At 41.0% G+C, this 124,837-nt stretch overlaps 2 protein-coding genes across 3 annotated transcripts; one reads left to right on the top strand and one right to left on the bottom strand.

The window, feature by feature from the left end:
- Nucleotides 1-6,004: 6,004 nt before the first annotated feature.
- CTPS1 (CTP synthase 1) lies at nucleotides 6,005-78,028 on the bottom strand. Its single transcript, XM_089686285.1, has 19 exons — nucleotides 77,676-78,028; nucleotides 67,838-68,008; nucleotides 51,767-51,937; nucleotides 50,912-51,012; nucleotides 47,838-47,954; nucleotides 44,442-44,525; nucleotides 44,262-44,342; nucleotides 41,280-41,431; nucleotides 40,841-40,973; nucleotides 39,438-39,526; nucleotides 32,868-32,962; nucleotides 32,705-32,767; nucleotides 29,889-29,932; nucleotides 28,879-28,975; nucleotides 26,381-26,436; nucleotides 22,768-22,864; nucleotides 19,886-20,030; nucleotides 12,368-12,458; nucleotides 6,005-6,259 (listed from the first exon to the last, which is right to left on the bottom strand). The coding sequence occupies exons 1-18, from the start codon at nucleotides 77,914-77,916 to the stop codon at nucleotides 12,374-12,376; spliced, it is 2,022 nt and encodes a 673-aa protein (XP_089542411.1). The 5' UTR covers nucleotides 77,917-78,028; the 3' UTR covers nucleotides 6,005-6,259; nucleotides 12,368-12,373.
- RCC1 (regulator of chromosome condensation 1) lies at nucleotides 77,888-112,464 on the top strand. Of its 2 annotated transcripts, none has more exons than XM_089686288.1 (10): nucleotides 77,888-78,159; nucleotides 90,489-90,593; nucleotides 91,368-91,558; nucleotides 91,676-91,855; nucleotides 95,233-95,329; nucleotides 97,650-97,772; nucleotides 98,951-99,103; nucleotides 110,836-110,955; nucleotides 111,040-111,192; nucleotides 111,364-112,464. In XM_089686288.1, exons 2-10 carry the CDS (start codon nucleotides 90,515-90,517, stop codon nucleotides 111,531-111,533), a joined length of 1,266 nt encoding a protein of 421 aa, XP_089542414.1. In that variant the 5' UTR covers nucleotides 77,888-78,159; nucleotides 90,489-90,514; the 3' UTR covers nucleotides 111,534-112,464. The 2 variants fall into 2 exon arrangements, with proteins under 2 accessions (XP_089542414.1, XP_089542412.1); XM_089686286.1 differs by having other exon boundaries at nucleotides 77,889-78,193.
- Nucleotides 112,465-124,837: the final 12,373 nt, after the last annotated feature.

The following is a 124,837-nucleotide window of genomic DNA, read 5'->3' as shown; positions in this document are numbered from 1 at the left end:
TCCAATTGAATCCAAATATGATGATCCTCCAGCAGATTGGTCCAATCCTGCAAGGACAGCCAAAATCACCTGAAGCTCAGAGTCATTAAGAACATGAGATTCTAATGACAAAGCCCCTGCACTTACAGAGTACCAAAGTCTTCCCCCTCAGCCTAACAGGCTGGCAGCCATTGTGCAGATCTTCCAGAAGATGGGAAGAACAGACTTCAACTGTCATTCCAGAACTGAATTCTACAAGCTGATCTTAAGTGTCAAATGAATTGGTCTGTCCAAGAACTAGCCTGACTTGTCCCAACAGTATGTTGTGATGCAGAGGTCTGGAAAGAAACTTCACAAATGGGTCTGTCTCAAAATGAAGAAGCCAGCAGATCCAACACACTCATTCAAAAGTGGAGTCAGAGGACTCTGGGACTGGATTATTTGAACCTGAAATTGGAGGGTGTGAAATTTTGCCAGTGGGGAAAAAAATCCTTGCTTATCCTGGGTCCAGGACTAGACCAAGATATTCCTAATAATCTGTAATAATCGGAACCACTGCAATATCTTTACAGTCAAGGTCACATTATCCAACAGCCTACATCGTGATTGTTTCCTCAACAGGAGGTCATCTAAGTATCCTACAGTTGGGATGTCGCAAGAGCACAGCAGGTCTAAGACTGGTGCCAGTGCCTTAATAAACACCTAAGGTGTAGATAGGAGGCCGAAGAGTGGTGCTACAAAATAGTAGTTTTGGGGTCCCACAGTGAAATGTAGGAAATACTGATATACTGAAAACGTGTGTAACAAGTCGGTATATGTATGTCTCTGATGTCCACTAAGCTAGAAAGTTTTCCTTGTATATAGAGTTGAGTACAGACCTAAAGGATTTTAGTGACATTTGTAAACTCAAATGAAGACATTCAGGTTTTTTAGATACAAGATGGGGCGGATGCCCTCTTTGGGTTTGAGAACTGTTTGGAATAAAACCCCTGAAACTATTCGGCCACAGGAACTAGACCTTGATCCAGAAAACACGAGATGGCTTCATGGAAATCTGCTAATCTGGTGACACAGGAACGTTGGAGGTGAGAAACTGAGGAGGTGGCATTGAGCAAAACTTGAGCTTGTATCCTATGGACCCCGCCTTGTCACCAAAGGTTAAAAAAATTTCCTTCCGCTCTGGACAGTGGAAGTGCACCTTCATGCTGAGGAACATTTTGCTGACTTTGAGCCCTAGACCTTGTGGGTGGACTGGGAGCCAAATTTGCGGGGGTGTGGACATTGATGGTGCTGGGGGTAGAAATGAAAAAGACATTTAACAGACAAGAAAGAAGGCTTTGGAGTCTGTTCTTTAGGCTTATTCTGCAGGGGAAGATCAGTACTCTTTCCTCTAGTAGTATCCTTGATGATGGTGTCTAGGTTAGAACCATAGAGACATTCCTCTAAGGCCATGTGGATCAAACCTTTCTTAGATGCGGGCTCTGCAGTCCAGTATTTTAACCAAAGTGTCCTCCGCATTTGTATAGACATGAGCCCTATTAAGGAGTTGACAGGAAACCCACAGCCCTTCACAACTGTAGCTTAAGGCTTTAACCATTTGCTCCAAACATTTTTTGAGAAAGGGATCAACAGCAGCAATGGCAAGAAGTCTTTTAAGGTATTGAGCAGTCACCCATAGTTTGGCAAATCAGAGTCACAGGCAAGATGGGGTAAACTGCAGAACCTGTCAGCAACAACAGAGCTTTATCAAGGGATTCCATCTGTTTATTGGTTAGGTGCTTAAAGACAGGTGCATCCTCTACAGGTATAGTGGTCAATTTGTTAAGGCAGGACACTTCCAGATCCACTTTCTACAAAGTCCTTTTTAAATGGGTACAAGTCTAACAAGAGCATGGGGAGAGCAAACATCTTGCCAGCATATTTCCAATCTCTGCAGAGGAAGAATTGGAATAGTGGGTGCAATAAAAAAGTCTTTAATGGCTTAGCGGCTCTAAAGGACCCAAGACTGGGGCTAGCACTGCTAGAAGATCCTTTAGCTTCAGGGTGGAGCACACCACATTATTAAGAGCCAATACAAACAATTCATGAGTAATAGCAGAAGGCTGCAACTCTTATGAGGTAAGCTTGTAAAATAAAGACTGGAGGAACTTAGGATCGAAAAGTTGCAGCAGCTGATGAGTTAGAGGAAACCATAAGAATCTTAATAAAAGAGTATAATGTCAATAAAAATAGGATAGTCTTTTAACAGTAAAACTTATGAAAAGATGTCCATCCCTCTAGGACTCTAACAAAAAACTGAAGCATAATGGTAGTTCGAGGGATAGTCCTTGTCTGGCCTCCAGTTTTTTGTTTGCCTTCAATCAAACTGTAGGCAGAAGTATAATCCAATTTACTTTACGTCCATCCCCCTAGGACACTTGCAAAAAACTGAGGCATAGTGGTAGTTCGAGGGATAGTCCTTGTCGGGCCTTTGGTTTTTTGTTTGTCTTCAATCTTGTAGGCAGAAGTATAATCCAAATTACTTTGAGTTCCTCAAGGGATAAGAAAGCATAGTTTGTCAGCTAGTTTGTGTCAGCTCTGCCCTTTTGACCCCACAGGACTATCCTAACTAGTCTGTAAATGAGAGAATACACATAGCCCCATGGTTCCAAACAGGACACTGAGGGAATTATTCTGTCAAGAGTCGCTCAGAAAGGAAAATTACAGTAAATACTGTCAATTTTCTTTACTCCTATACTCTTCATGACAGCAGTGACATAACTAGCAATAAACACAAAAAGGGAAAGAACATAGAAAGAAAGAACTGCTCAAAGGACTAACTTACCAAATTGACCAAGAGATAACATCAAGTTTATAATCTGGTATGAAAACGTTGGCTGAGGACCAACTGGTTCAGCTCACTGCTGTAAAACTGTAGGCATGACAGGCCCAGAAAGTTACAACTTGTTCAGTTGAATGACTTCTGACAGTGGGGGGATGCCCTTTCTTAAGACTGAAACCATTGCCGCCACAAACTTGAAAAGTCTTGTCCATAAATAATGTCTTATTTGTTGATTATTTTCAAGCTATTAATAATGTGTTGATACCCCAAAAAGACAGCCCAAAAGCTCAGTGTTTCCCTCTCAAAAACCATGTATTCAGACTCCGTCTGCAAGGATTATGATGTTGCCAATGTCTCTGGATAAGGAGGTCTTTCTAGTAAAATTTTGGGTTGGTAGAAGAAACACAGAAGGTGGATATTCACTGATGAAGCCATCAAATGGACTGTGGGAACTCCTCATGTGTAATAAATTGGCTGCAAGTATCATCTATTCAAGCGCCATTTATTGTGGTCTGGGATTCCCTGATTCAGCCTGCCTACGAATAAATTCTCCATGCCAGGACACTAAAGCCAAAAGATGCCCCTCTTCCCACTAATAAATCTTGGCTGTAATTGGTAGTAGAAGTAACCTCTTCCTGCTCCCATGGAAACAAACCCAGTAATATATTGATGTGCTAAAATAATAAAACTGTGTAATAAACTTACAGTTGGAGAAAACAAAGACATTTACTAAAGAATTTGGGAATGTTTACACAAGTGTGAAATTTCAGATACCCAGCACCTTGTGTTTATTTCATCTGCATATGATTGGACAACTGAAGTGAATCTTCACACAATCCTTTTTCTGTGATTATCAAATAAGCATACATGCATATGCTATCTATTATTTCCTAGCAAATACTGTAAACATAAGTTGCATGAGCTCCTAAATGTCTCCCTTTCCCCTTTACTTCAATTTGTTTGGAACAATCAGTGCATGTCATTTGTGGTCATGTACACTTCTCTATACACACTACAAATCCCATAGTCCCTAGAGCAAACAGAAGAGGGTGGGCACATTTCTATATCTGATGGGACTATTGAGAAACATAATCACCCTTTAACAGGATGATGGAGACTAGAGGGCTGAGAGTAATAAAAGGTACTTTTTTCGTAGTAAGAATAGATTTTTTTATTTAAGCCAGAGTTTAGTGTCACATTAACATGCAAGCCTTTTATTTGGAAAGTTTATAGCTCTTTCCACTTCCTTCTGCCTGCAATTTCTAGATGGCAGCATAGTACTATTAATGCCGTAGCGCAGCTATGTTAAAATGTCAGACTTTTTATTCGGTCTGACAGAGCTGCTATATATTGGCATTAAAGTATTAATAAACCTACAATAATAAAATCAGTCTGTATATGCAGTAAAGTATGCTGGTTATACTCACTCCTAACCTAAGGGGTTAATCCTCCACATTGTGTAAAAAGGCGATTTGATCCTGTCTTCTCTGCCCTAACTCTTGTTCAAATGGCAACGTCTTACCTCCTGATAAGACAGACTGAACCCATAGCTCTTCTGCACATGCTTAGTTTAGTGTGTATTGCTAGAGGTTGTTTTTTTTTTTCTTTGAAGAGTTCATGTGATCAGCACAGAGCCAATCAGCACTGTCCAGACAGAGGGTCAGGGGTTTTGCATCCTCCTAGAGCAGAAAGAAAACTCCTGCAAGCTTTAACCAGTCCTCCGCTGAAGTCACAAGACTGCTATATACTGCCGATGAGAAAAGGTATTTAGCAGTTTATATTTACTAAAATAATTGCATTTCCATGTTGTGTGTACTATGGGAGACCAGATATAGTGAATGCAGGGTCCTGGGTTTAGTAACACTTTACCATTGAAAATATGACTGATCATGCAAAAAAATATCTTTTATTTAAGGATAGTGATCATTTGAAGCCATTTGTAATAACAAATAACAGAAATCACCCAAATGGCCCTGATCAAAAGTTTACATACCCTGGAATGTTTGGCCTTGGTACAGGACACACAAGGTGACACACACAGGTTAAAATGCCAATTAGAGGTTAATGTCCCACATCTGTGACTCTTTAAATTGCAATTAGTGTCAGTGTATAAATAGTCATTGAGTTTGTTAGCTCGCACGAGGGTGCGCTAAGTAGGCTAGATACTGAGCCATGAGAAGCAGAATAGGATACATGTCGCCGGGGCATGCTGGGTAGATGATTCCACAAGGGAGTGGGGTAACCCCAGTGACTTCACCAGGTGGCCCCTTTAAATTATAGGAAATAGGAAAGATTAGAGGAACTGAATTTATTCTCTTGATTAGCTCAGTGGATTGCTTTAACAAAAAAAAAAGGCCTGGATTCTTTCTTAGATACACAGAATATAACTGGATACTAACATTTATAGGTAAAGTTGATCCAGGGAATATCTGATTGCCTCTTGGGGGTTTAGGAAGGAATTTTTTCCCCAGCAGGAGTAAATTGGATCGTGCTTTGCTGGGTTTTTTCTTGCCTTCCTCTGGATCAACTGTGCGTATAGGATTATAGCTTTTTTTTTTTTATGGTTGAACTGGATGGACTTTTTTCAGCCTATGTACCCCCCCTCCTGCTTTCTCGCCTCCTTTTCATGTCACTTCTCTCTACAAACGTACCCCCCCTTCCACTATGCGAATACATTGATACTTAATATGCAAATGTGTTCCCTCCAGAGCATACCAAACCCAAGAGTGTGCAAATATTAGTTTAAGTCGCTTAAAGTCTTAAATCATAACCAAGCTCTTTACATCTGGTGCACAGCATCTTCCCCATTTTACTTGATACTTAATACAATCATATGTGAATGTACTTCGCATTGAAATGTTTTGTTGCTTGGCAAATTCCATCTGTGCTGTTTGTACGATTCAAACTTAATAAAATCCGATAGAACAGTAAAAACTGACAGCCTGGGTGGTGCCCACAGTGATGTAAGAAAAAAAGCTTTGGAGATTTGCAGTGAATTCAAAATCCTTAGATTAAAAAGGTATTCATCTGTCAAGCTATTAGTAACCATACTAGAAACATCCAATACCAACACTCTGAAGACATCCAATGCATGTTTATTAGTAACATGAATGAGCAAAACCCATCTGCTGTGTTTTCCTGGAACCTACTATTACATGTTTATACCGGATTGTTGCTTTTCAATATAGACACAGAACTCTGGTGTATGGTGATGGAATATTTTATTTATTCCATATGTAAAGGCTACAACTCTAATAGTTGTATGGTAGGAAAGGCAGATTAATCCAATAATACTGGCAAAGAATATTGACATTCATTTTACAAAACATGAATCATGTCTAGCTTTGAAGAAATTGACAAAATAAGCTGTCCCAGCATCGTCCATGTAAAAAATTTAAAAAAAAGAAAAACAAAAAACCAACTGTACAACTTTTACTTCAACTGGTGGACACGCGTCACCTGAAAAATGGAAGAAGATTTTAAATCATTAGCTGCAATTATGAAGCAAAGTCTGCATATTTTAAATGCATTGTACTAAAGGCACCTTAACCACCTTCCGCCCGCCCTATAGTACGACGGGCGCAAGGTGGTTCTCTCGTTCTGATAGGACGTCATACCATTCTCACTGCGCATGTGCGGCTCAGGGAGCGCGCAGCGATCACCGATGCCCTGTGTCCCTCGGACACAGCGGATCATGGAAAGAGCCGAAGATGTCGGCTCGGTCATGTGATCAGCTGTGTCCAATCACAGCTGATCACATGTAAACATGGAAAAGCCGGTTATCAGCATTTCTCTCCTCTCGAGCTGTCACGCTGACACAGTTCAAGAGGTGAGGAGAGCCGGTAATCAGCTTTCCGCGGAGGGGACATGTACACTGATCAACAGGGCATTGATGATCAATGTGGCCCCAGAAGTGCCACCTGTCAGTGCCCATCTGAGCTGCCTTTCAATGTCACCCATCAGTGCTGCCAATCAGTGCCACCTATCAGTGCCAGTCAGTGTCGCCTATCAGTGTGCATCAGTGCTAGTCAGTGCCGCCTATCAGTGCCAATCAGCGCCGCCTATCAGGGCCCATCACTGCAGCCTCATTAGCGCACATCAGTGAAGGAGAAAATTATTTACAAAATTGTATAACAAAAACTAAGAAAAAAAAAAGTTTTTTTTCTTCAAACTTTTCAGTGGTTTTTGGTTTAAGAAAAAATTAAAATCCCAGAGGTGATTAAATACCACCAAAAGAAAGCTCTGTCTAAAAAAATGATACAAATTTCATATGGGTACAATGTTGCATGACCGCGCAACTGTCAAAGTTTGACAGCGCTGAAAGCTGGAGATTGGCCTGGGCAGGAAGGGGGTATAAGTGCCCTGTAGGCTAGTGGTTAAAGAAATATGAATTTTATGCACAACTGTGCTATGTTTAACCACTTCCCTACCAGGCACGGTTACCCCCTTCCTGCCCAGGCCAATTTTCAGCTTTCAGCTCTGTTGCACTTTGAATGACAATTGCATGGTCATGCAACATTGTACCCATATGACATTTTTATCAATTTTTTTGAGACAGATAGAGCTTTCTTTTAGTGGTGTTTAATCACCATTAGGGTTTTTATTTTTTGCTAAACAAACCAAATACAACTGAAAATTGTGAAAAATTTTTTTTACTTAGTTTCTGTTATAAGATTTTGTAAATAAGTAATTTTTCTCCTTCACTGATGTGCGTTAATGAGGCTGCAGTGATGAGGAGGCACTGATAGTTGGCACTCATATATGGCACTGATAAGCAGCACTGATAGTTGGCACTGAAAGGCAGCTCAGATGGGCATGGATATGTGGCACTGATATGTGGCAATGATCGGGCTACACGGATGATTATCAGTAAAAAAAAAAAGAAGTCCTTCCTGATCCCCCAAGAGGCAATCTGATATTGCCTGGATCAACTATGTAGTGGAACAGTCTGTCTGATTTCAGTTGAACTAAATGGAACGTTTAGGTTCGACCTCATATTACATACAATGCCTTGGAAACAGTATTCATTATACCCCTTGAAATTTTCCACAATTTGTCATGTTACAACCAAAAACATAAATGTATTTTATTGAGATTTTATGTGATAGACAAACACAAAGTGGCACATAATTGTGAAGTGGAAGGAAAATGATAAATGGTTTTCAAAATGTTTTACAAAAAATATCAGAAAAGTGTGGTGTGCATTTATATTTAGCCCCCTTTACTCTGATACCCCTAACTAAAATCTATGGAGTCCCCAGTGTGTAATTTAATCTCAGTATAAATACAGCTGTTCTGTGAGGTTTGTTGGATAATATTAGTGAACAAACAGCATCATGAAGGCCAAGGAACACACCAGGCAGGTCAGGGATAAAGTTAGGGATAAGTTTAAAGCAGGCTTAGGTTATGAAAAAATATCCAAAGCTTTGAACATTTCATGAAGTACTGTTCAATCCATCATCAGAAAATGGAAAGAATATGGCACAACTGCAAGGAGAGCTTTAATCAGAGAAGCAGCCAAGAGGCCCATGGTAACTCTGGAGAAGCTGCAGAGATCCACAGCTCAGGTGGGAGAATCTGTCCATAGGACAACTATTAGTCATGCACTTCACAAATCTGACCTTTATGGAAGAGTGGCAAGAAGAAAGCCATTAGAAGTCCCGTTTGCAGTTTGTGAGAAGCCATGTGGGGGGACACAGCAAACATGTGGAAGAAGGTGCTCTGGTCAGATGAGACCAAAATTGAACTTTTTGGCCTAAAAGCAAAAAGCTATGTGTAGCAGAAAACTAATACTGCACATCACCCTGAACATACCATCCCCACTGTGAAACATGGTGGTGGCAGCATCATGTTGTGGGGATGCTTTTCTTCAGCAGGGACAGGGAAGCTGGTCAGAGTTGATGAGAAGATGGATAGAGCCAAATACAGGGCAATCTTAGAAGAGAACCTGCTAGAGTCTGCAAAAGACTTGAGACTGGGGCAGAGGTTCACCTTCCAGCAGGACAACATCCCTAAACATACATCCAGAGCTACAATGGAATGGTTTAGATCAAAGCCAATGTGTTAAAATGGCTCATTCAAAATCCAGACCTAAATCCAAATGAGAAACTCTGGCAAGACTTGAAAATTGCTGTTCACAGACGCTCTGCATACAATCTGACAGAGCTTGAGCTATTTTACAAAGAAGAATGGGCAAAGATGTCACTCTCTAGATGTGCAAAGCTGGTAGAGACATACCCAAAAAAACTTGCAGTTGTAATTGCAGTGAAAGGTGGTTCTACAAAGCACTGACCCAGGGGGGCTGAATACAAATGCACACCACACTTTTCAAATATTTGTAAAAAATTTGAAAACCATTTATCATTTTCTTTCCACTTCACAATTATGTGCCACTTTGTGTTGGTCTATCACATAAAATCCCAATAAAATACATTTATGTTTTTGGTTGTAACATGACAAAATGTGGAAAATTTCAAGGGGTATGAATACTTTTTCAAGGCACTGTAGTTTTGGTAGATCTAAAGGAGATTGTGCACTCTCTGATCAATCAGATTGTAAAAAGTGTATGGCCAGCTTTAGGGCTCTTTCACACATACATACAGAGTAAAATCCACCTGTTGTGACACCCAACATATTCACATTTTACAAGCGTCAGGCATTTTTTTCGCTGAAACGCTGCTTCTAGGAGAGTTAAATAAAACATCCAGTGTGCATAAAGCCTTTTGCAAAATATGCCCATATGCATGAAACTGTGAGCATCAGCAGCTATGTGCATATAACCACGCACAGTGTATGTGTCAATGGGCTAAATTATGCTACAGCTATGACTCCCAGACACTACAACAGGTACATTTTATTCTGTATGGCTGGATGCTGGAGCCCTTAGCCAGTAGAGAATGTATTTGTAAAGATACTGGCTTCCAGCATTGCACACATCTGGCAATTTAATCACTTAAGGGGACCATGGAAATATGCACCAGCAGGCCATCTGTAAATAAGGAAAAAAAGCCCCACTCACTGCACCTGAAGTCCTCAAAAGTACCTGTGGTTTCAAATAGCCACATATGGGATAAAAAGAGGCATGATCTAGAGAACATACCACTCCATGGGCCTTCCCCACCAAAAGGTCTTCAGAGATAGGTTTCCAACAGATGGGTTAACCACAGCCCTTGACAAGACAACTGTGTGGCTGTCTCACACACTGCAAATAAATACCAAGGCAAGAGTCTGCAGCAGAGTCTAGTGCCAAGGTACACATTACAAGCTGATCCTACTACTTTTTCTTAGTGGGGAACAGGTATGGCTTCTGTGGGAATGCGGAGGAACAAATGATCCAGAAAGCTGTAAATGAACCCTTTCTGGCTCTGCAGCAACTAAAGAAACTGTCCTTATAGCGTTAATCATGATGTCTGTCCAAGAGGGCTGTTCTACCCTCACGAACTGTCTATTGCATCTTTTTGTATATGGAGGCAGATTGATTCAATGAAAGTTAGTTTTAGAAACATACACGTTTCTATTGGGTGAATGCATGTGTGTGCCTATGGAGTACGAGGGCAGTACTTAGGTGCTGTTTTTCAATGCAGTTGGTTATTTTTCCTACAGGTAAGTCCATCCATGAAATGCCAGCTGGGGTTAGGGAAAACCTGCTGATCAAAGGCCATTGTCTGATCTGACAAAAATCAGCTGGATTAAACAAACCTTTTCGCCTGTACATTTCAACCAAAAATATCTCACATTTATTTAAAGTGACTCTAAAGGTTTGGGGTTTTTTCTCTTAAAAATAGGATACATATTATACTTACCTGCTCTGTGCAATGGTTCTGCAAAGAGCAGCCCAAATCCTCCTCTTCTCAGGTCCCTCGCCAGCGCTCCTGGCCCCTCCCCTTGTCCAGTGTCTCCAGTAGCAAGCCAATAGCTTCCGCTGCTGAGACTCAGCCAATGAGGAGCGAGCCAAGGCTATCGTGCACATTGGTGGATTGAGAGGGAGCTCAGGCGAGCGTATAGGAGGGCATAATAGGGAGCACACTGAAGGTATTTTATCATCATGCATAAAATGCATGAAGGTAAAAACCCACTAGCTTTTAAAACTACTTTAAGTCAAATATGTCCATCAATCAAGAACACAATCATTGGTGAAAGATAGCTGTAATTTACTAAGAAGCAGGACTTATTTCAGCTGGAATGTGGCAGAATGGAGTTCTGCTACCTCCGATGCTGGCCCTTTGCTTTCAGCTCACTACTGTTACTTATTTGGAGGGAGGGGGAATTGGCTGGGAAAGGAAGAGGATTTATAACCCGTACTCTATACATAGCCAACTCCTGAACTCTGCATTCTACACATCGCACACTCCTAAACTCTGCATGCAGCACACTCCTGGAATTTAATGCCCATTTAGGGTTCATGCACACTGGGCTTAAAAAATTGCCAGTTCTGACAGAAAAAAAAAAAAAAAGGTTCATATAAAACATTTTTGTACAGGCATTTAGGAGTGTTTAGCTTTTTTTTCTGCCAAAAACACAAGCCAGAAGGGTTTTTCTTTTCAGCCTGTGAACACGGAGCTTAAAATATGCCTCTAAACATCCTAATGTGCATGGACACATAGGATAACACTGAACTGCTTCTACAGGCAAAACACAAAACTCTTGTAGCGTTCTTTAAGCAATTGTGGCAAAGCCGAATCGTGTTTTAGGTAAAAATGGATGGCACAAAAACATTGTAGGCATATAAAATGTGTGTATCATAGATATAAACTACACATTGTAACACATCAGATCAAACATGCACATAAACAAACCAGGTTGCTCGACACTTTGTCAAAACCTTCCCTAATATACACCTTTTCCGACTGACCAGTTTTGAGTTGAGACAGGAGAAAGTGGGTCCTTTGAAGGTGTCTGATAATTGCAGGAATATTCTTAGTACCCTGTCATCTGCCTTTTCTATACCACTGTTTTATGGACTGTTTCTGAGCCCATTAAATCTCTCCCTGGAAAAGAACTGTTGGACTTGTTGCTGTGGGAAAATACATTTAAAAATACACTCGTCATCTGTGTGTGTCATATTAGACAACAAATGTGTGGTGTGTTTTTCCAGTAATACAGAGAGATTTGGAATCGTAGGCAGAATTGTGGAGATTCCGCCTGTGATCCCAAATCACTAGATGTGAACAGGCCTAAAAATAATTCGATCAGAATTATGGATCTGTATATTGTATTTGCAGCTGCTTGTACACACACATGGTAAACACTTTACACAGAGCCAAACTCTGATTTTTTTTTTTAACCATTATGACTAACAAACAGCATTGATTGTTTATTCATAATAATGACAAATCACTACGTTTAGATAAGGGGTGAGGGCTCTGTGCTGGCCGCTCCTTGAGCTTCAAAAGGGGACAGAATTACAGACAACATATAGGAGCATTTTAGGGGACAATGAGCCACTAAGCCAAAAGATCTCTTTCTTGCAAAAAAAGAAAATAACTATGGAAAACCTTCCATGAGATATGGATCTTTAATGTGTGCGTTTTCCATATGTAAAGTACAAGGTAGACAAGTGCCTATTACCTAGCATCAGTCATGATTTATTACTGGTAGTTTGAGTTCTGCAATCTCTGTGTCAGGAGAACTGTTGTCGCTTCTGTCACTGTACGTATCCCTGTAAATAAAATGAGAACATCTTATTAAATCAAACATGGGTTTCCTCAAGGGCTGAGAATGTTAAGCTGGCCACACGCTAAACAATCTAATTGCACAATCTCTCCTTTAGATCTACCATCAACTATGTAGTGGAAGAGCCTGCCTGATTTGATACAAACTGAATGAAATGTTTAGGTTTGTCCTCATATTACATAGTTTTGGTAGATCTGAAGATAGTTTGGAGATTGTAAAATCTGATTGTATAGTGTATGGACAGCTTTAGGGCTTTTGTACACGGTCAGACATTACAGCATATTACCGTACAGAGTAAAATCCACTTCTGGTGGTGCCTAGGAGCTACAGCTGTAGCCTAATTTAGCCCATTTACATTTATTGCAAAATATGCCCATATACATGAAACTGTAAGTTCCAGGAGCTATGCGTGTGTATAGCTACATGCAGCGTATTTTACAATACATGTCAGTGGGCCAAATTATGCTGCAGCCAAGGCTCCTAGGTACCATAGCAAGCAGATTTTACTCTGTATGGCTGTACACTGGAGCCCTTAGCTAACAGAAAAGACTTCCTGATCAATAACAATGAACTTCCCTTATTTGTTCTTTTGCCCAATATATAAACCAACCAAGTGCAAATACTTACTAGACTGGGATTGTATTCATCATAAAATGCATTTTGTGATGTTCACTGGGGGGGAAAACGAACACAGAAACTGTTGGCTTATACTGCCACTAACAGGAGGTTTTGGATACTGCAAACAAAAAAATCTTTGGTCAGCCTGGTACAACCCATCCGACTTCCAGGTCTAAAGCTGGCTATAAGCCAGTAGTATTTTGTTAGAATTTTTTTTTTTTTTTTTTTTTTTTTTTACTACAGAGTATTTGTTCGATTTTCTAATCATTAATGGGGATAAGTTAACGTTCATTTTTGACCTCAGTGATGAGAAAATTCAAAGGAGCAGGATGAATTTGTTCCAAAATCAAATGTTAACCATTTCAATACCGTGCAATTTTACACCTTCCTGCCCAGGCCATTTTTCAGGTTTCAGCGCTCTCACACTTTGAATGACAATTGCGCGGTCATACAACACTGTACCCAAACTAAAATTTTATCATTTTCTTCACACAACTAGAGCTTTCTTTTGGTGGTATTTAATCACCGCTGGGGTTTTTATTTTTTGCTAAATTAACAAAAAAAAGACCAAAAATTTTGAAAAAAAACACACATTTTTCTTTGTTTCTGTTATAAAAGTTTACAAATAAATAATTGTTCTTCATAAATTTAGGCCGAGATGTATTCTGCTACATGTCTTTGGTGAAAATAACCCAAATTAGGATGTATTTTTTAGTTTGTAGGAAAGTTATAGAGTTCACAAACTATGGTATAGATCTGAATATTGATCAATCCTGAAGTACTGACAGCCAATCTAATATCTTGAGGTCCAGGAATGTCAGAATAGTACAAATATCCCCAAATGACCCCTTTTTGCAAAGTAGACAGTCCGACGTACTTCATAAGAGGCATGGCGAGTTTTTTGAAGTTGTATTTTTATGTCAATTTTTCGGAAAATGAAAAAATTAAAAAAATTATTTTCACTATTTTTTTTTTACATACTGTCACCAGTGCAGTACAGCGTCATCATATAACTGGCATGGCGGTTAACAGGGACACTGACTGGTGACAGTATGAAAAAAATATATATATATATTTTTTTTTTATTATATTTAATTTTTTATTACATTTTTTTTAATTTTTTTTAAGATTTTTTTTTCAAATTTTACTATGACCAAAGTAGTACAATGTTACCATAGTAACACTGTACTACTTTGGGGAAGTGATCAGTATTTTTTTTTTTTTTTTTTTTTTTTACACAATTTGCTTATAGCAAAGAATTACTTTGCTATAAGCAAGCATTTACCTGAATGAAATCGATTCATTCAGCTTTTTTTTTTTTTTTTGTGCTTAGCTGTGATTTGGTCACAGCTAATCACATGACATGTGCATGTGATTAGCTGTGACCATTCACAGCTAGGCACTAGTATACAATGGATGGCATCATGAATGAAGCCATCCATTGTATACAACTGTCATGTGACCCGCTGTGATTGGTCACAGCAGGTCACATGGTACCAGCAACGGGAGCCGGTACTCGGATCTGTCATCGGCCATGTCCGAGGTGCACGGCCCGTGACAGATCCCGCTGCTGCGCCGCTCTGCATTACCGCAAACGGCGCATGTGCGGGAGCACGCCAAATGGCGTGCACCCGGAATGAAGAAGCACATCTGAAGCCGCCAAACGGCCATTGGCCGGGCGGCTAATGGTTAAAAGCCAACAAAATTTTGAAATACTTTCACAGGACATTTGTCAAGCTGTCAAACATGCTGGGAATTTTTGTAAGATCTTTTCCTTGAAAATGACCTTAAAATGAGCTTCAGTTTTGTGGAAAAGCAGTACCAAGTGCATGATCATAGAGTGGGACCAGTCTCCCTCAATGAACTCCATGGAATGGATTTTACTGTGAGAACGAAAACCCCAAGAATTGGAGCCTGTTGGGAAGTCTAATAGCAGTCCAACTGAAGGGTGGACGGCAGCGGAAAAAGCACTAACAGGCCCACAAAAAAACTGCCTGCAGAAGGTCCTTACATCAGAAACTTGGCATCAGATGAGGCCTGAAAAACCGCTGGTAAAACTTGGGAGAACATGTGAACAGAAGACTAGGGGGTAACTTAAGATTGTAAGCTTGATTGATGATCTGTCTGTACCACTGAGAAAAAATGGAAGGACAAGCAGGTTGAGTCAGTCTTTCTAATGGAAATAGTAATGGTGAGGTAGCACAGAAAAGAACTAAATCCAGGCAATGGAGGGAGATTTCCTTCTGATGAACTAGGGCCAAACAGGAATGGAAAAAAGAACAATGTCCAGGTTAAGGTGAAAGTTGAACCTACCTGAAAGGATGTAATTCCTGGGCCTCGTTACATAAGACTGCCAAAACAGACTCACAGAGGTGATGGCAACAAGGAAAACATCCTGGTGAGTGAGTGGAAAGACGAATATACCCAGATACAAAAAGCAGTTTTTAAAGTGCCAAAAGAACCAAATTAAAATCCCACAGAGTCACAGTAAGAATACATAGGGGGCGCCACATGGGGGGGGGGGGGGGGGGGGGCTGGAATTCCCATGAATGAAAGCCTCCCACTCTACACCAAGCAAAGCATGTTTTCCACATAAAAACGACAGACCTTGTAAGAAGTAGACTTCCACTTTTAGTATTGTGGCCATCAGACATTCAGAGATGCCACTGTCTGCAAGAAACTAGGCTTCAACAGCCATGCTGTTTAAGCTGACAACTGAGAGACATGGTGGTAAATCAATCCTTGGGACAGTCCACTTACAGATCCTTATACCTGGAGCCACAAACTAGAAGTTCAAATGAACCACAGAAAAGCGAAAGAATGGCTGGTACATTGGAAAAATTAGGACAAGCAAGTACGCACCATTGATCTCCATAGTTTCCCTGGTGAAGTCATGAAGAAACACCTGGTAGATTCCATGCTGACATTTTGGGCCTAAAGTAAGACCTTTAGGACTTGAGATCGGAGGTGAGGAACATGCCTCTTCATTTGGTTTGATGACACTGAACAGGCTGGAGTAGAACCCCCTGAAGCAGTTCTGACACCAGGAGTAAAGCAATGATGCCCAGCTCCAGAAGGTTGGATAGAGCTGCACTGAGCTAAGCTGTTCGACGACACAGGCAGGTTGAAAGTAACGACCTGGAGAGGAAGCAAAACTGCAGCTTGTCACCTCTGGAAACCATCGCCTGCTGCACCCCTTCAGATAGAGATTCTGCTGGGGAAGGTGTGGGAGTGCACTTATGGTCTCTGCAGTCAGTAATGCCATTTGGCCATAAAATCTTGCATGACTTATTCTCTCTGGATACAGCTGAGGAGGTGGCCATGCCTGATTACGCTAGGAGATTCAGAAGACAATGACACCAACAGACTAGAATTTTAGCCTCTGATAGTCTGACACCTCAGAAGGCATGCTAAAGACAGCATGGGAAACGTTAGTGGATTGTGAGCTAGAGGCACCTGGTATAGTGGGATTGTCCCCTCTAAACGGGGCATGTTACCAGAAGGCAACATAACTCAGGGTATGAGGCAAAGCCTCAAACACTCTCAAACTGAGTTGCTTGGGTAGCAGGTGTAAGTGTCTGCCAACAGAAGGTAACCAAGGCCACTGAAGGCAGGCAGGAAAAATGAATTGAGAATTGAAGTTTCATATGTCTCTTACAAACAAGAGTAGCAGTGGAAAGTTGTTTCCTCAAAGCTGAAAGGCAGGAAAAAGCACAGTTGGCAGCTCCACCAAGCAGATGACACCAGTGCTCATATTCCCTCAGTGTTACCCCTTCCACAGCAAGACCAACAAAAAGCAAGAGAATTAAAGTGGCTCAGTGCTCCTTAATAACTAGGTAGACTCACTCTTTAACAATTTCAAGTCTGGACACTTTCACCCCCTTCCTACCCAGGCCAATTTTCAGCTTTCAGTGCTATCACACTTTGAATGACAATTGCACGGTCATGCAACACTGTACCCATATGAATTTTTTAGCATTTTTTTTCAAACAGATAAAACTTTATTTTGATGGTATTTATTCACCACTGGGATTTATATTTTTTTGCTGTATGAATGAAAAAGTCCAAAAATTTAGAAAAAAAAAGTTTTTCTTATAAAATTTTGCAAATAAATTTTTCTTTATAAATCTTGGCCAAAATGTATTCAGCTACTGTATCTTTTTAATAACAAAAAAAAAACCCAAATTAGTTTATAACCAAAAATTATAATTTTTTTAAAAAATTTTTTTACATTTTTTCATATTACTAGTTTGTTTTTTTTAACCCCTTCACGCCTAAGGGTAAAACAAATCTAAATGCCTAAGCACAATTTTTCAACGGTGAAATGTGTTAGTAAAACCATACATATCATCACAACTACTTTGTACATCCAGGTGAATTATACTTTTTTTTTTTCCCCAGGACAAATTGTGCTTTTATTTGGTGGTAAATGGTAATGATATCTCCTGATTTTTTTTTTATTATTATTATTATTATTAAAGGAAAACTGGCCCAAAATAGTAAAAAAAAAAAAAAAAATCTTTTTTTTATTTAACTGTGTGTTTCTTGTTACTGCCATAACCTACCAAAGAACAACCCAAAATAAATTCTCCAGCTCTTGACAATCGCAGGGATACCATATATTTGTTACATGTTGTTTGTACCCGTAGTACAGCCCAGAAACAATAGTGCTCATTTTGATTTTGTCTTTTTTTACCTAAAACACACTGACATTGACATGAATACCAAATTTTTATTTTTTTTTCTAATTCTGTCCTTCGACTCTGACCTTTGACCCAAACACTAACCCTGGCGCTGAACTGGATCAAACTTTGATCTAGGTATTTTGTCTTTATTTTTTAATATTTATCTTTTTTATTCAACAGTTTTTTTTCCCCTCTATGCCAGGAGTTAGAGAGATACAATATCTCTCTCCTCCATTCATAGAGAGAGAAAAAAAAACAAAGGGGGCCAGGCTGTACAGTGACTGATCACTGTGATAGCCAATCAGAGGCTATTACAGCGATCATGTGACCCGGAATCGGGAGTCCCGGGTCCCGATCGTTAGAACGGGACCCGGTGCTCTCAGTGACACTGCGGTCTGTGTGTTGGGAGCGCGCCGTGAGGTGCGCTCCCAGCACAAAGACATATACGCAAATATGTGGCCCCACGGAAAAAAGCCCAGTTCTGTGATGCCGCATATTTGTGTTACGTCGGTGTCAAGGGGTTAACATACTGTCACCGTAGCAGTACAGTGTCACCATAGTGACACTGTACTACTTGTGGGGGATGAAGAATTTTTTTTTTCCTTTTTGTACACGGACTGCTTTTACACCCATAAAAAGGCTGTAAAAGCAATTATTTCTATTTCTCTCTGGCTGCATTCTTGCAACCATTGAGAAATACTGTGAGAGCTGTGATTGATCACAGCTTGTCACATGGTACAAGGCTGTTGTGAATAATTTTGTACCATGTGACCTCTGATTATTCACAGATTTCACAAGTAGTAAGCAATGATGTCAGGAAGTGACATCTTGTTTACTACTGCTCATGTGATCACTGATTGGCCAATAAGTGATCACATGAATCAAGACCTCACACATAGGTCCCGTACAGCAATCAGTGTTCCAGACACAGCGGGCACCGAATCGCAGTGCCGCGTGCTCCCGTGGAGCACGCACAGGCAGTGAATGCAGGTGACATTTAGAAACGTCTGCAGTGCTCCCGTCCGGCCGTTTATAGACATGGGCCGAACAGGAAGTGTTTAAGTAGGCTATGCAGGACAAGCACCAATAGCTTTCACAGACACGGTCAAGTGCTGAGGCAGTGCCATAGCTCTGGATCTGAAAAGTGCTCTGCAGCTAACTTAAGAGGTGCTCAGGAAAAATGATGTGTGCTTGACACTCCAACCAGCAGGTGAAATTGGTGGTGATACTCCAGGTGTTAACCCTAACAGCAGTGAACAAAGCAGTGACAAGAAATTAGAAAGGTGCCCTAAAGGAGCAATCATAATGTATTTCCGATGCTTCAGCCAAAATGCCCTACACACAGAATGTTCATTCAGAGACAGGGTCATGTTCTGGGAGTCTGCTTAGGTTCTGAACCTGGAAAGTGCTCTGGTAACTGATGAGCACAAGCAAGTCTGGAAATTGCCACAATGCAGAGTCCAGTTCCTGAAGGTCACATTCCAGTTTTCTTGTTTGCCAATGTTCAATGAATGAGAAAGACATACCTGTTGATCAAGTCAGAAATTCAAAGCTGTCCTGTGTTCAGTGCTTACTTCCTGTGTTGTCTCAGAGGAGTAATTAGCCTTCCTAGTGCATCTCAAGACTACAGAATGATTAGCCTTGTGGAGATGGGAGAGTAAGTGGGTTGAAGTGGTTTGGCAAGAGAAAACTAGGCAAGGTCAACAACACTCAAAAAGGCTGTGTGTTGTCAGCTCAAAGCAGAACTTCGAAGCAGAGTGAATTTCTGATAGACAAAAAGGTATTTCTGTACCTGTAAGGTCTGTAAATGGATAAAAGATAGGGAAATGTGCATGTATTGCACAGATATACCGCATAAAACATAGGGAAAGACATTTATGTGTGCTACTTTAAAACTAGCCTAATTTAAATAAAGGAAGCCTGACAGTCCCTGCCAATTACAATTCCTTTGTTTATGGAAATCAGTATGGCCACTTGCTGGGGGAAAAAAACAAAAATAAAAAAAACACACACAAAAAACACACTACAGACCTAATGACACTAATAGGACCGACTTTCCATCAATTCTAGCAGTAAATCAACACAGAACTAAATACTCCAGTAAATTTACCTGGGGGAGAGGCGGCATCCCCTCTCAATATACTGGGCTAGTCTCCCTGCAGAGGCAAGCAGCAAGCCAAAATATGGAGGGGAGGGTTTGATAGGACGGGATGTGAACTCTGGATGATACTGAATGCCAACAAAGTATGGGTGATCTAGAAAAACCACAAGAAATTATGTTATAAACAATAAAATACCTTAAGTACTAGCAAAAATCAATTAAAGAGGATTTATTTCTGTTTAATGTACGAAAATACAATATGTTAGGGGTGCCCAACCTTTTGAAGAGAGAGGGTCATCTCCATGTGATTTGGTAACTGTTAGCAGGAGACAATGAAATGGTTCAGGATTTCTTTTTTATTTTGTATAGCATAATGAACATTTTCCTCCTGCAGCTGCTGAATGCCAGCTGGAGGGAGCAGTTGCAGGAGGAAAATGAAGAAGATCAGTTCCTGTATATGCCGCTATGACTACCCCTCCTGTCCAAGTGTAAAACAAAATGTGACAAGGAGGCCAAACAGGCTGGGATGGAGTCACCATTGCGACTTCTGATGTGGTTGGAGGGGATGTAGTAAAGGCACGTCTCAACTATGGGGTTTTACTGCCCCCCAAACTGCAAATGCAAATATAATGAGCCCTTACTGTCCTGAACCCCCTATAAGATTGCTTTCACACTGATGTGCTGCGATTTACTAACAGCACTTCTGAAAGTGCAAAAATCCCATGCCAAATCCATCTAGAAATGGTAGCAGAAGATGACACCACACCTTTTCTCGGCCCATCCGTGATCACAAAAAGGGAATCCAACTGCTGAAAGGACTCTGTAACAGACAGATCAAAGTCCTGCACTACGAGACCGCAAAGCTGATGGTCTTTCCAGATTACTCTATAGATACACAGAACCTCCGCTGGTTCTTTGACCACGCCAAGCTTAACCTCAATCCGACTTGTCTGCAGGTGCAAGATGGTGAGTCCATTAATTTCTTCACTTGCACCGAGGAGGTCTCACAATGGCTGGATACTCTGCCTAAAGCGTGATCACCTACAACTACTTGTCGGAAATCAGAGAGGTCTACAGGCAGCAAAGATGACCCCTCCATCCTGTGGTAGAGAATGGGAGATGCTGTGTCCGTCAATGAACTTTTATGGTGAGTAACAAAATATCCTGTATTTCTCTTCTAGCTTATGCTGGAGTCGTTCTACAGGCTGCTAGAAATGTCCCAGGTGGAGTGTACTTGGTATCACTCCACCTGGGATAGGAGCTGGCACTACAGGGATAGCATCACCTTATGTATCTCCTGAATGGCAGGTCAACAAGCCCAGATCACAAACAGATTTGTCTACCCCAGACATGCGCTTCCCTGGTTTGAGGTCGATGGCCACATATTGCACCTCTGCAATATGTAATGCCAGTATAGAATCTGTTCTTGAAATCCCTGACACCTCTCATGAAAGAAACCTAGAGGCTTCCATTGTTGACTTCTTGTCCTAAAAAACACTAACTGACTGGCATCAATACTTTGTGTCACTGACCCAGAACAGGCCTGCAAAGCTGCTATTGACTATTCTTTCATTTTCCCAATCTACATACAGTTAGGTCCATATAGATATTTGGACACAGGCACAATTTTCTTACTTTTGGCTCTGTATGCCACCAGAATAAATTAAAACGAAACAAACAAACAATCTAAATGAATTGGAAGTGCAGACTTTCAGCTTAATTCCAGGGGTTGAACATAAATATCAAGCACAAATTTTAGGAACTGCAACCATTTTTATACACAGTCCCTCCATTTTCAGGGGCTCAAATGTAATTGGACAAGTAAATGTAATCATAAATAAAACGTTCATTTTTAATATTTTGTTGAGAATCCTTTACAGACAATGACTGCCTGAAGTCTGGAACCCATGGACATTACCAAAGACTGGGTTTCCTCCTTTCTAATGCTTTGCAAGGCTCTAACTGCAGCTGTTCAGTTGTTTGTGGGTCTTTCTGCCTTTAGTTTTGCCTTCAGTAAGTGAAATGCATGCTCAATTGGGTTGAGATCAGGTGACTGACTCGGCCATTGCAGAATATTCCACTTCTTTTCCTTCAAAAGCTCCTGGGCTGCTTTGCAGTGTGTTTTGGATCATTGTCCATCTGTACTGTGAAGCGCCGACCAATCAACTGTGCTGTATTTGGATGAATCTGGGCTGACAGTAAAACACTGCAGAATTCATCTGACTGCTTCTGTCATATCATCAATAAACCCCAATGACCCAGTGCCACTGGAAGCCATGCATGCCCATGCCATCACACTGTCTCCACCATGTATTTGCAGATGACGTTGTGTGCTTTGGATCATGAGCTGTTGCAAGCCCTCTTCGCACTTTTTTCTTCCTGTCATTCTGGTACAGATTAATCTTAGTTTCATCCGTACTAAGAATGATTTTCCAAAACTGGTCTGGCTTTTTTTTAGATGTTGTTTGGCAAAGTCTAATCTGGCTTTTCTATTCTTCAGGCGTATAAATGGTTTGCACCTTGTGGTGAACCCTCTGTATTTGCTCTCGTGAAGTATTCTCTTGATCGTAGACTGACAATGATACAACTACCTCCTGGAGAGTGTCCACTTTCAGCTCACATCCATTATATAACTATAGCTTGAATAGATTTTGTTAAATACCTGAAAAAATCTAAAAATGTGCCTGTGTCCAAATATATATGGACCTAACTGTATCTGTTCTAGGTTTGTGCCTCAAAGTATTAGAGACTGCGGCAGCATAACTGCCAATAGACTTGAACTTTCAAAATTCTAGCAAGGGCAGCACTTTTATTTTCCTTTTATGACAAGTTTATTTTAAAACATTAAAAGTAAGAACTCATAAGGTAGTCAAGTTTAGTAAAACACTAACCTTCTAACTCTACCATCTCCATTCTTTCTCCTTCTGTATCCTGTCCAACAAATGTCAGACCTCGGGCCTCCATATCATGTCTAAGCTCTGGGTTTACCTTAATATTAAGGGAAAAAAAAAATTAACAAAATAGTAATAACAATAATAAAAAATATAATCAGGACCACTTTCCTTAATTAAAGCAAAAATCATCTGATTTCCTCGATTTGTAGTTTTATGCAGTCGAGAAGGACATCAGAATTACAAGACACTGACAGTCTCTCTCCCCTCATCCCTTGGCAAGGTACACTTGTGTAGTCATCTTTTGCTGCCTCCCCACTGAGCTCTCACGCTCAATTCCCTAATGAAGTGGGCCTTCTGGGTATAGGGGAGCATAGGACCATGCTCAGACCTTAGTAGTCATCCACTTGGGTAACCCTGGCAAACCCTCAGACGCTAGAGCTTACCTAGGCTGGAACCCTGGGGTCATGCATTTTGTAAATGGCAAAGCAGAAACACGCCTGTTATGGTGTCTACCATACATGCAGCACTCATGTGAGTGGCAGAAGTACAGTAAACTGTATTATTTGAGGAAAAGAAAATGTTCTGCTAAAGAATTTATAAACCCCATATAATATTAGAAATCACTGTGTCTGTATTTGCGATTTAAAATTGTCAACACGCAAAGCTTCTCAAAACTGTTAGGCACTGAACAAAGGCATGTGGCGTATTTCACTGAACAAGCTGCCAGGACAGCTGTGTTTAGTGGAGCTTAGGGCACCTGATGCTCTCTGCTCTGTAAGAGCATGATCCTGAAATAAACTCTACTAGTCCAGTTAGCTGCAGTTTGACTGAAAATACAGAAAGAACTGGTGGAAGAACTGTGCCTGCAAGCATAACCACTCCAATACTGGACACTTTCACTCCCTTCCTGCCCAGGCCAAACTTCAGCTTTCAGTGCTGTCACACTTTGAATGGTGTCTAACATTTCGCAATACTATATTATGACTTCCCAAAGCGATATTGGTGTTTTCCGGTTTTAGCCCAGGTACCTTTACATATAATGACAATTGTTTGTCTATTAGTCCATTGTTATGCATTTCTCCCGGAGAGTTGCAATGTTCCCCAACGTCGCTTGTTATGTCCTGTAATGGCAGGATTCATGTACATCGCACCATGTTATGGCTATGACATTGGTGTGCTGATACGCATGACATCAGTACACTGGCACACTATTTCACACATGTTGGCATGTTATGTGACCCAGGCGCCATCTTGCCCCTACAATTAGGGGCATGGATAGTATTCCGTGGGTCTATTCACATCTGCAGTCCAAATGGTGCTGGGAGGGGCTTAGCCCCCTTTCATGGGATAAATAGGGGGGTAGATGGGGGGAGGTTTCCCTTCCTCTTCCTTTGGGACCTAGAGCAGTGTTGGGGATGATTCCTTACCTACATATGTCAGCATTTGGTAACCTTGACTATTTTGCATCTGCCTAATAGGTCCTATCACTTGTTTCTGGGTGTTAATAGGTTTTCTGATCCCATGCATGTATTTTTAGCTGCTGCTCCTAGGTTCTTCCATTGGGGTGCCACTTTTTCTTCCCACAGCTCCCAGGCTAGACACCGAGCAGTGGTTTCTATGTGGAGGTGTTATCTTAGACTGTCTATATAGCTGATTTGTAAGAGTGAAACTGGGTAATGGGACTGCCTAGAAGGAAGTTAGCCCTAGGGCTCTCATGCAGAGGATTGGGTAACTCCTGGACTAGAACGTACAAGTCTGGCAACAGAGAGTTAATTAGCAGTTTCTATCGCGGAAGAAAAACTCTGGCTTGAGAGGTGTCTAGGACATGACCTAGATATTCCAAGTGATAAGTTGGTTCCAGGGCTAATATATGAAGGTTGGTGCACTGGATAAATAGTAGGGACATATATGCATGTGTCGTTCCTTAAATGGCAGGAAGTCTCCTTGGTTAAGGAACCCAATGGCAGGGCAGGCAGATTCATATGTAACTTCTAAGCTCAAATGAAGGCATTTAGAACACAGATCCATGAGTGTGCCAATGCCACAATTTGGCCTGGGGGATATGAAAAAGTTAGATGCTCCTAAAAACATTCTGCCACTGCAACTGGAGCAATGACACCCTTTTGTAAGTGATAAAGCAGGGATGTGGGTTTGGAGAGAATCGCTTGCTTGTAGCCCCTGGGACCACACCCATTTTCTGCACCCAATCAGCTGACAGATATTCCCCAATTTGGAAGTGAAGGCACGCCCCTCATGTAGAAAATGTCTGAATGCTTGAAATGCTTAGAGCTACATGTTTTTGGTTAAAAAAAAAAAATCCTAATAGGCATATATTGGTCATACATACACATACACTGGAATTTGTATACTAGTAATGGCAGCAATCAAAGACTTATAGTGGGACTGTGATAGTGAGGGAAAGCAATCTGAAACAGACGCTAGGTGGGAGCTGACATCTCTAGTGCCACTAATGCAGTGATCAGTGCTAATACTATACACTGTCACTGCACTGACACTGACTGGAAAGGGGCTAACATCCAGGGGCAATCAAAGAGTTAACTGTGTGCCTAGCAATGTTACGAGTCACGTGGCTTCTGATCCCTGAAGAAGAGATGTGCCCCGTGGTGTAACGCGTAGGATGGAAGCTTGTGATGTCTTTTCTGCTGCGTGCAGGAGCCGCCATCTGTGTTCACCCTGTTTTTCCCTTAAATGCTTGCAATAGGTTCTGGGAACCTTGTATCTATGTGAGTGGCATTTTTTATATATTTTTATGGTAATAAAGCACTATGAGGAGTTCCTTATCTTTTGAGAAACTATCCATCAGAGTGGGGACGTAAAGGATTCACATAAAAATCTAATATGTGTTTTCCTCACACCATAAACCCTAGTACTAAATCTAAAATAATTACAAGGTGTCAAATTCCAAAACAAAGTCCAATCTCCAAAAAATGTATGGGTATAAAATTGCTCAAAAGTTTATATAAATAAAGTCACTGCAACAAAAAATAACTGTCCAAAGTCCAACTTATCAGATCCTTTGGTGCTGAGCCCCTCCACTGTCTCTTAAAAGACAGAAAGTACCTCAAAAAAAAGAAAACTCAAATAGTGCATTACCTGTGGGAACCAGTGACACCAATACAGTGATCAGTGCTAAAAAGAAACACTGTCACTGTACTAATGACACTGACTGGGCAGAGCCGTGTTATATCATTCTCCTCGGCGATCAACAGATGCCGATGCTCATCTATTGGCTGCCACCTGTTGATCGACTTCTGTGTCAAATTACAGCAGAAGCGGTGCTCCGGCGGCAGGTGCACGCCCCCCAGTAGCAGTAAATCTGCTATAGGGAGGATGGCACGTGGTTAACTTTTACTTTTGCCTTCAGTTCAGTTTAGGAAATGTCTTTGAAAAGCTCCCATTTATCCAGGTCATGGTATACCTAGGCATAGTTATTTATTTGCCACCAGACCTATTCTGTAATGCTGTAATGCTGAAAACAAGACAAAAACAAAACTGATCAGTATAATCTGACCAGGAAGGATGCCAGATTACAGGAAAAACAGATATGAAAGAAATAAAAACATTACAGCATACTTTATAGGTGAATTACCTCATATCTGTGTCGATGTCTCTCTTCTACATACTCTTGGCCACCGTATAATTTCCCTACATGGATGAAAAACAAAGCTTAACCACATCAAAAGCAGACTGTCTCAGCCCCTTCCTGCTTGGGTCATTTTTCAGATTTCAGAGCTGTCACACTCGCTCTCGAGCAGCTGCTCTGCATGCCCATTCACACACAGAGCCACAGCCTGGCCCCATCCCCTCTCTCTACTCATTGGCTCACTGGCTGTGGCTGATGGCAGCGGGAGCCAATGGCTCACACTACTGTCTCAGCCAATGAGAGAGCCAAGTCTCTCCTGCACATTGCTGGATCAGAATTGGGCTCAGGTAAGTATTGGGGGGGGGCTGCTGCACACGAAAGGCGCATTCTATGAAGGTAAAAAAACTTGAGCCTTCACAAGCACGTTAACATTCTTAATGACAATATGCTTGCCTATGCAAGTTTTTTGATGTTTAGTAGTAAACACAAATGTAATTCTGTAAATCTGTATTTGTTAGGACCTGGGGATTAACGGGAAGAGGGGATTTTTTTCTAATTTATTCAATTTAACAACAGTCACAACACTTCCAACCGTCAATCAGTGACAGTGTCCCCCTATCTGTTACAGCACCCTCATGCAGCCCTCAGTCATCCCTGGTCATAGTCCTTCTTGCCCATTTGTCAGAGACCCCTCCTGTAACAGCTGTTCCCTCTAAACATCAATCACAGCCACCTCTGCCAATCAGTTACAGCTACCCCTGGTCTGAAACTGCTCCCTAAAGTCAGCCAGTGATTCCTGCAGTGCCCCTCATCAGTTACATATCCCTCCAATGTGCCCCCTCATCAGCTACAAATCATCCCATTATGTCAGCTACATCAGCTACAAATCCTCAGCCCCCTTCCCTAGTAAGTCCCCAAATCAGCTACCATTTCCTTTCCCCCACTGTGCCCTCCCCTTCCATCATCCAACCCCTAAAAACCTCCAACCACTGCACAGTGCACAACACTTTTCATATTTGCGAATTCATCTGAAATGAGCTGCGACTCTACCCTCCAGCTTGTAGCTTAGCTTGTTTTTCTCCTCCAGATCAGCTACAAACCCCGTCCATTGTGCACTCACATCAGCTATCGTCCCACCCTTCCCCGCTGTGTGCCCCATCAGTTGCCATTCCTCCCCAATTGACCCCCACATCAGCTACCATTTTCTCCCTCCAACCAGTGTGCTTCCCCCACACCATTGTTTACAAATCTCTTCTAGACACTCTCTAGTGCATTTTTCATATTTGCACAATTCACTTTAACTGAATGACGACTATAGCACGGTTACCCAGTTCTGGGAGGGCGTCATATGATGTCCTCCCAGAGAGGGCGTCATATGATGTCCTCCCAGAACACACCCTCCCGCGCACTTCCCAGGGGCGTGCATCCGGCGATCTCCATGATTGCTGTGTCCTACAGACACAGCTGATCACATGTTGAGGTAAAAGGCCAATCACAGCAGCATGTCCAATGACACAGCAGATCACAGAGTAAATACAGTTGCCAGTTATCTGCAGCACTTTCCTCACGCTGTCACAGCGTGAGGAAAGTACTGCCAATAACCGGCAGCTGTCACAGAGGATCAGCACTGATCATCAGGGCACTGCCGCCCAACAGTGCCACCCACCAATGCCCAGCAGTGCCACCCATCAGTGCTGCCCAGCAGTTGTGATCATCAGTGCCTCCAAGCATTGCTGCCAGTCAGTGCCATCAGTCAGTGCTGCCAGTTAGCACCGCCCATCAGTGCCACCTATCAGTGCTCATCAATGCTGCCTCATGAGCGCCCATCAATGCTGCCTATCCATGCCACCTCATCAGTGCCCATCAGTGCAGCCTCATCAACACACATCAGTGAAGGAGAAAAATTACCTGTTTGCAAAATTGTATAATAGTAACAAAGAAAAACTTTTTTTTTAAATCAAATTTTTTGCTTTTTTTTGTTAAAAAAAACCCCCAGTGGTGATTAAATACCAACAAAAAAAAGCTCTATTTGTGTGAAAAAATGATAAAAATGTCATATGGGTACAGTATTGCATGACCGCACAATTATCATTCAAAGTGTGACAGCGCTGAAAGCTGAAAATTGGCCTGGACAGGAAGGGGGTATAAGTTCATAGTAGGCTAGTGGTTAAACAAGCTGCAGCACTTCCCTACAAATACAGCGTCTTTTGTTGATAAATAAAAAGTTCATTATAACAGCTGCAGCCCAGTTGAAGCACTCCTCCAATTCTGATTGGTTGGAACAGAGTGAGGGTCACTAGCATGTGCACAGCTGTCAGATATATATTGTAAGACAGAGAGGTAGGCAGAGTGACAGAGAGGCAATGGATTACACTCCTACACAGTGGCTGGTAACAACTGAAATAGCATTAGGATAACTTAATAGTGCTTTAAAAAAAAAATAAAAAAATAAAAAGCACTAGCAAATGATTTTTGGCACACAGATAGCAAATATCATTACTTACGCAAGACTGAATTCTGAGAATGAAATATAGTTCTTCTTTTTCCCAATCTCATGGTGCCCCCCATCTGACCTGGATTATGTTCAGGCATGTCAATCACCTGAAATACATCAAAATTAACAAGTAATACCACTACTAAATATAGCAAATATGCTTCAGCATTGGTTCACAGGAAAACAGTGTCAATCTTCCTGCAACGATTAGGGCTCGTTCACACTAGGCTGTTTTGCCAACGCTTGCCAAACGCCCCTATAGCGTTTGGCAAGCGTTGGTCCGGCGTTTGCGGAGCGTTTTTTAACGCTCGGCAAACGCTCCGCAAACGCCGCATGCGCGGTTTAGCGGCAGTTGCTAGGCGTTTGCCGAGCGTTAATAACGCCCCACAAACGCCTATAATGCAGTTTGAGTGGTGTTACCGCTCCGCAAACGCCCCGCAACCGCGTCGCAACCGCACACGCCAGCCGGGCGTTTGCGGAGCGGCACCATAGACGAGAATAGGAGGCTTCAAAGCCTCCTGACTCGTCTAGAGGCGTCCGTTTTGCCGCGACGCAACGCGACGCAAACGCTCCCGTTAGAACAGCACCATGTGCTGTAATGTGCAGAATTGGCAGAGGCGTTTGGGAAGCGGTAAAAACGCTTCCCAAACGCCTCTCTGCCGCCTGCACACAAGGCTAGTGTGAACGTAGCCTTAGGTGTGCTGAAGTATTAAAAGGAAAAGAAAGAGAAAATAAAAAAAACAGAACATGCAGCCCAATTGTGTATAACTGTCTAAAATGTTGAGAAATGTACAATCTTTATCACATGACCTCCACTCACATCTCTTCATATATCAGTCTTTCTGCCCAGTCATCGGTTTGCCAAAATATGATAATGTCAATTACTGCCCATTCAGACAACATCTAATTAATCGCTTTAAAAGGTCAATGTGTGCTAAAAATTTCATAGCAAGACATATTGCTAAACATTTTACAAGTAGACTGTAACAATCATAATGGCTGCTCAAAGTGAACACTTACCACTGGATGACTTGTTTTTGGGTTAAACTCTGTAGAGTTAGCATCTGTGGAGAGAACAAAAGGAGATACAAATCTTTATTCAGTAGAGTAGTTGAGCTGTAAAAACGCTCTAACTCTGAAAAACGCAGCAAAATGAGCTAAAACGCCACAAACCGGTGTTTTTGGATGTTTTGTGGCAAAAAAAAAAAAAGCTAAAAAATATAAACACAGAAGATCGATGCTAAACGCTAATGCAAAAACGCTAAAAAAAAAAAAAAAAAGCTGAAAAACTCCCATGTTTAACGTGACTTTACACAGCTAGCGTTACTTGAGTTATCAAAACACCCAGTGTGCATGGAGTATAAAGAAAAAATGGGAGAACGGTCTACCTGTACTGGGCTGGTAGGTGGATTTCCCATTAAATTCCATAGCCTAGAGGCAAACCTACAGCACAGCTCTACATAAAATGTAAACACTACCTGATAACAGATGAGGCAATAGGAAGCTGGTCTGAACTGCATCGTAGGTTTGTGGTAAAATTTAAAGGATAAGCTCATCTTATGAAAAAGAAATGTACTTTTTTTGCAGGTTAACCACTTCACGCCTAAGGGTAAAACAAATCTAAATCCCCAAGCACAATTCTGCAACGTTGACACGTGTTAGAAAAACCGTACACATCACCACAACTACTTTCTACATCCAGTTTGATTATACCTTGCTTTTTTCAGGACAAATTGGGCTTTCATTTGGTGGTAAATGGTAATGGATAGCTTCTAATTTTTTTTAACCTACCACCAAAGAACAACCCAAAATAAATTCTGCAGCTCTTGACGATTGCAACGATACCATATATGTGCATGTTATTTGTTGTTTGCACCGTAGTACAGCCCAGAAACAATAGTGCGCATTTTGTTTTTGTCTTTTCTTTTTACCTAAAACACGCTGACACTAATGCTAACTGACACCAATTTTTTTTTTTTAAAATCCTGACCTTTGACCCTGACCCAAACACTAACCCTGGTACTGAACTAGATCAAACCTTGATCTAGGTATTCTTTATTTTTTAATATTTATCTTTTTTTTTAAGCAAACTTTTTTTTATCCTTCTGTCAGGAGTTAGAGATACAATGTATCTCTCCTCTCCATGCAAAGAGAGAGAAAAAACAAGGGGGCCGGGGCTGCACAGTGACTGATCACTGTGATAGCCAATCAAAGGCTATCACAGCGATCATGTGACCTGGAATCGGAAGTCCCGGGTCCCGATCGTTAGAACGGGACCCGGGGCTCTCAGTGACATCGCGGTCTTTGTGCTGGGAGCGTGCCGAGCGGCACGCTCCCAGCACAAAGACAGGTACGCAAATATGCAGCCCCACGGGAAAAAATTCCAGTTCCGTGAGGCCGCATATTTGTGTGCCGTCAGTGTCAAGGGGTTAAAAAAAATAATAAATAAATAAAAAAGTACATTTAATTTTTTTCTTCTAAGCAGCCTGAGCATTACACCATTGATCAGCAGATCGTGAGTGCAGTCTCAGGCTACAGCAAACTCTCAGGATAGCGGTCTGTCCCAGTTACCTGAGAGCAAGAAGATCAACAGACTAGGAGAGCGCTTAACAGTGCCCTAGTAGTTCATTGAGAACCACAAGGTATCAGCAGAAATGGCTGACGGTATTTGTAGACATTCATTCACAGAAACTGTGAATAAATGACACAGCCGAATGATGATCCCCCCACCTGCTGTCACAGGGAGGGGTGAATCGGGGGTAGAGAAGGCAGGTGCTGGAACATGTAACAGAGGTGAACTTGGCCGTTAATTTTTTTTTTTAATTAGGGGGTATTGGCACAATGTGTTGGTGAATGAGCACCCAATTACTACACTAAAGTGCCATCGCATGACACAAAGGGGGAGATTTACTAAAACTGGTGCACTCAGCAACTGGTGCAACTGCTCATTTTTTGGGAATGTACCAAACTGTGAGATTTCCGGACTATGGTGGAACAGACAATACACACATTAACGGGCATATCCCTAGGAGGGAATCTTGTAGCTTTTCTCCTTCACGACACACCTGTCTCTTAAAACATCTTCTCAACGCGGCGAAAGCATGCATTCCTGCATTGTGGAAGAATCCTTTACCTCCTACAAAAACACACTGGCTTGCTCGAATTAATGAAATTCAGGAAATGGAGAACATGACCATGATTGCTCATGTTGGACACCCTATTTTTTTTTCATTTTATTCTACAAGGATCAAACCGTGTTAGCCTCCCAAACATGAGCTAATTGTGGTGGCAATGCAACTTTCACATTGGCCGTTGGTCCTATAGGATCACCAGGGAGGGTGATCCTATATCCCCCCCCCTCCCCTCTCTCTCTTCTAGAACCTTTGTTGGTTATCTCTCCCTTTTTTCTTTCTATTCCACTGGGGCTGAATGTTTTCTTTTCTTGATTACTTTTTGTTAAATTTATACAATGTAAGGAAAAAATAGTATGGTCTAGGAATGGTTCAGCTTTCTATGTCTGAAGTGTCACTAAGTGCCTAGTGATAGGCCATGTTTATTTGCATTTTGTAAATTTTCTTGTAAAGTTGTTAAACTATTTCTTCAAAATAAAAAATTAAAAAAAAAAAAAAAAAAAAGGGGGGAATCTGCAGTTGTGCATGGTAGCCAATCAGCTGCTAAGTTCAGCTTGTTCAGTTAACCTTTGGCCATAAAACCTAGAAGCTGATTGGTTTCAGAGTTGCACCAGATTTTACAGTTTTAGTAAATAACCCCTAAAGAGTAGTGTGTCACATAGTTTCTTAATGAACAAACATTATCAAATTATATGATGGATTTACCTTTCCAGCCTAGTACTTCTCTTGAAAATTCAATAACTGCTAGCTGCATCCCCAGACAGACCCCTGCAAACCAGAAAAGATTTTATCAACAATCTAGCTTAGTATATTTCTACTACAAAAGTATAAACTCAACTAGAAATGGAATAAATGTGTACAAACTCACCCAAGAATGGTTTTTTCTGTTTGCGTGCCCAGGATATGGCTTGGATCTTGCCCTCTGTACCACGAACACCAAACCCTCCAGGGACTAGCACACCACTAAATACAAACACAGGAATGTTACTTTAAGGATGCCACAAAAATATGATTATCTATACGACAAAGTATGCTATAAAAAGGTGCACAGGCAGACAGCATCCTTGCATAAAGAAAGCCAATAAAAGCAACTTTTTTTTTTTTGTTAAGAATATTGTCTTATTCATTTTTTGTCCTTTTCATTGTAAAAACATCAAATAAAGCTGAACTCCGGGATAAGCAGATATCATCTAAATATAAGAGACCTGCGTATATTACTTGAATCTTCATGTACTTTGTGGAATTCTTCCAGATCTGTGCAGTAAATCTGATGTGGAGGGAGCTCCAGCACACAGCCTGTGATTCAAATCCTTAGCTCCGCGTGTTCTCTACTCTGAGGAGGGGGATGTGTCCATTCCCTCAAAATCCAGGCTCAGTGCTTCCCTCATTAAGATCTGCACTGTGACACTTCGGATCCCTGTCCCCTGATGATGGAGCTGAGAAAAAAGTCTTTTGATGTGTGTGTTTTTAGAATGATCTACAGAGATGGCTTCAAATAGACAGGTACAACTTCTGTAGGATGATTTATTTCATCTCTGTGTATCCTCTGAGGCTACAGGGGTGTGGACATTTTTAAAAAACTACTTGTCCACAGGGACTAAATTGGGGCTCCAATCTACTTGTCCCTCATGACAATCTAATTTAATTTTTTTTAACTAAAACCGTATTTAAAAATCGGAGATTTTAGGGGCTTTTAAAAACAAGAGGCTTTGTGGCGATTTAAACAGCGCAATTGTAAAAATATTACACGTTTATATCTCCTCCTCCCCCTCCCTGACTGTTTCCAGCACCACACCAGGGGACTAGCAGGGAGGGGAGAGACCTTGCAGTGTAATGAGCACCGATTGGCTGCTCATCAGGAAAGGGTGCGTCAGGGCTTATACTTTATCCCTTTCGCTGCCAGAGCCGTTGTTGTGTGTTTTGCACACGTTTAAAAAATAATTTTAGGCCTGAAGATTACAAAAAACTCCCAAATATGATTTTCTGAAAGCAGAGACTCTACAGAATAAAACAGCGGTAGTTCTAATTTTTTATGACGCATGATATTACCGCAACATTTTAATAAGAAATACAAGTAAGTTAATTTTAGGGCACAAAAAAGAGCAATAAATTACCCTATTTTTTTGTAAAATATAAAAGATGAGACTGCACCAAGTAAATAGATATCCAACTTGTAAAACCTTAAATTTGTGCGCGCTCGTGAAATGGCGATTAACTTCAGTACCCACATTTTCTATAGGTCGACACTTTTAAAGCTCCTTACAGCTCACCAGGTTAGTGTTACAGAGGAGGTCTGGCGCTAGAATTATTGCTCTCATTCTGGTGTGCGCAGCGATATGTGTATCGCAATTGATGGTTTCATGCGTAGGCACCCCAGCGTGTGCTTCAATATTTTTTTTGGGGGGGGGGGGGTGGTGGTGGTATGTGCTTGGGTGTAACTTTCATTGTTTACAATTTTTTTTCACTTCATCACATAGGGGACAAAGTCCTCTATGCGATGATTTCTGGTGACAGGTTCTCTTTGAGACATCCAAGATCTAAAAGACCCTGCATGTCTCCCCTCTGCTCCACTGAATGTAATGTGGTGCACACTGCAATATATTACATTCATTCCCCGGGATTGCATTACAATCTCTCAACGGGGACCCGGAAGTGACATTGTAACGTCACTTCCGGGTCAGGACAAGAAGGGGAGGGGAGCGGACTTCTCCATCCACTCTAGCTGACGGTGAGCCGGGCCCGCAGATGGGCAAGCGGAGCATGGGAAACCTCACGCCGTGGGATCAGAGAGGTTGGCACTGTGTGAAGCAATCGACAGCAGCGCTGCCGCTGATTGCTTCAGCTGACAGGTGAGCCCGCTGCTTGTCCGCAGCAGGGCTAAAAGGAAGAGAAAAACTACTTACCCATCGCTCGGAACTACATGTCGCAAGCATCAGGTGATAGGAATCAAACATCTCTGGGTAGTCACTTATATGTGAGAGTTTTCATCCACTTTACGCATCATCCACATAGGATGTTTTGCTAGCTCTCCTAGACACCCTTCCTCCTACCAGCAATGTTTTGGCAGAAAAAAATTTGTGATGCTTTTAAATGCATATAATGCATTTAGGATGTTTCAATCGCTTAGACGTCAATTAATTTAATTGGCTAGAATAATCATTTTTTCTGGCCATTGAGACAAATTAAAGCTCAAATGCTAAAAGCATTTACAGCAGCTGCTCCTGCACACACTGGCAGTGTGGTTTTTTTCTGCCATTAAAAGCCTATGTGTTAATGGACACATAGTCTAACATGCAGGGGCATATAGAGGCAGGAAAAAAATGCCAGATGCCCCTAGGAGCAACAGAACAAACATCCAGTGTGCATGAGGCCCTAAAATAAAAGTGTTTGTGGGGGTGTATCCAAGATGGCGACTGGAGTGGCCACATAGAGCTCTGCCACCATAAGCTCTTACCCAGCTCCATGTGCTCAATTCCAATTCCCCACCTCTCAGCCTTTCTGAGGGGCTTCTGCTTGGGGAAAAGCCACAGATGAGCATATTTTCCATCCAATGAACTCTGGTCTCCTGCGGCCGCCACGCCGACTAGGCCTGCGGGCTCTTTGGCTCCTCCTCCCGTTCTGTCATCTCCTGCCCCTATCATCCCTCTGTGTTGCGGATAATGACGGGGAGCATACTCCAGAACTCCCACCAGCACCCAGATACCCTGCGAACCTCCAGGGCCACTGGCAGTATCTGACCCCTGTCCAGGATTCCCACAGCCTATACAACCGGCCCACTGAAGAGGCCTGTGCACTTTCCATATCCTCCTGCTGGTCTGTGCTCCTCTCCTTCAACATTCTACCTATCCCTGCTGCGGATGTTGCTAAGAGGTTGCTACGGGGGTGGACTCCTAATTTTCCACTAGGGCTCTGGAACCTTACAATTCTCTCAGGTCGCAGGTGGGGCCTGCTAGCCTTCCTCCTCTACCTGCAACACAGTGCTTCTTTTCCATGGATCTCACCTTAACTGCAATGTATGGCAACCAAACTGATAAGAAGCATGAATGAGCTCAGCTATGAGGAAAGATTAGAGGAACTGAATTTATTCTCTCTTGAGAAAAGGAGATTAACCACTTTCCTACTGGGCACTTATACCCCCTTTTTGCACAGGCCAACTTTTCAGCTTTCTCCGCTGGTGCACTTTGAATGACAATTGCACGGTAATGAAACATTGTACCCATATGAAATTTTTATCATTTTTTTCACACAAATAGAGCTTTCTTTTGGTAGTATTTAATCGCTACTGGGTTTTTATTTTTTGCACTATAAAAAAAAAAGAGCAAAAAAATTAAGAAAAAAAAGTTTGTTTCTATTATAAAATTCTGCAAACAGGTAATTTTTCTCCTTCACTGATGTGCGTTGATGAGGTGGCACGGATAGGCAGCACTGAAAGGCGGCACTGATGGGCATTGATGAGGAGGCACTGATGATGCTACAATGATATGCAGCAATGACGATCACTGACTGGCGGCACTGACTGACAGCACTGATGGGCGGCACTGCTGGGCAGCACTGATGGGCAATGGTGGGAGGCACTTCAGGGCACTGATCATCAGTGCTGATCTGCTCTGTGACTGCTGCCGGTTATTGGCAGTACTTGCCTCACGCTGTGACAGCGTGAGGAAAGTGCTGCTGCCGATAACCGGCAACTGTATTTACTGCGTGATCTGCTGTGTGATTGGACACAGCTGATCACATGGTAAAAGGCCACTGTGATTGGCCTTTTACCTCATCACATGATTAGTTGTGTCCGTAGCATACAGCGATCACGGTGATCGCCGAAGGCACGCAGGAGGGCTGACGCCCTCCCAGAACTGGGTAACTGCACTGTAGCCGTCATTCAGCTATAGCGTGGTTATCAAGTGGTTCAGGGGGGATATGATCAACATGTATAAATACATCAGTGGTTCATATAGTGAACTCGGTGTAGAGTTGTTTACCCTGAGGTCATCACAGAGGACAAGGGAGCACTCTACTTCTAGAGGAAAAGAGATTTATTCTCCAAATACGGAAACATTTCTTCACAATAAGAGCTGTGAAACTGTGGAAGAGACTCCCTCAAGAGTTGGTTCTGGTCAGCTCAGTGGATTGCTTAAAAAAAAAGGCCTGGATTCTTTCGTAGATACACAGAATATAACTGGATCCTAACATTTATAGGTAAAGTTGATCCAGGGAATATCCGATTGCCTCTCGGGGGATCAGGAAGGTATTGTTTTTCCCAGCAGGAGAAAATTGGATCATGCTTTGCTGGGTTTTTTTGCCTTCCTCTGGATCAACTGTGGGTATAGGATCATAACTTTTTTTTTTAATGGTTAAACTGGATGGACTTTTGTCTTTTTCAGCCAGACTAACTATGTAACTATGATGTCTTAATTAGGGTGAAAGGGAGAGACCAGCTTAGGGAGAAAGGAGGCCCCAAGGCCTCAAAAACCACTTTGTCTTTATGAAGAACAGGAAGGGTTATTTAAAAGATAAGGCTGCCAGTTCTGAAACCAATCTCACTGACATGATAGCCAGAAGAAAGACTACTTTATGAGTAAGGCCAGGATATCTCAAATGTGCTCCCCATGGTGTGCAACTTCAGGCATCCTGCATACTCATGTTGTCATGCTATAGGTATAGAGCAGCCTGTTCATTTCAATGGGCAGCAATATGCAGAAAAGCAGCTCACGTACTGTACTTTTTTAAGCTTTGTGCATTACTTAGTGTGCTTTATCAATAGAAAATAGATGGAACAGCAAGCACAACATGCGTTTTTGTGTGCTTTGTAAATGCGCACAAAATCAAGTGATTTTGCACACCTTCGATACTGCCCGAGAAGCCCCATCATAGTAATCATCTTGAGAGAAGAATATTGGGAAAATGGGAATAACCACCTAACTACTTCTTGAAAAGAATAATTTCTGTACCCTCATTAGGCAAATTTGCTACTATATTCAAGTGACATACAATTCTATCAGCAAATAATAAATGTTAGATAAATATGTTGGTGCCCAATCAGGATATAGTGGTAACGTTTTTGTATGTAGACTATTCGTGTATTTAAATCTGTGCAGACTTTGTCGTATGATATGTCATGTGCATGCCTCCGGCTGTACTACAGTAAACACATTTCTTGTTACTTGAGACTTTTAGGTCTATTCTACAACAGTTTTCAAAGTAAGCCATCCAAGTGCAACAGATTGCAAACAACTGAGTGCAAAATTTCCAAGCTTTGAGCAGTGAAAGAATAATGGAATCAGAAACACCCTGATCTTTTAAGGCCTGGGACTTAAATAACAAAGCCGTCAAAGCCAGCTACCATGAAGCAGAATGATAGAGCAACCCATGAAACAGCAGGTTGGGTCAGTCCGGATGTGTCCATGGAGTGTTTCCCAAAAGTCACAGACTGAGTAGAAAGTCTTTTTGGTTCAGTTTGGTGCCACCAAGATCACTGGAATTCCCTCCCTCTTGATCCTGATTAGCAGCTAAAAAGGAATCTGTAGTGGGGGAAGGAGTATATAAGATGGAACCAATCCCTCAGGGTCATCAGTGCATCCACTGCTAAGACACCTGCCACAAACCTACCCACCCTTTTGTTGTGGGATGCCAACAGATCTATGCCTGGTGTCCCCCAACAGTGACATACGCACACTGCCTGTGCCATGATTGTAAAGAGTGCCATGCCATGATGGAGACTCCTGTGTGGATGCACAGGAGTGACATCACAGCCCAGCCATTCAAGCAGTCAGAGTGCAAACCTGCAAGGAAGACTGCCGGGAGAAGTGATAGCTCAGCACTAGAGGGTTTCAAAGGTATGGCTGTCATAACGTTCAAATATGTGGTGCATATATTAAGACATAAAACACCTGGGGCCCGTTTAAAAGGGGAGGGGGAGCTGAAATGCTGCGTTAGTTGAAAGTTATAGTTAAGAAAATAAATTAGCAATCATGTTTATAAGCTTTTACGATTACTATTTAAAAACATAAAATAATTTAGTAAAACTGTCCAATATCTAAAAATAATTTGGGCATTTAGCCCTTCCACCACCAAAAATCATTTATCTAACATTAGGAAAAGTTTTGGCAGAAATATTAACATGATTCTCTGTCCAGACTAAGCGCATTAAGCGGAACTTTTGGAACTGTAATTTTTGCACTTATATTTGTCCAGCTTGCATTGATATCTGCTATCCAGAGATCCAGTGGGGTTACGAAGAATCATTGTAGTAGTCTGCGCTATATAAAGTGATAGTCGTGATAGTCTCGGTACTGCACCAGCTGCTTCCTGTCTTCATATAGAACAGATGAAGTGTCTCGTTGCACAGGTGCACTTTAAGTGCAAACCAGTTTCCATAACTTAATGGTCCTAGCTTTATGAAATAGTCTTCATGATGGAGCACTTTCTGCATTTTACTTACTCTGAGCTGCAAAGCTTTTGCCATGCTTCATGATAGCGCACAGGCTCCTCCTGAAGAGTGTTTGGCTCCAAATCAGCAGAGTCTATATACTGTCAAAAGATATGTATTCAAGTCAAAAACACAAAGTTTTGTGCAAAAACACAGCCAACAAATTATATTGATGAAAATTACTTTTGGACAGCAGACAAATGTTAGAACAATATTATACAATATAATAAATAATCAACCTATCTATGGGTATGCTGAACAAATCAGGTATTAGACATTTTGAGTACATCTAACTATCTATACTTTGAAAAAGGATGGGATGAACAAATCGGCACAAGACTGGCTATTTAGTCACACAATCTCTCGGTAACAACATATAAACTCAGAAGTTTGGACCTCAAGTACAATTTCAGCAAGTCCAGAAATGCAACAAAACAGCTGATTTGCGAGCATCCCAAGAAGCTGTTCTAATAATAAAATGGAGTCCATATAAGCATGCTCATTTTAAAAATTAGGGGAAGGCTACCAACTGAAAAACAGTTCATCTTTCCCTGAAATGTTAACCAAAAGCAGGAGGTATACAGACACATTCAGAGAAATTAAGTCTAAATACATGGATGAAAACCATTTATTAGCATCATCACTCCCTTGTCCTATGAGCAAAAGATGCTCCAGGAGCAGTAGAACCAAACTAGGAGTAGGAGAGGGATTTCCCTGGCTAAAGAGGACATAGTTAGTCTGGCTGAAAAAAGACAAACGTCCATGCATTTCAACCATAGAAAAAAAAAAAAAAAAAAAAGTTATAATCCTATACCCACAGTTGATCCAGAGGAAGGAAAAAACCCCCAGCAAAGCATGATCCAATTTGCACCTGCTGGAAAAAAAAATCCTTCCTGATCCCCCGAGAGGCAATCGGATATTCCCTGGATCAGCTTTACCTATAAATGTTAGTATCGAGTTATATTCTGTGTATCCAAGAAAAAATCCAGGCCTTTTTTGAAGCAATCCACTGAGCTGGCCAGAACCAACTCTTGAGGAGGTCTATTCCACATTTTCACAGCTCTCACTGTGAAGAAACCATTCCGTGTTTGGTGATTAAATTTCTTTTTCCTCCAGACGTAAAGAGTGCCCCCTTGTCCTCTGTGTTGACCTAAGCGTGAATAGCTCTACAGAGTTCGCTGAACCACTGATGTATTTATACATGTTGATCATATCCCCCCTTAATCATAACCCAGAACAAATTTTTTGACAGGTAAAACTATAAACATTAGTAAATTTAGACTTTTGACTGAGATCCATTTTTAGTTATGTTTACATTTGGTTTCTAATCTCCAATACATGGAAAATTTAGATAGAAAATAATAAAACGTACAGTATGTAAGCAACAGAACTACTAACAACAGACGACCACTTACCTTGATCTCTAATCGGTGGTTTATAGCTAGTGCAGAATGCTCTAATGCTTTGATAACTGATGCATAGGAGTCTGAAAATTTTGTATACTTTCCCACAAGAGCAATGCTACAAGATTCCAGTAAGCGGTCATATCTAGATTAAAAAAACAAAAAACAAATAATAATAAATGAAAGCATGTAGGTTATAAAAATTCCTTTTTGGGAAGTTGACATATATATATATATATATATATATATATATATATATATAAAAAACACTTCCTATCATTGAAAGTACCAGACTTCTGAACAGTCATGCTGTGGTTCCACTCAAGCCTTCTTTTGTGGGTACTGTCTTTCGTGATTATGTTTCTTTCCAAAGTCTGTTCTAAGCTATGCTGCATAATGGTTTCCAGTGAATACACTTGAACAGTTATAATACAAGCTGGTGTTTGATCACCTGTCTGCCATTTCTTTCCACTTCATTAGCATTCTGCGGGGCTGACGACCGATTGGAAGATCCAAACGTTGGCGAAAATAGTCAACCACCCCCTGCTCCTCTAGTAAGAGAGGGACTCTGTATATCGATGACACATCATGTACACAGATCACCTGGAAAAAAGGAAGGTGTGATATTCTGAATGATTTTTACTCCACCATAGAGCAGAGACTTCAGATATGAAATATTTTAAATGCACGAACATATAAAACTAGCAATATAACATTTATCTAGAATCCATTAAAGGAATACAGGTCACCTCCCCTTTGTGTTTGTGCTCTTGGTACCATTTTACCAAAACACTGAAACATCCTGGGTGGGGGGGGTGGTGGTGGGGTGTTATAAGGGGGTTTCTGTTTGTCAGTGTCAATTCTGATGTGGACGGCAGCCTCCTCTTCAATAGACTCGAAAAATTTATTTTACTGTAAGTATAGAAAAAGCAGTTTTGTATTTCTCATCCATTGAGGACACAGGGATTCAGAAACAGTCAGGCCATCCAAAAGTAGTCCAGCAAAGGGGCGGGCAAAAACTGCAACATCTAACAGACCCCCACGAAGAAGACTGGAGGGGGTGGTCACATGAAGGATCAACACCCAAATCTGAACAGAGGTTAGGTCAAGTACACGACTAGATAAGGGGTACTGTCCACACAACCAAGGAGAAGACAAAGTCAACCTGATGCCTAAGGCCAGGATACAGAAGTTCAATGTCAGAGGGAGAAAGAATCCAAATGAAGGGAGCTCCAATCTGACTAGGCAAAAATCTGGACAACCAGAACCCAGCAGAACAAAAAGACCCGTAACCTGATTTGAACAACACAAAACACTGGTGACAACCCCCAGAGGTGCAAGTCCCCAGGGGGGCCAGCACGAAAAAAAAACAACATGCCCAAACATGAGATACCAGCTGGTCTACATACTGAGGCTCTAGACCAGCAATGGGCAAACTACGGCCCGGCGGACCTTTTAATCCGGCCCGCGGAGCTAAGCTCCCGCTAGGCTCCTCTCACAGTCCGCCCTGAAGACCGGTGTAGCATGAAAATCTGTCTCCTATGAGGATCTGTCCCCCTCGACGTATCTGCGCATGTGTCGGAGATCGCCGATCGGCTGCTAATGCCTGAAACTGGCACATGCGCAGATACGTCGAGGGGGACAGATCCTCATAGGAGACAGATTTTCATGCTACACCGGAACGGCGCGGGAACACGGCGAGAGGAACGTGCGGAGCAAAGGTAAGTGAATTGACACAAGGGGGACTTGGGGACTTAATATGGGGAATGAATTACTATATGGGGGATGAATTACTATATGGGGGATGAATTACTATATGGGGGATGAATTACTATGCTTACTATGGGGGAATATTACTATACTTACTATGGATGACACATACACATCATTCATCTACTCTTGGTCCGGCCCCCGGGTCCAATATATAAACCCATTGCAGCCCTCAAGTCAAAAAGTTTGCCCACCCCTGCTCTAGACCTTGCACCCCTAACCTATAGATTTAAGCCATGAAAGAAAAGAGGGGTTGCCAAGCCAGACAACCAAATTCACCAAGCAAGGTATAGCAAGCTTAGTAATAGCATAACAGTTTGCCCCCCCCCCCCCCCCCCCCTTCGCAGGGCATGCTCAGTGACTCGAGACTACATTCAAGAACACAAAAGGTTCAATCCCAGGAAGTCAACCTGACTGAAGGTGTAGGGTGCATGGGAAACACCTCCACAATGGTAGTCAGGTGTGGAAGTTAGACCACAGCCCCAGGCTATTGGGATGGGAACCCACCAGAAAGTAAAGGATCAATCTACAATTGGGGCCGCATACATGAATATTTGTGGCACATAAAAGTGTATGTTGCCCCAACATTTCATGTTCCTGTTATGTGCCTGTTGAACCATGTACTTGTATTAAAAAGTATCCTGTTATTTTTGTATTTCTTCCTTTTGGCTAGTTCACAACACACAAAAAAAAAAAAAACGCAGTTCAAATGTGTTCCTGCATGTGCATTTACATGCACGTTTGATACATTCCAGTGCATTTATACGATCCAGTGAGTTTTTTCCGCTACTTTATGACAAGGTACATTACATTATTTTCAATGGGACTTTGGGAAACTAACAGTGCAATTTCAGCCCATAGACTTCTATGTTATCTCAGAAGTTGAATCAGCTTAGATAAGAAGCTATGCAACTTCCATATGACTGATGGATTAGTGTTTTTTTTTTTCCCCTTTAACCCTCACCTCTCCATCCTGGTCATCCTTGCTAACTAAAATTCTCCTTCCAAGCACATTCCATTCACAACTGAGTGTAGCAGATATGTGCGTTTTTGCTTACTTTTTTGCGCATTTTCATTTGTAAATGCACATAGGGCACCCCATTCACTTGAATGCGCTGCGCAATTGGGATAACAAACAATTCGGTTTCATTCACATTTGTGCATTTCCAAAATGTGCAGAAATGCACTACAGTCGTGCCAAAACAAGCAATGCTACATGACTAAAAATGTACTTAGAACCCCCAAATATTATATATTTTTTAAATCAGAGACCTTGGAGAATAAAATGGTCGTCATTGTGATGTTTTATGTCGCACGATATTTGCACAGCCATTTTTCAAAACACAAATTTTCAGGAAGAAACACACTTTAATGAATTTTAGTGAAGCAAACACAATATAATTCACAGTTTTTGGTAAAATATGATGACAACGATGACTAAATTAAATACCCAACATGTCACTCTTTAAAATTGTGTATGCCTATGGAAACGTCAAACTACGGTACCTAAAAATGTCATTGGTGATGCTTTACAAGTATTTACTTGATTCCATTTAGACATTTATAAAAAATGGCAGGTATGGAGTTCTTTTTACTGGTAATGGCATCATGTATACAGAAGTTTGATTTTACACGGATGCGTCAATACATTTGTAAAACTAACCTGCTGTGGTTCCACATGGCAAAACATGGATATTTTCTCCTTTACAGAGGTATCCAAAGGTGTAGTGCACCGACACACAACCTGCAGGAAGGATTAGCAAAAAAAGAAAAGCAACTTAAAATTTACTTCTTTCATAAGAGGAGGAAAACATAAGCCAAAATGGTAAATGTTACCACATACTAGATCTGGAGAGAGACCCAATCCTCGAAGCTCCCTGACACTGTTCTGAGTGGGCTTTGTTTTCTGCTCTCCAGTAGAACTGGGCTGCAAAACAGAACAGGAATTATTCACTTAAAATGCAAGATAGCTAGCTAGATGTTCTGCACAGTAGTTAAAAAATGTTATAAACAATGAGCATCATTAAAGAATTATTACTTTTTATTTTTATATTGTTCTGCTGCTATGAGACAGAATACATGTAGTAATTTGTCCCATGAAGCTAGGTGCTTTCTAAGTCTAGTTATGAGGTATGACCTTGCCCTCTCCCCTTGAGACAAATCCAACAGCAGCTAGGAAGAAGGGAGATCCATCAGAATGACTGCTTGACTCGGCTCTGAGCACTGGCAAGCTGTGACAAGAGCAGTTCCAGCACCTACTGCACTAAATGCAAGGAAGGGAAAGAGGTCCAGGGGTATATCCTGGAGGGTCCATTGATGCTGGCTGTTGGAGGATCTATTGCCATTGGGATGGAGAAGGGGGGGAGGGAACTGTGAGGTAAGGGTCTACTGTTGCTGGCTGATTAAGGATCTGTTAATGCTGGCTAATAAGAGCTCTTTTGCTGCTGCCAGGGGTCTATTGTTCCTGGGGTAGATATATTGTTGCTGGGGGATCTATTGTTGGCTGCAGGGGATGTATTTTACTGATTTTGTCTTTAACAAATTCCATACAAATTGCTAAATACCATGAAAGATTTGGTTTTACTTTCTCTAAAAAGGGTGGTACTGGAAGGTGGGTAGAGAAGGGGGGGGGTTTAGAGAAGCACCTATTCTAAGTAAAAAAGCCCTGAGCAAGAGACCTGTAAAGACACGGAAGGCTGACACCCCTCCTCTCCCTCTGCATTGCTCTTGTCTCTGGGAAGATCTCTGAGCCAAAGCAAAAGCTGCTGTTGTGATGCATCTGTCTTATCCTAGCTATTATTGGGTCGGTCACAGTGGATGGGAATGGGGCAGGTCTGACCTCATAATTAGACATAGGAAGCATCTGGGAACATGGAACAAAGTACTTAGTCCAATGGGGGCAGAACAATGAAAAAAATGATAGTTCTTTGAAGCATATCTAAATCCTAACAATGAACTTCTCTTATCTGGTCCATTTCATTTTATTACAGTGCTATAAACCCCAAAACAAAACAACAAAAACATAATATACTGCAGCTTACCTGTCCTTAGATGTGGTGGATGCAGTTGTTATTTTTTTTAGGCTTTATTCTAATACTTTCACCTAGTGATATGCCCAGTAACACACTTCTTTCTCAAGGTGACTCTAGTCCACTGGAGGAGCAACAGAGACACCTTTAGACAGCAACATTACCACCCTGTGGGAAGGATAGTAGCCGGGTGACTGTTTTGGTTTGACTTGACTAACAAATTAAAGTCAAACTCAAGCAAACACCTTTTATGCAATTACAGAAACACGTTTCCTTTTGAGAAAAAGGTTTTACATAAAGGAATAAAAGATGGTCATTGTGAGCACCTCTGTCAGAGTTAAATGATTTGTTTTAACACCTTTGCTGGACAGCTTAGTCTGTTAACCGCCTCCCACCCCCCCATATAAAGAAATGACGAGCGCAAGGCGGTTCCCTCGTTCTGGGAGGACGTCATATGACATCCTCTCACTCTAACCGCGTCTGCACGCCCCCCCGGTGGTACGCTGTGTCCCTGGGAAACAGTGGATCACCGATCAATGGAAAGAGCCGATGACGTTGGCTCTGTCATGTGATCAGCTGTGTTCAATCACAGCTGATCGCATGTAAATAAGGAAATGCCGGTTATAGGCATTCCTCTCCTCACAAGCTGTCACGCTGACAGCTTGTGAGGAGAGAAGAGCTGGTAATCGGCATTCCTCAGAGGGGACATCTACACTGATCATCAGGACACTGATGATCAGTGTGCCCTGATGATCAGTGTAGCCCCATCAGTGCCACCTGCCAGGGCCCATCAATGCCACATATCAGTGCCTACCAGTACACATCAACGCCCATCTGAACTGCCTTTCAGTGCCACCTATCAGTGCCAGTCAGTGCCAGTCAGTGCCGCATATCAGTGCCACCATCCAGTGCCAGTCAGTGCCGTCTAACAGTGCCATATATGAGTGCTGCCTGTCAATGCCCATCAGTGCCACCTACCAGTGCCTCCTCATCAGTGCCCATAAGTGCAGCCTCATTAGCGCACATCAGTGAAGGAGAAAAATAACTTATTTACAAAATTTTATAACCGAAACTAAGAAAAAAATTTTTTTTTTTGTAAATTTTCACTTTTTTTGGTTTATTTACCAAAAAAAAAAAAAAAACCTAGAGGTGATTAAATACCACCAAAAGAAAGCTCTGTCTCAATAAAATGATACAAATTTCATATGGGTACAATGTTGTATGACCTCGCAACTGTCCTTCAAAGTTTGACAGCACTGAAAGCTGAAAATTGGCCTGGGCAGGAAGGGGATATAAGTTCCCTGCAGGCAAGTGGTTAAAAGGAAGTTGAAAAATAACAAACTTACTGGCCAGATCAACAGGGGAAAAAGATAAAAATCCTAAAAAAAAAAAAAAAAAAAGAAACTAATGAAGCCATGCCAGCTAAGAATTGTTAAGTTGCAGTATATCAAATGTTTGTCTTTGGGTTTATTACCACTTTAAATATACCATTGAAAGCATTTGTGCTTGAAAGTTACAAGAAAAAAAAATCCTGTTGATCTTGTGAGCAGATAGCTTTCTCTGCTTTCTGCCTGTGCTGTTTTCATTGATATTGTTCTTAGTTAGCTTTGAGGACTACAGAACTATGTCCATCTACATTACTGGCTACAGTAGAGGGGTGAGGTTCTGTAGCCCTATCTCTTTTCTGTTGTCCTGACACAGTATGGAAAGTGAGCATTGTCATCGTAGGAGTGTATTACCATCAGAATCACCAGGAAAAAAAAAAAAAATGCCTGAGCAAAAAAGACAGCTAACGCAGCCACCACATCTTAGGACTGCTAAACTAATATATTACATTTTTTTTTGGGGTTTAGGCATGCTTTAATGCAAAAATGTTGTACTTCTATAGTTGGTGATCTGCAATTTTCTACAATCACATAAAATGTCAGACGAGGAAGAAGAAAAAAAAAAAAAAAACCCACACAACTGGTTATGCTTCATGTTGATCATGACATTTATGACACAAAATATTCTTTCACATTAGAAAATTAATCAACAGCCTACACAAAAAATGGACCATTTTATTTTTATGCACAAAAAAAGAATCAGTAAAAAGGATAACCTGAAAAGAAAGGCAGAATTGTGTGCGGACAGAAGCTCATGCAACAGGCTATAAAACAAACATCCTGACTAGGGAATACATTTATCCCTCATTAGCCATACATTCTTACCTGAGGTACAAGACTGACATGTATGTTGCAGAAATTCTCTCTTTTAGCTTTAAACTGAAATTGGCGAAAAGCTTCCACAAATGGCATGCTCTCAATATCTCCCACTGTTCCCCCTAGCTGCAAACATAAATTTTATTAGTCAAGTAGGAAAGCATTCATTTCAAAGAAAATACAAGGAAACTCCTCCAACTGTGATAAGAATACTAAGCAAAGCAGTGGAGCTACTGCTGGGGAATGGCTCTGTTGTTGATAGCACACTAGGTATATCATATAGCTAATTTATCCATCAAATCTGACTACAGTTACAGGTGTGAAGTGTAAAAACTGAGGAAAAGAAAGGTTGAAATAACTAGCAAATGAGAAAATATAAGTTACCACGTCTTCATGTAACCTAGATAAGAATTAAATGAAGGCCTTGTTTTCACGAGTGCCAAAAGAGGGAGCTTTTTTTATTTGCATGAAGTCCTTTTTCCCCACATTGCAGAGTGCTTCAACAGAAAAATATTCTCCTCCTATAATATGTGCTTCCACCATCCACCAGTGCTGTAACCAACATAAACCGCACTCACCAGATGTTGGTGAATAGTAGGACTTTTAGGGATCCTACACCCCCTCTACAGCCTCCAGACCTCAATTCCACCATACAGGGCTTGGATGATCCTTCCACTCACTTCCTGATACAGCCTTCCAAACCAGCTCCACAGTTGTGCAAAGGAAAAAAGTGTATATAGTGTAATATTGCTAATGACCACATAACATTAGCTAAGAATATCAGGCCACTCACATTTCAAAAGTTCCATAAAAGCATTATTAGCCTCCACCGGCCAAACAAAATAAGCATGACATCCAGGGACAGCTCCAGAAACCTCACAGCTTGAATTGCAGAGGATGACAGTACGTACATCAACCAGATCTAAAAATGGCCGCTTGGAACGCACCGCTCGGCGTGCATTCCACTCACCGGACGTTGCGCAAGACGTTCAGACAGCAGACCGGAAGTGCGTTGACGCGTTTCGCCCCTTCTACTGGGCGTTCTCAAGTCTTGTCCAGTCAAGTCTTGTCATGTCAAGTCAAGTCTTGAGACCGCCCAGTAGGAGGAGCGAAATGCGTCGACGCACTTCCGGTGTGCCGTCTGACCGTCTTGCGAAACTTTCCGATGAGTGAAACGCACGCCGAGTTGTGCGTTCAAAGCAGCCATTTTTAGATCTGGTTGATGTACATACTGTCATCCTCTGCAATTCAAGATGTGAGGTTTCAGGAGCTGTCCCTGGATGTCATGCTTATTTTGTTTGACCAGTGGAGGCTAATAATGCTTTTATGGAACTTTTGAAATGTGAGTGGCCTGATATTATTAGCTAATGTTATGTGGTCATTAGCATTATACTATATACACTTTTTTCCTTTGCACAACTGTGGAGCTGGTTTGGAAGGCTGTATCAGGAAGTGAGTGGAAGGATCATCCAAGCCCTGTATGGTGGAATTGAGGTCTGGAGGCTGTAGAGGGGGTGTAGGATCCCTAAAAGGCCTACTATCCACCAACATCTGGTGAGTGCGGTTTATGTTGGTTATCGCACTGGTGGATGGTGTAAGCACATATTATAGGAGAATATTTTTCTGTTGAAGCACTCTGGAATGTGGGAAAAAGGACTTCATGTTTTATTTAAATACATTTTTTTTTGCACACTAATAATCTTATTTTTAATTTTTTTGCGGTTTATAATTTAACATTTATTATTGTGTAAATTAATTTGTTTTGGGTATTGTTTTGTGCTTTTTATTTTGGCTTATATTAACTGGTGTTTTTCACTAGTGCACAGCAGCAGTTCATACCTTTGTTTGGGGGTTAATCTGTGGCGCAGGTGTTTGCATTTATAAAAGAGGGAGCTTGGCGGGTTTATTACGCACCTTCCAAGCACCTAACAATCATTGGGCTTGAAAAGGTAAGTTGAACCAAACAGCCAAATGCACGATTTTGCATGTACCATGTTGACACACATTGACCTAAATGTTGCATGTGCAGGCTGCCATTCACTTCAATGCTTCCCCCAGTTGGCTACCTTATTAGAGCAGAAGTCAGCATTGCAAGCTGACCTCATCCCAAAACATTCTGGTACGCACGATGCATTTCCCAGTTAAGTTACTAGTGCATGTGTAGTTCATAACATTCAGTGCATACTACCCACATCAAGATGTAAGAGAGCCTATGCTGGGATGACATCATCATAGATCTCTAGCATAGGAACTCGCTGCAACGAGTCTAGGTTTACTTGAGGTCCCTGCATGCATGTAATTTGCAGATGACATCCATGGAAGAGGGAACAGAGGAAATAAACGCTGACACATTTTCAAAATAGCATCAGCTTCAGTAACAATGGTTGTAGAACAGCCTGTACTACTACTGCTCTTTGAAGCATTTATCAGTTATTTGCTCAACTGAGGAAATGGGGTTTTAAATGTTTTTGGCAGACTTTACCTGTGCTTTAAAAAGACCAGTAATTTAACTGAGACATCATGAAACATAGTGTCAGATAATCTCCTACATCCATCACTAGTTTAAATTATTCCTTAAAGCTGAACTTCAGCCAAAACTGTTTTTTGGAGAGTTAAAGAGGTCAGCACCTTTGTCAAATTTTTAATTGTTGTCAGAGTCCCTGTTTGGAATCGGTGCCCTCATGTTTTTCCCAGGGACAAATCAAATTGACAGGAAAATTGAAAAAAATCTCAAATGGATACAAAGACAACAAAGCACTTATTCAGTGAAGTGAAAAACTCTTCAAGGCTTTTACTGTGGTCTGTGCCTCCCTGCCTTGGTGACGCCAGTTCTACTGATTTGATCCTAATCTCCTAATTCCGGTGTCACAGGAATAGAACTTTTTCATTAGATATCCTCCCATTTTAATGAAAAGAAAACAAAAGCAGGGAATACAGTTTAACCTATGTTTTATTTTGGAAAAAAAAAATACTCTATTTGTTAACTTAGCAAAAAGTAATGGAAGGTTTCAGAGTGAAATACATAAAAGAAAAAAGAAATCCACAGAAACAATCCACACAGAAATGACATAGGATATGTATACCTCAATGACACAGACTTCTGGCTCTATTCCATCTTCATCTACAGGAATCAAAGCCTGCCGCATCACCCATTCTTGGATGGCGTCTGTGATGTGAGGGACAACTGGAAAGAAACAACCAACCATTATCTATCAGTTTCACGAACATAGAAATAACCCTTTCAACAATGAATACTGCTCTAGCAATTCATAGGTGTCAGCATACATGCAAGCCCTGGAGATAATTATAAAGGTAATGGAGTTAAAGCAGTAGTAAATTTAACTACACTTTAAGACCATTACCTTTATATATATAAGACATACTAGCACATTATGTCAGACTTGTCTTTGGAACGGATCCCTCCAATGGCGCCCTATTATCACTGACAGGGATTCCATTTGCACCTGGTTTTCATCAGGGTTTGCAGGCTCCGACCATTTGATTGGCAGAGCTACGATGACGTCACTCCCGCACATGTGCGCAGGAGCCCTGGGCATGGCACAGAGTTCTAAAGGAATGGCACGGCACAAGTGCTGTGCACTGGAATATTTCCTAAACCGTGCACATTTAGGAGATATTCATTTTACCTACATGTAAGCTTTATTATAAGCTTACCTGTAGGTAAAAGTTGAAAAGCAGACTTTACTACCGCTTTAAGAACACTAACAAGATGTAGGTTTGTTACAGCTCCTAGATCTCCCACTGTCTAATGAATAGTAAATTCAACATATGCCAGTGTTGCAATGCTGCTGACTATAGAAGGTAACTGGCTGGGACTCAAGAACATGCCACTCCATACAGTATATCAATTTTGGTATATCATTTGGCAGCACCAGCTTTGCTACATGTATGGCAACCTTGTACAGGTCAAATCTCACCTTGCACAGTCTTCCCGAGGTAGTCTCCTCTTCTCTCCTTGTTAATAACATACTGATAAATCTTTCCAGTTGTTAGGTTGTTGTCCTTTGTTAATCGGATATCCAGAAAACGCTCATAATTTCCAAGATCTAAATCTACTTCACCTCCATCATCCAGTACGAAAACCTCACCTAAATTCAAATAATATTCTTAATAAAAGCATTCTAGATATTACACAGCTATGACAAGAACAAACACCAACTTTGGACAACAACTAGCATAGTTAACAAAAAAAGTTAAGTAAAAGATAATAGAGTGGAGAATTTTGAAAAAGGAACAAGAGCACATGACAAGAAGGGCGTGCATGCAGCGTTGTTACCAACACACAACGAATGCAGAAATAATTGCTGATATGAACCAGATTATTCTGAAAGGAAACACCATATATTTTTTCCTGAAGGCTCCCCTCTCCTCTCAGGTCTGGTCAAAGAAATGGCTGGGAAAGGTAGAGATCCTACGCCCTCTTGTGGTGGAAATGTGGTCCAGCAGGTCACAGAAGTGTCTGGATAAGCCTCACCCTTCACAGGAATCACTTAGGGCTGTAAGGATTGAAGAAGCTCCTCACAGGAGACATAGGGAAGCACTCATAGTGTAGTAGGTAAAGATTTTATTCCAAAACACAGGTGCATAGTGAACATGAAATAGCCAAATATGAATGAACACACTGACCCTTATAAAATTCAAGGTGGCCACCGGGCCTCCTCGTGGCACCGGCGGCTTGGTGTCAACGGCGTCCTGGGTTTCACCTTTAGGAACCCAGGTGGAACCTTTAGGTGGAACCCAGGACGCCGTTGACACTAAGCCGCCGGTGCAACGAGGAGGCCCGGTGGCCACCTTGAATTTTATAAGGGTCAGTGTGTTCATTCATATTTGGCCATTTCATGTTCACTATGCACCTGTGTTTTGGAATAAAATCTTTACCTACTACACTATGAGTGCTTCCCTATGTCTCCTGTGAGGAGCTTCTTCAATCCTTACAGCCCTAAGTGATTCCTGTGAAGGGTGAGGCTTATCCAGACACTTCTGTGACCTGCTGGACCACATTTCCACCACAAGAGGGCGTAGGATCTCTACCTTTCCCAGCCATTTCTTTGACCAGACCTGAGAGGAGAGGGGAGCCTTCAGGAGATAGATAGATAGATAGATATATATATATATATATATATATATATATATATATATATATATATATATATGTATTACTTATACGCTTTCTGGTTAGTGTGAATTTCTACCATTTGCACGGGGAATCACGGAGCACCTTTTTAATGGACTGTGTTTCATTCATACTTATCATTTTCTAAGATCGCTGCATTTATATATACATGAATTTTGGGACTTCTTATGCGTTTTCCTTTATGTTCAGCTGCTGTTACGGTTGATGAGCGCTTACTATATATTTTATTATCCTCATATATTTTTTATATGCCATATGTTCCTCCCACTCCACCCAAACTGAGTCAGCCTTGTACACCCAAGACAGAGGATACTTTCTCTTACTCACATGGCCATGTTAATCCTAATCAGGTGTACGTTGCTTCACTACATAACTTTGTATCCACCATATTGCTACACCAGCGTATGGCGTAAGTGTATTAAACATCATTCAATATACACCTTACTTACAATTATAAATAAAAAAACACCACAAATAATTACAACAGATTAAATATAACATTCATATAAATTGGTTAAAGGATTATTATATGAAAACTATCCAAATATTAAAAACACCATTATCAATGTCTCCAACGCCCCCTATTTTTTTTTATATATATTTTATATTACACCAGACCTACATATATGTATGATGAGCTCTCCGCACTCAAAAAAACCAGGACAGAACCACTGCAAATATAACCGAAATTTTTTTTAAAAGAATGGAAAAAAAAATTAATGAAAAAAAAAAAGTTTAATAAATATAATAACAAAGATACAGATAATAATTAAAAAATAATAAAAAACACAAAATATAATATTAATTAAAAAAACCACTAAAGATTTCACCACTAAAAATTTGAAATAAAACAATTACCATCCAATTCTATGTTGAGACCATTGAGCACCATAGTTCCCAGCTGGTAAATCCATTTGGTTTGGTTTTGAGATATTGCCTTTTTCATGTTGGTACCTTGTCAGTGTTTGTCTACCTTATCAATTCCACAAAATGTTAATTTTGTGCCATGCCTATTATGATGAATTCTGAAGTGGTTGGTTAGGCTGTGGTTGCAGAACCCTTTTTTTTATATTATTAATGTGCTCCCTTAGCTTAGTCCTCAGTTCTCTGGCAGTTCTACCTACATATTGTAAGCCACACATACATTTTAATAGATAGGTGACGTGTACTACTAACATTTGATGAACGTTTTTTATTTGGTAAGGCCTCCCTGTAACAGTATATCAAAAATGTGCGAGTTTCTTACTGTCTTTATTGCAAGTCCACTTGGTCCAAAAATTTCACCTTTTTTGGTGGATATGGGACACTTTTTAGCAGTTTGTCCTTCAAAATGTTCTATAGGCGTCCTCCAATTTTGGTCTGTTTCAGAGCACACTAACAAACGATTGGTCCCTTTGTAGAATGGGCCAGTATTTATTAACAGTTTTTTCTACTTGTTTGTATTGCCTGTTAAATTCCAAACTAAAGGCAATACCATATTTATCAGTTCTATTCTGTTTAGGTTTTAGAGGTTCTTGCCTGTTCATAGTCTTAAACTGATTCTCTTTATTTTGTAAGCTCTGCCTTTCTTTTGTTGCCCCTTTTCTACAAACCTGTTGACCAGATTTTGGGATTGTCGGTCAAAGTGTAGGTCAAAGTTGCCTTCATGATCACAGTTCCACCTATTCTGCATAATGTGTCCTTTGGGTATTGCTTCAAGCCATCAAGGGTGGTGGTCACTTGTGACCAGAATGTAACCATTCCAATCTGTATCGTTGAAATAAGTATGTGTGCAGTGCCTATCTTCTTCCTTGTAAATTTCTAGATCCAAATAATTAACCACTTCAGTGCTATAATTGGCTGTAAATGCGATATCATACTTGTTTATATTAATTTCTCTTAAAAGAAGTCCGAGACCCCTCCCACACTAGGAACACGTCATCAATATATCTTTGGTATGCCCTCAGTTCTTTCCTAGGTCTATGGTATAGGTCTTCCGCCTCCTCCCATTTAGTCTAACTTAGCCCCCAAGGCAACTCCCCTCTTTTGGATGTAAATTTATCATGAAAAAATAATTACCTTTCATGGGTTAGCATGGGTTAACATGAATTCAATCTGCTAGTCTTTTACTCTGTACCCCCCCTTCCCCCCATAGAAGACATGCAGACGCAAGAACATGGTCATACGAAGGAAGAAGAAAGGAAAATTGAGGGTTTTTTTTTTTTCACTGTCCCTTTCTTTTCTTTTATCACAGGGAATGTAAATATCTCCTGTGATAGCAATAGGCAGTGACAGGTACTCTTTTCTGAGAAATCTGGGGTCTATTAGACTCTAGATCTCTCCTCTGCCCTTAAAGCATCTGATCACACCACGATCGGTGTGATCAGATGCTTTCCCAATTTAAAAATGGCTTTCCATGGCTCTTTGTTTATATCTAGTTAAACGGAAAGGATTAAATGCTCGTAGCTTACGGTTTCTTAGACCATAAAGATAATTGGAGGTATTCCAGTCTGCGATCAGTTCTATGGTCAGTTATTGGAATTGCCAGCTGCATTCTCAGACTTCCCTGTGGGACAAGAGAGCCAGTGGAAGCCATGGAAGGTGGCAGGTAGGGGGGGTGTGGGGGATGTGGTGGTGGAGGGGGGATGTTCCTTCCCACTGCTTGCAGGGTGGATAAAAATCAATGATTTTTTTTTAAAAATAAAAAAAAAAAAATCAGATTTTTTTTTATTTCAATCAGATTTTTTAAAAATGCTTTTTGAGGAAAATATATTACCATCCAAAGGTTATTCCATCATGAAATACAGATTAGTTTTTTAATTATGTAGAATAAGGCTGTATATGTTTAATTTTTTTGGTAAATAAATTCCATTAATCCATTCACAATGTCATGCTCTTCCAGAGGTTTTTGTAAGATTATTGGGCAGTTTCTCTGCCTACAAGATATTATCACAGATGCTTGGTTTACTTTGCAGTTATCAAAACTGAATTTGACTCAGCGGAGATCACATGCCTCTTCACAGCAAAAATGTTATCACATGAACAGAGTTAAGAAAGACCTTAATCCTAACTTCTACAAACCTATGAATACAGAATCAACCCCTTCAGTGCTAAGTTTCAAGAAGTTCAGTGAATAGAATAGAAACAATATTTTTCTGATTGCTTGGAGTGGAATAGATCTGCACAAGAAGAAAGTGAAACTAAGTGTGAGGAGGAAGGGGCTGACAGTCTACGTTTCTTAAAATATATATATTTTGTTTAGCCAAATTAGTTAACAAACATGGATGTTTAAGCAAATAACATATGCTGGAATGTTATTGTTTCAGTTGAATAAATCTATTTAAATTGTTATTATTAAGGTAATGATTATTTTTCTCCTTCCTAAGTACAACAGAAAAGTTGTCCGAATATGAATGATTAACCTATTAAACTGGGGATAAAAAAACTAATATGAAAAGTTGTTATTCTAAAAATCTTCATCTACTTGCATATTAAAGTTATACCAGCAAGAATTAGTCTTTATTTAGAAAACTAGGATTTAAATCAAGCCTTACTGACTAGTGATTTAAATCGTGATTTATATCAGTTTGATTTAAATCAAATCCACCCTGACTGCTTGTAAAAATGATCAAGCAGCCAGTTAGGATTGCTTTTACATGAAAGCTGACCCCCCGCTGAATAAAACGATACCAGGATGATGCCTGTAGCTGCAGGCATCATCCCGGTATAGCTACTCAAAGTCCAGCAACATATCAGTAAGTTGCTGGTCCTTGTTGGGCATATATGTAACAGCAGAGAACATGGGCACAGATCTCAAAATGAAACTAAATTAATTTACCAGCTGGGAACTATGGTGCTCAAAAGGTCTCAATATAAAATTGGATGTTGTTTTATTTAAAATTTTTAGTGGTGAAATCATTTGTGGTCTAAATTCTAAATTTTATTTTTTTTTAGTGGCTTAATATGGGTTTAGTTTCAACTGTGCATTATTTTATATTTGTGTTATAATTTTTATTTCCTTATTTTTACCAATATCTATTTATTTTCTATTTTTTCTATTTTTAAATTAACATTTTTCTCCTGCAGATCTGTCAGCATATCTGCTTGCTCATACAAGATGTACTTCACAGCACTATGGTAGTTCATTGAGGACTACAAGCTGACAGCCGCTAAGGCTGTCGAGACTTGTAGTTTCTCCTTCACAGATGACTGAATGATTGACACAGCCACGTTTTGTTTTAAATTTGACAGCTAGCGAGGGGGGAGATGGGGGGGGGGGAGCAGGGGCCGATCTGATCGTAACAAGTTACATGTTACACCCTGAACATGTTAATGTTACGAAAGGTGAACTTATTCTTTACCCAATTTGTAAAAATTTTAGATTTAATCTGTTTTAAATGATTTGTAGTTTTTTTTTATTTAAAATTTTACGAAAGATGTATATGGAATGACATGTAATACACTTACTCCATACGGGGGTGTATGGCAGATATAAAGTTATTATGTACGCCCGATTAATAACAATAACATGGCCAGGGGAGGAAGTACCCTGTGGCTTGGGTGTACAGGGCGGACTAACTTTGGGTGGAGTGGGAGAAGCAATCAGCATATAAAAAAACACCTTAATGGTGACTGTCTCCAGCCTCTGAAAATGCCCTGTGGGAGGGTGAAACGTGCTAGCAGAGATTAGCCGGGAAGTCACATCTGGCTGGTGGAACGAATTCCGGTGCGCAACGTCCAGTGCGGTGTTCCTAATGCTTTTTTTAAAGTACTTTCTATGTAAGTGCAACCAATTTTAATATTTATACAATAAAAACGAAATTAAGCTATATGGGCACTTCTTGCCATTTGTTCTTTTATGTGAGAATACACCAGCCTTCTATGGGAACAGTGATTTTGACACTTATTGTTTTGGAAGAATATTGCATAACTTCACTATAGACTGCTGAATTTGAACCTTAATTTTAACATTGTGTAGACACTGGATATACGTTAATTACATAAGGCAGCACTTTGAGCTGTTACATCTTGTTCTATGCAATTTTTTTCATTTGCCAGTGTCCAATCCTTCTGTAGGAGGCAGTATAACCTAGGCAGTCTCTAAATTCATGTGTCCCTTAACCACTTCATGTCCAGGCCAATTCTGACATTTTTCACATACATGTTAAATTCAGCATTTTAACATCGATGTGTCTGATTTTGCATCTGTCACCTGCCAGCTCTAAGAGGGAGAACTGAACAATTAAAGACCGTTAGTCACTCAGCTCTCGGTCTTCAGGCTGCAGAGAACTGGTGACTGTCAGTCACCAACTCTCTGCTGCCCCTCCTGCACTCAATGGAGCACCAGGCTGTGTAGGGGGTGGGAGCTGAGCCGGATGCCGGTGCAGGAATCTGAAAAGATCCCAACCATATGCTTTGGATCCACCAAGAGCCTGAGCCGGCTCTGCCGTCAGCCAACAGGGGGCTTTAGCATATTAACATATGCGTGTGGGATGTACATGAGCCCAGGGGGAAGGGGATACTTGAGTTGTTTATTTTGGATCACTATACAACTTTCCTTGATGACGTCTCTGCATTGCTTCTCTACTTTCGCTTTTCTGAAGTTCCCACTAATCATTTTCAGCGACTTCAACATCCCTGTGAATACCAACAATCCTGCTACTTCTAAACTTCTTAGTCTAACCTCCTCATTTGACCTGAAACAATGGGTACATGCTTCTTCTCACTCTGAAGGCAACACACTTGACCTTTTATTCTCCTACCTATGCACTACGTCCAACCTCTCCAACAATCCTTTTCCTCTCTCTGATCACCACCCTATTAGTTTCACTCTCTCCGTCTTCCACCACCTCTCCCTCCAACCGCCTAACAATTACCCGTAGAGATCTTTGCAACTTTAACCTCTTTTCTGCTACGGATCATCTCTATAACATTATCTCATCCCTGCCCTTCCCCAATCTAGCCACTTCTGTCTAAAATAGATCCCTGTCCTCTGCCAGAAGTCTCAAAAAAAGCACCTGTGGCGTAAGACAAAAAGTTTCACAAAGACTTCAATAATTATAAAACTGCCATCCAAAAATACAACTCTTGCCTCCACACTGCCAAGCAGACCTATTTTATCACTCATTAACACCTTCTCATCCAGTGCCCGTCAACTCTTCTCTACCTTTAACTCTCTTCTTCGTCCTCCATCCACTAACTCACGGTCTAGGAGATCGCTAATTACTTCAAAGATTGATACAATTCGTAATGAAAGCTTCACTCTACAGATAACTCCCCCACTTAACACCCAATTTCCACAGGTATACTCAACACTATCCTTATTCAATCCTGCTACTACAGACGAGGTTGCTAAACGTCTTTCTAACGCCCACCTAACCACCCGTCCCCTGGACCCTATTCCCTGTCAAATACTGCGGTCACCCTCTAGCTCTATCCTATACTCTCTAACTCACATCTTCAATCTCACCCTCATCTGGCACCTTCCCCAACACTCTAAAACATGCACTAGTCACCCCTATACTTAAAAAGCCTTCCTTGAACCCCACCAATCTTAACAACCTACTCCCCATCTCCTCCAAACTCCTCGAACGCCTGGTCTATAACCAACTGAGCGACCACCTCATCAAGAATAACCTTCTTGATCCCCTTCAGTCTGGATTTCACCCCACAGACCGTTTTTAAAAATGTATATATTTTTCAAACGCAATTTTTTGGTTTGAGAATGGTTTAAGTATTTCTACGTGGCTGGTGTAGGTTCCTTAATATTTTTGGTAGAGCTTAGAAAGAAACTCAAATATTTGGACCTTGAAATTAGAGAATGCAAAGGCAAACTCACTCCCTATATGGAGATAATGAATACAAGGAACGCTCTACCAATTTGAATAAGGCCTTGGAAAAGGAAGAAACTGAACAAAAAAATAAAAAGAGAAAGAAATATAATAGGGAAATTACAGATCATCAGACTGGAATAGTGTTTGCATGGCAGAATAAGGTTGAAACGCAAAATTGTGAGATGGAGTGATGTGGAGGAGGGTGGAACTGGGCCAGAGGGTGGAGACGGTCACCCCAGGTATTTCTCCCCTAAAAAAAACACTACCTTCTTCATTTAGGACTACCATACAAGGGAAGTTCCTAGGGATCATCATGATTCTTGGGGAAGAGACCTTTATAGGTCACCCCTAGAGACACTTATAAAGATTATCCACTGCCCGGAGGAAGGACACCTTTTAGGTCCCCCCCCCTCCCAGAGAATATCATCACTCTAGAGGCCGGGGTGGTTATCGTCCACCCAGATCTCCTTATCCACACCCTAAAGACAGGAGTGATTATACCTATGGTCATAGGGATGCAAATTATGTTCAATATAATATACCTACCAACAATATATTTGAGGCCCTTAGGGAACCCCATCCCCATAATTGTCATCATAATTCTTATCAGAATTATGAGGAAAGGGAATTATATTATGATTCCCCTAGGGTGGGAGGATGGGATATAAATGATTCTGCCCATGGGAAACCTTATCCCTTGTCTAATAGGAACCCTAGTGAAAGGGATTACACCTATACCAAACCCCAATATAGGACTCAACCAGCGGATTTTTACCGGGTCAATCAAGGAACAAAAAGGACAGGCAGAACGAGGAGAGGTAACAGAGAGGGGAAGAAACAGCATCCTAAGTTAAAAAAAAAAAGTCTAATTGGCAAAGGGGTATATAATTTAAGTTTGAAATAACTAACTATATCTGATATTTAACTCTTGACAAAGGACTCAATTACGTTCCACCCAAAGGTTTGGATAGATTCCAAACCTTTTGCTGATGTACATAAATATATACGTAAATTGAACAAGAGATATTTTATTAAAAACCCATATACCTCCAGATCTAATTCCTATACTAATATTCAACATTCTGGTTTGAGTAACGCTTCTTTATTTAATCCCCCGGGTGGGATACCATCAGTGAAAGTATTTAGGAATGTGGTACTTAGGGACCTTGATAATCTTAAGTTTACTAAACCACGATTACAACAGAATCTGGAGCAAGGGATACAACAATTGTGCGATGATAAAGATATGGTTATCTGACCGGCAGATGGGGGGGAGGGGGTCATTGTTCTCGATAAAAGTTCGTATAATAAGGAAATGGATAGAATTTTAGCTGAGAATACATATTCAATATTGAAGAAGAATCCAGTGGGAGGTTATAAAAAAAAAAGAGTTGGAAAAGATTTTAGATAGGGGATACCCACATGAAAGAAAAATATATTTGATATATATTTTAAAAATATTCTTCCCAAATATATTGACATATTTGAAATGCTACAATTTTGGCCATATTATATATTTATATTTATTACAAAATATATGAAAAATATTTTTAAAAATACATTTCAAATATACGGTGTGTCTTTAAAAATCCAAATCTACATTTTTGGAATGCATTTACAAATATATGTAAAAATATATGCTAAAATTACTTTTTATATGTTAAAAGAAAATCTGAATATATGTAAAAAATATAACATTTTTTAAAAATGGATCACCAATGGATTGGACCTTCTTTTGATACAAAAATAATTCATCATGGAACTTAGATCTGACGATTTCTAGAAGTGATAAAGGTTTCATTACCTCGACATTCTTTAAATCTATTGATTGTAATGCCTACATCCCAACAGATAGTTGCCATCGATCCCGTGTAGTCAATTTTTACAGATCAGGAGAAACTGTACTAACATTAAAAAGTATCACACACAGGCACTAAATGTTGAAGATTAGATTTTTAGATAAGGGTTATAGTTAGGTTAGTCTTGATAAGGATTTGGATTCAGTTCAAAAGTTAGATAGCAAGGATCTTCTTTTGGAGAGATCGGTAAAAAATAAGGAGACTAGTCAGTTTGTTTGCCCATTTATCACTTTTTTTTTAGGTCAACATTATTTTATTAGGAGAATTTAAAAAAAAACTGATATATTTTATGCAACGATGGAATATTGGGGTGTGTGTTACCCCCCAGACCACCAGTTAAATTTCGAGGGGTTCCATCGTTGCGCAATAAGATTGCCCCGAATGTATATTATCCCCCATGCCATACCACGTTTTTCCAGGACTTAAAATGTTTTTATAGGTGTAAAAAGTGTGCAATATGCCAAAATAATACATGTTCACGGAAGGGCATTACTTCCTTTGTGTCTACTGCTACATCTAGGAATTATTCTATTTCATCCTTCGTTACCTGCACTTATCTAATGTAGTTTATCTTTTACAGTGCCCATCTGGCCTTCAATATACTGCAAGGACCACCTGCACCCTCCAAATTAGATTGGGGAACATGTGGGGAATATTAACCCCTTGGCGCCAGCGCCTCCCGGCCCTTTAAGGGTTTCAGAAGTCAGGAGGCGAGGTTTTAGGGTCATGTGACAGCCGTGATTCGCCGTCACGGCGGTCACATAATCGGGAAAGGTCCCAATCGAAAGAGGAGATCGGGACCTTTATGTGAGTACCGTACATGTGTGCTGGGAGTGTGCAGGGCAAATGTTTGACAAAACATTTGGTACTCTGTCCTGTCTTTCATATATCCCTTACCAATTCCATCTCTCATTGTGGGACATGGCAGGGTATATTGGTTTATGAGTTTTCCTTGGGTCTTATTGTAACTTAATACATTTTTAAAAAATTTTTAATTACAATTTATTAATTTAGTGTTGGATTTCTATGTTAAAATTGTTTATTGGATTAAGATTATGGTATTTGGCATCATGTACTATATATGTATTTAATTTTACTCCGTTTCTATATTTTTATTTCTAAGTGTATTGAGGTTTGGTCCCAGGATGTGACATCTTTCGGTTTGTATATAATTAAGGTTGGTTGTGTTCCAAATCAAGGCTTGGTTTTCTTCTATTTCTTCATGTCGGGCGGAGCCTCCCTCTGACATCATCACGCTGTCCGCCATCTTGGAAGTTTTTTTTTTTTTTAATGCTTTAGTTTCTTTATTAACCTGTAAGTAGGATTTTATTTGCGCAAATAAAAAGGTACATTGTTCGTATAGCATGCTTTGTTTTCAATGACACTATCCTGACACCGCAATGGGGATGGCTCATTGATCTATGCGGATTCTGTGTCCTGACACAATTTGAGAGATCTTGGGTCCTGACAGGTTATGGAAATCTGGATGATAATTCATCGACATAAAGCTGATAACTCCCTATAGTTAAGGGGTCTTCTCATCTGGTAAGCGTCCATTTATTCACATAGTGTTGGTTTGTACATGATCGGTGATTAATTGGATGAAAGAGAATTTATATCAACAAAACTATATTCAAGGAACAAAAACTCCTCACAAATTTGTGGAGGTCATCATTCACGTGGACTTTATTGCCCTGTATATGGAATATTTTTACCTTACGGTCTTTATACACTAATTTGTTCACTCACTATGTTTATGGTTGTTTTCACATTTATGTTTTTTTTTTCTACACAGGGCAACATTTATAGGTTTTTGTTTTTTTTTTAAATACCTCACGTGTTTTTTTAGCACTATTTACATATGTGGGCGTGGCCTACATATGCGTTCACCACTGCGCATGAACACGGGGGGACGAGGGCACTATAAACATCTTTTATTTTTTATTTTATTTTTTTTTTTACACTGCCCCTTTAATTTAATTTTTTTTTTCACTTTTATTCCTATCACAAGGAATTGAAATTTCCCTTGTGATAGAAAAAAAGCAGTAACAGGTCCTCTTTATGGAGAAAAAAGACAAAGGCACTGGAACCTGAAGTGACGTAATGACGTCGCTCCAGTCCTCCAAGGGCATAGATGAGTGGAGGCCATCTTTCCTTCACTGATCTCTATGCCCATTGTCAGGATCGTTGGATGGGTTCTCAGGTAAGGCTGAGAACCACCGGGCGACCACGGGGCTGTTTTCGGCACCTGTGTCGGTGCCTATTTTCAAAGCCCGAGGTATTTTCAGTTTAAACGTTTTGGCCACCAAAATTTTGGTACATCCCAATCACAAATGATTTACTAACAGCAAAAACCAATGGACACTAAGAATAGAGTCCATTGGTTTTTGCTGTTAGTAAATGTACTCCTACTTCTGGACTAATCGGCTGCTTTTGATACAATTGACCACTCCCTTGGTATCCATGACTGTGCTCTTCGTTGGTTCTCCTCCTACCTATCCCACCGCATCTGCAGTGTCACTTACAATTCTACTTCCTCCTCTTCCTTTTTCTGTTAGGGTCTCCCAAGGTTCTGTTCTTGGACCTCTCCTATTCTCAATCTACACCTCCTCCCTGGGTTAGCTAATCAAGCCTCCCATGGCTTTCAATAACATTTCTACGCTGACAACACTCAACTCTACCTCTCTACCCCTCAGCTCACAACATCAGTCTCCTCACATATCACTAACTTACTGATCGACATATTAGCCTGGATGTCACACCACTTCTTCAAACTCAATCTATCCAAAACCAAGCTCATAATATTTCCTCCCCAGTGCGCCCCTTCCCCTGATTTCTGTGTCATGATCAATGGCACAACTATCAACCTGTACCCACACGCCAGGGTGCTAGGTGTAATCCTCTGAACTCTCCTTTCAGCACCACATCCAATCACTTTCCAAAGCTTGCCATCTCAACCTCCTGCAACATCTCCGAAATACACCCTTCCTAACCAATGACACCACAAAGCTCCTAATTCACTCCCAGGTTATCTCTCACCTCGACTACTGCAACTCCTTCCTCATTGGCGTACCTTTACATAGGTTATCCGCCCTTCAGTCCATCATGAATGCTGCTGCCAGACTCATCCACTTTGCCAACCATTCAGTGTCTGCTCTCTGCCATTTCCTCCATTGGCTGCCACTCACCCACCGAGTTAAATTCAAAATACTAACAATTAACAAAGCCATCCACAACTTGGCCCCCAGCTCAATCACTAACCTAGTCTCAAAATATCAACCAAATCACACTCTTCATTCCTCCCAAGACCTCCTGCTCTCTAGTTCCCTTGTCACATTATCCCATGCTCGCCAGCAGAACTTCTCCCAAGCCTATCCTATCCTATGGAATTCCCTAGCCCAATCTGTCCGACTATCTCCTACTCTGTCCACTTTTAGGCAATCCCTGAAGACTTTTTTTCTTCAGAGAAGCCTATCCTGCCTCCACCCAAAAATTGTACATGTATTTTCTTAATCGGCTCATCCCCCACAATAATTACCTTTTGTATCACTTGACCCTCTCCTTTTAGAGATTGTAAGGTCTAAATAAGCAGAGCCCTCTGCTTCCTCCTGTATTCAACTGTATTGTTTGCCCTCATATTGTAAAACGCTACGCAAACTGTTGCCGCTAAATATAAATCCTGTATATTAATAACTGGGAAACCCATCGCCAGATGAAAAATTTGATACCTGGTTCATGGTTCTAACAGCAGGCACAATCCTGGCATATCCACTTGTTCCCACAGTCATATACAGTGCCTTGAAAAAGTATGCACACCCCTTGAAATTTTCCATATTTTGTCATGTTACAACCAAAAATGTAAATGTATTTTTATTTGGATTTTATGTTATAGACCAACACAAAGTGGCACATAATTGTGAAGTGAAAGAAAAATGATAAATGCTTTTCAAAATTTTTTACAAATAAAAATCTGAAAAGCGTGGCGTACATTTGTATTCAACCCCCTTTTACTCTGATACCCCTAACTAAATTCTAGTGGAACCAATTGCCTTCAGAAGTCACCTAATTAGTAAATAGAGTTCATCTGTGTGTAATTTCATCTCAGTATAAATACAGCTGTTCTGTGAAGCCCTCAGAGGTTTGTTAGAGAACACTAGTGAACAAACAGCATCATGAAGGCCAAGGAACACACCAGACAGGTCAGGGTTAAAGTTGTGGAAAGGTTTAAAGAAGGGTTAGGTTAGAAAAAAATATCCCAAGCTTTGAACATCTCATGGAGCACTGTTCAATCCATCATCCAAAAATGGAAAGAGTATGGCACAACTGCAAACCTACCAAGACATGGCCATCCACCTAAACTGACAGGCCAGGCAAGGAGAAAATTAATCAGAGAAGCAGCCAAGAGGCCAATGGTAACTCTGGAGGAGCTGCAAAGATCCACAGCTCAGGTGGGAGAATCTGTCCGCAGGACAACTATTAGTCATGCGCTCCACAAATCTGGCCTTTTTGGAAGAGTGGCAAGAAGAAAGCCATTGTTGAAAGAAAGCCATAAGAAGTTCCATTTGCAGTTTGTGAGAAGCTATGTGGGGGACACAACAAACATGTGAAAGAAGGTGCTCTGGCCAGATGAGACCAAAATTGAACTTTTTGGCCTAAAAAGCAAAACGCTATGTGTAGCGGAAAACTAACACTGCACATCACCCTGAACACTCCATCCCCACCATGAAACATGGTGGTGGCAGCATCATGTTGTGGGGATGCTTTTCTTCAGCAGGGACAGAGAAGCTGGTCAGAGTTGATAGGAAGATGGATGGAGCCAAATACAGAGCAATTTGAGAAGAATACTTGGTAGAGTCTGCAAAAGACTTGAGACTGGGGCAGAGGTTCACCTTCCAGCAGGACAGCGACCCTAAACATACAGCCAGAGCTACAATGGAATGGTTTAGATCAAAGCATATTCATGTGTTAGAATGGCCCAGTCAAAGTCCAGACCTAAAACCAATTGAGAATCTGTGGCAAGACTTGAAAATTGCTGTTCACAGATGCTCTCCATCCAATTTGACAAAGCTTGAGCTATTTTGCAAAGAGGAATGGGCAAAAATGTCACTCTCTAGATGGGCAAAGCTGGTAGACACATACCCAAAAACACCTGCAGCTGTAATTGCAGCGAAAGGTGGTTCTACAAAGTATTGACTCAGGGGGGCTGAATATAAATATAAGCCACACTATTCACATATTTATTTGTAAAATGTTTGAAAACCATTTGTCATTTTCCTTCCATTTCACAATTATGTGCCACTTTGTGTTGGTCTATCACATAAAATCCCAATAAAATACATTTACGCTTTTGGTCGTAACATGACAAAGTGTGGAAAATTTCAAGGGGTGTAAATACTTTTGCAAGGCACTGTATGTATGTATGTATGTATGTATGTATGTATGTATGTATGTATGTGTATATATATATATATATATATATATATATATATATATATTTTCACAGCTTTCAGGGTTGCCTACTTTAGTACAGATAGCAGCTGGAAGAAGTTTTGGGCTATGTTCTCTCACTTTCTCTATACAGCAGTTAACACAGAGTTGCTCTAACATCTGAATGTACAGGGGTCAATCACTGCCCCCCATCTCCTCTCCATACATCCCCTTTCCTGGCAGCAGTATTAAGAGACCTTTTATCCTTCTATTGACAGCGTGATGATGTATTAGCAGATAAGGCCTCACAACAGAAAATAATTAGCACTACACAGGAAATTGTGGGTGGTAAAGTCTCTCTTGAGGAAATACATCAGTCTCGCTGTGTCAACAGAGCAGAGAAAGTAGTCAGTTATTGGTCTCATGCTGGACACCACCTTTTTGAACTATTAGTAGACATTTTTAGAAGTACAAAAAGGTGAGAACAAACAGATTCAGGGAGAGCTTTTTTTCAAGCTATTAGGGCTATAAATAAGGAAATAAAATGAATTAGCCAAGTTGACTTTATGTATGGTTAGTACATGATTGAACAGGTGTGTTGTTTGTACTGTTTTTATGTTTATATAAAAACGGGAGGAGTTTTAGGAAATTTCATTGTCAAATGTTTTTTTGCAATGACAAAGTTTTTCTACCCTGCTGGCACTTTTTTGCATGTTTCACACACACAGAGCAGCACATCAGCATTGCTATACATACCATGCTCATATGGAGAGAAAGTTCCAGCATCAATGTTGATATATGGATCAATCTTGATAGAGGTGACATGCAAGTTACTAGATTTCAGGATTGTCCCAATGCTGCTTGCAATGATTCCCTTTCCAATACCAGAGATTACACCACCTGTCACCAGGATATACTTCATGTTGCCTGAGAATACAAGGAAAAAAAAAATAAAGTTGGTTAATGATTTTAATTTTGTTTTTTAAAAGACAGAAGCCCTGCAAGATTTTACCTAATATTATTACAGATTTGTAAATGACATCAGTCTATGCTGAAATTAACCCTTCTATTACATGTTAGTTTTTAACATCAAGAACATAAAAGCTTGTAGTTTTTAAAGTGCATAAGAACACAGAGTTGACCCATGTCCTTCAAGAAAATTATTTACCAGAAAGTACAAAAAGACAGCAAAGACAGTCCAACTGAGGGGAGGGTAACACAGCAAACAAACGCTAATAGAAAACAACAGAGAACCAGGAACTTCCTGCAGCTTGGAGAGCTGTTTAAAAAGCCTTATGCCCCAAGCTGGCATCAGATGAGGCAGCAATGCCCACCTGGAAGAATTTAGAGAACATGTGTACAAAAGACCAGTTGGCAGTCTTGCAAATGTAGGAAAGAGTTGTTTGCAGTGGTGCACCGAATTGAAAATTCGGGTGCTGAAACCGAAACTTCAAAATGCACTTGGCCAAAAACCGAAATACGCAGTTTTTAAAAATGAATATATATTTTTCTGAATAAAATACACTTTGATTAAAAAAAACAATATATACCCCAATTGTTTTTTAAAATATATGTAAGACGATGTTACGGCGAATAGATACCCAACATGTCACGCTTTAGAATTGCGCACGCTCGTGGAATGGCGTGAAACTGCTGTACTTAAAAATCTCCATGGGTGATGCTTTAAAACTTTCTACAGGTTAGCAGTGTAAAAGGTACAGAGGAGGTCTAGTGCGAGAATTAATTTCTCTTGCTCCGACGTTCGTGGCGATACCTCACGTGTGTGGTTTGAACACCGTTTACATATGTGGGCATGGCCTACGTATGCGTTCACCACTATGTGCGAGAATGGGGGCACTAAACTTTTTTTTAAAAAATTTATTTAATTGTTTTTTTATTTTCGCACTGTTTCTTTTATAAAAATTGTAATCACTTTTATTCTTAAATCACAAGAAATGCATGCATACCTTGTGATAGAAATGCTCCTCTTCATGGAGAGATATGGGGTCAATAAGACCCCACATCCCTCCTCAGCAAAGTAAAGTATTAGATCAAAAAAAAAAAAAAGCAATGATCTAGTGCTTTAAAAAAAAATTAAAAATGGCCGGAACCGGAAGTGACATTGCTCCATTCCTCCAAGGGCATAGAGATGTGGGCGACCATCTTTCCTTCTCTCATCTCTATGCCCAATGCCGGGATCGATGGTTTCTCAGGTAAGACTGACCTACCAAGCGGCGGCCAGTGGGCGGGCGGTGGCGAGGGGCGGGGTTTTTTCAGCATCTGTATCTGTGCTTTTTTCATTTCAGCCGACAGGGGTGTTTTCGGCCACCGGAATTTCGGTGCATCTCTAGTTGTTTGATAATGAAAAGAAGCAATCACGCATCTACTAGACTGCATCTTGACAGTATAGGGTGGAATATGATCCTTGAGACCATAAACTTGAACACTAGTCTATCTGAGCCACCTAGAGATGGTGAAACAAGAGCAGTGGTTGAGAAATAGACTCTCACTGCCCAAACCATATCCAGACAAGTGGACCTGAACAGAAGAATAATGTCCTACTTGATCTGAAAGGCAAAAATCTACCTTAGGCAAGAAAGAAGACTTGGCCCCCAATACCACCTCGTTTCAAAACTAAACCAGCAGGATAACACCACCAGTTTAGACACTCAATTTACAGAAGTGATGCTTACAAGGAATGCCACGTTGTGCACGAGAATAGAAAGGAATGTCTAATGGGTTCAAATAATAGTTTCTAAAGCGAAGAGAACCAGCTTCTGATCCCAAAGAATCACAAACAGGAGCAGCTGCATAGGACAAAAAGGTGAGTGGTCAAAAAAAAAGAAAAAGAAAAAGGGCAGAATTTTGACTTTTAAAAGGTGCCTAGAGCCAAACACTGTTTGAGACCCAGCCGCAGGTAGGAAAGAAAACTGACTCCAAATGAAGCATGCCTTCCATGTCCAATGATAGGACTTGTGGGAAATAGCCTTCCAAGCTTTTAGCATCTTAGGAATCAAACATTCAGAGACACCCATCTCTTGGGCTTCAACATCTAAACCATTAAACATGAATCAGGATGGCCAATAGATTCCTAAGGGAGAAGATCCTGACAATCTGGAAGAGCCCATAGAACACATGCCAAGAGTTTTACCAGGTGTTTTCGCTTCCACATGGGACAGTACAGAGGAATGAGAATTTCCAGAATGTCCTCCATCTCGACCCTACAAAGTAGGTGAGAAAAAACTACAAAAGGGTATAAAGGCATAAATTAGAGTGTACTGATTCCATTGAGCCACCAGAGCATTAACCGCTTCATCTAGAGATAAATCTGTCCAGTTTGTTGTTGAGGTCCACATCCAGCATCCTCACCTGTGACACAAATTCTGGAATATTACCAGCTGTAGAGAACCCTCCCCCACTGGGTCTAAGTGTTATTGGAAGACGGCCTGCCAATTGTCTATGCCTGGGATACAGAGAGAGGACAAGCTAGAATGTGATCCCAATCGACTGACATCTGTTGTAGGATCTTCCAGGAGATGAAATGAATGGCCTTCCCTTATTCCAAAGGCAGATTCCTGAGCCACTAGACTAAGGACAACCTGGTCCTCGAAGCCAAAGGAATCGGTTTGACTTGACTTGTCCCATGACAGAATGCTGCATTGTAGAGGTCTAGAGTGAAGCTGGGCAAATGGGACTGCCTTAAAGGAGGATACCATCAGGCCCAAGACTCATGCAAAAGTAAGATGAACAACTCTTGGACTAGAAAGCTTAAATCTGAGATTGGAGAATCAGAGTTTCTCTTGCAGAAGAAACATTCTGGCCTGATACTCCAAATGATAAATTGGTTCCAGTGAAAATTTCTAAAGGTTCAGGACTCATCCTAACCACTGTAATGCCAGGACAGTCAAAGCCACAGTAACCAAAAGATGCCGCACCAACTGTTCCCTTAAAGCCTAACTCCACCTTTACTGTACCTTTAAATAGTTTGTTTGGGCCAAGCCTCAGTTACATACAGTATGCAGCGCTGCATTCCAGCAGTGGGACAGAAACTGAGCAGTACTCAGCCATTTACAGGAATCATTGTATTCTATGAATGAATGCAAAGCTTATTCTGACTGGCTGAGGAGGACATTGGGGTTACGTGACTTCATCCCCCGATGAAGTCACATGATGATATGCGAGGGGAGGCGCCAGGTGACACGAGAGTCTGAAAACTGGAAGTGCAGCGAGACGCTGTGCGTTTGCAGTCCAAGCTGAGTATCATTGTTTGCCATGCGAATTACTTCTTTTAAAATGTGGGTGCAATAATTTTAATAAATTCTTTTGTGCTTAAAATTACTACTACACTATGGTGGCCTTTATGAGGTTGTGAGTTCAATCCACAGAGCTCATGCGGTGGGTACAGTGAAGGCATTAAAGATACAGACACCCCAAAATTGGTGGATACAAGAGGAAAGCCAGGACCAGTGAGAGGATTATGGTAGCCCCCATGAAGGGGAAACGTGCTGTCTGACCTATTATAATCTTTAGGTCAATATATGAAGGTGAGGGTCCACCTTGGAATCACGTTTGGAATGGTGCACATATTTTTAAACATTTACAGCACCAGAATAGTAGGATCACGCACCAGTAGGATAATCTGTGACAATTTATATTGGAGTGGAAGAGACTATTACATTCTGAAGAGACTTTATAGAGATTAGTTTGTTTTGTTCACATTAATATATACTTTTGATTTCATTTTATATTTTTACGGTGGGTCAGTATGGTTTAAATTGTTTTATACGAGCAGCGAAACACTTATTGCTTTGAATGTGATGAACTCACATTATTAGTGATTGCAGCAGCTTTGGCACTTTACTCATGTATATTGTTCGGTTAAGAGATTACGCTTAGTGGCAGTGCACAATTGCAATTTAATATAATTCATATACAGGAAGCTCCCTCCATACTCCCCCCCCCCCCCCCTTCTTTCTACTTCTGTCTCCCTCACAATTATTAATACCCTCTTCTCCCCCTGCCCCCCACTTTGCTCTTTGTAGCTCATGTGATTATCCTTTATCCTGATTGACCAACTTTCAGAATTTTAGGCATTTTTATCCAACTCAACACCTTTAAAGTATAAGTTTAGTCAAAATCTAAGGCTAAAACCTTCTTCCACCCCCATTCTAACACTATTCTATCTGCCCCGTGAAAGAAAAGATGCTTACACGTCTCTATTCTGAAGCTGATCCGGTCTGGGGATCTCTCCAGCGGTGGCTTCAGTGAAGAGGGGAGGTCGCTGAAAAAAGCTGCAAATGCCTATATGGTGATGTCACCGTATAGGCATCTGCAGCCATTGTCAGCGACCTCCCCACTTCACTGAAACCACCGCTGGAAAGATCACAGGACCGGACCAGCTTCAGTCAGATGTCCCTGCTCTACATTGAAGCCAGCACTGGTACTCGATCATGTGATCAGAGCGGCTTCAGAATAGGTAAGTATAAGCATCTTTTCTTTCACAGGGTAGATAGAATAGGGGTGGGAGTAAGTTTAGCTAAAAGTTAGATTTTGACTGAACTTCCACTTTAACCTTGGAATTAAGAAGTGATACACTGACACAAATCCACAAAGCTTCTGCAAGGACACAAATATACCACCTTCTCCTGGACATTAAAAAAAACTAGAACTGTTCCCCTGGGACTTTGTATGGCAAAAACCAAGAGTATACAAAAAATATAAAAATATTTTTACAAAAGATTAACATAATCAAACGAATAGGGAAGATTCAATATAGTAAATTGTAATACAATGATTCCTATATCACATACAAAACATACACAATGTGCATAAAGCCTAACAGTCTGTAATACATCAACTGGCAGATGGGCAAGCAGCCCAAAAAGAACTTGTACAGTGATGTTGTTCAGACAAATCCAATGCATTTTGGAACTCTTATTTCCTTCTTCAGACTAAATTGTGAGGTCTAAAACATAACGTATCAAAGGAGTGTGAACAATAAAGTACATATTTTAAAATATGTAAGAAAAAGCTGATTACTCAAACAATTACAAACTGCACCACATCGGATAATAAATGACAGGTATTCATAGAAAATTGAATGAGGATGCTCTCCAGGTGACACGTCAGGGAGGGAGCAGGCAGAAATGCCCCACTGAGCCATCCACCAACAATGACCACATGGAAACACTCTACAATGTTCTTATATTCTTGTTCACTCCCTTTCTGGAAGGGTTATTTTGTTTGTTTGTATATGGGCCCACATATGCATTCCTCATGATGTCTATCCGGGTTAGACTTATTTTGCCATTTTACTATAGTACACACTGTAACTGAGCCCCTATGCCAACAACCTATTTGTTCGAGCCATACATTATTTACTATATGTGCCAAATAACGAATATTAGACTCTTTAATATGCGGCCCTTATTATACTTGTCAGATCCCCCCATTGGCTACTGCCAGGTGGTCCTTGCTGGTGGATGGCTCAATGGGGCGTCTCTGCCTGCCCCCTCCCTGACGTGTCACCTGGAGAGCATTTTTGCTATTTTTTTTTTATGGTTTTACCCTGTTTACTGATTTTCTAAATAAAGGTGATTTCTACAGTAATGTGGCCACCCTGACTTCCTTTTCCCTTCTTATGCATCATGTGGCTGGCCAAATGTGTGTTACGTACATGGGGAAGAAATGGCACAAGGATGCACTATGGGAAGTTCAGTCCATGGAGGTCCCACCTCGCCACTAATGCAGGCCATAGACGGGGAGAAAACCGGTTGTTTTTTTTTTTTTTTAAAACGAAAAATCGGTCGTTCAGTCGGCGGAACGTTACCACCATTGTTTAAAAAAAAACCACAATCAGCTGATTTTTGTCCCGTCTACGGCCGGCAAATATAATAATGGTGTCCCTGCAGAGAGCTCCGCTATTATATTTGACATTTAAAAGTATAGAAAAGTTGCAACATTGTATCTATTTGTATCCATTTCGGATACAGATGTTTCTATTCGGATACAAATAGATACAATGTTGCAACCGCTATACTTTGAAATGTCAAATATAATAGTGGAGCTCTCTGTAGGGACACCGCTATTATATTTGACAATTAAAAGTATTGCGGTTGCAACTTTGTATCTATTTGTATCCGAATAGAAATATCTATATCCGAAATGGATACAAATAGATACAGATGTTCTTCTTTTTGCCTTCATCTTCTTTTTCTTCTTTTCTTGCAGGTCACGGCTCATGCGCATTTTTTTAATCGGTAAAAAGATCGGCCGATTTGCCCATCATTGCCGTGAAAATCGGCCGATGGACAAAATCGGACTTTTTTTTTCCAACATGACCGTTTAAAAAAAAATGTGTCAAAATCACGAAAAACGGCCAACAAATTCACCCACTAACGATCCAAAAATCGTCCGATTATTCTTTCGGACAAATTTTCAGCCGATTTCCGACCCATCTATGGCCTGCTTTACTGGACTTAGAGGAGCTAAACCCATTAACTTAATGGTTTCAAAACACAGTTACATTCCAGGCATGTGGAGAATGATAACTGTCACATTGCTTGTGCTCTCAACCAAACTCTCAAACCATCAAATGGTTGGTGTTATAAGTGATTACATGCTACATCACTAACCTAGTCTCAAAATACCAACTTAACCTTCTCTTCATTCCTCCCAAGATCTCCTGCTCTCTAGCTCCCTTGTCACCTCCTCCTGTGCTCGCCTCCAGGACGAATTCTGAGCCTCTCCCATCCTCTGGAACTCCCTACCCTTTTAAACGATCTCTGAAAGCCATTCTCTTCAGAGAAAATATACACTGTAAACAAAAGCCACTAGCACATGATGTAACTTGACAAAAGGATTAGTAGCAAAGGCAGGGCAAAATTAGTGGTTAGGCATCTATGAATAATTCTCTTCAGAGACACCTACCCTGCCCCACCTAACAACTGTACTTTTATTTACCTAGTCAAGATTCTGGCTGCAGAATTTTGTATATATTGAAGTTGATTAATTATGGATTTAGGTACACCAGCGAGTAGAGCATTGCAGTAGTCAAGTCAGGAGAACACAAATGTATGGATCAGCTCTTCAGCTACAGTGTATGGTAGCAGCTGAGTAATGTTTCTCAAGTGGGAAAAAAAAGATGTTCTGACAATATTTTGTATACGTGGATCAAAGGTTAAAGTGGAGTTCCAGGCACATTGAAAAACAGCGTGTGGCTTCACAGCCAAGTGCCCACTGCACATGCGCGGGAAGCGCTGCGCTTTCTGGATAGTCCTGTAGTCTTCACATGTCACGTGTCCCAGAAGTCTATGTGGGTGGTCGGGTGGAGGACAACTTCCAATGCCTAGGTGATTGCAGCAGAGGTGGGAGCAGGTACCTGTCAACTTCATATGCTAGTCCTTAATGGGGAGCGGGGGACCAGTCTTTAAAGCGAAACTTCCCCTATCGGGTGGAGCTCCGCTTAAAGCTAGTATCAAATATCACCCCTAGATTTCTCCCACTGAGACAGAAGCTAAAATACAGTGCCATTGATAGACAGGCTACCAGGACTGGCCTTATTGATTGGCGGCGTGAGTTCAGTCTTGTCACAGTTTAACTGAAGGAAACTGAGGGCCATCCAGGTTTTTACATCACAAATACAGCTACACTGGGTTCATGTGTGTAGGCCAGTCTTGACAGTACGATTTCAGCCCCCTCCGGTGAGACTGTGCAGCTGTTCAGGTGCGAATTGTCAAAGTAGTATTGCCTTGTACACACGATCATATAATCGGACAACTTATTGTTCATTTTTTGTTGCATGCTAGTCTCAGATCAAAAATGAAGAGGTTAAAGTTCAGAAAACTCTCGTAGCACAGAATACAACTTTGGAAGTAATGTATAGTATCGTATTATAATGTGTTCCTTTGTTCCTGAGCATGTGTGGTCTTCGTCTCAATTTTTTTCTGGACAAACACTGTACAGATTAAACAAAAATAGTTTTCGTGCTTGTCCCTTCAGATATTGTCACATGAACTTTCATGATCGGCTGTTTTATTTATTTCAGGTACTTATATAGCGCCGTCAATTTACGCAGCGCTTTACATATATATTGTACATTCACATCAGTCCCTAACCCTCAAGGGGCGTACAATCTAAGGTCCCTAACTTACATTCACATACAGAGGCCAATTTAGACAGGATCCAATTAACCTACCAGCATGTCTTTTGAGTGTGGGAGGAAACCGGAGTACCCGGAGGAAACCCACGCAGGCACAGGGAGAACATGCAAACTCCAGGCAGGTGGTGCCATGGTTGGGATTCGAATCAAGGACTCTAGTACTGCCAGGTGGAAGTGCTAACCATTTAGCCATTGGCTGTTGAAAGCTGTGTACTAATGATCAGATTATCGTGTGATCTCTCCAAAAGCGATTCCTGTCATCAACCCACACATATCTGAACCGGCTCCATTGAAAAGGCTACAGGTTTACATGTCATTCGAAACTGATACCATTTAAAACGCATCCAATTTCTGTTTATTTGCTTAGAAGCAGCCGGCGTAGTCTGGTTTAGCGTGGATGTAAGTTTAACTGAACAGGCGCATCTAAAAGTTTTAACATCCTTAGCGGTTTTCCCGAGTGTAGCTCGGGGTAAAATTTGAGTACCAAGAGCGGTAACCCCGACCTACACTCGGGCTTACCATGTGGCGCTGCTCTGGGGGTCCCTGCAGCACTTACCTTGTCCTTCGCTCCCGCGATGTGTCCCCGGCCATCTCCTCCGGCCAATGCCAGCATCCGTGTTCCGGTCCTTGTGACGTCGGGACGTACGGGCGCCGGAACCAGCGGGAAATTTGAAATTTTAAAAAAATTTCATTTTTGCTGTCATTGCTATTTCAATGCATTTCACATATATTTTGTCCCTACTGCTTTGTCCTGTGCCCTGCCTGCATTTTGAATGTTCTTTCTGCCTGGAAACTTAGAAAAGTCCATGGCGTCCAAAAAGCGTCTCTTTATGTCAAAAGCGGTTTTAGACCAGCTAGAGAACAGCGATAGTAAATCAGAACCACTTGCAGAATTGAGTGATGATTTGTGGGGAAATTCGGCATCAGACACTGAAAACGATTTTGCGACTTTGCTCAGCAATGTGCGAACTTGGCGCTATATTTCAAATTTCAGTGTTTTTGGTTTGATTATATTATTGAATGTATTATTATATTATTTTTTATGATTATTTATTAAATTATAATTTATGATTTCGTGTTTCAAATTTTATCCTACCCGGGATGTTTACTAGACTCTTGTTCGGACAGATTTCAGTGAGTTATTCCTAAAAATTACAGCCTACAATAAAAAACTACATATTTCCATGCAAAAAAATGGTACCGCTTTCAGCACAAAAAATCAGAAAGAATCATACCGCCAAGGAGGTTAAACAGCCATAATAAATAATATAAATGTGTGCATTTCTGTTTGCCCCTTCAGCCGTCTCCTCTTTGTGTTCATACAGAGTTGATGAAAGAAGGAACACACTGTGTAGTGCCTATCTGTACAACATGTAGTAAATTCTCGGTAAGCCGTTACTAATAAAGCCCTGTACCCGCTAGCGTCACACTCACCAGATGTGTAGCAGCCAGCCGGTGTCCACTTCACCCAATGATGCTGACCCTCGCCGGTCCCACGTGCTGTGGAAGACTGGAAACCAGCGAGAGCACAACTCCAGCATAGAGCGCCCCCTCCCCTCACATCCGGGAATGTGTAGGCCTCTATACAGGCCGAAGCTGACGGACCAGGCGCAGCGTGCGACACCTGCGACGGAAAGGAATGCGCGGGCAAATGCCTGAGCGACAACTGTCTCATACATGTAATGCCATATCACTGTAACATAACTACATTGTCTGTGCGGCGCTCTTTGCATGGCCGTCCCCAACACACAGCCAAGAGCATCCCGCCTCATCTTTTACACTACGCACTGGACACACTAGTCACGTGTTATTTCCGCTCTTCCAACCTGTCAGAAAGGAGACTGTCGCACTAGTTTGACGTCATCCGGGTGCCGCACGTGTTGAACAGCTGCTTAAAGGAGTCGCGCGCGGAAGAGAGGTGAGAGAAGCTGGTGTGAAGTACGTGTGTGGAGGTTAGTGCCTAGTCACCGAGGACGGGGTGTGTATATATAAAAATATATAGGGAGCATCGGTACGCCCTACACTTTGCTGCTCTACCGGTGTCCTATTACCGCTCTAGTGTCGTTTCCCTGACCCGAGACTCTTCTATTTGCATGAGGCTTTGTGTACGCTGGGCTTTAAAAAAAAAAAAAAAAATCGCTGCTTTTACAGCTGTTCAGTGGTTTGTTTTTTTTTCCAGGCTTTATGTTGGTCTGTGTGCCCATGTACACATAGGTGTTTACAGGTGTATTAGGCCTCACACACTGTAATACCTCACACCTATGCAGGTTGCATTTGAGCCATTCTGCGTTGTGTTTTTGCACTTGCATTTTTGATACGTTTTGATTTTTAATTTTTCTTGTTGCTAAGAAGATTTAAGACGCCAAATGCATCAAAAACACAATATACTTTTCTGCAGCATTTCCATTGAATTCTATAGAACCAACAATGCAGTGTTTTGCATTAAAAAAAAAGTGATCCTGATCCTTTAATAAAAAAATGCGTTGGGTGAAAATGCACAGATGTGAACATGTGCTATAGGAAATCCTGTTGAATGAACTGTACTGCATTTCTGCCAAACGCTGTGTGAACCTAGGGTAAGCTTAAAGCGGTAGTAAACGCTGCTGTAAAAGTTGTTTTTTTAGGGCTCGCCAAGTGGGTTATGCCGTAATGTATTCGTATACACAGTATATAAGTACATTACGGCCGACTTACCTGTCAAATGGTGCCCTCCAGCACTGCAGTTGGATCGATCTGGCTCTTCTGTAGTGGATTGTGATAGACAGTCTACATTCTATTAGATGATCAGTAAAATGACAATTTTATAGTCTTGCTACTTTCTGCTTCTTGCTGTTTAAATTCCTTACTCTCTTAAGTAAACAATCAGATATAGGTTGACAGAACAATGATGATAATTAAGATGGCGCCTTCATCTGGAGTCACACCCTAGGTGACTCATTAGGAGAAAAGTATCTTTTAATGTAAACAACCTCCATAAAAGGGAATGAGACTTTTTGGGGACAATGATTGAAAGATAACAACACGGATGGAAGAACACGCAGAAACCCAGTGGACTTTTCACCAGGGTGGATAAAAATCAATGATTTTTTTTTAAAAAATCAGATTTTTTTTTTTATTTAAATCAGATTTTTTTTATTTAAATCGGATTTTTTTAAATAAAATGCTTTTTGAGGAAAATATATTACCATCCAAAGGTTATTCCATCATGAAATAAAGATTTAGTTTTTTAATTATGTAGAATAAGGCTGTATATGTTTATTTATTTTGGTAAATAAATTCCATTAATCCATTCACAATGTCATGCTCTTCCAGAGGTTTTTGTAAGATTATTGGGCAGTTTCTCTGCCTACAAGATATTATCACAGATGCTTGGTTTACTTTTGCAGTTCTCAAAACTGAATTTGACTCAGCGGAGATCACATGCCTCTTCTTCACAGCAAAAATGTTATAACATGAACAGAGTTAAGAAAAAGACCTTAATCCTAACTTCTACAAACCTATGAATACAGAATCAACCCCTTCAGTGCTAAGTTTCAAGAAGTTCAGTGAATAGAATAGAAACAATATTTTTCTGATTGTTTGGAGTGGAATAGATCTGCACAAGAAGAAAGTGAAACTAAGTGTGAGGAGGAAGGGGCTGACAGTCTAAGTTTCTTAAAATATATATATTTTGTTTAGCCAAATTAGTTAACAAACATGGATGTTTGTTTAAGCAAATAACATATGCTGGAATGTTATTGTTTCAGTTGAATAAATCTATTTAAATTGTTATTATTAAGGTAAGGATTATTTTTCTCCTTTCTAAGTACAACAGAAAAGTTGTCCAATATGAATGATTAACCTATTAAACTGGGGATAAAAAAACTAATATGAAAAGTTGTTATTCTAAAAATCTTCATCTACTTGCATATTAAAGTTATACCAGCAAGAATTAGTCTTTATGTAGAAAACTAGGATTTAAATCAAGCCTTACTGACTAGTGATTTAAATCGTGATTTAAATCAGTTTGATTTAAATCAAATCCACCCTGCTTTTCACCCAATCAATGTATATGCTTTGCCTGCATCATAAGCCCTATAAATGATACTGTTCCTCAATAAAACAGAATTTTAGGAAGTTGGCAAACTGCAACAGTGTCAGTGTCTTGCTTCCACGTGCACGTAATTTTATATTAATTTGGCTCACTGGTAGATCACGGTAAATGGTCTGTAGGTGACCTAGTCCAAAACACTTCTTCCGGGTCCCTTGCCTTCAGCCTTTCAATAGGCCGAGCTGCGATGATGTCACATCCACACAGGAGTCACAGGACTGCTTCGCCATTTCCCCCCACGTGCCTAATGCAGGCCATAGACGGTTCATTTATTGGCCGATTATTCGTCCGATAAACGAAACATCAGTCGTTCTGTTGCCACCAAGGATTGCGAAAATCGGGCGTTTTTCGCAAATTTTCCAGCATGAACGATAAAAGAAATGAGGAACCGCGAAAATCGGCCGATGACATTGCCCCACCAACCGTGCGAAAATCGGCCGATTATTCTATCGGATGAAAAATTGGCCAATAAACGAACCGTCTATGGCCTGCGTTAGTCTTCATGCACACTGGATGGTTTTTACAGCTGCTGTTTTTGGATTTTGATGTTTTTTTTCTACAGCCAGTAAACTCCCCAGCATGTTATCCTATGTAAACAAAAACATGCAGCACTATACAGAAGTACAACTGACCATAGAATTAACCTCCCTGGAGGTATTCCCGAGTGTAGCTCGGGGTAAAGTTTCAGTACCACAAGCGGTAACCCCAAGCTACACTTGGGCTTATCATGCGGCGCTGCTCCGGGATCTCTTCTTCACTTACCTTGTCCTGCGCTCCCGCGATGTCCCTCCTGCAGTGTCCCCGGCAATGTAATCCGGCGGATGCCGGCATCTGTCTTCTGCGTTCCGTCCCCTGCGACGTCAGGACGTACGGGGACAGAACGGCTGGAAATTTGAAAATGACAAAATGTGACATTCACTAAAATCACTAAAATCACATAGTAAAACATTACTGTATCAAACCATTTCACATACATTGTGTCCCTAGTGCTTTGTCCTGTGCCCTGCCTGCATTTTTACTGTTCTTTCTGCCTGGAAACTGAGAAACGTCTATGGCGTCCAAAAAGCGTCCTTTTAGGTCAAAAGCGGTTTTAGACCAGCTAGAGAACAGCGATAGTAAATTTAAAACCACTTGCAGAATTGAGTGATAATGATTCGTGGGGAAATTCGTCATCAGACACTGAAAACGATTCTGCGACTTTGCTCAGTGATGTGCGAACTTGGCGCTATATTTCAAATTTCAGTGTTTTTGGCTTGATTATATTATTGAATTAAATTTATTATTATTTTTTATGATTATTAAATTATTATTTATGATTTCGTGTTTCAAGTTTTATCCTACCCGGGATGTTTACTAGACTCTTGTTCGAACAGATTTCAGTGAGTTATTCCTAAAAATTACAAGCCTACAAAAAAAATACATATTTCCATGCAAAAAAATGTACCACTTTGAGCACAGAAATATGGACATAATCAGACCGCTAGGGAGGTTAATACATAAAAATTATAATGTTCAGTAATGTGCAAAAAAATAATAATAATAAACCAAAATGTCTTTAGTGCAATGAAAGTTAAAAAAAATGAAGATACTTAAAAAATTCGATGTCTCCAAAAATCTAAAAATGCAATCTGTGAAACAAAAGGAACCTTCTTGAGAATCCACCAGCACCTCAAAAAAATACTGCTGCTTACCAGACATATATGACCCCACAATCAAGTGGCGGTCTAAAATGCATGTGTTGAATTGATGAACTCCGTTAACGCTGCCTCTGTAGGGATACGGTGCACTCCATACATTGGATGTAGTTGGACATCAATAAAATCACTCTTAATGGATTCCCAAATCAAGGCATATGCTCCCAAAACGATATTCCAAATATAAATCTAAAAATAATGAATTCTCCTCAGAGGACAAAATCATCCAAAAAGCAAAAGAATCCTCTTTGCGTAGTATAGTAAGCAAGGTTTATTGCCTTACAGCGTAGTATTATACTTACATCAAGATAAATATAAACCAGCATGTCACCATATAACCAAATGGTAAGTTTCTAACCAACAAGACGGCCGCTGCACTCCATTTTGTTTATTTAGTTTATGTATTCTATGTGTCCATGCACACGCAGACTGTAATCAACTTTTTTTGGCAGGAAAAAAAAAATCCAGGACTAGTGGGTTTGTAGAGGAGATTTTTAGTTGTAAAAATGCTGTAAAGCTGAAAAACGCGGCAAACCAGCATTTTGGGATTTTTTTTTTTTGGTTAAAAAAACCTCTAAAAAACCGTCAATGCGGCAAAACGCTAATACAAAACTAAAAAACACTGAAAAGCTTGCGTTTTTAACGTGACTTTACACCGCTAACGTTACCAGCATTATTAAAACGCCCAGTGCATGAGCAGTAAATGTTTTTATTTTAACCACTTGCCCTCCAGAGGATTTAGCCTCCCCCCCCCCCCCCCCCCCCGCTTCCCCCTTCCTGACCAGGCCATTTTTTGTGATGCAACGCTGTGCTATTCCAACTAGTAATAGCATGGTCGTGCTATGCTATATCCAAACTCTTTTTTTTTTTTTTTTTCTTTTTTTTTTTTTTTGTCTTCGCACAAATAGAGCTTTCATTTGGTGGTGTTTGATCACTGCTGTGTTTTTTTTGTTTGTTTTTTTTGCGCTATAAACAAAAAACAGACCAATATTTTTTACTTTATAAAAAAAAATATATATATATAATAGTAAACTCAAAGTTAGTCATAAATTTAGGCCAAAATGTAGTCTGCTACATGTCTTTGGTAAAAAAAAAAAAATCCAAATAAATGTATATGAATTGCTTTGTGTAAAAGATATAGCATCTACAACAGTGGTTCTTAACCTGGGTTCGATCGAACCCCAGGGGTTCGGTGAGTCAGTCTTGCGGGTTCGGCGGAGGTGAAGACCCACACCCGACTCATATGATTCGTGATGACATGCCCCGCTTGTCCATCATTGGCTGCAGGTGGTCACGCAACATCGCTTAGCCCAGTGGTCGGCAAGCCGCGGCTCGCGAGCCACATGCGGCTCTTTACACGCTTTAATGCGGCTCTTGTGTGCCGCGCGCCCGCTCCCCTCCCTCCTCTCGGGCGGCAGGGACTCTGCAGCGTGATCCAAAAAAAAAAACCAGCCAGGGCAGCACGCTCAAATGCAATGATTGGCCAGTCTCGCTGCCACTCACAGCCAGTGATTGGCTGTCAGGATGTGTGTAGGCGGGGCAGCGTGACGAACGTGAGAGGAGCTAGGCTCCTCTCACAGTCCGCCCTGAAGACCGGAACGGCGCGGGAATACGGCGAGAGGAACGCGCGGATCAAAGGTAAGTGAATTGACACAGGGGGGACTTGGCTTACTACTTGCTACTTACTTACTACTACTATATAAGGGATGAATTACTATAGGGGGGATGAATTACTATATGGGGGATGAATTACTATATGGGGGATGAATTACTATATGGGGGGATGAATTACTATAGGGGGGATGAATTACTATATGGGGGATGAATTACTATAAAACAGTGGTTCTTAACCTGGGTTCGATCGAACCCCAGGGGTTCAGTGAGTCAGTCTCGCGGGTTCGGCAGAGGTGAAGACCCACACCCGACTCATATGATTCGTGCAGTAAATATTCATTATAATGTTTTTGTGTGAAAATCATGTTTTAATGGTTTTGTTCTTAACGGTTTTGTTCATTTTGTGCACCTATGTATAAATATATACCTATGTTTTGAATTTTAAAAATCATATTTTATTTTTCCAATTAAGAAGGGTTCGGTGAATGCGCATATGAAACTGGTGGGGTTCAGTACCTCCAACAAGGTTAAGAACCACTTATCTACAAACTATGTTATAGATTCTGCTATTTATGCCATTTATTGCTATACAGTGCTGCTCTCTTTTAACTGACACTTGTGCGGTCATGCAATACTGTACATAAATGCAATTTTTTCATACAAATAGATCTTTCTTTTGGTGGTATTTGATCACCCCTGGGTTTTTTTATTTTTTGCGCTATAAACGAAAAAATTAAAAAAAAAAGATATTTTCTAATTTCTGTTATAAAAAAAAATATCCAATAAACTCAAATTTCATCATACATTTAGGCCAAAATATATTTTGCTATATGTCTTTGGTTAAAAAAAAAAAATCCCAACAGGTATATTTTGGTTTGTGTGAAAGTTATAGCATCTGCAAATGGCAGTATGGATATTTGAATGTACGCAATGGTTTGCGATATGGCGCTGCACTAGTTTAACTAACAATTGCGTGGTCATGCAATTTTATACATAAATTAAATTTGTTATTTTTTCCACACAAATAGAGCTTTCTTTTGGTGGTATTTGATCACCTCCTTGGTTTTTTATTTTTTGCACTCTAAACAAGAAAAGACTGACAATTTTGGAAAATTAACAATATATTATCATTTCTGTTATAAAAAATATCCAATAAACTAAAATGTCATAAATTTAGGCCAAAATGTATTTTTATACATGTCTTTGATAAAAAAAAAATTTTTTTCAAATCCCAATAACTGCATATTAACCACATTCTTACAGTGCTACAGCACAGTTGTCCAGTTCTTGGAGGGCGTCATATGAAGTCCTCCCAGAACCCGCCCCTGGCAACACGCACCCGCCAATCTCTGTGATATCGTACATTTTTAATATCCATAGGCTACACTTTAAAAGCCTTTGCAAGCTAAAATTGTAAATTTACACAGGAGGTATAGTTCTAGAATTACTGCAATTGATTAGATGTTCGCGGCGATACCTCACATGCATAGTGCAACCGCTGTTTACATACCGACAGTGTCAACACTTGTGCATGCAGTTGCACATGAGGGGGCGAGGGGGCTTATTTTGATTTTTTTTTTTTTGTTCTCACAGGGAATATAAATATCCCCTGTGACTGCAATAGGCATTGACAGGTATTCTTTTCTGAGAAATCTGGGGTCTGTTAGACTCTAGATATCTCCTCTGCCCTCATATCATCTGATGTCAACAAGATTTGTGTGATCAGATGCTTTCCCAATTTACAAATGGCGCTGTTTATATCCTGCGAAACTGAAGTGATGAAATGCTTGTAGCTTCTGATTTCTTAGACTAAAGAGATGGTTCGCACCTTTCCGGTCTCCAATCAGCTGTATGATCAGCTGGCAGAAACACTGGCTGCATTCTCAGGTTCCCCCGATGACATGGGACTGCCCAAGAAAACAGGGGAGGGCATCTTCTTCAGCTGCCTGTAAAACCAATCCTGCAGCTAATTGACCTCTTAAGTTTGCTTTTATATGAAAGTAAAAAGAAATACCATCATCCTGGTATAACCACTCAAAGTCCAGTGATGTACCAGTATGTTGTTGGTCTTTGTTTGGTCTATATGCTATTTTTTCCTTTTTTTTTTTTTTTTTTTTTTTCTCCCCTAACTGCGAATGAAAAATCCCATCCAACAGTGCTGCACGCACTTATGTATATTCTGAGAGGAAGACCCAGTTGCTGTCAGAATAAACAGATCAGTGCTGCAGCTGAATGGCATTCCTGCAAACAAAAGAGCATTGGTTAACAATAAAACAGTAACAGTAAAATTGTAACAGTAACGCGACAACAATAAAATGCCAACTATTTTTTTGGAGTTTTTTAATTTACTATTTTTACTTTTTTTATGCTGTTTTTTTTGTTTTGTTTTTTAACTTCCAGATTTTAGGGTCCCTCAAAATGCGATAGCCAGTTTCCTGACATCTTTCAAGACCCTGTGTAAATGTGTACCCTAGACTGTGCCATTCTGTACCCTATACTATACTATACCACTAGGGCATGGTAGTGACGTAAGCAGTCTTTGACCAGGTTGGCCAGGACAGGAGGGACAAAAAAAGCGCATGTCATGCCTAAGTCTGTGTCTGCTACAAACGGGTGCCTTTTTGGTTTGGGGTACCAGGAATGGCATCAGGCAAATGCCTCTTATGCAGCCAGCTAACTGCATCTGGGTTGGGGGTTTGGGCCACAGCACCTTTTGGATACAAAAGGGCCATGATGATTTCCTCCTGAAAGTTAAGGAAGGATCCACTACGTCCAGTTGCTTTGTAAAGCACAAAAGTGTTTTATATAGAGCCAATTGAAATAAACAGACACTTTTGTTTGTACCAGCATCTGGCTTTTTGGGAAATAAAGTCCAGCTTCATCATCTGCAGATTCTGTCAGTGAGGCTTCCCCTTCGCTCTCATCTGCAATGGTCAGAGTCCTGTAGGCCTCTTCACTAGAGTAAATTTCTTTGGACATTTTGGCCACTAGATTTATAGGTACCTAGTGCAACTCATGGAAAAAACAGCACCTGGCTGTCGGGAACTGCTTGAACCGCTACAAAATAATGTACCTGCAAGTGCTAACAGAGATCACCCCTGATTCTGCGAACACTGCAGTTTTGTGTGCAGTGTATCAAGTGATCGTGATCTAGTGACACTGCACTTGCTGGGGGGGGAGGTTAAGCATAAGGGTTAAACACAGGTTTGGCGGGGCTGATCCTGCTAACATTGTGATTTTCAGGACACAATACTTTTGTGAACGCTGGTATAGTTCTAATCTGATCAAAGATATTGATCCGTTTAGACACTATACTAGCAATGGAGGTTTATTGTGTATGTGAGCGTGTTCCTGATAATCAAAGGGTTAAATGTAATGACTCATGCAATGGCGGGCAATCTGACTGGCACGGATGCTAATGCTATCTGAAGTTGCCAGTGAGACTAATACAGTGATCAATAAAAAAAAAATACATCTCTACACTATACTGACACTGGTGACAGGGCAGTGAAGGGATTAACTGGGGAGGTGATCAGGGGGTTAAATGTGACCGATCAGTGCTTTTACTGTAATTGTGTAGTGCTTTTACTCACATGGATCTACTTTCTTCTCTCTCTGGAATGGAATGTGCCCATGGAGAGAAGATTGCATAATTTCCTGTACCTGTGTAAATGTAAACACAGGTACAGGAAGATCTGTGATAGGGCAGAGATCAATCATCAAATCCAGGCTGAACATCACTGGCCTGAATCTGATGATTGATCAGTCAGGCACCGAATCACAGCACCGCCATCTCGGCACGCGCGAGTGCCCTCCAGCCCACAATCATGGCGGGAGAGCGAATCACACATATATATATATATATGTGATTTTGCGCAGAGTCTGCCCTGTAGCGGTAGTCCTGCTATAGGGTGTGGCTAAAGGCAGATTTTGGGTTCTCTAAGAATTGTGTTTTATTCAACTGAATCAAGTTAGAATGTTAGAACATTAGACAATTGTTGGTGCTTTAAGGAAGATTGAAAAACTTCTAGCATAAAATGGTGTGCATGGACTCACAGGATAACACTATTTGCTTCTAGGAGCAGAAAAAACCTAGACCCTGCATGCCTCAATAAAGAGAACCTGTCACTAAAAAGTCATCACATAGGAGACAAAGTTTTTTCTTTTTTAATTGTAAAAAATGAAAGTTACACCCAAGCACATACCATTTTCCCCCACCCAAAAAAAAATTGAGGCCTCCCACATATACGCACGTACAAACTTAAAAGCACATGCTGGGGCACATATGCATGAAACGTTGATTGCGATACACATATCACATATCGGCATGCATGGCAGAATGAGAGCAATAATTCTAGCACCAGACCTCCTCCATAAAGCTAAACTGATGACCTTATGTCACCTAGTGACCTTAGTGTTGACCTATAGAAAATATAGGTGCTGAAGTTCATCACCATTTCTCCAGTGCAACAGATTTTAAGGTTTGACAAGTTGGATATCTATTTACTTGGTGCAACCTCATCTTTTATATTTTACAAAAAACTAGGGTAATTTATTACTTTTTTGTGCCCTAAAATTAACTTGCTTGTATTTTTTTACAAAATTTTGCGGTAATATCATGTGACATAAAAAATTTTAATATTTTCCCATAGCCACAGTCGTGCCCCTCCTACCAGAACTCTCTCTCTCTCACGCTCCCCCGGCAATCTCCGTGATCGTAGTGTCCTACAGACACCGCTGTGTGTGTGAAAAAAAACTTTTAAGCCTTTAGATTTTCTTTTAAGAAAGAGAAAAATTTATTTAGCGTGTGTGTGTGTGTGTGTGTGTGTGTGTGTGTGTGTGTGTGTGTGTGTGTGTGTGTGTATAATATAATGTGCACTATACTGAGCCTTTCTATGGGTACAAACAACATATAACATTCCCATATTATTATTATTATACAGTATTTATAAAGCGCCAACAGTTTGCTCAGCGCTGTACATTACAAAAGGAGGGTTCGAGGGCCCTACTCTTTCGAGCTTACAATCTAGGAGGGAGGGGATAGTGGTACAGGAGGAGATAGCTGTGGAGGAGATCGGCAATTAGCTAAGGGCGGGGTAGGTTTCCCTGAAGAGATGGGTTTTCAGGGTGCGCCTAAATGAGAGGAGAGTAGGTGATAGTCTGATGGATTGGGGTAGGGAGTTCCAGAGTATGGGTGACACCCTGGAGAAATCCTGGAGGCGGGCATGGGAGGAGGAGACTAGGGAACTAGAGAGACCATATGTGGCATCGCTGCAGTTGTCAGGAGTAGGAGAACTTGATTTGGGTTGTTGTTTAGTGCTAGATTGTGGTAATAGCATGAAATATACAGCTAAATTAAAAAGGGTTTTTTTTTTTTTGTTTTTAAATAAAAATCAGGAGCATCCATTATCATTTATTAACAAATGAAAACCCAATTTTGTCCTGGGGGGAGGAAACTTCACCTGGAAATGTGGAATGATATGTAATAGTTTTACGAACACATATCAAAGTGCCAAATGTGCTGTAGTCTTCTGTAGAATTTGTCACTCTTTCTATACGTATTGTGGCCTGTTAGGGCTTGTTTACACTTGTTTTGATTTTAACACACATTAAGCGCCTACCGCTTCATTATGCATTTTAAATGTGTTTTTCATGCTTCTGCGATGTGTGTGTGGTGTTTTTTTTTTTTGTTTTGTTTTTTTTTTATAAGGGCTTTAATGAAGCTTGGTAAATGCCCCGTATGTCTTTATTTTCTATTTGTTTTGGCTCTGTAGAACCCCAGCTCAGTAGTACCCCTAGCACATAACCCTGCTCAGCAGATCCCCCAGCTCCGTAGTACCCCCCAGCTCACCTGATCCTCTGGTTTGCTGATCCTCTCTCTGTGTCCCCACTCATTTCCTGCTATATTGCTCCCATGCTGCTCACCACTTGTAACATCTGCTAGTTCTCCTGCTAGACCCCGCTCACCTTCCTGCTGCTCCAATCTGCAAACTAGATGTGATGTCTTTATCAGACACTCCCAGAATATATATACATGAACTGGAAGTGACTGCTGATGTCTTTCCAGTTTGCTTGTTGGTTTCCCGTTGCATCCTGGGTTATCTCATACTTGTAATACCTCCAAAACAAAGTGAAGCTAACTCTGAATAAACGCCCCTCAAATTCCATAGGTGACATTAGCGAGTATTGTCATAGACTTCTATAGAGGCTTTTTTGTTTTGTTTTTTGTTTTTTTAAGCAAACCAAACACAACATGTGAACAGCACTGTAAGGTAACCATTTTATTCAGTGATAGGTGCTTTGATTGGCATTTAGAGAGCTTTAAAAAAAAATTGTCAAATGCCACTTCATGAAGCAAGTGAAAACGAGCCCTTACAGATTTAGTCCTGGTTCACACCGGTGCGAATTGTCGTGATTTGGAACTGTCAAATCGAATAAGTCGCACCGTGCTGTCGGCAATGGACTCCAGAGTTGCACTGATTTTAAAAATTGTTCCTGGAATATTTTTGGTGGTTTCAGGTGTGACTTGCATAGACATCTGTGCATGAAGTCACATGGATGTTAGATGTCGCACTGACCTGCGGCTTTGAAATGTCGCTAATTCAAGTGAAATAGTCACATTCAGTGTGAACCATGACTTATTCCACTCAGTTCTGCTCACTGTATTTTAGGTTACCATGTCTTGTGTGGTGTGTGTGTCTTTTTTTTTTTCCAATCTGTAAACAACCAAGGCTTGTATAACATACGTGCAGCCTGCAAATGACAGGATACTGTGTATAAGCAAATAGTTTGCACAATGGCAGAAGTTCATAGGCATTAATGGTAACGTTTCATTTTAATTGCCATCAGAAATACATTATCTGTAGCAGACTGCAATGCGTGGAAAGAAACCTCTCAAGAGGAGTGTCCCTGCTGAAGAAAGCAATGGTACTCCCGAGATTAAAAAACCTAAATGTAAGTATGAAAACTGTGCTCAATATATTTGTACATGTGTTCCATTAATAAAAGCAACACAAGATTGACAGTTTACACTCAAGTAGAGCCATTAGTAGAGTTTGTCTCTTCATGTTCCTATCGTGTTAGTGATTTTGACTGGATAGCATTTGGGCTATTATTAGAGTTGCCATTTACAAGGCGTAGTTCATGTTTGTGTTCTCTAAAATGAGTCAGAGCTGGCTCTCATGTTTGAATCTGTTCTTTCTTGTTTGCTATAAATTAATTTTGTAGAGTTTGCAGATGTGTTTTTTTTTTTTTTTTTTAAATAATGCCTAAATCATTTTCAGATTCAGTAGTGCAAATAAAAGAACCCTAATAGATCTGCTATATCAAACAAGTGTTATAAACTTGTTACACAAAGCAAGTCCACCATAGCTTAGGTGCCCCCTAAACCTTTTATCTATTTACACTAAATGTGGTCATGCATGATTAGTTTTTTTGTTTGTTTTTTATTTCCATTGAGATATTAGGCTAAACAGGAAAAAAAATCCAAAATACTTATGTATACATTCCTCAGATTAAGAGGAAAACATGAATAATTTGTTTGTGTGGCGTTGGGAGTGTGTGGTTTGTTTTTCTTTTTGTGTGGTTTTGTTTTTTAGTTTAATACAAAGCATGATTAAGAATTCTGTGGGAGACCTGCAATTACTAACCTCCTCCTATACCCAGCTCTTTAATTTCCAGAACTAGAATCACTCTTAATGCAGTCCTTACATGTATTTTGCTTTTCAGTGGTCACTCATAGCTCCCACAACACTGTTGGTGGTTTGGTGCTCACCCTTGGACAAGGTGATGTGGGTCAGTTGGGCCTTGGAGAAAATGTGATGGAACGGAAGAAGCCGGCACTTGTACCGCTTGTAGAACCAATAGTACAGGCTGAGGCTGGAGGAATGCACACAGTTTGTCTTGCAGTATCTGGCAGTGTAAGTTTGATATTGTTCACTCCCAACTACCTAGCATGTTTGTTGTTCAACCATTTCTAATTTACATGTATCAACATGATTTATGGCTGATACACTGTCTCTTCTGTAACTTCACAGATTTATACATTTGGCTGTAATGATGAAGGAGCACTAGGTCGGGACACATCAGAGGAAGGTTCGGAAACAGAACCTGGGAAAGTCCAGCTGCCAGAAAAAGTTGTACAGGTGTCTGCAGGGGATAGCCATACTGCTGCATTGACAGAAGATGGAAGGGTGTTCCTTTTTGGATCATTCAGGGTATGCAACCAGCGGTTCTTAGTCCTTCACTTGCTCATCTGATGGAAGGATACACTCACCTTCGGGAGCATGTTACATATTCCACCCATTTTTATAACCTTTTTTGTAACATTTTCCCCCACTCCCTGTGACAGTGGATCTTCTCCCTGCACCCTCTATTACAATTTGAAAAGAGCTCGCCCACATGGCCACATCTTTCGCAGATTTCGAGTTCTGTCAATGAATAGACTGCAAGTAATGACAGCCTTTGCAGCTGACCGATTGTAGCTCTCCATGAACTATGAGAGCACTGGTGAACATCCTCCTAGTTCATTGGGAGGTATTCGTATCTGCAGAAGCTTTCCAGTCTCCTAAGAAAAAAAAAAAATAGTAAATGCACTTTTTGCAAAAAAAAAGTGCATTTATCTAAAGCGTGTAAAATAAGTACTGAACAAATCACCATTTTTCTCAGTATATATATTTATAAAGGTGCTAGTGATATGAAATTGTCACCACATATCTGGAACAACCTATGCAACCCATACATACAAAGAAACCAAAATAAATACATTCATAAATAGGTTATGAATAATAAAATGGAATTGCTCAGGGAAAAGGTATTGAGCACACTAATCGAAATGCATTTAATTCTTCCTTTTACATCTTGGCATATAGCAGACTGTATGCAGCATGTTGACCATTTAGCCTTACCAGTGGCTGCTATCAGCAGCACATTTCCAAAGTAATACTGCTGTAAACACAGCTGGAGCAGAGGTCCTGCCTGTCGGTAAAACACAACTCTGGCTCCTTAACTTTTGCTTAGAATTCGTTTTTATAGATGTGTATCTCTACCCACAATGAACTGCGGGCTCTCATAAAACCACTATACATCCTTTGTTTACCATCCTTAGAAAGCTGCCACTGTAAATATTTAGGTGAGGTAGGCAAACTGGTACACCGGTTTTATGCTATCAGTAATCTAAAGCTACCCATTATAACCGTTATAAGCGGAGTTGCAATTTCAGTTAATAACCCTGATTGTGCATAGCTGGACTTTCACTACAATGGGGATCACTCACCGCATCCGTAGTGTTTGGGTTTCAGCACGGCCCTGGTGGTAGTGGCAGCGATTAATCCACGTGTGTACAGTAGCCGTGGCTACATTTCTAGAGGCTTTTGCTACTTCGCAAACATGGTATTGTCTATGTCAGATTCAGGGCAAGCAGGGTAGTGACCTCAGAGTGCATGCATGTGTGGGATCTTGCTGCCACCATCACAGAATCCGCTACTGCTCATGCTTGGGGTTAATGGGCAGCAATGTACAGTTGTGTTCAAAATAATAGCAGTCAAACATCACTACCCTGATCAATCACTGTTTTTGGTAGAAATTATTTTTCTACATGGCAAATAATTTACTAGTAGGTGTAGTAGAGTAATATAAATCCAACAGTCATGACATGCATGCTGCTGATTCTGTGTAATTGAATCACTAATTGAAAGGGGCATGTTCAAAATAATAGTAGTGTGGAGTTCTATTAGTGAGGTCATTCATTCTTTGAAAAACAGGCGGCAATTATTGCCCTTATTTTAGGAGGGAAGGCAGCAAATGTTGTACATGCTGGTTACAGTGCATTTCTCTCTGAAATTCTGAGGAAAATGGGTCGTGCCAGACATTGTTCAGAAGAACAGCGTACCTTGATTAAAAAGTTGATTGGAGAGGGGAAAACTCATAAAGAAGTGCAGAAAATGATAGGCTGCTCAGCTAAAATGATCACAAATGCTTTAAAATGGCAACCAAAACCTGAAAGACGTGGAAGAAAGTGAAAAACTACCATTGGAATGGATAGAAGAATAGCCAAAATGGCAAGGACTCAGCCAACAATCAGCTCCAGGAAGATCAAAGAAGGTCTAAAGTTACCTGTGAGTACTGTTACAATTAGAAGAAGCCAAGCTATCTGCAAGAAGCCCCCGCAAAGTCCGACTGTTTGAAAAAAAGACGTGCTCAAGAGGTTACAATTTGCCAAAGAGCACATTGACTGGCCTAAAGAGAAATGGCGCAACATTTTGTGGACTGATGAAAGTAAGATTGTTCTTTTTGGGTCTAGTGGCCGGAGACCGTTTGTCAGACGACCCCCAAACACTGAATTCAAGCCACAGTACACTGTGAAGACAGTGAAGCATGGTTGCCCAAGCATCATGATATGGGGATGTTTCTCATACTACGGTGTTGGGCCTATTTATTGCATACCAGGGATCATGGATCAGTTTGAATACGTCAGAATACTTGAAGAGGTTATGCTGAAGAGGAAATGCTCTTGAAATGGGTGTTCCAACAAGACAACGACCCCAAACACACCAGTAAACGTGCAACATCTTGGTTCCAGACCAACAAGATTGACGATATGGAGTGGCCAGCCCAATCCCCGGATCTTAATCCAATAGAAAACTTGTGGGGTGACATCAAAAATGCAGTTTCTGAGGCAAAACCAAGAAATAGAGAAGAACTGTGGAATGTAGTCCAATCATCTGGGGCTGGAATACCCGTTCACAGGTGCCAGAAGTTGGTTGACTTCATGCAACACAGATGTACAGCAGTTCTCAGAAACAGTGCTTATACAACTAAATATTAAGTGATTCAAAGGAAAGCAAAATCTACAAACATTTTTCAGTTTATATAGTGAATGTTTGAGTTTGTAAAGAAGAATAAAAACACTGCTATTTTTTTTGAACAGTCTAATATTCGCTTTTAATTTTTTTAGAGGAACAACACAAATTTTGATATATTTTACTTCATGTATTGATTTGGAATAGAATGTGTAGTGTTCCCAATGCATTTGTGTGTATGGAAATAAAAGCTATTAGAAGGATTTTGAGCTTTATTCACTTTTTTCAACACATTGCTATTATTTTGAACACAACTGTACATTCTTTTGCATACATGCTGATTAGGGGCAATATTGCGCCACCATGGTAGCGCCATCATCATAGCTTCTATTATTGACTCTTGATAGGGCAATGCTGCACATGTGTGGCCGCTGTGGAAGCGTCATCACTTCAGCTCCTGTTAATGAGGCAACCACTAGTCTTATTTTGTGGAACCCAAATGCTATCTTGGAGAAGTCCAAGGTGGTGGTAATGTTTCCTTTTCAAGTAAAATTTTTGAATCAAACTAAAACGTGTGTCTAACCAAGTGATCTAATGTTTCTTCTATAAATTATATTGATGATAATGAGGATCATAATGGTTATCAAAGGGGGAAAATAACTTGACTTCATTTAATTTGTAATAACTAGGAAAAAAAAAAAAGTATAAAATGTGAAAAAATAATCTAAGCAACTATATGCATGCCAAGAGTAAACTATATATTTAGAGTGTTCTATTTTCTGTTTTGCTAATAGGACAACAATGGTGTTATTGGGTTACTGGAGCCTTTGAAGAAGAGTATGGTTCCTGTACAGGTCCAAATAGATTCTCCTGTAGTGAAAATAGCATCAGGTGAGTGACTAAGGGCTCATTCATAAATTCAGCTTGGCTTCTCTGCTAGCAGGAATCTGTGGCAGAGAAACCTCTACCTCATGCACGTGTTGTACATGTGGTCAGATTTGTACCCTGTAGTTAATGCAATTAGAGCCTCTGACCTGTGGTTCTGGTCACAGCTTGTGTGTGTGTGTGTGCATCTCAACATAGTAGCCTAATTGCCTGTATAAAGAATCCCTAAAAGAGAAACCTTTTTACCTTAGTTTTAGCTTGAAACTTGCATTTGTGTGTGCAAGTAGTAATTTTTAAAGTAGAACTCTGGGCACCATCAGTTCAGGTCAGCATCTAGCTAAGTATTGAATCCAGGTAGTGGACAGAAGCCTTGGAGCATTCGCCTTCTGAAACAGTCCAGCAATGGCTGTTCCATATTTCTCTTCCATGTTTCCTTTTCAGCAGTCCTCTCTGCCAATAAAGGGAATATAGAAGCTACCATTACATATCTTCTGGATCATTGTTGCCAGTTTGTTATGTTGATTATCATGACCTCAGTATTCTATCCATACTAATCTGCTTGATAGAGGTGTATGAGGGATTTATTAACACTGTGGGATGTTTTGAACATTCACCTTGATTAATAGACCCTAAAACTGGTATGGACACTTTATATCTAAAGACATTCATTGCACAATGTGTGTGTGTATGTATATATATGTGTATGTGTGTGTGTGTGTGTGTATATATATATATGTGTGTGTGTGTATATATATATATATGTGTGTGTGTATATATATATATATATATATATATATATTTTATATCTTCTGGGTTTTTTTTTTTTTTTTTTTTTTTTTTAAATAAAGCAGCACTCATAGGACTGGAAATATGAACTCGTTTTGATGAGGTTCAAGCTTGTCTTCCTCCTAAGTTACAGCTAAATAAAAAAAGGCATGCATAAGTAAAGGATGGAGTCAGACCAAGGCACTCCTGAAGCTGAAGCCTAAGCAGTTGGGCCCCTTATTTTCCTAGAGATGATTGGTGTCAGTGATCTTGGTGTATGTATGGTCCTGTCATCTGTAGTTTTCTGGGTCCTGGTGTTCCACACACTGGTTTTAAAAGGCTCCCACATTTTACCAATGGATTAACCCTTTTAGCTTGATGGCTGTTTTTTTTTTTTTTTTTGTTTTTTTTTATCCCTTCTAAATCTCGGAACGTTGATTTTGATAAAACTTTACCATTGTACATGGTCTATAGCTCTGACATCACACTCTCTCACTTGTTTTTGTGACATCAATTTCTTTTGGGTGTGATTGGCATGAGGAACCCTTTGAGTGGTCCTTCATGACCATGTAATCGGCTTACTTTTTTGTATACATTCTCTGCTCTGTGTCCCCTCTCTCTGGCGCTCACACTGCTTCATACTTGGCCTCTGCTTGTTGACTCTGAAGCCTTCCATCTAGACCTGGGTACAGCATCCTCCCTTTTTGGGATACCTGTGATAGGTCTTTAGCAATTTCTCACCTTATTTACTTGTATCTCTCTCTGCTTCCTTTGGGACTATTCTGCTAGGGGGGCTGGCACCTTCTGTGCATTCCTTGTTCCTAACCTTTCTCCTGTTTTTACTGTATCGTATCACAGTTTTACTTATTTTCACTTACAGCACATTTTATTTGGTGATTGTTTTTTTTTTTTCTTCCAACACTGGATTCATGTTCTTTGGCTCATCTCTTGGTCTGGATATCTGGTGGTGCTAGCTCTGCACTCTTCTCCTGTATATTTAACTGTCACTAATTTTCACCTATCCCAGCCCTCCTTCTTCTTCTCCTTCTTCTCCTTCTCCTCCTCCTCCCTCCTCCCTCCTCCTCATTTGAAAATACCATCACATGTGGCTGGCAACAATGGTATGGGACTTTGTGGTATCTATGTTCAGTTTCACTTCACTGTTTCCTGAGGAAGATGAGCTTGTGCCTCCTCCAAAACATCAAAGTAAACAATGTGACAACTAGCAATTTTTCTCTCACCTTAGAGGGTTTCTCTCCCGCTCCCACTGTTTTGGCAATGGGGTAGGAAGTGAAGAGAAATGTCCTCAATGGACTTTTTTTTTTTTTTCTCCCGCCCCCCCCCCCCCCCCCCAAGTTAGATTTACTGTGTTTCTTTATAGAAGCTTTACAATATATCTTTGTGCAATTGATGTGAATCTTAGTGTAATAACTGGTTGCTAAGCAGTAACCTAATAATTTACTATCTTTGTGAAGGATGTTTATTCTTTTTACTATATCAGAGGATTTTAAATGGAAGTGTCTTGGTTTTTTTTTTTTTTTTTCTTCTTTCCCTTCTCAAGGAAATGACCACCTTGTGATGCTTACCGCTGATGGTGATCTGTATACATCCGGGTGTGGCGAACAGGGACAGCTGGGCCGTGTACCGGAGAGATTTACTAACCGTGGAGGACGCAAGGGCCTAGGTTTGGAAATTTCTGTACAAACATCATTGCTGTGAATCTTGTTCCAAAGACATGAAAATGGGGGGGGGGGGGGCATACTCCAAATAAATGCACTGAAACACCCACCTGTGTTCCTGTCTGCATGCTGCATTTTTTCTGCAGAGAACCATACTGGACCATGGAAAACTGCACCGGAACTGCGTGTGGTGTGAACTGCGAACAAAGATGTATCCAGAATGCTTCCAGTGTGCATTTTTGTGGTGTGAACTGGCCCTGAAGACAAAAAACACCATAAGCACCCGCATCTGATATTTGTACAGATAACAGCGCTCTGAGGAACTTTCTTATTCCAAAGAAGCAGTTTTGCAAACAGTTTTCTATATTATGTGGGGCTTAGTACAGAGGCATTTGTTTTGTTTGTGTTGGAACTGCTTTTCTATTTTATATGACAGTGGAAAGCAAAAGCAGCTCTAAGCAAATATTGACGCACACAGATGCTTCAGAAAGCATGTTTGACTTGTGTCTAATGCCAGTGTATATTGGCCGCTAAATACAGTGCTTCCAGAAAGTAGTCACAGCGCTTAACTTTTGCCACATTTTGTTATGTTACAGCCTTATTTCAAAATGGATTAAATTAATTTTTTTCCTCAACATTCTGCAAATTTATACCCCAACGTGAAAAATTTTTTGTTTTGACATCTTTAAGTTAAGCGCTGTGAATACTTTCTAGATGCACTGTATATAGTATTCTAATGTGGCATAGGTGGAATTTAAAGTATCATTCAATGTAAAGTTGAGCAAGTAGCAGCAGGTTCTATAAGTGAACCAGTCATTCAAAAATGCACTTTACCTGAAATAGCAGGGTTCATACAAGTATTGCCAAATCCCTATGTTGCATGTAAAAACCGTGGTGCTTGTTTTTCGTGCTAAAGATTTAAAAGGAAAAAAAAAACTATGCTGTTTCCCCTTCTCCAAACTTGGGCAGATCACATGGCCTATGGCCACCTGCTTAGAGCATTTTAAGTTGGTAAACTGGATCAAAAGATTGCTCAAACATATAATTACATATGTGACTTTTAATACATTAACACAGATTGATAAGATGAGTTAACCACAGTAAACCACATATTTTACATATACATTTAGAAGAATTGAGTACTGTCTGTGATATTATATTTTTTTTATTTTTTTTGCTGCAGAGAGACTGCTTATTCCTCAGTGCATCCGCCTTAAGGTGAAAGGTTGTGGACGTGTTGCGTTCCGAGATGTTTTCTGTGGTGCTTATTTCACGTTTGCTGTGTCACAAGAAGGCCATGTTTATGGATTTGGCCTCTCTAACTACCATCAGCTGGGTGAGTGGATTGTGTCTTTAGCTGGTTGTCTTTGGCTTTGATGTTTCTTTATTTTCAAATTCTAATCTGTGGTTTAAACCTTTTTTTATTTCGAACCTGGGAGGTTAAAGTGGCTCTTTAGTCAGTAATGCAAAAATTAAGTCAGTAGGTACAAAACTAGCTGCCGACTTCAGAAAAGAGAAAAAAAAAAAGACATCTGCCTGAGGATCCAGCGCTGTGTTCATCTGGGCTATTTTCTTCTCTGGTCTTTGGGTCCCGATGTCGGCATGTTAACTGTGGTCAACCGGCTGTGACTCCTTGTGGCTTTACAGCCAGCTGCTCATGTGCAAGTGTGCTTTTTGAATGGTCCCACAGCCTTCTTGGACTTCTGATGTGTTGCAGGCAGGAAGAGGGATGAGATGTTCCGCTCGGGTTGGTGATCGAGTGGAAGTGGGAGCAGGTACCTCTCAAAACTAGGTACTTGCCCCAACAACCTTGGTGAAGTTCCACCTTAAGTGTACACTTTGTTGTTGCTGTATAAAATTATGATGACATTTTCTATTTTTGTAAAAATGTTTATATTTATGCAAGAGGAAACTGGGTCAGGCTGTTTGGCTTAATGTTTTTTCTGGTACAATTTAACCACCCGAAGACCAGGCCCTTTTTTTTTTTTTTTTGACACTTTTTGTTTACAAGTACAAATCAGTATTTGTTTTGTTTTTTTAGAAAACTACTTGGAACCCCCAAACGTGTGTCTGTCTATATAATTTTTTTTAAATACTTACATTTTAATGCACACGATGTAATACCCACATTTTTTAGTAAAATGTAAAAGATGGTGTTACACAAGTAAATCGATACCAAACATGTCACGCTTTTAAAATTTTGCACTCTCATGGAATGGCGCACGTCGCCATAAGCAAGGGAGAATGTCACCAGCACACCGAGGATCACCAATATGGGTCCAAAAGTTTTAAAGAACGATCACATAATTACAGCAAGGCAACGTTTCAGAGCCTCGGAGGATGACTTTATCATGCCTGATAATTCATTAAAACTTTTGGACCTATGTTGGTGATCCTGGGTGTGCTGGTGACATTCTCCCTTGCTGATTCTGTTCGGTTCCAGCCGACGGTCACTGCAGCACCCACTTATACAAATGTGTGCGTTTTGGATCGTACACTTGCATTCTACGTTGCCATAGGCAATGATTTAAAAGCCTTTACAAGTTACCATTTTAGAGTTAGAGGAAGTCTGGTGCTAGAAATATTGCTCTCGCTCTGATATCTGCAGCAGTACCTCACATGTGTGGTGAGATCGCAGTTTACCTATGAGTGTGGGACCAAAGCATGTGGAGGGGAGGGTGGGTACTTGAATATTTTAATTTCAATTTATTTTATACCTGGTCTTTATAAAAAAAATTTATTGCTGTCACGAGGAATGTAAACATCCCTTGTAACAGCAATGGCAGTGACAGGTACTTTTTGTGGACTCTGCCTTAAATCTGTGTGTTGACACTGTTTTACTTCCGTGAAACAGGAAATGATGAAAATTCTTGTCACTTCCGGTTTCCTACACCATATAGCTCATCGGGATCTTCTGGTTCTTGCTGGTCTCTATAATAAGCCGGTGAAAGCGGCGGCTTTCATTTTGGACAGTAGAGCCTGAAGTCACCCCCTCCCACCCCTTCTAAAAGCCATACACTGGCTAGTAAGCCACTAGAATGCCTTTTTACTATAAAGTCAGCCACTGGCTTAAAAAAAAAAACAAAACATACCGTAATGAAGCCTGCAGTTGCAACCACTTGCCATATGGAAAATGATTTGGCGTCCAAGTGGTTAAAGCATATTCTTGGTCAAAATGTAAAATTTATGTTAATTTTCATATTGAATTTAAGTTATTTGTTAACTTTGTGAAGATCCCTACATATTTTAAATCCTTGAATTCAGTGACACGTAGGCATTGCGGTGTTGCAGAATCCAGAGCCTGTTAACTACAGAGGTACACAGAGGGGGGTTTCAGCAGGCACAGTTGGTACTGGAATCACAGCTTGCAGGTAGTAAGGTAATATTGAAAGTAAACAAGGAGAAGCTGCAAAGCATGCATGGAATCCAGAAGGCAGAACTCAGAACATGAAAGGAGATTTTTAAAGTAACCTTTTATATTGGATTGTCTAAAATAACTATTGACATTACAATGCTGATGATGTTATGAAAATGTTTGCTGTTCTCATGTAACTCCTTTTTAAGCAGAAGCTCCCAGCCTCTGTAAGGGCTCGTTCACACTAGGCTGTTTTGCCAACGCTTGCCAAACGCCCCTATAGCGTTTGGCAAGCGTTGGTCCGGTGTTTGCAGAGCGTTTTTAACGCTCGGCAAACGCCGCATGCGCGGTTTAGCGGAGGTTGCTAGGCGTTTGCCGAGCGTTAATAACGCCCCACAAACGCCTATAATGCATTTGAGTGGTGTTACTGCTCCGCAAACACCCCGCAACCGCGTCGCAACCGCACCGCAAACGCCGGCCGGGCGTTTGCGGAGCGGCACCATAGACGAGAATAGGAGGCTTCAAAGCCTCCTGACTCGACCAGAGGCGTCCGTTTTGCCGCGACGCAACGCAAACGCTCCTGTTAGAACAGCACCATGTGCTGTAATGTGCAGAATTGGCAGAGGCGTTTGGGAAGCGGTAAAAACGCTTCCCAAACGCCTCTCTGCCGCCTGCACACAAGGCTAGTGTGAACGTAGCCTAAGAAGCAACTGAGCATGTACTAGGAATGAAGTATGTGTCCCACATACTATTACTTTAACACAGATGTGTTTTTGTGCAGCTTAAGGGTCCTTTCACACTAATGGCTTTTGACACGCTTTTAATGCGTTCCCATTGACTTACAATGGGAGGGGCCTTTTTGGTGCCTCTAGTGACAGTAAACTGGGGATCTTCTCCCTGAACTCGCTGTCACAATTTAAAAAAATAAAAATGTAGCTGTGTTGGGCTCCGCCCAACTGTGTCAGTCATTTAGTTTTGTGAATGGGAAAATTATTGCCAGCCTTTGCGGCTGATGACCGCATTGATGGTTCCCGACGTGTAACTGCCTGCTCTTACAAGCAGACAGCTTACATTGACAGTCTGTTGAAGCCATGTATTGCTTTACAGGCTCCGAATAAATACAATTAATAAATGCAGGGCTTTTTTTTTTTTTTACCTGCAGAAAGGTGTTTAACTATTTTTGCTAGCTACCTTTTTTTTTGTTTTGTTTTTTTGTTTTTTTTACATACTGTGGGCAGCACAGTGGCTAAATGGTTAGCACTTCCGCCTGGCAGTACTGGGGTCGCTGGTTCGAATCCCAACCCCGGCACCACCTGCCTGGAGTTTGCATGTTCTCCCTGTGCCTGCGTGGGTTTCCTCGGGGTACTCCGGTTTCCTCCCACACTCCAAAGACATGCTGGTAGGTTAATTGGCTCCTGTCTAAATAGGCCCTAGTATGTGTATGAATGTAAGTTAGGGACCTTAGATTGTACGTGTATGTATGTGTATGAATGTAAGGGTTAGGGACTGATGTGAATGTACAATATATATGTACAGCGCTGCGTAAATTCACGGCGCTATAGAAGTACCTGAAATAAAGAAATACTTTAGTTAAGCGTTTTACATACAGACCAGAATGCTTCAAATATGAGCACCGGGTGCAGCTAATTCCACAGCAATATAACATACTGGACAAAACAATGATCCTTTTGGTGCAATGAATGTAAAAGCTATCTTCAGAGTTAAAACTTAAGATTGCAGGTCAAAGAACATATGCATCCCATCTGTGTTTTTAACAGAATAACTCTGCACTGCAACTTGTCTTGGCTATGACTTTAAAGATTAACTCCTGGAATTGGCCAAAATGGATCCCTTGCATTGGCCCGCACCCCTGCATTGCAAGGGTTAACTGCCCTTTTAGGTCTAGGGGTGCATGAATGAGGAGTAACACGATCCTGCAACTGGTCCGGCACTGTTTTCTTTCTTATCCCTACATTGCACTTGAATGATGTCAAGGGTCTGCCCACAGACGGGAGCTTTAGGATGCAGGGCATCAGAGCCAACAGAGCAGTTCTAAGATAAATACATCTTCTTCATCCCCTCCCTAAATGTGCACTTATCCCTTGTGGTGTGGAGGGGTAGCCCCACTGCAAGTGTACATTTTGGCTAACTCCTGGAGATCATCTTGAAACTGGTATAAACCCAAATCTAACGATTTTGTATGTTGCAGCTCACTGAACTTGAGATGTGGTGGCTGCATTTGTTTTATTTACTCCCCCCTGTTTTCACCTGGTAATCTGGCCAGTAACACCCTTTCTGTATTAGAGTGCCCCCTTACTCTGGGTGAATGAGCACAGCAGCATTGCCTGTCTTGGGGGAGGGTAGTGTTAAATGTACTAGCAAATATAGATACACTAAAAAATTTAAACCAACCTCCAGCTCACACTTTATAATCCGTAACAGCAAACGGGTGTATTTTTTTTTTTTCCTTTCGGAATAATGGTTTTTACATAAATAAAAACTGATCATTGTAAGCACTCCTGTTAGTGTTAAATGGTTTGTCTCATCCCTGTAAACTGATGCATCTGGAAGAGAGCTTGATCTTTTGAAAAACAGATTTATTGGCTGGATCACCAGATGAAAATAGAAGAAAGCCTAAAAAAGAAAACTAAGCTGCAATATGTTGTTTGCTTTTGGGTTTAATGGTGCTTTAATCTGACAAAATGCTAGCTGTCTTGTCTAAAGGCCGATGGAAGGGACCTGATCACTATGGCAGTTGATCTCTTGGTCATAAAGCATTTACCACTTGTGCTCACAGCCTTGAACTACACCGTGGACAGGTTGTTGGAGGTAACCAGTTATGGAACAAGTCCATTCAGTCCTTGGACAGACCAAACTCTGCAAGCGGAGACCAGGTTGTCTCGGGCGTAGTGGCTCCGTAATCCTGCTCTGGAGTTAGGGAAGTCCTTCTGGGGTTCTGGAAGGTTCTCCAAGATGGATACCAATCTGGGGGGGGTCCTGAGCACGTTGTCAGTGCAGAGGACTTGGATGTTGGAGGAATCTTGTTTCCTGGTCTTCCTTTCTTGTGTTTTTACAAGTGTTTTCACGCTTGCCATAAAATCTGATTCTTGGGTTTTCAGATAGGGAACACAAGTGCCCCCCACCACCCCTCTGGATTTACGATCATGCTCTTGGTACTGCAAAAATGAGCCCTGCTGGGATTAGGAGGTGTAATGCTAAATTGGCCCACAAGTGTTTTGTTTACTAGTGTCTGGTTTCTGCTGTAGGCAGTAGTGTAAACCAATAGCATCTGAATTTCTAAGCGCAGCAGGGGGGGTGGGAGACTGAACCTTCCATAAGTGTCAGTTTCTAAAGATGCTTTTACCACTTGCCCTCCAGAGGATTCCTTCCCCCCCCCTTTCCTCACCAGGCCTTTGTGATACAGCACTGCTACTTTATCTTTCAATATTTTTATTAAAAAATTGGTATACACAGAAATAGAAACATTGCCCACCTATATGGTGAGATTGAGTGAATAAACATAGCCTGGATCTGACTTATCCTAGATAAGTCAGAAAAGAGAGGTTGAGGGGGGGTCAGCCGTAGTACTATTAAGTAATAGAGATCTATCTGATCCATGGTTCCCACGTCACCTCAAATTTAGAAGTATCATTATTGACAATGCTCGTAAGTTTATCATTATCCAATTAAGTTTTTGTTTAACCCCGTCTAGCGGAATTAATGATTGTCTCCAACATCTAGCTATGGTAATACGTGCCTCCAGTAAGAGGTAAAGAATTAATTTAGTCGATTTTTTTGGGGAATGTCAGCGACCTAATCGACAATTAAGGAACTATGTAAGATGGGAACCATCCGCTCTCGGAGCCTGGAAAAGGAAGAAATGATTTTCATGTCCTTTTTTGCACCTCCATTTCTTCATGTGTTCAATACTTTTTTCCTTGTGTCATTCCATTTTATTATACATAACTTTAGTTTGTGAACTTATTTGTTTTCGGTTTCTCTGTATGTATGGATTGCATGGGGTTCTTTCCTTTTTTAGTGATTCTTGCTAGAAGCAATTGTTTGTACAAGAGATTTGCACTTCAGACTCTGCACTTCAGCGATTTTGTACAAAGCGAGCATACATAGCTAACTGCATTGAAAAGCACCAAACAGACTGCGGGTGACCCTCTCTCTCTATTCTGCTTTCCTACTCTGTAGTATGTGTGCTTTCTACCTCTCCTCCTGACAGTTGTTGCTCTCCTTTAAAGTCTTTCCTTCATCCCTCTTCTCCACTTCGCAGCTTATATACATCACGCTCCCTTCTGTCTTCTCCCTACTACTGCACTCACCAACTTGTACTAATTCTAAATCTATATGCTCATAAAACTTCCAGGATGCTGAGGCATGTCCCCTCATATAAATCACACTCCCATATTACCTCCCTCACCCTTCTGCTTCTCCTAACCTCTGGAGATATATCCCCAAACCCTGGGCCTCCATCAATTAAGTGTGCCCAACACTCCCATCACCTGCACCCTCTGGCAGCAGCTGCAATCCACAGAACTTAGTCGCCATTCCTCTTCTTCCCAAAGCCAGCCTCCCCTTTTCTTGCGCTTTCTGGAGCGCCTACTCTGTCTGTAACAAACTCGCCTCCCTCCATGGCCTCTTTATTACAAATTCCTTTAACCTACTTGCTATTTCTGAAACCTGTCTCATGATTCTGACACTGCTTCCCTTTCCCATGGTGGCCTTCTCTGGACTCTCTCTCCCGGATGGAAGGGAGGTGGAGTAGGAATCCTCCTTGCCCCACAGAGCACCTATCAGGTACTTCACCCACCTCCCTCTCTGACACTCTTCTCTTTTGAGGCACATTGTATACATCTATTCTCTCTGGTTTCTCTAAGAATTGCTGTGACCTACCGGCCCCCTGGACTGGGATCTACTTTCTTTGATGACTTTCCTGCCTGGCTACCCTTCTTTCTCTCTTCTGAAATCCCCACAATCATTCTCAGTGACTTCAAGGTCCCTTTTTAATGCTAACACTCCTGCTACTTCTAAACTTCTTAATTTAGCCGCCTCTTTTGGCCTGGAGCAATGGATACAGGCTTCTGCTCACTCCAATGGCAACACCCTTGACCTTTGTTCTCCTATCTATGCACTTCATGCAACCTCTCCAACAAGTCTCTCCCGCTTTCTGATCACCACCATATTGGCTTCATTCTCTCCCTGATGCCCAACTCCTCTCCCTCCAACCACCTAACAGTTACTCATAGAAACCTTTGCCACCTCAACCCTTCTATTCTCTACTCTGCTGCTGACCACCTCTGACAAAATATCATCCCTGTCCTGGCCAAATCTAGCCACTTGTGTCTACAAACTCGCCCCCCTCACTACATACACAATCAGGTCCGACCCCTACAACCTTGGCAAACGGATGACACCAGAGGTCTCACAAAAAATTAGCTGCGCTCTTGAGCGTCTGTGGCGTAAGACTATGTCTCAGACTTCAACCAATATAAATCTGCCCTCCAGAAATACTATTCCTGCCTCCACACCTATTTCATTACTCTAACACCTTCTCATCCAATCCTCAACTTCAACTCTACCTTCAATTCTCTTCTTTATCCTCCACTGCCTCCACCCATTAAATCACTGGCCTGCCCAGGAGATCGCCAATCACTTCAAAAACATTTGATACAATTCGTGAGGAGACCTCTGACTCACAGATACCTCCCCTACTTACCACTCCACATCCACAGGGACAATTTCTACTTCCCACACTTAATCCCACTCCTATAGACGAGGTTGCTAAACTTTTTTCTAACGCCCACCTAACCATGTGCCCCCTGGCCCCTAGTCCGTCGCAAATGCTACAGTCACCCTCTGGCTCTATCCTACACTCACATCTTCGATCTCTTCCAGCATCTTCCCCAATTCTCTGAAATGTGAACTAGTCACCCCCATACTTAAAAAGCCCTCACTAGACCCCACCAATTTTAAACTATGACCCATCTCCTTACTCCCATCTTCCTCCAAACTCCTTCAACACCTGGTCTACATCCAGCTGAGAATAACCTTCTTGATCCCCTTAAGTCTGGATTTTGGATTTTGCACTCCACGAAAACTGCTCTTCTCAAACTTATAAACTAACGGCTAAAACCAATTGACACTATTCTGTACTCTCCTCAGAGAAAAAAACTACTCCTTTTGGTCTATGTGACTGTGCTCTTCATTGGTTCTCATCCTACCTATCCCACTGCACCTTGCAGTGTTACTTACAATTCTACTTTTCTATTCTCTTCCTTTCTCCATTGGGGTTCTAAGCTTCTGTACTGGGACCCCTCTTTTTCTCAATCTACACCTCCTCTCTGGGTCAGTTGATTGCCTCCCATGGCTTTTAATACCATTTTCTATGTTGATGACACCCAAATCTATCTCTCTACCCCTCAGCTCACTCCAACGGCTCAACCATCAACCCGCCCCACATGCTAGGGTGCCAAGTGTAATCCTGGACTCTGAACTATTCTTTCGGCTCCACATTCAATTGCTATCCAAAGCTTGCCGCCTCAACCTCCAACATCTCCAAGATACGCCCCTTCCTAACCAATGGTACCACAAAGCTTATAATTCGCTCCCTGGTCACTCCCGTCTTGACTACTGCAACTCCTTCCTCACTGGCTTACCTTTGCATAGGCTATCCCCCCTCCAGTCCATCATGAATGCTGCTGCCAGACCAATCCACCTTACCAACCGTTCAGTGTCTGCCACCCCTCTTTGCCAGTCCCTCTACTGGCTCCCGCTTATCGAGCAAATAAAATTCAAGTTACTTACAACAACTTCGTTCCTCCCAAGACCTCTTGCTCTCTAACTCCCTTGTCATCTCCTTCCATGCTCGCCTCCAGGATTTCTCCAGAGCTGTTTTTTGATCCTCTGGAACTCTCTTCCCCAATGTGTCCGACTATATCCATCTCTGTCCACTTTTAGATCCCTGAAAACGTAACTCTTCAGAAAGGCCTATCCTGCCCCCCACCTAACAACTGTACATGTATTTTGTCCGTCTGCCCATCCCCCACAGTTATTACCTTTTTTGTATCTCTCGACCCTCCCTCTTAGATTGTAAGCTCTAAAACGAGCAGGGCCCTCTGAATCCTCCTGTATTAATTTGTATTGTAATTGTACTGTCTGCTTTTATGTTGCAAAGCGCTGTGTAAACTATTGGTGCTATATAAATCCTGTATAATAATAATTGCATTGGTTGTTGCCAACATTTGGTGAAAATGTTCATGCCAATAGCACCTGTAGCAATATATTTACTGAAAAAAGTGAGTGTGTGTGTGTACATACAGTGCACCCAGAAAGTATTCACAGCGCTTAACTTTTGCCACATTTTGTTATGTTGCAGTGGTTCTCAACCTTCCTAATGCCACGACCCTTTAATACAGTTCCTCATGTTATGGTGACCCCCCCAACCATAAAATTCTTTACCCAGTAATTCTAATTTGTGTCATTTTACCTTCAAAATGGCTGCTTTTAACACAGTAGCTGCTTGCAACACAGCAGCTGCTTTCTACACAGTAGCTGCTCTGTACACATCGGAAATATGTGTTTTCCGATGGTCTTAGGCGACCCCTGTGAAAGGGTCGTTTGACCCCCAAAGGGGTCACGACCCACAGGTTGAGAACCACTGTGTTACAGCCTTATTCCAAAATGGATTAAACTAATTTTTTTTCCCCTCAACATTCTACAAACCATACCCCATAATGAAAATTTAGTTTTGAAATCTTTGCAATTTTTATTTAAAAAAAAAATGTGTGTATTCAGTCTTTGCTGTGGCACTCAAAATTGAGCTCTGGTGCATCCTGTTCCCACTGATCATCCATGAGATGTTTCCACAACTTGATTGGAGTCCACCTGTGGGTAATTCAGTTAATTTGACATGATTAGGAAAGGCATAAACCTGTCTATATAAGGTCCCACAGTTAGTGCATGTCAGAGGACAAACCAAGCCATGAAGTCCAAGGAATTGTCCATAGACCTCTGAGACAGGATTGTATCAAGGCACAGATCGGGGAAGGGTACAGAAAAATTTCTGCAGCATTGAAGTTCCCAATGAGCACAGTGGCCTACATCATCCGTAAATGGAAGAAGTTTGGAACCACCAGGAATCTTCCTAGAGCGGTCTGCCCGGCCACAATGAGCGATCGAGGGAGAAGGTCCTTAGCCAGCCAGGGAGGTAACCAAGCACCCGATGGTCACTCTGAAAGAGTTCCAGCATTTCTCTGTGGAGAGAGGAGAACCTTGCAGAACAACCATCTCTACAGCACTCCACCAATCAGACCTGTATGGTAGAGTGGCCAGACGGAAGCCACTCCTCCAGTAAAAGGCAAATGGAAGCCCGCCTGGAGTTTCCCAAAAGGCACCTGAGGGACTCTCAGACCAGAGAGTTTTGTTTCTCATGGTCTGAGGAAAGAAAGATTGAACTCTTTGTCCTGAATGCCAAGCGCCATGTCTGGAGGAAACCAGACACCACTCACCATCTGGCCAATACCATCCTTACAGTGAAGCATGGTGGTGGCAGCATCATGCTGTGGGGGTGGTTTTCAGTGGCAGGAACTGGGAGACTAGTCAGGATCGAAGGAAAGATGAATTCAGCAATATTCAAAGTCATCCTTGATGAAAACCTGTTCCAGAGCGCTCTAAACCTTAGACTGGGGCAACGGTTCATCTTTCAACAGGACAACGACCCTAGGCACACAGCCCACATAACAAAGGAGTGGCTACGGGCCAACTCTGTGAATGTTGTGGAGTCGCCCAGCCAGAACCCAATTGTACATCTCTGCAGAGATCTGAAAATGGCTGTGCACTGACACTCCCCATCCAACCTGATGGAGCTTGAGAGGTACTGCAAAGAACAATGGGAGAAATTGCCCAAAAATTGGTGTGCCAAGCTTCTAGCATCATACTCAAAACAACTTGAGGCTGTAATTGGTGCTAAAGTTGCTTCAATAAGGTATTGAGCAAAGGCTGTGAATACTTATGCACATGTGTTGTTGTTGTTGTGTGTTTTTTTGTTTTTTTTCATTTTTAATAAATTGCAAAGATTTCAAAACTAACTTTTTACGTTGTCATTATGGGGTATTGTTTGTAGAATATTGAGGGGAAAAAAATTAATTTAATCCATTTTGGATGGCTGTAACATAACAAAATGCGGCAAACTGTCAGCGCTGTGAATACTTTATACACACACACACACTTGCTTATTAACCCTTATATATAGCAAATGCTTGTTTATAGAATGGGGATTCTTCGCATATAATACATGTTCAAGCTGGCCAACTGATGAGACACATATATATATATATGTATGTGTTACACGCCTCCCTTGCTTCATTGACAGGGTATGACCAGGAAAATAAGTAAAGGAAGTTTTCTGATAGGGACAGACAGCAACAAAAGCATATTTAGTTGATTGGGGGACAGGTAAGAACTTCTGTCAGGTTTTTATTGGTCTGCACTTTCCTGTCAGTGACACTCGTAATCCTGTTGGTTATTGTCTTTGTGTCACTGAGACATGAACTGAAAATCTCTAATAAGAACACAGACCATAATAAAGGGGCAAGGAGTAGTTTTGGTTGGCATCAGGTTTAAAAAAATGTATACAGTAGCTCTGTGCATACATTGTGATGTAAATTTTTTTTATTTTTTTTTTTTGTGTAATCCTTTTGCTGCAGGCACCAAGACTACTAGCTCATGCTTTCAACCCAAAAACTTGACCTCTTTCAAAAACTCTACTAAATCCTGGGTTGGATTTTCTGGTGGCCAGCATCATACTGTGTGTCTTGACTCAGAAGGTAGGTTTTAAGAAAGTTTCTAAAACCTGTTAAAATCTTGAATATCTTCCATGCTGTACCTTAATGCTGCTGGTTTAATTGTAGGAAATGCATACTGTTTGGGGCGTGCAGAGTATGGGCGACTTGGCCTTGGAGAGAGCTCTGAAGAGAAAAGTGAACCCACACTGATACCTGGTCTCCCTAAAATAGCATCTGTTGCATGTGGAGCTTCTGTCAGTTATGCTGTATCTAGGGATGGTGAGTTTTTTTGTTAAGTGTTTACTTCCTTTTAGATTGTAAATTGGACCAATTGTCTGCTTTTGCCTCAAGGTTTTTTTCTTACTTTGTAAACTGAATTGAAATTGCCAATTTTCATGCACACATGACACATTTGACATATTGTTTTTGCTTAATGTTTCTTTTCTGTAGGCCATGTCTTCTCCTGGGGTATGGGAACTAACCAGCAGCTTGGTACAGGTAAAGAGGATGATGTTTGGAGTCCTTATAAGATGACGGGAAAGCAGCTTGAGAACAGAGATGTGTTGTCTGTGTCCAGTGGAGGTCAACACACTGTCCTATTGGTGAAAAATTGCAGCTGACGCGCTGAGGAATTGGCTAAATAGACCCATCCTCTAAGCCTCTTGTTCTTCTACCCCGCCACCTATGAACTTTTAAATCAACCTTAATTTAGCAAAAATCCTCTTTGTGAGAGGCTGCCTTACCTGACATCAGCTTCTACTGTGTATATGGGCTTGTCCACATGGGAGTTTTTTTTCACACTTCAGAAACAAACCAGTTTTCATATGTTCCTCAGACGTAAGAGAGAATTCACCTGAATGTATGCATGTATGCCTGTGTTTTTTTATTTTATTATTTTTTTTCTTTTTAATCCTCCTCTAGCATGCAAATGTCTGCACCTGTTTCCATATTTCTACAAATTGTAAAACACTGTAACCACTTGTAGCGTTTTTATGAAAACTGGTAGGATGTGCCGAAAACAAAAACGCTCATGTGGATATAGCCATACGGGCATACATTGTACAGCTTTGCAAAGGGCACTGATGTGCAGCGTCCCCAGCCCAAAGCTGCCAGTCAGATTAGTTCCTTTTGGGTTACTGCAGTTTCCACACAGCTCTTTTCCATAGCCCGTTACGTTTGACTTTATTCTGATATGATTCCAGCGTTTAATACCACCAGTCATCCTTTTTGTCCTCTGTCTCCATTTTTCAAATATTTTTAACTTTCTGTTTTCCTTGACTGTGACCATGACTCCTCCTTTTCCTCTTATTACTCATTAAATCACATTGGAGAGCAAAATGTTTGCCCTGCTCCTAAGTCTCTGGGTTTTGTTGGACATGCTAAATAGCTTTATTTTTTTAATACTCAGTGATTGTCAAAGGCATGGGTGTGTTTGATTGTAGGTTATTTTCCATTGCTTCTTTAAAAGTATGAATCATTTGCTTGACAGAGATAAACAACCTTTTTTTAAAAAAAAAAAATTATCTTTGGAATAAATCCTTTTTTTCATAATGTGTTCTGGCTGCTTCTGTTCTGTGCTCAAGAGTACCTTGAAAAATTACCAAAGTGTGAATGCTGAATTCATAGATTTGTAATTACATTGGTTTAAAAGGACCTAGAAGTGACTGCATATACCTGCAACAGCCTTCCAAACCCTCCATTTACATCTGATTGCTTGGCCATTCTGACAGACAAAGCTTCTGTACTTCAGTAGTGTCACTGTGTGATGCCAAGCCCTGCCCCCCACATTCCTGTCCCTGTACTAATTTGCCTGCAGTTTTTTTTTGTTTTGTTTTTTTAGGGGGGGGGGGTTCCCTCCATGACAGATTCTATTTAAAACTATTAAAAATTACATTTCTATGTATATTATTATGGTATTTATCTTTCACTGCCTATGCATACAATTGCTATAAGCTGCCTACTTAGGTACTTTAACCCCTACTTCTTTTCATATGTGGTCTCTGTCTGAAAAACACTTGCTTTTTAGATGATTCACAGCAGAATAGATGGCTGTACTAAAGGCAAACTTGGCCAAAGGCAAGGTATGAGCACCCACTTTGTCCAGTTCTAGCCCCATTTTAAAGTGGAATTAAACCACTAGACCAAATGAAAAATGTTGGACCCCTGGCAGGTTTTTGCCGTGATGTACAAGAATTCACAGCATATTTACACATTATGGCAGACTTATCTAAGTGGATCCCCCTTCAGCGCTGCAATGCCTGCACTCCCCTATGTACCTTTTTGCACTTTTTAACACTTCCACTTAAGATTTTGCCCAGTTTTTTATATATCATTTGAATAAAAAGATAGTGCTATTGATTTTGTAGGTCACAATGCTTGTGATAATGCAAATAAAATTGATGTCTTTATTTGAACAGGACACATGCTTGATATTTCACAGGTTCTGGGTTGTAGGTTGGTATCAACAGGTGATTGGACACTGGAAAAGGTTTTGCATACATGCCCTCTGGGCATCTCACTATAACCCTACCCCATTCCATTAGTTCTCAGTTTTTTGGTTGTGTCCTAAAAAGATGGATGCCCAGTTTGTCAGTTGGTGCAATGTGTGTAATTAGCAGCAGCGTGCCACACAAGTCTATTGCCATGGTCCATCCATATGGAACCCTGACGCTGAAGAACCCTCTGGTGGTAAGCTTGTTTTGACGGGCAAAGCCTGCACTCTTTATAGGGATTAACAACTTGGACCGGTAAGATGGGACCGTTACTGTAACCCATTATCAAGTATGAGAAATAATCTCTTGCACACACACAGAGAGTGTGTGTATCCTCAAGAGTATTTTTGATAACATTTATCAGGAAGCCGGGAATGCGTTTGAAACTTATAATATGTTAACCTTTTTAAACTTGGCATAAAAAATTTGACCTCCTGAGGTTAATCTCGGGTGCACAGCAAAGTGTTAAATTACAACTCTGGTCACACAGTGTACCACCACTTCAACCTGGAACCTTTTATTACAGATGCTTCCTTCTGTCCTTTTGCCGTCCTTTGCTATAGGACGGTGGATACCCAGATTGCTACATATTCCTTTTAGGACATGCTTACCCCATTGCAGCACCCTTACTCTGAGTACCACACAGAGGGAATGCCCTCATTGATGGCGGTGTCAGGAACCTCAGCAAAAGCGCAAAGATTATTTGTTGAAGACCTCTCATTCAGTGACGATGCCTCCCTTGCACCGGAACAGCACTTTTAAAACTAGTCTCTGCATCCACTTTTAGTTTTCTCAGGCACGCAACAAGAGCCTTCTTGACTAAGGCAGACTTTTCTGCTACTACATCACAATTTCTACGACAGCTAATGGCTTTTATACAGCTGTTAATGTGAAAGGCTCAGAAGCGCTGGCCATCTCTACTGCAGTCAGAAAGTCAAATGCCGCTCCTCTAGGACTCAGACATTAACCACTTGCTCTCTTGGATAGTGCCAAGACACACTTTAAAATTATGGGCAGTCTCGAAGCACCCCATTCTAAAATGTAAAAAATTATTATAGTTATAACTCGGCAACATGCATTAGATAATGAAAATACACTTTTGCACACTGGTACTGACTAGTATTCCAATTTTTTTCTTCCCCCTCAGTTTTTCTCCCATCACTGAGCTGATGTGACCCCAGCACTGATGGAAAGGGGTATTGGAGAGTCAAACAAGGATGCTGTGCAGGCAACCAACATCCTCCTCATCAACTGATGCTGTCATTGGTTGTCAGTATGCACATTGAAAACCTGTGGCTTTGTGTGACTAAAAGACAGGCTTGTATACAAGTTTTTAGACCTTTTGCATGAAGAAACCTTAAGGCACACTGGTTGAAAAAGGCTGCTCTATACGAATACTACACTAGTGTGTGGTAGCAACGAAAGCAGTCCTTGAGGGTGCCGTGTTTAATTCCATGTCTGCTACAGACATGACTTTTTTGGGGGTAACCTTTTTTGGGTTGGGGTACCAGGAATGGCATCAGGAAAATGCCTCTCATGTAACTGGCTCACTGTATCTGGGTTGGGGGTTTAGTCCATAGCATCTTCTGGATACAAAAGGTCTGTGATGATCTCTTCCTGAAATTTTAGGAAGGATCAAATTTGTCCAGTTGCTTTGTAAAGCACAAAAGTGTTGTCCAGAGCCGACTGAAATAAATATTCAGACACTTTTTTTGTACCAGTGTCTGGTTTTACGGTAAACTATGTACAGCTTCATCATCTGGTCTAGGAGTCCACCCTTCACATGTTGGGTATAGTCGTGGACACAGAGGCTTCTCAACAACACCAGCTGCCATGTAATTTTGGACTGTTGTGTCTGTGTGAATGGAAGACAGGACAAAAATATTATATTTGTAAAATATAAAATGGACTAGCCTGCGGCAAAATTTTTTCACTTTGATTTTCGGGTTGTCTTTGAATTCAGTCTTTTTGTAGGTTGATCATTTTCATCAAGCAATGGGGCATCCTTACATTCCTAACACATTACCAAGTCCATATCAGTATAGATATCCAACATGATATTTTTCTCCATTGAGATCTGATGTGTTTTCAAAGTGTTCCCTTAATATTTTTGAGCAGTGTAGTTTCTACTATGTCATTGGAAGGGGATAACCGATTTTGGCCTCTAAGGCTGGGAAGGAGTATTCTAGTCTTCCACAGTTCATGGAGCTTGATCACCCAGGAAAGCCAGCACCCCACCAAAATCTTGGAGCTCAGAGGGATTAAAATGGCTCTGCACCACTTGTCTCCACCACCTTCTTCAGGGACACTTGATTACACAATGCCACAACTGTGGCCTACATCACTCAAAGAGGGTAGAAGTAGTAATGCAGCCTTGAAGGAAACAAGCCTGATCATCTCATGAAGAGAGCAACACTGTCTCACTTACTCTGCTGTTCAAATCCCAGGAGTGGACTATTGGAAGATGGATCACCTCAGTCATCAGCACTTGGACCAAGGGGAATGGACTCTTCACTGTGACCTCTTCAACCTTATATATCAGAGATTGGTAACCCCAGGGGTGGATATCAAAGCTTCCAGGTTCAACAGCAAGTTACTTCTGTTTGTGGCCAGGACCAAGGATTTTCTAGAACTGGCCTCACATGCTCTGATTCATCAAACTCAATTCCAGCTAATCTGTGCCTTTCCTCCAGTGTGAATTCCATCTTGACTACTCTGCACAATACTGTAGAGAGCAAGAGAAGAAACCAGTCATTCTAATTGCACCAAACTGGCTCACAAGAACCTTGTACACAAAAACATACTCCAACTTCTAGGAGACAATCTCTGACCTCTTACAAACAGGCCAGACTTATGGTTTTTGGGGCCCCCTGTTCCATTCTACTTCTTGAAGGACAGAGGGTCTCTCACTCTCATTTCCTTTTAGATTGTAAACTTGAACAAGCAGGGCCCTCTTGTCTTGAATTGAATTGTATTGTATCTGTTCTGTCTGCCCTCATGTTGTAAAGTGCTGCTCAAACTGTTGGCACTCTATAAATTCTGTATAATAATAATAATAGTTTCTACATTGCTTAAAGCAAAGAAAGTCACATCCAGAAAGATCTACTATTGCACCTGGAAATTCTTCTTTGCTTGGTATGAACACAGGCACTTCAACTCCAGAGATTACTCTGTGCACTGCATTCTGGATTTCCTCCAATCAGGATTTCACCATAAATTTACCTTAAAGTGGTTGTAAATTGTCACACATATACTCAGTAAAATTATTAGCTTCAGGAGATACACAGAGATTAAACAAATCCTCATATAAGTTGTACCTGTTCATCTGTAGCCTTCTCTCCTCTACTTCAGTTCAAAGTACATCATTTTACACAGTTTGTCTGAGCTTTCAGAAAGCAGGGGGCGGAGGGCTCTGAGAGTTTGATTGGAGGGAAGTGACACACCCCCAGCACACAGGAAACATGCAGAGCTAAGGCTTTCAATCACAGGCTGTGTGCTAGAGCTCCCTCCCTCATAACCCGCTATGTCTTGGGAGTCAGGAAAACCTTTCAGCAGTGAATCATTCAGTTAGCAGAGGGATTAGACATCAGAGAGAAATGACACTCAATGCTTTGGATTGAGACAAGTAAAGAAGGATATGCTGAGTACTATTAGGGGACACGTTTTTCGTCCTTGTCCATTCTTTTCCAATAACCTCTTGCTTCCCTTTATTTAGGGTTTTTCTTAGATCAAACCACCCTTACAGTACTCTATGCTTCCTTGGGACCTTAATTTGGTTTTCTCTACCCTGCAGAAACCACCCTTGGAGCCCATTAAGGAGCTCACCTTGGATGATCTCTTGCAAGGTAGCCTTCTTGGAGGCTATCACATCACTCAAATGTGTCTCTGCGCTGAATAACTTTCTTCCTAAGGTGGTTTCCGCCTTCCACCTCAACAAAGACATAGTCCTCTCTTTGTGCCTTGCTCCTAAGCACCCTAAGGAGATTGCTCTTTAGTGTGTGGATGTGGTCAGATCCATCAGAGTCTATCTAAAAGCTCCAGTTTTTTTCCTGAAGATGGACATTCTATTTATCCTACCCTCAGGACTTTGCAAGAGAAATCCTGTTTCAGAACCACCAGTGACACATGGATAGACAGCTCATTCAAAAGCTTACACCCTAAAGGTTAAAGCACCTCTTGCACTGACATGTACTTGCTGCACCTGGTTGGTAGGGGTTTAATTGGCATTCTGACATCAAGTCTCTGATGCCCAGCTTGGTAAAGCTGCCACCTGATCTTCTGTTCATACCTTTTCCAAGGTCTATCAAGCAGGTGTCCAATCCTCTGCTCATGCAGCTTTCAGACGCAGGGTTCTTGCAGTAACACTTGGTTCTCTTGACACAGTTCTGTTTGCCTTTTTTGTTGTTTACCCTTCTCATTAATTGCTTGGAGAGATCTCAGGGCCTATGAATACCAAGCCTGTACTGTAAAATTACGATAAAAGGAATTTTTACTTGCTTGTAAACTCCATGTCCTGGACTACAGTACAGGGCACAGGCCATCCCTCTGCTCATTTATTATTCTGCATTACTTGTTAAACAAATGAGGACTCGTGGAGTGGGGTAGGGTTATAAGGGGATACCCAGGGAGCATGTCCTCAAAAGCTTTGCCAGTGTCCAATCACCTGAAGGTACCAACCTATAACCCAGATTCTATAAATATCATGCCTGTGTCCTGTACTGTACTCTAAGACATTAAATTTACAGGCAAGCTTGTATCGTTAACAAATATTTGTAAATTTTACATTGTGCCTCTTTGTGAAATTATGAAAATGGATATGCACAAAACCGTAAATAAGCAACTAATGTTATAAATCTGGAGGTTAGTCTCACGCATTTGCCTTGTAACTCCTGATAGTCTGTGCCATGTGTGGATTTCTACAATGTCATGTGTGCACCTTACAGTACGCCCGCTGGTGTGAAAGGGCCCTTAGTGTGGTGAAGCACAGGTTGTTGTTTACAGCCAGGAGCTTCCAGTCATGTGACTGCTGTGACAGCCTAACACAGCGGTGACTTAAATTTAAAGCCCACTGTCACCTCCCAGCATTTAAAAACTCAAAGGCCTGTTGGACGGTGATGGCAAGGGATTTAGCAGGTTAAAAATCTATGTGCTGTGGCAAAACCTGCTTTGCTTATCAGTTTTATGCTCATTAATAAGCAATGAGTTAGGGCAGCCCGTTCATTCAGTTTTTTTTTTTCTAACAAAGTGCACTACAATGCATGGTAAAAAGTAATCATGGGTTGTGGTGTGTTGCAACACATATTGCTATGCCCAATGTGTTTTTCTGCCCTGCAGCAAAGTGCACAGTGTCACACATGTTCCCATATCACACGGATGTGAATAAAGAATTGTTTTAATTCCGTTTATTTCTCTATCAGAGCCCCATACAGCTGTATATTTCAAACTGCGACTGTGGGTGCAGTGAGAAGAACCTCTGCCTGTTTTCAGACTGGGGGGAGGGGCTAGAACATATTACACCCTAAATACTGATTGTGATGGACAGCAGAAATTTTATTTTATTTCTGTGTTGTTTTGTTGAACTCAATAGTGTGTCAAGTAGTCAGGCTTTTATTGAAAGATTTTGAGGGCACACGATGAGCATAGCAAGGTTCTGGCAAAACAAAAGTTAAGTCCGTACCACAGGGTGGGGCACCCGGCAAGGATCACCGAGTTCTGGTAGGCAACAAGGGGGATTAGTCCATAGCACCGTCGGGGCCCACAAGAGGGAGGCAGGCAAGGATTAAGTCCAGGTTGGCACAGAGCAGGGAGGCAGAACTCTGGCGGGCAAGGATTAAGTCCAGGTTGGCACACAGCAGGGAGGTAGAGCTCTGATGGGCAATGGATTAAGTCCAGGTTTGCACACAGCAGGGAGGTAGAGCTCTGGTGGGCAATGGATTAAGTCCAGGTTGGCACACAGCAGGAAGGCAGACTCTGGCAGGCAATGGGTTAAGTCCAGGTTAAATCCTCAGCGCAGGGGCTGGCACACAGCCCGGATGCAGAACTCTGGCAAGTGGTGGAGAGAGCAAGGGGCCGGTAGCAGTGGCAGGCCAGCCAGGCTCCTCAGATCCACGGGTCCTTGGATGGAGAGGGGGCTGTAGGATATGGCTGCAGCACAAGACCTCTCGCAGCATGAATTGTAGAAATTTTAGTCAGATGCGGAGTAAAAATAGTTCCAGAATGCAAGCAACACTCATGGAAAACATGAGGGTTGTATGTGTGACTTTATAAACCAAAATATTTTGTTCCTATAAGCGGACATAAACAGAACGGATGGTATCCATCTAAGCAGAAAAGGATGCAGCCTTGTTCCGTTTAAAAAAAAACCCAGAGCTTAGCAGTCAAAGATGTGGATTTTTAAGGACACCTTACAGACTGGAATGGTACCAACCCATTTCAAAAAGCAAACATGGTACCAATCATCAAAAAAAAGGTCAGAGATACACCAGGAAATTCCAGACTAGTCAGACTAGTATCAATAGTGTATAAATTATTGTATGCAATGGAACCATATCCAAGAATTTGCCAATGAAAACTATATTATTAGTAGTTACAATCATAGAATATTTGGGTTTTTAAGGCACCAAGTATCAAATAATGACAACTATATATCAACATACATATTTTTATTTTCACACAATAAAAAAAGATTATACATAAAACACATTAAAAAAGAGAAAAGATTCTGAATAATTATTATAGGTTCACCCAAAACACATACCCAACCCTTAAACTTGTAAATCAAGAGAGCCAAATGCTCTGTCTAAAAAAGGAGAGGAGGGCGACCGTTTTGTGGTCCAAGCCACTTCATCAGGAGCAGTACATATCAGAATCTATTACAATCTATAAGACAAAAAACAGTAAGTATATACAATGACAAAGTATAACAACAGATACAAATACATATCACATCTTCTCTTTACCACTTCATTTTCTTACCCAAGATGCATGTGGCTATCCAGGCATAACCATCAGGCCAAGACCCTCCAGCGAAGGAGAGACATCCCCAGAATCATGCGCCATCCCCAAAGCGAGACCACTGGAGCATACTAGGGCAGACTGGGCCACCACCTCACCAGCCTCCAACATTTGCAATGTATCCTACATGGTGGTATAAATATATAGTATGCAGCAATATACTATGATATGTACATCCCTAATTATAAACACAAATACTATATAATACCACTTGCACCCAGTCTCTGGAGTTATTAGTAGTAACCAACATTGATTTATGAAGGACTGTTCTTGTCAGACCAGCCATTTAACTTTCTATGGTGAAGTGAGCAGTAATTTGGATAGTGAAAGACTCATGGATGTAGTTTATATCCAGTATATTTCTTTATTGTACATCACAGACACCGAGCAGCTTTGTAATCCTCACTAACCGGGCATACCCCACCTACAGATGTATAAACACAGGCAAGAAAAAGACAGGAAGTCCTCCTCCAGGCATAACACCCCCCCCCCCCTTGTCGGAAAGGCCTCAGTTTTTTAGTCAGTGTCTAAAGGTGATGGTCATGCTCTCTGAACCAGATTCTCAACAGTTCTAAAGGGATTAGGAGACTTGTCTGTTTATTCAAATATATAGCTACTGCTTTAATCACCAAGAGGATCCGGACCCAGCTTGTAATTTGAGGTGGAGTACGCCCTCGGTTGATGCAGCAGTTTCTTGTCCCAACAAGAACTTGACTTACCGGTTAGATAACATTCCATTTTCAAGGAAACTTCTGACAAACAACAAGAATAATTGTTAAGGGCATCCAATGCCTTGCTGGCGGTTCTACAGCCAGCGATTGTGGCTGTCAGAGTCTGCCAGACCCTTAAGATTGGGACAAAGTGTCTCTTCAGAGGATGGTGATGTGGGCACACGTGACAGAATTTTCTCATGCTCTGTTTCATTCTGGATGCCTTGAAGGATTACATTCAAAAGATTTCTTGTTTGGGCCTACTATCTGTGCACATGCACAGATTTCTTTTGCTAAAATGTTGGTCGGCAGACCCTCCCTGCAGAAAGTTGCTGGCAAGCCTTCCCTTTCATAGGGGAAATTTTTATGGGTCTGACCTGGATAAGTATATCCAAAAGATTTTGCCTCTTAAGAATATCCCCATCCACAGAACATTCCTTTCTTCACCCTCAGGCCTGGTCTACTAAGTCCAAACCTCAGGCCCAGTTCCGTAAACATCTTTGGGCCCCCAAGTCAGCAAAATCAGATGCTAATTCCTCTTCCCAATGAGAACCCCCACTTGGGCAGATAGGGGGATATTTGCAGGCCTTACTGAAGTTTGGTAGGCAGAGATAGCATACAAGTGGATCAGATATGTCATGACCTACAACTAGAAGCTGTAGTACCAAAGCTTTCCTCCTCCGTGCTTCATGTTTTCAAATGTTTCTGGGAATCCACAAACATGCTCTTTCGTAGGCGCTGGATCATCTTGTTGCTCAGAGAGTGATTGTCCCATCCCAGAGGACTAACGGTTCAATTCAAAACTCTTCAAAGGTGAAAAGTCCAAAGGCAAACAGCGATGTTCATTTCATTTTGGACCTCAAAACAACTCAAACTTCTGCATGTACAAAAATTTTAATCAACAGTTTCCCTTCACCAGAGCTTTCTTTGGTTTGTTGTATAGCAACACCACCTTCAATTTTCAGCCTTGCTGTTTTTTCACACGGGTCGAGATGCATCTGGCCTTGGGCGTAATCAAGGGTCAGATATCAGCATTTGTGGTCTTGTAACTGAGGCCAATTGCTTTTCATGCTTTGGTTTGTGCCTTTGTGCAGGGTGTCCCCCCATTCCAGCTACCCTTGACACCCTGGGATGGCAATCTGGTACTCTGATTTACAGAACTCTCTATTTGAGCCTATCTGAGACCTTCCCTTGGACTTTTTGACAATAAAGGTTGTTTTTCTGGTAGCCAATGCTTCTTCTCATAAGGTCTCGGAGTTGTTGGCCCTTTCATGTAAAGAGCCATTTCTAGTACTCCACCATGACAAGGTGGAGCTTCAACCTCAACAGTCTTTCTTGCCAAAGTTGTCTCAGGTTTTCATCCTTATCAAGACATAGTCTTAACTTCATTTTGTCTCAGGCCTCAGTTGCCGTGGGACAAGCCTCTCCATACTTTGAATGCGGTCCGTTCTATCTGAACTCACTTGAAGTTGACTGCAGCGATTAGGCATTCAGATTTCATCTTTGTGCTTCCCGAGGGTCCAAAAACAAAATCACGCAGCTTTGAAGTCCACCTTATCGCGCTTCAACTGCCTATTTTTCAGGCTTATGGATTAAAAGGAAGGGTTCCTACCTTTTCAGTGAAGGTACTTTCTGCCAGATGTAGGTGCAGCCTGGCCTTTTCACCACCAAGAATCTATTTCTCAAGTCTGCAAGGCCTCTATCTGGTCTTTGGTTCGCACTTTTATTAAGTATTACCGGGTGGATGTTAGGGCTGTTAACATCCACTGTTTGATCACAGTGTTTTGCAGGCCGCTATGTGAGTTTTTTTCTTTTCTGTTGTTGGTTTTGGTTTTTGGGGCCTGTTGCTGTGTTGCCCTCCCATCATTGAAGTGCTTTTGGGACATCCCTTCTAGTGAGAATTAACAAGTTGCTCTGTGTCCCGTGATGTACGACAAAGAACATCTGACGTTTGACTTACCTGTAAAATTCATTTTTTGTAGTACGTAACGGGACAGAGAATTTCCTCCCCCTGTCTTTCTTGCTAGTGTCCAATTAACTGTAAGTGGCACATAACCCTCCTAGGGAGGAATACTAAGCTACTCTGTGTCCTGTGATGTACTCCAAGAAATGGGTTTTACAGGTAAGTTAAAAATTCAATTTTTGCTGAAGCATTTGATACAGTACCCCATGTACAATGTACAAATTAGGGTTGCCTGGCATCAATAAAATTGTGTGTTCTTGGATCAAAAATTGGTTGCAGGGATTCGTCTAGAGAGTAATGATAAATGGCTCATTTTCTGAATGACCTACAGTTGTGAGTGGTGTTCCCCAGGGCTCTGTCCTGGAATCAGTTCTGTTTAACTTGTTTAATAAATGATATAGATGTTGGAATAAATAATTTAGTCTCAGTGTTCACTCTTATACCAAGCCATGCAGGGCAATACCTCACTACAGGGTATAACAACTTTATAAGACAACCTTGGTAAATAGATGGATGGGAAGATACCTGACAGTTGAGGTTTAATATTAAAAATATAAAGTTATGCACTTGGGAGATAAAATTTGTATGGGATAGTCTGATTAGGGGGAAGGAAGGAAATATACAGGACATTTGTAAATTCTGTGTAAAATTTGCCTATGTATTGCACACTGCACTCCTTGTGCACACGGCACTAATAATGTTTTGATTACGTTTGCATTCCTTCAAGTCCTGATTAGAAATTAGCCTGCCTATGTAATGCCCCTTGTTACTATAAAAGTACAATTGTAATATTAATATACCTACGCAATCATGTATAAAAAAAACTTCAAATGCGCCGAATAAATAGGACAGTTATTTGGAAAGATGGTGAGTGCATCTTTTTAGTCTGTTCCCTACTGCAGTAGTTATTATTAATTTGGAACCACTAACCAATATGAGGATAGGAGTTGCCTATCTATAAAATGTCAGTATTAATCTCCAGAACAGATGGCGAGCTTTGCCTTGGAGGGGATTTACAGGTGACTCTGAGAATCTGAAACGAGGAGCCTGAGACGATCTGGGAATTTCTGATAATCAGCTGGGTGAGGTAAGCCCTTTGCGTACATTTTGAGATATCGGAATTCGGATATCCTCAGCCTATTGAGTGGGCTTCCCATACCTGATTCACTACCATCAAACCACACCCCTGAACAGGGTTTAGGACTACTGCAATCAAACAACTAAGTAATGGTTCTCCTTGGAACAAGCCATGTCACTCTCCCATGGTTGAGTAACTCCTGCCCGGTGTCCATGAGGGCTCACCCCATTACAGGCACCACTTATAAAATAACCCTCTGGACCAGCCCTAGGGCGATTAATTCCCTACCCGTATCTCCCCAGGACTGTCGGACCTCAGCTTCCACCCATTGCTTGCGGCAAATAAATTCAGGATATGGGATTTCTGAAGTAATGGCAAGGGGAAATCCATTTCTGAGATCCAATCTATGTTGTCTCAACCTGTGCTGGTTTGACAGGCCACCCAACACTGAAATTACCACCTCTCCATTATGTTCCAGCCAGCCCTCCTCTCCACTTCTAGTCCTATCGGAAAAAACTGCAATGTCTCACATCCTAACCAACATGGCCTTTCCCCTTCATGTGCTATGTTGATTCCCCCCCAGATAGTTACACCCCACTTTTTATAATTGAATGGGAGCATGACCTGAACATGACCCTGTTCCATGAACAGAGGGAATGTATCCTTC

Source organism: Staurois parvus, unplaced genomic scaffold, assembly GCF_062004578.1.
Source record: "Staurois parvus isolate SC_StPar_1 unplaced genomic scaffold, SC_StPar_1.0 ptg000394l, whole genome shotgun sequence".
NCBI classification, from domain to species: Eukaryota; Metazoa; Chordata; class Amphibia; order Anura; family Ranidae; genus Staurois; species Staurois parvus.
This window is presented reverse-complemented; position numbering and strand designations above follow the sequence as displayed.

Coding starts and splice junctions, on each gene's coding strand:
- CTPS1 (XM_089686285.1), bottom strand. CDS start 77,916: ATGAGACAGTTGTCGCTCAGGCATTTGCCCGCGCATTCCTTTCCGTCG. Junction 51,938..67,837: donor TTTCTCTCCATATGAGCATG/GTATGTATAGCA, acceptor ATTTGAATTTAG/GTGAGGTTTTCGTACTGGAT. Junction 51,013..51,766: donor CCTCGGGAAGACTGTGCAAG/GTGAGATTTGAC, acceptor GTTTCTTTCCAG/TTGTCCCTCACATCACAGAC.
- RCC1 (XM_089686288.1), top strand. CDS start 90,515: ATGCGTGGAAAGAAACCTCTCAAGAGGAGTGTCCCTGCTGAAGAAAGC. Junction 90,594..91,367: donor CGAGATTAAAAAACCTAAAT/GTAAGTATGAAA, acceptor TTTGCTTTTCAG/TGGTCACTCATAGCTCCCAC. Junction 97,773..98,950: donor TGGAGGACGCAAGGGCCTAG/GTTTGGAAATTT, acceptor TTTTTGCTGCAG/AGAGACTGCTTATTCCTCAG.